Raw genomic sequence first — 121,896 nt, 5'->3', positions numbered from 1 at the left:
TGATTTTAAGAAAGGCATTGATGTTTATGGTTAGGTACATTTGTGCAACGATTGTGCTTTTTTCACGAATGCGCTTTTGTTAAATCATCCCCCGTTTTGCGAAGTAGACTGTGATTTGATGATAAATTAACAGGCACCACATTGTCCTGTGTTGCATAGAATCAATCTAGTTAACCTAGTAATATCATCAACCATATGTAGTTAACTAGTGATTATGTGAAGATATCTTATAAAATACAATCTAAGTTTAATGCTAGCTAGCAACTTACCTTGGCTCTTTGCTGCACTCACGTAACAGGTAGTCAGCCTGCCACACAGTTTCCTCGTGGAATGCAATGTAATCTGCCATAATCGGCGTCCAAAAATGCAGATTACCGATTGTTATGAAAACTTTAAAATCTTCCGTAATTAATCGCCCATGTCGATTAATCGGTCGACCTCTACTGTGAACTGTGACCTTATTTTAGATTTTCAGAAGCAGAAATTAGAGCTAGTAAATGAAAACAACCCACTTGCCTTTGCCCCTTCCCTTTGCCCCTAAATCAATCGCTTACCTTTTTACAATCTTTGCCTTTTAAGTGCAGCGCATACAAATATATACGGCCTACCACCTTGCCACAGCAAACATTACTATGGAGGTCAATTTGACAAATGAGCTCAGCTATTTGTCGAACAAATACAATATCAAAGGCCTATTGACACAGCAGCAGTGGCAGAAAGAAGGAAATGTCTGCAACCCTGTTCAAAGAACCGTATGTTAACATACATTTCAAAATTTATTGGCAACTTATTACATTTCATATATCTTTAGATAAATACAAAAACACTACTAAAGTTGACCAATGAACAATTACAAAAAAAAAAATACTAGAATTAAAGCTAGAATCCTTACATGAAACAATAAATTGGCCACCCTGCCTCTGTTTTGGTTAAAGCTGAGAGATCGGCCTGGACATATGTAACCACTCTCAAATTCATAGACGGAGCTAAAGATGCAAGGACTGACCATCAATGATATCAAAATTATAGTTTTAAACCGAGACAGGGAAATAGAATAATCCTAAAGTGCTTGAAAGGCATCATATACATGAGGAGGCACTCATCAGTAATAGAACATACATTCCTAATCTAAAATACAAATTAGATTTAATAAAAACCTGAATGTTTCAATATGAACTAATATTCCCCTACCAACCTAAAAATAAAACAAAGCAATGTAACAAGCAATACTCATAGGAATCAAATAGTGACTAAATCCCTACCCTTCATACTGTAAATGCATAACCTATGAATAATCTAAACCATCAAAATATGTCTTTGGCTGAACGTGAAAATATTATGTATAGCTTTTACATTTGGCTCTGAGGAAAAGATGTTAGCAAATTTTTGTAACCTCATTTCATAATTCGCATCTCTGAACAGTTTCCTGCCTCCATGAACAAATTGCTTTAGCTCACAACCCTTACTTTTCATAAAGTACTGTAGATAATGTTGTCAAGACAGGCTCAATGCACACATCTACAATTACGAAATATGGACATGGGCTTGTTGTACAACATATCATTTCCCCAGATACTACAGAGAGGAAGTTTTAATAATAATTCTTCACCCTAGCCAGTGGTGGGTGACTGGTGATGTTATCTTTTCACCTGCCTATGCGCAGTCTATGTAAAACAAAAGTTTCAGGCATTGGTGCTTGTGCCATCACAGAGAGACATATGAATCATATCCTCAGAGTTCCGGCTTCTAGTCGTTTTAATGCAGACAGGATAGTTTGTGTAGTTGAGATGGGTTGGAATGAAGTACAGTTTAGGCTTTGCTGGTCTTATGGCTGTTATCTGCAGTATTTATGTGATCAACAATGCTTTTGCTGTCAGAAGTTTTATAATTGTCTGTATCGTCATCACTGTCCAGCTTTTTCCGATTATTGGTACTGTCTGGGGTGTTGGTGTCATTGGTGTTGTCTGGATCTGTGGACTGCAGCTCAACACGTATGCCATTAAGCTCCACCAGTCCATCATGCAGCTGGGTCGCCACCTCCCTGATCTTGGCAGCAAACTCAGACTTGGCTCCCTTCTTCAACTCCTTGGAGTCCTTGGCCACAAAGTAGATGTCCATGCCCACAAAGAGGCCGGTGAGCACTCCGGTGGCCATGCTGGCAATCTGGACAGCTCTGGCCGCGGTGCTGCCAGCCACATTGGCTATCTGCACCACACGCATGATCTCGTTGGCGTTGATGAGGATGGCCTTCCCAGCCATGGCACCGTCCTCGTAGATGTTGTTGAGGCCTGGGAAGTCACGGTTGTACGCGTGCTTCTTCATCTTCAGCAGGTCGAACCTGCGCAGGCTCTCAATCCCTTGCTTGATGAACAGCATGCACTTGTTGATGTCGGTCATCTTCTTCTGGTAGTCCGTCACGATGGCCTCCACCTTCTTACGGTCCATGGAGTTGTTGACCGTGTTAGAGAGTCCAGCTCCGGCTGAGGTCAGGCCACCCGCTGTGGCCACGCTCAGTCCCACCGCTGTGATGATCAGGGAGGTTCCCATGGTGACAGGGGCCAGGGCGAGGCCTACAATGGTACACACGCCTCCTACAGCGCTGGTGGAGCCGCCAGTGATTTGGGCGATCTTGGTCTTCTTGTTGAAGCAGTCGAGGGCATCTGCGATGCTGTTCAGGTCAATGACGTGCTGCCACAGGCTCTCTGCACGCTCTGAGAACAGCTTGTTGAACACACGGATACCTTTCTGCACCTTCTCAGCTGTCACTGCAAACGCCCTGGAAAACAAGTTCATATAACCATCATCAATGCTTACTACAGTGTGAATTACCTGATTACCCAGGGGCTTTATAACAAGGCTCTTCTGTACGTGTGTGTGCCTGTACACAAAGTGAGACCCAACTATAGCATCACTTACTTGGCCTCCTCTTTTTCAGTCAAGTCATCATCTTGAGGCATGTCTTCCCACTCTGTAGCAAAATAAAAATGGCATCATTTGGATGAAGTGTGTGTGTGTGTGTGTGTGTGTGTGTGTGTGTGTGTGTGTGCTGGACTCACGCTCCACTGTGCCCCACCAGTCCATCAGGCCATCCATATCCTGCTGAGAGACATTTCTCTAAGTCAGCTTTGAATCACCACTTTAGAAACTCCTACTTTTCAATCAAAAATCTATTTCAATCAAATGCAAAACTCAATGGCAGTTAGCAGTCAGTGAGAGGAAACCAAGTTTGAAAAGTAATCTTAAGAGTACAGATTGACATTATTTAGCATTGTTTACAGCAACCAACCTGCTCCTCTGGCTCTGCCGGATTAACACGGAATTCCTCCAATTGGTCAAATAAAGATTTATTTCCACCGTCATTCTGAGATAGGAAGGTGGGGGTGATGAATACATGCTGTTATGTACTGTAGGTCTGTCTATACATTCTACACAGTAGAGAAACATAGAATATGTCTTGGCAAAACAATGTTTGTCATGCCAGAGTAGCAACATTGTACTGAGGGATACAGGAGTATGATACAGAGCTCACATTCACAGGCCAAAAATGAAAATAGAAAATGTGTGGACAATTTCAGATTACAGACAGAAAGAGGGAAATGGCATATATTAGCTCTTCTGTTTTGCAGAAGTGTGACATTAAAATCTTCCTGGGTTCAAAGAACAAGGAAGCAAGGGAACAAGTTTGGGCACATAGTAATCTAATCTAATCTGCAGTGGAAAGGAATGGGCACAACAATCTGGGAGTGGTGGTGTGGGTGGCAGTTTGGTAGGTAGAGAAAGAAATAAAAAGAACAGGAAAGAACACCACTTGAACATAATGTTCTCTGATAGGAGTCAAAGAGCTAGAAAAATAACCTAGTCATCTAATGGATCAGCCAATGTGACGGCCATTTTGTAATCCTGGACCACTTTTCAGTCTGCCAGCCGTGACAGTCAAGCCTTCGTATACAAAAACAAAAACAAAACCTAGGTATCCATTATAACGGTACCGGTATGTGGAAGAACAGTGTTAGAAGGAGGATCATGGAGTAGAGTTACCTCTTTTGAGTCACTGCCTGTAGCTCCCGGCTGGGTTTCAACCTTCTTCGGCATGGCTTTACCCTGAAACAGACACTCTGTTAAAAAGGTGGAATCCATAGCGGTGAAACTGCCACGTACGTTTGCTATATTACAGCAACAATTTTTTTTTCTCCCTCGGACATCATTGCACGCGCGATAGAACAGCAAAGAATGTAGTAGATGTTTTACAATGATGCTGGATGCTGATTTCCTCAAAACAAAAACTATAAGAAATGCACTTAGGGGGGCAAGTGGCGCTGTTTCAAATGTAACCAAAAAAAATAAATAATAATAACTTTTACTCTACAGTATTATACAGTTTTCCCACAACGCAACCATAACATACAGTGCCTTCGGAAAGTATTCAGACCCCTTCACTTTTCTCACGTTACAGCCTTATTCTAAAATGGATTCAACTGTTTTTCCCCCTCATCAATCCACACACAATACCCTATAATGACAAAGCAAAAATAGGTTTTTAGACATTTTTGCTAATTTATCAAAAATGTACATAAGTATTCAGAACCTTTACTCAGTACTTTGATGAAACACCTTAGGCAGCAATTACAGCCTCGATTCCTCTTGGGTATGACACTACAAACTTGGCACACCTGTATTTGGGGAGTTTCTCCCATTTCTCTCTGCAGATCCTCTCAAGCTCTGTCAGGTTGGATGGGGAGTATTGCTGCACAGCTATTTTCAGGACTCTCCAGCGATGTTCGATCAGGTTTAAGTCCGGGCTCTGGCTGGGCCAATCAAGGACATTCAGAGACTTGTCCCGAAGCCACTCCTGCATTGTCTTGGCTGTGTGCTTAAGGTCGTTGTCCTGTTGGAAGGTGAACCTTTGCCCCAGTCTGAGGTCCTGAGAGCTCTGGAGCAGGTTTTTATCAAGGATCTCTCTGTACTTTGCTCCGTTCATCTTTGCCTTGATACTGACTAGTCTTCCAGTCCCTGCCACTGAAAAACATCCCCACAGCATGATTTTACCACCACCATGCTTCACCGTAGGGACGCTGCCAGGTTTCCTCCAAATGTGACGCTTGGCATTCAGGCCAAAAAGTTACATCTTGTTTCATCAGACCAGAGAATCTTGTTTCTCATGGTCTGAGAGTCTTTAGGTGCCTTTTGGTAAGCTCCAAGCGGGCTGCCATGTGCCTTTTACCGAGGAGTGGCTTCCGTCTGGCCACTCTACCATAAAGACCTGATTGGTGGAGTGCTGCAGAGATGGTTGTCCTTCTGGAAGGTTCTCTAATCTCCACAGAACTCTAGAGCTCTGTCAGAGTGACCATCAGGTTCTTGGTCACCTCCCTGACCAAGGCCCTTCTCCCCCAATTGCTCAGTTTGGCCGGGCTGCCAGCTCTAGGAAGAGTCTTGGTGGTTCCAAACTTCTTCCATTTAAGAATGATGAAGGCCACTGTGTTCTTGTGGACATTCAATGCTGCAGAAATGTTTTGGTACCCTTCTCCAGATCTGTGCCTCGACACAATCCTGTCTCGCAGCTCTAAGGACAATTCCTTCGACCTCATGGCTTGGTTTTTGCTCTGACATGCACTGTCACCTGTGGGACCTTAAATAGATAGGTGTGTTTCTTTCCAAATCATGTCCAATCAATTGAATTTACCACAGGTGGACTCCAATCAAGTTGTCAAAACATCTCAAGGATGATCAATGTAAACAAGATGCACCTGAGCTCAATTTCGAGTCTCAAAGGAAAGGGTCTGAATACTTATGTAAATAAGGTTTTTATGTTTTTAATTTCTAATACATTTGCAAACATTTCTAAAAACCTGTTTTCACTTTGTCATAATGGGGTATTGTGTGTAGATTGCTGAGGATTTTTATTTATTTAATCCATTTTAGAATAAAGCTGTAACGTTAAAAAAAGTAAAGGGGTTTGAATACTTCCCGAAGGCACTGTACATATTGTAAACCCAGACAAACTATGGTTAACACCTGGAGGAAGTGAAACGTAGTGTACACAATATGATGGGAGATCATTTACATGTTACCTTGCCTCCTGCACTGCGTGGCATGAACGGATTGTGTCGCCTAGGTTTTTTCATCTTGGCCTAAGAATAGAATAAAAAATTATACATTAATTCAAAGGGAAAGTAAAGGGAAGTGAGAAACATTGTGAGAATCTGGAAAATACCAGCATTTTGTAATGGAATAATAACAAACTAAACTAAAGAGAAACCCTGATATTTGCATGATTGCATGGCCACAGTAAAGAACACTGGTCTAGTGGAAGCTGTGCTATCCGTAGGGTTAACCACCACCTCTCCGTCCTTGTCTTCTCCCTCCTCCTTTTCCCCAGTGAGGAGAGATTCACCCTCTTTAAGATCATCAGATTGGTCCTGAAATAACCAACAAACAAATGTCATTCCAATAGATTGTCAGGCAAAATCATATTACAGAAAATATGACAGAGTGTGTGTGTGTGTGTGTGTGTGTGTGTGTGTGTGTGTGTGTGTGTGTGTGCGCTTCACTTGTGGGCTTGTATTACTATCTTCGTGGGTACCGGAAATTCCCACAAAGATAGTAAAACAAGAATGGACATTTCCCAGGTTTCCACGAGGACAAAGTCTATTTTAGGCTTAGGGGTTAGGTTTAGGGTTACAATTAGGGTGAGGGTTAGTGTAGAATAGTGGACTCAGAGTAGCCAAGGGAGGTGATAGGTGGGAATGAGGAGGAGCCATGGTGGTAGAAAAATAGTACTTAATTTATGGCAGATGTAGGATTTTAGTTAACATGGTTTGACTTGGGTTGACAAACAGTTGTCCATAGCAGCAACATTCAGGATACGAAAACTCACAAAAATGACAGATGACGGCGAGTCTAAAGCTCAGCCCCTCAATAGGGTTCCTACTGCAGCTAAAACGAGGCCTAAATGCTAAACAGCATAACTAGGGATTAACCCCTTTTCTAGCTCTAAACAGAGCCTTACTCTCCCCCTTACTGGGACTAAAGAGTCTACCAGAACATCTAAACTCAAGTGACTGTACATACAGGACGCAACAAACAAACTGCTATGGAGCATATTGTAAAATGGTGTTCAACTCCAAGTTGATAAGAAAAGGACAGCATTTACACATTAGCACAAACTTTGCCCATAATGATTAACCAATGCGAATGTAGTGTACATTTAATTAGTTGAATGTTACTCTGTTAATTAGACCGGGAAATACTATGGAAAACATGATTTAAGTTAATTGCATTAATTCGTTTAAATTACCATATTTTGTCAACTACACTTTAGTTTTAAAGAGAGAGCTACATTAAATAGAACATGATTAAAACCACTATTCGGGGAGACAAAGCATGGGTGAACTAAGCACTAATTATCTAACTCATCACACCTGTCTTAAACTGGAGCAATCAACTCATTAAAAAACAATTGAGGTCAGGCACACCTAAACTGGTGGATAAGTACGGTATGCATGGCAATGGACTAGTGCACTTTATCCAAACCACACATGTATATACTTAAGCATTTGAGATAATACAAACTTCATCACCATTTTAAAATGGTGATGAGGCCAGTCAAAGGCAGCCTCATCACAAAGTTAGGATGAGGAGTTAAGGTTAGCGGTTAAGGTTAGGTTTAGGAATTAAGGAAAATAGGATTTTGAATGGAAATAAATTGTAGGTTCCCACAAGGATAGTTGTGTGTGTGTGTGTGTACCTGATTGTCTTTTTGAATTTTTTGCTGACCAAGTCTGGCTGGTATGTTAATCTCCTGGAATCAGAAGACAAAATCCTGCTGTACTTCTGCATTTAGACAGGCAACCCAATTCTAATCAACTTTTGACTAATCAAATCAGATCTTTTCACATCAGACCTATTTCAGATCTGAATGGTCAAAAGACCAATGGCAATTAGTGAAAGAAATATCAGAATTGTGCTGCCTGTCTAAACGCAGCCTATGAGCCACCATTACACCGGACAACTGATAGATACAGATAATTTAGATATGAATATCAATCGTGATCAGTCAGAATTCTCCTAGCCTACCTCTTCTGTGGGTCTGGAAGGAACCTCTGGAGTTTCAGCAGTTTTCCCCGTCCTCTCTCTCGGGATCATATTCCTGTTAGCCTGAATTAGCTAGAACGACAAATATAGTCACTCTAAACTGTGCATTAATTTACAGAGATACAGGTACGCTACATATAGATGTTATTACACATACATCAACAAATGAACATGACTGGTGTAAACCGCACCTGATTGTCGCCCATCTCTCTCTTCTTCAGTCGGTCATGTAAGGCTGTAACCTTCAGCTCCTGCGGAGGAGAAGTGACAGACAACCTTAGCAGAGATATTATAAAATTAGACATAAGGTGAGGAGGAGCAGTTTGATCTGTCTGCCTACCTCTTCAGTGGGTCTAGGAGCAACTGCTGGCATTTCAGTTCCTTCCTTCCTATCTCTCTGGATAAGATTGCTTTTGACCTGACAAGGACACACACAGTCACTCACTGTTCTGGTCCTGTCTCTTTGTGGGAGTTGGAGTGAAGCAAAGACTGGTGGGAATGTGTGTGCCGTATAAATTATGTAACAAACTCCGTTTTTTTTTTTTTATGTTTATGTTGCCATATTAAAAATATACTCTATCAAAGGTTAAGTAATAGTAATATATATATATATTCAGCATTGAGATTCCATATTGTAGAATTGAAGAGTACTGAAAGACATTCTACTAAAATTCTTACATCTTTGGCATTGGAATGTTTATCAGATGACGTTAATTTGTCCCTTGAACTTGATGTGTCCTCAGTCCTCTCCTTATCCTGCGATTGAAGAAGGAACGTTATCAATCTCATCATCAATAACATTACTTGAAGAATGAAAGCCTACTTGGTCATACAGTCTAGTAATTTTTATACAGTAATGGATTACCTGAGTTGAGGAGTTAAATGGATTCCTGAACATCTTCCCCATTATACCACCCTAAAACAAAACAAGATTGAATAGCCATCAAACAGGCAAAGATCGAATCGTACTACACCGGCTCCGACGCTCGTCGGATATGGCAGGGCTTGCAAACCATTACAGACTACAAAGGGAAGCACAGCTGCCCTTTCCCACCTGGACAAAAGGAACACCTATGTGAGAATGCTATTCATTGACTACAGCTCAGCGTTCGACACCATAGTGCCCTCAAAGCTCATCAATAAGCTAAGGACCCTGGGACTAAACACCTCCCTCTGCAACTGGATCCTGGACATCCTGACAGACTGCCCCCAGGTGTTATGGGTCGGTAACAACACATCCGCCACGCTGATCCTCAACACAGGGGCCCCTCAGGGGTGCGTGCTCAGCCCCCTCCTGTACTCCCTGTTCACTCATGACTGTATGCCCAGGCACGACTCCAACACCATCATTAAGTTTGCCGATGACAACAGTGGTAGGCCAGATTACCGAAAATGACGCAACAGCCTATAGGGAGGAGGTCAGAGACCGGGGTGTGTGGTGCCAGGACAACAACCTCTCCCTCAACGTGATCAAGACAAAGGAGAATTGTGGACTACAGGAAAAGGAGGACAGAGCACGCCCCCATTCTCATCTCAGGGCTGTAGTGGAGCAGGTTGGGAGCTTCAAGTTCCTTGGTGTCCACATCACCAACAAACTAACATGGTCCAAGCACACCAAGACAGTCCTGAAGCGGGCATGACAAAACCTATTCCACCTCAGGAGACTGAAAAGATTTGGCATGGGTCCTCAGATCCTCAAAAGGTTCTACTGCTGCACCATCGAGGGCATCCCGACTGGTTGCGTCACTGCCTGGTATGGCAACTGCTCGGCCTCTGACCGCAAGGCACTACAGAGGGTAGTGCGTACGGCTCAGTACATCACTGGGGCCAAGATTCCTGCCTTCCAGGACGTCTATAACAGGTGGTATCAGAGGAAGGCCCTAAAACTTGTTAAAGACTCCAGCCACCCGTCATAGACTGTTCTCTCGGCTCTCGCACAGCAAGTGGTACCGGAGTGCCAAGTCTAGGTCCAAGAGGCTTCTAAACAGCTTCTACCCCCAAGCCATAAGACTCCTGAACATCTAGTCAAATGTCTACCCAGACAATTTCATTGCCCCCCTCTTTTACACCGCTGCTACTCTCTGTTGTTATCATCTATGCATAGTCACTTTAATAACTCTACCTACATGTACATATTACCTCAACTAACCAGTGCCCCCACACATTGACTCTGTACCGGTATCCCCCTGTATATAGTCTCGCTATTGTTATTTTACTGCTGCTCTTTAATTACTTGTTACTTTTATTTCTTATTATCTGTATTTTTTTAAACTGCATTGTTGGTTAGGGGCTTATAAGTAAGCATTTCACTGTAAGATTGTTGTATTCGGCACATGTGACTAATAAAATTTGATAAACACATATCCTTCCCACAAATCTGCATGGGTCTCTAAGTAAAAAAGATACATCAATAATATTTATAAATGATAAAAAAGGTACATTACATGACAAAAAATGTGTGGACACCGGCTCGTCAAACATCCCATTCCAAAGTCATGGCCATTAATATGGAATTGGTCCCTCCTTTGCTGCAATAACAGCGTCAACACTTCTGTGTGGGGACTTGCATCCATTCAGCCACAATAGCATTAGTGAGGTCAAGCACTGATGTTGGGCAATTAGGCCTGGCTCGCAGTCGGCAACCATTTCTGTATGTACCTCACGTTGTGCACGGGGGCATTGTCATGCTGAAACAGGAAAGGGCCTTCCCCAAACTGTTTCCACAAAGTTGGAAGCACAGAATCATCTACAATGTCATTGTATTCTGTAGCGTTAAGATTTCCCAACATTGGAACTAAGGAGCCTAGCCTGAACGATGAAAAACAGCCCCAGACTATTCCTCCTCCACCAAACTTTACAGTTGCACTATGCATTCGGGCAGGTAGAGTTCTCCTGGCGTCCGCCAAACCCAGATTAGTTCGTTGAACTGCCAGATGATGAAGCGTGATTCGTCACTCCAGTTCCACTGCTGCAGAGTCCAATGGCGGCGAGCTTTACACTACTCCAGCTTGGCATTGCGCATGGTGATCTTAGGCTTGTGTGTGGCTGCTCGTCCATGGAAACCCCTTTCATGAAGCTCCCGACAAACATTTATTGTGCTCACGTTGCTTACAGAAACAGTTTGGAACTCGATAGCGAGTGTTGCAACTGAGGACAGCTCTAGGCGCTTCAGCACTCAGCTGTCCCATTCTGTGAGCTTGTGTGGCCTACCACTTCGCGGCTGAGCAGTTGTTGCTCCTAAACGTTTACACTTCACAATAACAGCACTTACAGTTGACCGGGGAAACTCTAGCATGGCAGAAATTTGACGAACTGACTTGTTGGAAAGCTGGCATCCTATGACGGTGCCACGTTAAAAGTCACTGACCTCTTCAGTAAGGCCATTCTACTGCCAATGTTTGTCTTTGGAGATTGCATGGCGGTGTGTTTGATTTTATGTACCTGTCAGCAACGCGTGTGGCTGAAATAGTCGAATTGACCAATTTAAAGGGATGTCCACATGCTTTTGTATATATAGTGTATGTAAGGACTGGTGTAGGTTGGCGGGAAGGTTTTTTCTGATAAACTTTCATTGCTGGCCGAGAGATCATTGTTTGTAGAAAGTTTGTCCTGACACACGCAGAGAGAGAACAAGTACCTTAGACTTGACCTGAACACCAAGGTTGTTATACACTGCTCAAAAAAATAAAGGGAACACTTAAACAACACAATGTAACTCCAAGTCAATCACACTTCTGTGAAATCAAACTGTCCACTTAGGAAGCAACACTGATTGACAATAAATTTCACATGCCGTTGTGCAAATGGAATAGACAACAGGTGGAAATTATAGGCAATTAGCAAGACACCCCCAATAAAGGAGTGGTTCTGCAGGTGGTGACCACAGACCACTTCTCAGTTCCTATGCTTCCTGGCTGATGTTTTGGTCCCTTTTGAATGCTGGCGGTATTTCACTCTAGTGGTAGCATGAGACGGAGTCTACAACCCACACAAGTGGCTCAGGTAGTGCAGCTCATCCAGGATGGCACATCAATGCGAGCTGTGGCAAGAAGGTTTGCTGTGTCTGTCAGCGTAGTGTCCAGAGCATGGAGGCGCTGCCAGGAGACAGGCCAGTACATCAGGAGACGTGGAGGAGGCCGTAGGAGGGCAACAACCCAGCAGCAGGACCGCTACCTCCGCCTTTGTGCAAGGAGGAGCACTGCCAGAGCCCTGCAAAATGACCTCCAGCAGGCCACAAATGTGCATGTGTCTGCTCAAATGGTCAGAAACAGACTCCATGAGGGTGGTATGAGGGCCAGACGTCCACAGGTGGGGGTTGTGCTTACAGCCCAACACCGTGCAGGACGTTTGGCATTTGCCAGAGAACACCAAGATTGGCAAATTCGCCACTGGCGCCCTGTGCTCTTCACAGATGAAAGCAGGTTCACACTGAGCACATGTGACAGACGTGACAGAGTCTGGAGTGGAGAACATTCTGCTGACTGCAACATCCTCCAGCATGACCGGTTTGGCGGTGGGTCAGTCATGGTGTGGGTTGGCATTTCTTTGGGGGGCCGCACAGCCCTCCATGTGCTCGATCCTCAGACCCCTTGTGAGACCATATGCTTGTGCGGTTGGCCCTGGGTTCCTCCTAATGCAAGACAATGCTAGACCTCATGTGGCTGGAGTGTGTCAGCAGTTCCTGCAAGAGGAAGGCATTGAGGCTATGGACTGGACCTGAATCCAATTGAGCACATCTGGGACATCATGTCTCGTTGCACCACAGACTGTCCAGGAGTTGGCAGATGCTTTAGTCCAGGTCTGGGAGGAGATCCCTCAGGAGACCATCCACCACCTCATCAGGAGCATGCCCAGGCGTTGTACGGAGGTCATACAGGCACGTGGAGGCCACACACACTACTGAGCCTCATTTTGACTTGTTTTAAGGACATTACATCAAAGTTGGATCAGCCTGTAATGTGGTTTTCCACTTTAATTTTGAGTGTGACTCCAAATCCAGACCTCCATGGTTTGATAAATTGGATTTCCATTGATTATTTTTTGTGTGATTTTGTTGTCAGCACATTCAACTATGTAAAGAAAAAAGTATTTAATAAGATTATTTCATTCATTCAGATCTAGGATGTGTTATTTTAGTGTTCCCTTCATTTTTTGAGCAGTGTATGAAATAGAAATACTAAGTACGTTTCAAGGACTGAAGTTCCCAATTGAAGTATAAAGAGTACCAAAAATAGTACAAAAATAAACCCCACAAAAATCCTCACCGGCTTGGCTTCAAAGTGTTTGTCAGAAAAGGTGAGTTTCTCCCTAGAGTCTGATAGGTCTTCATCCCTTTCCTTATCCTGCAATAAAGTATAAAATGTCATCACTCATCAACATCAAAAGCATCTAATGGAGTTAAAGCCTACTGGATAATATTGTTTAGTTGTCCTTTTCATATAGTAGGGTATCCAATCAAAAATGTATATTTTAACCAATGTGTAGATAATCCTCTACGAAAACCAATGGTCCAAACCTCATGTCGTTATCATAATTCGTTCAAAGGTTATTGGAGTTTTTACCCTTGTTGGCCAAAATTAGGGTGACTAACTCAATGGAGGACAGAAAAAAAAACAGGTAAAAAAATAAGGAAGATTCACAGCTAATGTCAGCTAAAGTTAAAAACCCAAAGCAGTTTTTGTAATTTTATTTTTAAATAAAAAGTATTCGTTAAGCATTCAGACCCCTTCACTTTTTCCCATAACGACAAAGCAAAAACAGGTTTTTAGAAATGTTTGTAACATGTATTTAAAAAAATAAACAGAAATACGTGATAGTTCAGTTAAATTACATTTTATAAATTTGCAAAAATTTATAAAAAACTGTTTTTGCTTCGTCATTATGGGGTATTGTCTGTAGATTAATGAGGGATTTATTTTTATCAAGGCTATAATGAAACAAAATGTGGAAAAATTGGAAGGGGTCTGAATACTTTCAGAATGCACTGTATGTCTAATAAATCACTGTATGTATTTATTTAATGAAAATAATTCCAAAATATATTTGCAATATTTTATTTCCCTGAGCCTCCTTTGGCCCTAGAAATGCTCAGTTTTGATCGTGTGGGCGTCAGGAAACTAATTTGAAGATATTTACATACACAGCCCTGATAGGATGGTCTAGAGCCACCCCCTTACCCAGATGAACAGTCATTGGTTTATTATAATCAGATCACATTACTTTCCAGTTAAACTCGCCTATATGAATGGACAAGTCTTTTATTTTCAAATGCTTTTACATTTAATTCAGCTAGTGTCAAGCTAATTTAGCTTTTTGTGACCCGCTGAAAAACTTTGAAGACCACCACAACATGTAATATTCTCTAAAGTTGTTGCGAGAAAGCTACACTGCTCTGTCAACAGAGCTCAGTGCTTATTATCTGATCTATTAGTTTATGAAATCCGAATTTGTTGATATAATGTTAATTAAATGTTAGAGAAAGAGCCCAATGAACGATTCAGAACATGAATAATCATATTTGTCTTGGTAAAATGTATTTTATAACATAAGGAAGTAAAATTTCATCAAAGCTCATTTTCACCGACTCTGGATAGAGTGGGTGGACACCCTACATATAGTAATGGACTGAGTCGAATAATTATACAAAGAATTAGTACAGGTACAAGCAAATAGTATAAATCAACGTTAAGCAGAAATTATAACAGTAAAAAGAGGACTATGCTAAATTTATGGGTAAGACTCGCCTTCGAGGTCTTTTCCGAGAGACTGTCAGTGCTGGCTGAGAGATCACTGTGAGTAGATAGGTCATCCAGATTACCCTAAAAGACACAAAGATGACAATATGCATTTTAGATTTACCTGTGACTATCAATGTTGCCATGTGAAAAACTACTATTCCGTTACGAGGATGTTTACTGTTTCTGCTAGGTAAAGTATACCTCTGAAGAGACATCACACTCACCTGAGAATGTATCCTAGCCTCCAGGGGCTTGGGGGATTTTCTAAACATTCCACTGAACACTCCTCCCTTCTCCTGTAAAATAAGGGCAGGTCAGTGGTGATCCTACTGTATGCCATTGGAAATAGTCAAAATGAGGAATCTGTTAACTGAAGACTAACCTTAGTGTTGATGTTGACAACGAGACTGTCATTGCTGCCTCGCCTGGATGAAAGCTCACTGTCTGTTGACAAATGATCCTGAGAAACAGTAAACAGTACATGTGTTATAAAAATACATATACTTGTGCATATAAAAATGTTTCATACAATATCCTCAAATTACTGAAACATCAGTTAAGATAATATACACTGAGTGTACAAATCATTAGGAACACCTGCTCTTTCCAGGACATAGACTGACCAGGTGAATCCAGGTGAAAGCTACAGTATGATCCCTTATTGATGTCACTTGCTAAATCCACTTCAAATCAGTGTAGACGAAGGGGAGGAGACAGGTTATAGAAGGATTTCTAAGCCTTGAGACATGGACACACACACCTGAGCATGTGTTACATCTTGGGAAGGCTTAGGAGACTTCTTTAAAATTCCTTTGAACATCCCTTCTTTCTCCTGAAAAAAAAAAGTAGGAGGCAAGTTGATAATTTTGCCCATTGATCAATGAGCAGTGATGAAAGTCTCCCCCAGCCTCATACACACCTTAGTGTTGTTGTCGAGGCTGACATTGCTGGCTGAGAGCTCAGTGTTAACAAACAAATTATCCTATCAATAGGATGCATGTTCAGTCAATACAGTCAGACTCCATCAAATCAAGATGTAGATACATTGTAATAGTTTAATATATTGATATATCATTATCACCTGCACAGGTACTGAGTGTCCTGCGGGTTTAGAGGATCTTTTGAACATCCCACTGAATTTTCCTCCTTTTTCCTGGGAAAGGAAAAAGAAGAGTAGGGGTAAGGATAAGAGTAGAAATCTTACCCCTTTTCCGAGAGACTTTGGAAATAGTCAAGAGTGAGGTAAGAGTAGAAATCAATGACTGTATATATGAATGGACAAAGCCATCGATCACGTGACACCATTCATTCCTATTTGAAGACTCAATGGCTGCAGTCTAAACACGTTCATTTTACCCCCTCAGCCGTCGCCTTAGCCACTTTCCCAACTTAGTTAAGTGGAGGTCCAATTCACAAACGTCGCCCCCTCGGCTCGAGGGAGCAAGTGAAGAACTTTGATAACTTGTGGGGTTGATATGACCCACAGTTTAATGCAAACTGTAGTCACGTGTCAAGCTCTGGTGGCCACTAAATACCAAATTTAATCAACACGGCTGCATTTTCAGCATGTGAGACATAATTATGACGCTAGCTTGCTAAAAAAAATATATATAGATGACATTGATTTTAGCGTTGGCAAATGAGAATGACACTCAAATTGGCTGTCTCATAGGAAGGAGCCTGTACAACGTAGCTAGCTTCATAAACATATTTTGTGTAATTCTGAAATGTAATGGAATAAATTACCAAAACTATAAAACTAGTTAGCCAGCTATGGGTAACTGTAGCTAGGTAGATGACAGGAGTGATAGCTAGCTACGTTAGCTTGCTAGGTACATTAATAGCTTTAGGTTGCCACTCTGATCATCACTCTCCCTCGCTTGAGCAAGGGACAATTGAAGTACACCCGGATGTGACGATGTAAAACGTCATTCAAGGGCCGAGGGCTGTCTACTTTGCGTTTGGACTGCAGCCAATAGCTCATTGAAGACAAATTAAGTTGGTTAAATTGTATCTCATGGAGACATAACATGCTCCTTTTGAGCTACTCCAGGAAGTGGCGTTGCAGGCTAGTTCACTACTGCCCCCTCTCATTGAATAACTCGAGTTGAAGGCCGACTGAGGTACTGCAGCCTGCCATTAGCAACTAAATTATCATTTTTTAAATGTATTTTACCAGGTAAGTTGACTGAGAACACATTCTCATTTACAGCAATAACCTGGGGAATAGTTACAGGGAACAGGAGGGGGATGAATGAGCCAATTATAAATTATTAGGTGACTGTGATGGTTTGAGGGCCAGAATGGGAATTTAGCCAGGACACCGTGGTTAACACCCCTACTCTTACAATAAGTGCCATGGGATCTTTAATGACCTCAGAGAGTCAGGACACCCATTTAACATCCCATCTGAAAGACAGCACAGGGCAGTGTCCCCAATCAGTGCCCTGGGATAATTTTTTTAGACCAGAGGAAAGAGTGCCTCCTACTGGCCCTCCAACAGCACTTCCAGCAGCATCTGGACTCCCATCCAGGGACTGACCAGGCCCAACCCTGCTTAGCTTCAGAAGCAAGCCAGCAGTGGTATGCTGCTGGCTTTTAACTTCATCTGTGTGCAATTTTTAAAGAATCGGTTCAAGGAAATACATCTGGTCTATTACAAAAAACTATTGGTACCATGATTGTCTTTGTGTGTGTGTGGATATATATATATATATAATTATTTTTTTACACCGAAGATTGACATTTTTCCATTCACTATAATGGGGGATCCTGTTTTCCACTAACGATACCTGCAGTACCGCCCAGCCTTCAACTTCCGTAACTTCAAAGACAGAGTCAGTAGTTCACCCCTGGTAGAAATATACATTGTATCACCATTTTTTAGGAAATCATGATGAAAGTGGACATTTTGGGCCCTTTTTAGACCTATACATACACAAGACCCTATGATCTGTGAACCGTACATGATACAGACATCATCTTGGTGTCATTATACTCCTTATAGTGGGCTCTAACATATGGAGTATGTCTTGATTCAGATTTTTCTTCTCACATTCATTTATTAAACATTCAAAATATTAATATCTCAAATGTACAACTTTTTGTGTTAATTTCAAGACATTGTTTGGAACAATATACTCTACAAGTACATCAAATGTCCAGAGTTGGCACTCAGCTAATTTTGAAGGTATGATCCATTTTATGAGCACCACCAACACAGTGAATGGGAAAATGGATTCAAAGGGAACTCCTTCTGCTGGTGATTTGCTGAATGTGCAATCCTAAAGGAGGGCTGTGATTGGTTAATGACTTATAGGGCTCTATTTTAACAAACCTAACGCAATGGTAAATCTATGCACTGACGGTAGCGCTATAGGTCCGGGGGTGTCAGAAATATTAGAGCTAATTTCACATCCATTATTATGAGCGCAATAGCTGGCGGTGGCGCAAAAGTGCTGGGTTTTGATGAATAAACAAGTTGTAGGTGTGAGGAGGACTTGGCCACTCACTGGCCAATCAAGGCTTTCCATGGCTTAATAATGCATGTTTTTGTCTCGAGTTCTGTAGTTTATTGACCGTTTGCATTGTCATCAACTCCAATTTGGCTGGGGGCACGGAATATTCTCATCCTAGTCCATTGTGGATTGATACTACACTCAATTAAATTGCATAAGCTACAGTAAAGAGTGATAGCAACAGCAACAAGTTAAACGGAAAACAAGCAATTGTTACAGGAAAATAACTTCAATGTTTCTAAATACCAGTGTCACCAGATTATCTCATTCCATGATGGGCATATAGTCTACATCAGGAGTGTCAAACTAATTCCATGGAGGGCCTAGTGTCTGCGGGTTTTTTGGCTTTTCCTTTCAATTAAGCCCTAGACAATGAGGTGAGGGGAGTTCCTTAATAATTAGTGACCTTATTTCATCAATCAAGTACAAGGGAGGAGCAAAAACCCGCAGACACTTGGACCCTTGGTGGAATGAGTTTGACACGTGTGGCCTACATGGAAGTTTTTATGCACATCCAAAATAATAACAGGAGCTGGCTACAATAACGTAATAGCCTACATAGATTTAAAAAAAAGGGGATGTTTGGCTGCTGCCGAACTTGATCTTTTAATAAAGCTTTGGTAATTAAGATTTATTTCAAAGTGGTATCATGAGCTTAACACTTTATGGTCTATAGTTTTGACTACTTGGCAAATGGATTGGCCATGACCAAAAAAAAAAAAAAAAAAAAAAAAAAAAAACTGCCTTCATTGAGAGGAGGGGAACCTACGCGTGGTTCTTAATGAAATGAAACAAAATGGGGGAAAAAAACATTTGTTTTCAATTTTTACAGGCACAAAAAAGCACATCTCTCTCTTGTTCCATGTACATATGGGCACTATGCGTCACGGTTGGAAAGGTTGCGCTTCCGTTGTCAAAATCCATGCCATAACCAACCACGTTACTGCTAAGACCAGCTTTAGGTTGGTTTTAAATATCCCCACCAATGAATACTGAAATTGGAACTTTGGCACATGTTTTTAAGGACACAGCTCAGATATTGCCACCCCTCTCACCTTAGCACAAGCGAGCTTATATAAAACAGGTACATTATCAATCCTGGCGCTAGGGTTTGAAAATATACTGAACAAAAATAGGAACGCAACATACAATATTTTCAAAGATTTTACCAACTACAGATATGCATCTGTTAGTCACAGATATAGTACCTTCAAAAAAAAAAAAATATGGGCTTGGATCAGAAAACCAGTCAGTATCTGGTGTGACCACCATTTGCGTCGGGACACATCTCCTTTGCATAGAGTTGATCAGGTTGTTGATTGTGGCCTGTGGAATGTTGTCCCACTCCTCTTCAATGGCTGTGCGAAGTTGCTGGATGATGGCAGGAACTGGAACACACTGTCGTACACGTCGATGCAGATCATCCCAAACATGCTCAATGAGTGACAATGGGTGACATGGGCCTCTCGTCACAGTTTCTTTGTGCATTCAAATTGCCATCGATAAAATGCAATTGTGTGCGTTGTCTGTAGCTTATGCCTGCCCATACTGTACCATGACCCAACCGCCAAACATGGGGCACTCTGTTCATAACGTGGACATCAGCAAACAGCTCGCCCACACAACGCCATACACGTGGTCTGCGGTTGTGAGGCCGGTTGGACGTACTGCCAAATTCTCTAAAACGACGTTGGAAGCAGCTTATGGTACAGAAATTAACATCAAATTATCTGGCAACAGCTCTGATGGACATTCCTGCAGTCAGCATACCAATTGCACACACCCTCAACTTAAGGCATCTGTGGCATTGTGTTGTGTGACAAAACTGCACAGAGTAGCCTTTTATTGTCCCCAGCACAAGGTGCACCTGTGTAATGATCATGCTGTTTAATCAGCTTCTTGATATGCCACACCTGTTAGGTGGATGGATTATCTTGGCAAAGGAGAAATGCTCACTAAAAGGGATGTAAACACATGCGAGAAATAAGCTTTTTGTGCATATGGAACATTTCTGGGATCTTTTATTTCAGCTCATGAAACATGGGACCAACACTTTACATGTTGCATTTGTATTTTTGTTCAGTGTAGAAGAGCAACTGCTGTAACAGGTCGAAATTACAAACAAGCATGCATTTGATAATTATGCTCACTTAACGCCAGCCAAAAATATAGCCCATTATGTCCATTTCTGTGTACAGTGTCTTCAGAAAGTATTTACACCCTTTGACTTTTTCCACATTTTGTTGTGTTACAGCCTGAATGTAACATTGATTACATTTAGATTTGTCACTGATCTACACCCAATACAGTTTTGAAATTAATTTAAGAAGTGAATCCGTAATGTCTTCAGTCAATAAGTATTCAACCCCTTTGTTATGGCGAGCCTAAATAAGTTCAGCAGTAGAAATCTGCTTAACAAATAGCCTAATAAGTTGCATGGACTCATTTCCTGTTCAATAATAGGGGTTAACATGATTTTTGAAAAACTACCCCATCTCTGTTCCTCAATCTAGAAGTGAAATTCAAGCACAGATTCAACCACAAAGACGAGAGAGGTGTTTCAATGCCTTGCAAAGAAGGGCATCGTTTGGTATGTGTAAAAAAATTACATAAAATAAAAAGCAGACACTGAATATCCCTTTCAGCATGGTGAAGTTATTAATTAGGCTATTGGATGGTGTTTCAATACACCCAGTCACTACAAAGATACAGGTGTCCTTCCTAACTCAGTTGCCAGATAGGAAGGAAACTGCTCTGGGATTTCACCATGAGGCCAATGGTGATATTAAAACAGTTACAGAGTTTAATGGCTGTGATATGAGAAAGCGGATGGATCAACAACATTGTAGTTACTCCACAATATTTTAACCTAAATGAAAGAGTGACAAGAAGGAAGCATGCAGAATAAAACTATTCCAAAACATGCATCCTATTTGCAACAAGGCACTTAAGTAATACTGCAAAAAAGGTGGCAAAGAAATGAGCCTTTTGTCCTGAATACAAAGCATTATGTTTTGGGCAAATTCAACAACACTGAGTACACTTCATATTTTGAAGCATGGTGGTGGCTGCATCATGTTATGGGTATGCTCATCATCAGCAAGGACTAGGGAGTTTTTTTAGGGGGGAAAATAAACTGAATAAAGCTATAAGCACAGAGGGAAACCTGGTTCAGTCTGCTTTCCAACAGACACTGGAAGACTAATTCAACTTTCAGAAGGACAAAAACCTAAAACACAATGCAACATCTACACTGGATTTGCTTACCAAGATGACATTGAATGTTCCTGAGTGGCTTAGTTACAGTTTCAACTTAAAATCAGCTTGAAAATCAATGGCAAGACTTGAGAATGACTGTCTAGCAATGGTCAACTATCAATTTGAGAGAGCTTGAAGAATAAAAAAAAAAAAAAGGGCAAATATTGTACAATCCAGGTGTGCAAAGCTCATAGAGACTTACCCAAAAAGACTCACAGCTGTAATAGCCGCCAAAGGTGCTTCTACAAAGTATTGACTCAGGGGTGTAAATAGTTATGTCAATTAGATATTTTTGTATTTCATTTTCAATAGTGGCTTAATTACAGTTTGAACTTATATTCAGCTTGAAAATCTTTGGCAAGACTTGAGAATGGCTATCTAGCAATGATCAACAATCAACTTGACAGAGCTAAAAAAAAAAAGAAAAAAAAGGGGAAAATATTGTACGATCCAGGTGTGCAAAGCTCAGAGACTTACCCAAAAAGTGTCACAGCTGTAATCGCCGCCAAAAGTGCTGCTAAAAAAGTATTGACTTATGTAAATTATATATTTCTGTATTTCATTTTCAATACATTTGCAAACATTGATTTTTTTTTCTCACTTTGTCATTGTGTATTGTGTGTAGATGAGTGAAAAAAAAAATTAAATCCATTTTGAATTCGGTCTGTAACACAACAAATTGTGGAATAAGTGAAGGGGTATGAATACTTTCTGAAGGCACTGTATAAAATGGGTCATATCATTAAAAGTACCAGAGAGCCCACACTGAAAATTTGACATGTTTGAAGAGTATATTGTCACAAACAATATGTCTAAAGGGGTGCTTTTGAGATACTAATACAGTATTAATATTCTTTATGTTGTATAAATGAATATATGAAGAAAAATGTAAAAGCATGTCAAACATCCTTCCTCCCAATGAATTTACTATGTGAGAATGCTGATGAAGGCTACCATCGAAACAAGGTCCATTTGTTTTGCATTTGTCCTACAAAAAAATAAATATATACAGTACATTAAAACATAAAGAATATTTCAGTGAGTGCGGGTTTTTCCTTTCTTCAAGTACTATGTGATAATTGCCAGAACTATCTGTGATAGCAAAAATATTTTCAGGCTACGCTGGTGTGGAATTTTTAATAGTGGTATTAAAGACCAATCTATTACACTTTTTCCCCCTACTGTCCAGTCCTTCCAGATTTCTATGAAATAAAACCAATACTTCATTATAATAAGATAAATAGTTTTCCTTCCAACTTTTTTTATTAGGCATGTTGAATAGCAGCTTTTATGTGTTGGAATGGTGTGGGCGTACCCCAACAACTGTCACACCTGCTCCCACTCTCTGGCGCTCGACGGCCCATCATCATTACACACGCCTGTCACCATCGTTACACGCATCAGCACTTCATTGTACTCACCTGGACTCCATCACTTTATTGATTGCCTCCTCTATATCTGTCTATTCCTCAGTTTGATCCCCGTGTCAGCATTAATGTTGTTATAGTTCCCTTGTCCAGACGCTGTCCGTGGTTTGTTTCCTTTCTTTTTTTCATTAAATCTTCACTTGTAAATTTTCACTTGTAAATCTTCACTCTGTACTTGCTTCTCATCTCCCAACGGCTGTCTTTACAACTACAGTAGATCGCTGATTGGCCAGTTCATGACATCATCCTCTGAGGCAAAAGCAATAATTTTTTCAACGGTCTGCTTGAGATACAAATTTGAGGTGGGGTTTTTGAAGTTTTTTTTATGCTTTGATTTTTTTTCAATAAACTTCAACAACTGAATTAAGAATGTCTCTTTTTACCTTTTTAGTCTAGTTTTTTCTTTTTTTGTCTTTGAACTCAAGTCTCTTAACTGAGCACTCTTTTGTTTCTGTTTATTTACAGGTCAGGTTTTTTAGGGACCATACAGGTCCTTTCAGGGTACCTGTGCTCTGCAGGCTTTGGTGGCAATCTTTGAGTTTACTGGAGCTGGTAAGTTTCCAGTTTCCAGTGCTGGTTGTGCAACTTGATGTAGCCTGAGGTTGCTGTCCGGGAACATTGGCGAGTGGTCAGGACTGGAGCTGTCTGTTGGGCAGAGGCCCTATACGCAAGTTGTGTAGGGCCCTGCAAATTACGCAAGGGCCCCGCCTCCCCCTCGTGTCAAAGTGGGTGGCAATGTTTACAACTTCGATGAGAGGATGAAGCAGAACTATCCTTCTGGTCACGAAAAGAGAAAAAACACAATGAGAGTGAATTACGGGAACAGCAATCAGGTAAACTTGTGTTCTCCCCACTCATAGATTTGATGTCAGCAAATGACACTAAAGTTAATAAGTTGATGTGCTAGATTGCAGTGCATCTCTCTCTAGTCTGTCTGTCTTGCTAACCTAGCTGGGCAGTTAATCTCTTGGTCTGTCTGTCTTGCTTGCCAGCCACTTCCAGGGCTGTGTTCTGTGACTTTGTGCCTGACAAAAGTGAGAGTGAAATACAACCATTTTACTTTTGATAAACGCCAACGGTAATGGTGTTTATAAAATGCAGCTCGGAAAAGATAACCGCGTTGCGCATTAACATGTGTTCATATGCACAAAATGAAACTCGCGCTTTCCAGCAGCAACCTCTGCGGGGACCAGTCCAGACAATATATGGGCGTGATGGCACTCCTCATAGGCGCACAATTTTAAAACAAGACAATGATTATCTAGTCTCTCAGTCAAGGTTTAGTTACAACTCTGGACTAATGCAAGATGGAAAGCAATGAATTGACAGACTATTTATATATTGAATTTAAAATGTTGATTAGATGGGCATACTGGGCAATATGGATGCACATCTCTCAGTAAATAATAACCATAAAGTATTCAGCCAAGCCATAGCATTTTATATTTGAAAATGTATAAAACGGAAATCTGGGGGAGCCAGTTTGAATGGGCCTGATGCAGCTATAATTTACAAGTGATCATCAGCCAGTACAAGCATAGACTCAGGTGATCCATATCCAGCCTCAGCCAGTACTAACACAGACCCAGTACAGCCGACTTCAGCAAGTACTAACACAGACCCAGTACAGCTGGCTTCAGCAAGTACTAACACAGACCCAGTACAGCTGGCTTCAGCAAGTACTAACACAGACCCAGTACAGCTGGCTTCAGCAAATACTAACACAGACCCAGTACAGCTGGCTTCAGCAAGTACTAACACAGACATAGGTGAAGTACAGGCAGCCTCAGCCAGTACTAGCACAACCAGAGGTGTACAGCCAGCATCAGATACAAGCAGCTCAGACCCTAGTAGAACAGTTGCTGCTCCACCAAATAACCTAGCAGATTGGCCCCGAGGCTTAACAGACTTTATGAGGACTGAGTTAGTACGCAGAGGTTCATTCAAACCAGGACTGGATTATTCTTACCCTAAAGACAAGTCTAGAAAAGGTTTCAATTCAGGCTTATTACAGAGACAGCTGTCAAATGGAGAAAAGATTACCAGGAGCTGGCTTTCATACTCAAAAACAACGCTGTGTATCGTTTTTGCAGTAAGCTCTTTTCTACAAAAAAAATACAAAATAATAAATGAAGGCGTGAATAACTGGTCAAATATCAACACCATGAGGGTAGTTCTGAACACAAACAATAGTGGAGAGAACTTGATCTGCACCTAAGTCGGGGACAGACTCTTGACCAGATACAAATGACAAATTTGGAGGCTGAAAGAGATGCCTGGATGTCCTTACACGTTTAAATATCACCCAGTCTCTGGCTGAAAGAAACCTAGCATTCAGGAGTTCGTCAGACAGGCTCTTCCAACCAGATAATGGAAACTTCTTAAAAGAGGTTGAATTACTGGCAAAATTTGACCCCGTTATGGAAAATCATCTCAGCAAAATTAAAGATGGAGAGACACATGCTCATTACCTTGGGAAGCGCACACAGAATGAGCGTGACAAGATTCTGGAAGCAATGGTCACTCAAGTAAGAGACTCAAAGTACTTCTCTATTATCTTGGACTGTACACCTGAGATTAGTCACCAGGAGCAAATGTCCATTATTCTGCGAAGCGTGGCTTTAAAGGGAAAGCCAGAGTTCAAGGAGCACTTCCTCGGCTTTGTGAATGTTGAGGTTACAACAGGCTTGAATCTGTCCACTGTCATCTTAGATAAGCTGAACGAGTTGAAGATTCCATTTGAAGATTGCAGAGGGCAAGCTTATGATAGTGGGGCCCAAAATGAAGGGCAATCACCAAGGAGCACAAGCCAGACAGCTCAAAAGAAATCCCAGAGCCGTGTTCGTCCCATGTGGAGCACATACTCTAAACCTTGTCATTGCAGATGCTGCCAAAAGATGCAGTTGGGTTTTTGGGGCATGTGCAAAAGCTCTTCACCTTCTTTCAGCTGGCACACAAAGATGGAGTGTTTTGAAGAAACATGTGAACATAACCGTGAAGTTATGGAGTGACACAAGATGGGAAAGTAGGCTCCAAAGTGTTCATGCAATCAGGTCTCAGGCTTCTGAAGTTCAGGAGGCATTACTGGAAGACAGACAGACGATCATTGATCCTGTGGCCAAAGTGGAGGCACAAGCACTTGCGGAGGAAGTTGGGTTCTACCGCTTCTTGATTTGCTGTGTGATACTGACAATGACAAACAAGGTGAACAAGTTCCTCCAATCCGCCTCAATGCATTTGGATATGCAAAGGCCTCCCTCAGTACATACCAGAAAACTGGATTCTCTGAGGCCCAGACAACAGCCAAAAGTATTTGTGAATTAATTAATGTGGAGGCTGTTCTGTAAGAGAAGAGACTGAGAAACAGCAAGAGGCATTTCAGATGAGGCTCCTGATGAACCAGTGACTGATGCACTGAAAAACCTTGAAGTCAACTACTTCAACATTGTGGTCGACTCTTCTGTGACGTCCATGGATGAGAGATTTGAAACACTCAACCAGGTGAAAACCAAATATGGAGTTCTGCTGAACATCAGCACTGCCTCTCAAATGTCCAGTGAATCTTTAAAGGATCACTGCATTGTAAACACTGACCTAGGGAGCTCTGAGGTATCGGAACACGAGACGAAAAAAAGAAAAGAAAAATCACCTTTTTATAGTAAAGCATTGCATGCATATCATCGTATTTGCATAGTGGCATAGAGCAGTAGTATAACACATGGATAACATTTTTAGTGGCCTAGAGTCTGGGGAAAATGTGGCCTTTTATAAACGCATTTCATGCAATTCTACATCATTTTACATGACTGGAGACTTTGGCATAATCTTTTTAATGCCGTGTTTAAAACATGGGAACTCGGAACTGGTAAATCTCCGACTTCCGACGTCAGTGAGTTCAAGACAACTGGGAAGTCGGGGGGAAAAAATGAACTCCAACTGGGAAAATTAGTTTTGAACGGTCATCCAACTCAGAATTCAAAATGACAGGCTACTTTTACATTGACAAACTGAGAATCTGAGATCAATGAAAACAACCTTGTCTTGAATCCATCAATTGCCTAGGCCTAGGCGTATGGAGACACATATTGTAGGCTACACTATGAGGAGGAAATGATAGTCTTAAAAAACTTTTCAGTTTCACTGACTCACCCAATGATGTGCAGCTCACTGGCTGGTGATGGCCTAGTGCCATAAGCCTCTCTCTTGTTTTACTTTGTAAAACAAAAAGCCTATTTAGAAGTTTAGTAGCTGCGCCCCCCTGAACCCTTTGCGCAGCTATGATTCTATAAGGAAATAAATTATGAAGTGCAAAGCTGGAGAGATGAGAGTTTCAAGCTCATTCATGTCTATCAGAACAGAGAGATCATAGAAAGTGAATCGCGTTCCAGGTCTGTGAGAGACACAGGCCTGCTTCTCACACGGCCACATGTTAGTCTCAAACATAGGCTACAATGTTGCGCAAACTTTAAGCCCTGGCCAACCCGACTCAACACAACAATATCAGGAATTTTTACATTACAAAAAGTGAAAGAAAAAAAATCATGCCTTGAGAGGTACCGGATCCGGCCAAATAGGTCCCAAAAAGCAGAGGTGGATCCAGCGCTCGACGTCGCAGGTCTACTAACCACTGGTCCTGGCAACCATCATTACGCACACCTGCTCCCAAATGTTATGCACACCTGGACCTCATCATCACCTTGATTACTCTCCCTTTATTTAGCCCTCAGTAATCAGGTCGTTTTGGTCACGTTCAGTACACGTCTCCTGTTTTGTGAACCTGCCTTATTCTTATCATTAAACTCACCTTCTGCACCTGCTTCCTGACTCTCAGCGTTACACCGGCACAAATTAAGTACTGGCTGTTCGAGGCGAGATGATAGGCGGGAAGAAGGGTCTGCTTGATTCCATTGTTTTTCAGGACCAGCTGGGGTCCGTTGTCTGAGACGATTTTTTTCGCACAATCTGTAGGATGCGAACAGCCTTCGTATGTTTTCGATGAGGTTTGCTGATGTCATTGAAGTCATGTGATTAACTTCCAACCACTTTGAATAGCTGTTGATGATCACTAAAAAGTACTTGTCCTTTTCAGTGAAACAAATGTGAATTCTCCAAGGGTGAAGTGGTGCGACAGTATTTTAGCGACAGATTTATGTGCGAGCTGTCTAGTATGTGCAATTAAAAATATGCATTTTGTATAAGGAACTGGCAACTCATTCTCAATCTGAGAAATAAGCATATTCTTATCCAGGCAGGGCACTTGATTTCAACATCTAAACAAAGTGAACAGGCTATGTTGTTCAAGCAGTTGGCGATGGACAGCAGGGTCTATTCATAACAGTTCAACTGTTGGCTAGACTTTAAATATAAAGATTAGCTGGCTACTCACTAGCTGTGGGCTTGTGCTTGAGAGATTATTTATGAGACCTGTGATCATTTTTCTATAATACCTGCTACCAGAAACTGTCATCATTAGTGGATGTGCATTGTGCATGTAACAAAAAGGGCATTTTCAGTGATTATTGCACTAAAGCAGGTTAAACTATTTTGATAAAATACTGTCATTATTTGTGGGTCTTCTGGTTGAAGGCTAGGTATAATTTTACAATCCCTGAATTCATTACATTATTCCTGACTGTTTGAAATGAAGTGTATTGTGTAACAAAGATTATTTAGAGAAACTTTTTTAAATATTGAGATGTATATTGTGATTCGCCCATAAATTTGAAGAAAATTGAGATGATTTTTAGGCTATATCGCCCTACTTTGATGAGATTTTGCCCTTCTGAAAACACCACCTGATGGTGCTGATAGCTGGGTCAGTCACAGCCTTTTCCACTGAAAATATGTTCTGCCAGTTCAACTGTATTTTCTCTAGTAAGTTATGGCCTATCAGTGCAGGTCTGTCTCCTTTAACAATTATCCATGGCAAAGTCACATTTAGTTTTTCATACTGCACTGGCACTTGAAATAAAATATTTTATTTTTCACATGCACCAAAAACAACAGGTGTAGACTTTACCGTGAAATGCTTACTTACGAGCCCTTTCCAACAATGCAGAGTTAAGAAGTACGAACATTTGCACAGAAAAATAAAGGAAATAGTAACACAAAATTATATACAAGGAGTACCGGTACCGAGTCAATGTGCTGGGGGTACAAGGTAGTTGAGGTGATTGAGATAATGTACATGTAAGTAGGGGTAGAAGTGACTTAGGCAATCAGGAGAAATAATAAACAGTAGCACAGTGTGTGAAGAGTGCAAAAGTGTGTGTGTGTGGTGTCAATATGTGTGTGTTGGAGTTTCAGTGTAGTATGTGTGTGTGTGGGGTAGAGTCCAGTGAGTGTGCAGAGAACTAGTTCAAAAAATGGTAAATGAAAATACTCTGGGTAGCCATGTGATTAACTGTTCAGCAGTCTTATGGCTTGGGGGTAGAAGCTGTTCAGGAGCCTTTTGGTCCCAGACTTGGCTCTCCCTGGTACCACTTGCCATGCGTTGTGTGGATTTTTAGGGCCTTCCTCTGACACTGCATGTTATAGAGGTCCTCGGTGGGAGGACCCAGTGATGTACTGGGCCATGCGCACTACCCTCTGTAGCGCCTTGCGGTCAGATATCAAGCAGTTGCCCCAGACGTGCTACCTGTCCCAGACCTGCTGGAACCCTGACCTGTTCACCGGACGTGCTACCTGTCCCAGACCTGCTGTTTTCAACTCTCTAGAGACAGCAGGAGCGGTAGAGTTACTCTCAAAGATCGGCTATGAAAAAGCCAACTGACATTTACTCTTGAGTTGCTGACTTGTTGCACCCTCGACAACTACTATGATTATTATTATTTAACCATGCTGGTCATTTATGAACATTTGAACATCTTGGCCATGTGCAGTTATAATCTCCACCCGGCACAGCCAGAAGAGGACTGGCCACCCCTCATAGCCTGGTTCCTCTCTAGGTTTCTTCCTAGGTTTTGGACTTTCTAGGGAGTTTTTCCTAGCCACCGTGCTTCAACACCTGCATTGCTTGCTGTTTGGGGTTTTAGGCTGGGTTTCTGTACAGCACTTTGAGATATCAGCTGATGTAAGAAGGGCTATATAAATACATTTGATTTGATTTGATTTGCCATACCAAGCAGTGAGGCAGCCAGTCAAGATGCTCTCAATGGTGCAGCTACAAAACTTTTTTAGGATCTGAGGGCCCATGCCAAATCTTTTCAGCCTCCTGAGGGGGAAGAGGTGTTGTAGTGCCCTCTTCACAACTGTCTTGGTGTGTTTGGACCATGATAGGACCTTACTGATGTGGACACCAAGGATCTTGAAGCTTTCGACCAGCACCACTACAGCCCTGTCGTGCTCAGCCCTCCATTTCCTGTAGTCCACGATAAACTCCTTTATCTTTCTGATGTTGAGGGAGAGGTTGTTGTACTGGCACCACACTGACAGGTCTCTGACCGCCTCCCTGTAGGCTGTCTCATCATCGTCTATGATCAGGACTACCACCATTGTGTCATCTGCAAACTTAATGATGGTGTTGGAGTTGTGCGCGGCCACGTAGTCGTGGGTGAACAGGGAGTACAGGAGGGGACTAAGCACGCACCCCTAAGGGCCCCCCCCGTGTTGACGGTCAATGTGGCGGATGTATTGTTGCCTACTGGGGGGCGGTCCGTCTGGAAGTCCAGGATCCAGTTGCAGAGGGAGTTGTTTAATTCCCGGGTCCTTAGCTTAGTAATGAGCTTGGAGGGCAGTATGGTGTTGAACGCTGAGCTGTAGTCAAGGAATAGCATTCTCACGTAGGTGTTCCTTTTGTCCAGGTGGGAAAGGGCAGTGTGGAGTGCAATAGAGATTGCGTCATCTGTAGATCTGTTGGGGCGGTATGTGAATTGGAGTAGGTCCAGGGTGTCTGCGATGATGATGTTGATGTATATACTTACCCTAGCGAAGGGGTTTTCTCACTTGAGTAGATAATCCCTTGTAACTGCATATTCTTTAACGGGAGGTGAGACAGAGCATCCTGGTAACACACTTCTGAGACCCGAGAGACAGCGGCCCTTGTGTCTAACTGCATATCCAAGACTTTTCCATACAAAGTGACATTCAATGTAATGCCCTTTTTCCCATTGGAGGTAGTGTAAACTGTATACACCCCAAACAGCTCTGAATCATCCTCGTTTTCTTGTCATTTTCCTCAGTAGTTTCAACATACTGTATCTGTCCCGCTCTGCGGTTCCTACATGCACGTGCTATGTGTCCAACTTTAGAACAGACATTTCAAATTGTTCAATCTGCAATCACCAGCAGAATGTTTTCTCTGCACCTGTAGCATGGTTGCTGACATGCATTCACTTGCTTTGTCATTTTTCTGACACTGTTCCTCACCAGTGTCCTTTTACTCGCATAGGATTTTATTTTTGCATTTTTGTTCACTGCATTTACTGACTGAGCCTCTTTTGTTTTCCCTGAAAGCTTCCCAGAACACCAGGGACTTAACTTCATTGACAAAACCATCTCACATGCCTTTCTGAATGTTAGATCCTTTTCTGCTAGAATCTTGTGCTGCGTCGCTTCAAAGCAGAGTCCTACTTACAAGGTAATCTCTCAGTGCATCTCCTAGATATTGTCCAAAATCCCAATTAGCTGACAGCTGTCTCAAAGCCAAACGCTGAAGAACATACGCACATCCAGGTACTTTCCGCAGGTGCTGGAGCTGTAGGCAAACTCATGGACAACAGAACGGAAAACGCCGCACACTGCTGCTCATCCTCCCAGGTGATATTTATTTATAACAATGTGTCGACCCTTAGATCTTCATCAGGCATCCATATCCCAGGTGGGGGTGGAAGGTCCTATATATAGGGGCAGTACTCAGTGACATCACTTGGGCCATGATTTTCGCTAGGTGAAAATTCCATGAGGAAGTACAGAGAGCTTGCAAATCATTTTGAGTTTGTGACTGAGTTGCATCTCCATGTGAAAGACTGATTATGCAAACAAGGATGAGATGGTCAGGGACTGTATTGTATTTGGAATACAATCACCGTGCGTGAGATACATTTTTGAATGATGGGTCTGAGCTAATACTGGACAAAGCTATTGACATAGCCAGATCTCACGAGCTAGCTCAGATAAAAAACATTTAAGGTGGCAGCACGAGTGCATCACGTGAACAAGCAGTGCATGCAGTCAGGCAGACCTAAAATCACACCTCCAGAGAGCGTGCTTCAGAAGGGACAGAACTCCAAAACAGAGCAACACAGACTCAAAACGCCCCAAATCACGTGGATATTGTGGATACAAAGTGCATGGTGAAGAGGAAAATTGCCCAGCTAAAAGGTAAACAGTGTACTAAATGTGGAAAATGGAATCACTTTGCAAAAGTGAGCAGAGCTCACCATGGGAAAACGGTACACACCGTGAATGAAGATGAAATCAGAGTCAAATGCTGATGAACTGTTTATCATCTCAGAGATCGTCATGCAACAGATACTACACCAGAAGGGCCTGAATGAGGTTCTGCGGCGCCAGTGTGACCAGCTCATTGATGCCAGACGTCAGAAGATGCAAGAGACGCAGCGCCGTTCCACATCAGCTTCACCATGTTCATATTTCCTGGGTTATGTTGGCGTTCCGTGTGTTTGTGTCCTATGTCTCTGACATTCATTTTTTTTTTACTTGACTTGAGATTAGACTTGTGACTCAACTCGACTTGCTCTTAGTATGCACGACTGACTCGACTTGACCCATTCTCCTTGGGACTCGACTACCGCATGTCGGAGGCATGAAAAATGTATGAATGGACTTAAACGGATGCTGTAGCCTACGCTCCAAAATGTGATGTGGTTCGAGAAGAACACTGAGATTTTGCCAAGGCCTAGATGAGTGGCTGCCACAGAAACTCGCGCAGACCGCAGTGGAAGCATAAATTCTGGCCTAATGACAATTGCCAAATGTCATGACACTTTGTGGTGTTTTGAGTAACAGATGTCTCTTTCCGTTCACCACTGTTTGGAGACTGGAAATATGTTGCGAGTGGATGAACGTGCGAGGGTACCCTAATAAAGGAGCCATTTGAAGTGATTGTTCGACAATCAGATGAAAACATGACTAGTTTTGTTTATGCTACAATAAAAGGTAATACATTTTAAAAGTTAAATGACATCTTTATGACTAGGCACACAAAGATCCTATTGAATTAATAGGGATTCTATATGTAGTTCTATGATAAGGCCCATCCATTTTTGGTGCACAGGTTCTGTACCGTTTCTACTTTCACCCCTGGTTGTAAATGAAAAACACTGTTGAATGCAACTGTATATTTTGCATTTGTGAAACTATTTTAATGTGATATGAATGTAGAGGGTTTTATGTTTCTAGAACCATACTGCAATTGAGAATTGATTCATGCTTAGATGGAGTATTTGGCTATTTTGGCTACCAGAGCCAGTTTGCCTTAGAACATAGTATGTAAGGTCCTTGGACATGATAAAGATGTTGTTTACTGGTTGATATCTGGTCTGGATGTCTTGTAACCAGCTCAAGATGTCTTTTTCATGACGTCTTTTTGGTTGATATCTGTTTTTTGGTTTAAATCTGCTTGAACTACTGACCAGTTATCTAAATCAGGGATGGGCAACTGGTGGCCCGCGATGAAGGCCCTCTGAGAAATTTTTAGGAACTTAGTCGGGGTCTCAACTTACTGTTGCAAGTTAAAATAGTAGACTAACAACGTGCAATTTCAAAATTTGGTTGTGCATCTTCAGTTTTACTCTTGTTATGTCAGTTACTGATAGTCAGTCAATTAGCCCATGTCAGCGATTTTGTTGTTGGGATTGCTAAATTAGTTTAGTGGCCAGCTATCTAAACTCGTTATCATGGTCAAATTACAGGGAGAGCTCATTGATTTTGTTAGTGTCCTTCAGATATTAAAAACTGCAATAATTTCTCTCCACCCTATGGAAAAAAAATTGTAGAATTGCAGGACATTAGCAGTAAGACAGCTAATTCTCATCTCTGCCTCATGCCAAAATGAGTAGAACTGCATTGTCATAAAATTACAAAATCTTCTCTCCGCCCCATGGCAAAATTTGTATAATTGCAACAAACTTGCTTTAAAACTGCAACATTTGCTCTACAACCCATGGCAAAATTAGATTTGCATGAAATTAACTCTAAAACATAAAAAATGTATCTCTGCTGTCAAGAGGAGGGCAACTAAGATATGATTTGCTTGCAATATGGGGGATATAGATGTGGGTATGACTTCATATTTTTTGTGGCCCGTACCCCCATCAAACTTACCCATCCCTGATCTAAATGTTACTCACTTAATAGACACCAATCTAAGAGCATGATATTTGTGGGTCATGCACCCATTGCATATAATACACTAGAACCAATCTTTTTCAATCTTTTTTAGCAGGGTTTGCATGATTCAGCTTAGCAGAGCGCACCAAAGCAGGTTAGGGTATTGTGGAATACTGTACCCAGTCAATACTCTGGGCTCGGGCCTATTCTGTTTGAGACTCTGGGACTTGGCATGGACTCGGACTCAGATGGCTTCATGCGGGCCAAGCGCTTCCCGAGTCCGGCAGAATCAAATTACTCTGGACTCCGGAAGCCCAGCCGCGAGCTACCCAGTGACACGAGCCTACCAGACGAGCTAAATGACTTCTATGCACACTTCGAGGCAAGCAACACTGAAGCATTCATGAGAGCACCAGCTATCTCGGACGACAGTGTGATCACGCTTTCTGTAGCCGATATGAGTAAGACCTTTAAAAAAGGTCAACACTCACAAGGCCGCAGGGCCAGACGGATTACCAGGACGTGTACTCAGAGCATGCGCTGACCAACTGACAAGTGTCTTCACTGACATTTTCAACCTGTCCCTGACCGACTCTGTAATACCTACATGTTTCAAGCAAACCACCATAGTCTCTGTGCCAAAGAATGCCAAGGTTAACCTGCCTAAATGACTACCGACCAGTAGTACTCATGTCTGTAGCCATGAAGTGTTTTGAAAGGCTGGTCATGTCTCACATCAACACCATCATTCCAGAAACCCTAGACCCACCCCAATTTGCATACCACCCCAACAGATCCACAGATTATGCAATCTCTATTGCACTCCACATTACCCTTTCCCACCTGGACAAAAGGAGCACCTATGAGAGAATGTTGTTCATTGACTACAGCTCAGCGTTCAACACCATACTACCCTCAAAGCTCATCACTAAGCTAAGGACCTTGGGACTAAACACCTCTCACTGCAGCTGGATCCTGGACTTCCTGACGGGCCGCTCTCATCTGGTAAGGGTAGGCAGCAACACATTTGCCACGCTGATCCTCAACACGAGGCCTTTTAAGGGTGCATGCTTAGTCCCCTCCTATACTCCCAGTTCACCCACGACTGCGAGGCCAAGCACAACTCCAACCCCATTCTTAAGTTTGCCGATGACACAATGGTGGTAGGCCTGATCACCGACAACGATGAGACAGCCTATCGGGAGGAGGTCAGAGACCTGGCCGTGTGGTGCCAGGACAACAACTTCTCCCTCAACGTGATCAAGACAAAGGAGATGATCGTGGACTACAGGAGAAGGAGGGCCAAGCATGCCCCCATTCACATCGATGGGGCTGTAGTGGAGCAGGTTGAGAGCTTCAAGTTCCTTGGTGTCCACATCACCAACAAACTATCATGGTCCAAACACACCAAGACAGTCGTGAAGAGGGCACAACAATGCCTATTCCCACTTGGAGGCTGAAAGGATTTGGCGTGGGTCCTCAGATCCACAAAGGTTCTACAGATGCACCATCGAGAGCATCCTGACTGGTTGCATCACTCCCTGGTATGGCAACTGCTCGGGATCCGATCGCAAGGCGCTACAGAGGGTAGTGCGTATGGCCCAGTACATCACTGGGGCTAAGCTTCCTGCCATCCAGGACCTCTATACCAGGCGGTGTCAGAGGAGGGCCGCAAAAATGGTCAAGGACTCCAGCCACCCTAATCATAGACTGTTCTCTCTGCTACCGCACGGCAAGCAGTACCGGAGCGCCAAGTCTAGGTCCAAAAGGCTCCTTAACAGCTTCTACCCCAAGCCATAACATTGCTGAACAGTTCATCAAATGGCTTCCCGGACTATTTGTATTGACACCCCCTTTTTTTAACGCTGCTGCTACTCGCTATTTATTATCTATGCATAGTCACTTTACCCCTACCTACATGTACATATTACATCGTCTAACTGGTGCCACCGCACATTGACTCGGTACCGGTACCCCCTGTATATAGCCTCGTTATTCTTATTTTATTGTGTGACTTATTTGTGCAATACTTTAGTTTATTCAGTAAATATTTTCTTAACTCTTATTTTTCTTAACTGCATTGTTGGTTAATGGCTTGTAAGTAAGCATTTCAGACTAAGGTCTAGACCTGTTGTATTCGGCGCAAAATTTTATTTGATAATGGAATTCGGGCCGAGTCCACTTCAGCTTATCCAGACAGATTAATTTCTTCAGGAGTCGGGCCATTTGAGGTTTTTACTCACCGGGTGATGAAATATATATCTTTTTTTAAATCTAAGAAATGTGATATTTCACCTCCAATTCATCCCAATTTGATAGGTCATTAAAAGCAAACATTTGTGACAGTCTCTATGGTCCAATAGCTATCAGCGATGGTCCCTAATTTAGAGAATCTCTGATGCTATAAATACTTTTACTACAGGCTATGGCAGTGTTTTTTGTAGTTTGCATTCCATCCAGTTGAAAAGTGCACATTCACTTCCATAACATTTGTTCTAGGTACCAGCATGTAAGATAAACATGTACAATAACACAGGATACCCTTACAAAAAATGTATTGCCATTAAAATACAGTAACTGCAGTACAATTAAATAATGGTTGTTTAATTAATGATATCTGGTAGCTTACTGTGTGTTGGCTTCTAATGGTCATATTTTGTGTTAGCTAATTGTACTGTTTATTGTGCTGCATATTTTCTTCTGTTCCACTGAATACTGTTTTGATGTTCTAATACGACTAACTACATTTTTTTCAGAATTTAACAAATAACACGTAGGCCTGTCTTTTGTCTTTCAATATCCTACTACAATCCTCCAGGATTTACACAACCCTATTTTTAAACACATTTATTTCCATAAATAATCAGTCAAAAATTATTGCACCTGAATTTGACCCTGAAAATATGACTTATATTTTCCTTTAAAGCTTTTAATCAATTAACATAATACGTGCAGTAATTTTATTTGAATTTTAGTAGCTAAATAAGGAGGTATGCATATCAGGCTGTATCACATCCGGCTGTGATTGGGAGGCCCATAGGGCGGCGCACAATTGGCCCAGCGTCGTCCAGGTTTGGCCGGGGTAGGCCGTCATTGTAAATAAGAAAATCAGTTCCTGATGAATACACAATAGGATACAGTTTGCCTATCCCTGCTCCCCCTCAACACTCATTCCAATGTTACTTTTTTTGCAGGAATCTTCAAGCTTGGATGCCAGGATGGAGGAGGGAACAAAGGGAAGGAGTACAGAAGTTATCCAGCTGGCTGACTAAGAAGTGTAAATAGCCTATGTTTTGCTCTCTCTCTATGTCTCTATGTCTCTGTCTCTCTCTGTCTCCATGTCTGCCAGACTGCTGAGGGGCAACATAGTCAATGAACTTGCTAGGCTAATTCTAACTTAGTGAAGGCCTTAGGTAATGGTTAATCTTGATTCCTCTTGGTCTTTACAGTTCCTGAAACATGTCAATGACCTAATGCATTGCCCACTCCGTTACCAGTGACCTATTCTGCCACATCCTAGGGAAAGGAGAGAGCAGCACCACTACTCCTTAAATCCATAGTCATTGACAGTAAGTTTTTTTGTGCAATAATTTTTTTTTTTTTCTCTTTGATACTCTGATCTTCAATGTGTATAGATTCCTACTAACCAGCTTTGTAAGAACTACAGTAGGGTTGTACTAGCTATGCTGATGATCATGAACGTTTTTTCTCTGCATCAGGTCTCACTGAGACTGGATTTCCCAAGAGACATGCTATCCAGCTGCCCATGATTGCCTGATCTTATACAAAAAAAATAAAGATGCTTGCTAGAACCTAAAAGGGTTCATTAGCTGTCCCTGTAGGAGAACCCTTTGAATAACTCTTTTTGGTTCCACGTAGAACCCTTTTGGTTCCAGGTAGTACTCTTTTGGGTTCTATGTAGAACCCTTTCCACAGAAAGTTCAACATGGAACCCAAAAGGGTTCTACCTGGAACTAAAAATAGTTATGTGCGGAACCAAAAAGGGTTCTCCTATGGGGACAGCCAAAGAACTCTTTTTTTTTCTAAGAGTGTAGTGTATGTAGATCCAACTTAAACAGCATTGCTTCTAATAATATAAGTCTGTAAAGCAAATAGGATTTTATTTTAACTCGCCTTTTTTTCAGGTACAAAACCCTTGTGTCCTGATTCAAAAGACACCTCCCTTGGTGAGTCATGTAAAGTTTCTCCCATTTTTCTCTTGCTCATTCTCCCTGACAATGTTTGTTGCAGGAATGATTTGACAGTCACATAACATTTGAAAAATATAGTATTTTATTGTCTCTTTATTGCCTCTCTACCTTTTTTTAAAATGATACTTCGGGCCCTTTATCTACTTCTCCAGAGTCAGACTAGCGATAGCTCAATGACTGGAAGTCTATGGATATCTGCTTGCATTGCGGTAATGCTAATAAGCATTGGCTCAGGAAACTAGTTCTTAACATTCTTCATACTGGACACAGAGACATAAAAGTGGTATCCAATAGTTAATTTAACTCTGGAGAAGTAGATAATGGGCCTCATTGCCAAAATCCCGAAGTATCCCTTTAAGACTGCCAAGCTGTCCTCAATTTGGGGAACCTCTGTCCCGGACAATGTCCTCAAGAATACCGAGCGGTGTGTTTTATAAAACATTTTTGAATATTACAACATGTATTAAGAGTAAGCAAAACTTTACAATTTAGAGATTAGTTCAAAATAATAATTATCCAACTACTGTCTAATATTGATATCCTCTTTCTTAAAATGTTTCAGATTGATGACCAATGAATTAATGTCCCACTTCAATATGAAGGGACAGAGGAGCAAACATGCCTTTGCTACCACTCGTGTGTGCTCCATTGTAGTAAGTAAATGTGAGCAGTTGAGACATTTGACATAGACAATGAGACATTTTTTGTAGATTCAGACTTTTTAAAGATATTATACTGTGCGTTACTGTTCTGTTGTGTCCTGCATGCCCACAATATGCCATTCGCTATTTTATTTTCTTCTCTTTTATGCTGAAGTGTCTCACGAAAAGTCAGGAAACTTAGGAGGTTAATGAGTTGCGGGCCCTCTGGAAAGTCCTAAAATATGCCCCTGACCGCCGTGGTGGATGAGGATGGAAGGAGGCATAAAAAAGTTGCTATTTTATGAAGATATCGCTAAGTTATAACTGCCACAAGCTTGTTCAACTTCTTCAACTAGTACCATGGAAATACTTTAATTTAGCGGAGTCCAAAAAAATGTCTTCAGGAATGATAAAGTTGTATCACACAACTCTTCAAGAGGGCCACTACACTCCAGATCGCCTTCTGTGCTCAGAGGTCCTCGATGAGGATCTACCCCATCACACCACTCTTATTAATCAAATAAAACAATCAGCCTTTATATACTCTGTGTTCCAGTATTTCTATGTATGTAATGTATGTGGGTGAATTATGAAACAATTACTGTATGCAGATGTGCTGCAATGTTTGATGTAGATTTGTTTTTGCCATTGCTTAATCTATTTTAAATGTAAGAATATGTTGCGGATTTAAACTTTAATTGGTGACTATGGAAACAAATAGAAATGTAATGAATTATATTTTCAATATCCAACTCTATTCTCTGCAAAACTTTTTACAGTAGGTAATAAACTGTAGTCAGGTGGTCATTACCAGGTTATGATGAGGTCTTAACTATGACCATTAGGCTACATAATATAACACATAATATAGTGGTCAGAATTATTACCAGCCGGTCAGATAGAGGTCACAATTATGACCAACTGTAAAAAAAGATATATATATATATATATATATATATATATATACAGTATATATTTTCAACCAGTTTGCGACAAGAATAATATGTCATAATTCAGTCAGGTTTTACCAACTGGGAAGGGTAGGCTACACTCCTTAACAGTACATTCTTGGGCTAGGTAGCCTATATGCATTCATTCGCAGAGGATTTATAAAATTACACAGAAGGATTGGTCCTTGCTCTTGGATTAAAGAAAACATATGTAGTCTACTCAGATTAGAATAGAATGATGCTATTCAACAGTGCAAGTCTCACCATAACTTCTCCCTCACACTCCAAATCCACCATAGCATCATATCGCCCTTTCAGATCCTGTCAACACAAATGTTAACCAATGTCAGGCTATCTCCCATAATAACTCGAGCAATTTACCATCAGTTTACAATTTACAGCATTGTATATCCCCCAACAAATAATACATATCGGCTGACACCACTGACGGTATCACTTAACATGACTTAAATGTATAAACATCACTTAAAATGTATAACCATAATAGTTCCAATATTCAAAATGACATGAGTCGCTTCAAGTGAGAGCAGCGCTCCACCGCTTACCATTAGGACTGCCTGCAGTGGTTGTTTGTCTGTGAACTAATGGCAATATACGATTTGCTCGCTTAGCTGGTGGTTGCTGAAAGGCAGGGTGTGCCGAATAGTTTCTTTGTCTGGACTTGATTGTTTGAAAAGTCTAAAAGGGATCCTTGGGACGTCCAAGCTCTGACGTTATCCCTATGGCCAGTAGACTACAAAATATAGCACATAATATAGTGGTCAGAATTATGACCAGCTGGTTGTATGGTGGTCAGAAAAATACACTATACATACAAAAGTATGTGGAAACCCTATTTCAGCCACACCTGTTGCTGACAGGTGTATAAAATTGAGCACACAGCCATGCAATCTCCATTGACAGACATTGGCAGTAAAATGGCCTTACTGAAGAGCTCAGTGAATTTCAATGTGGCACCGTCATAGGATGCCACCTTTCCAACAAGTCAGTTTGTCAAATATCTGCCCTGCTAGTGCTGCCATGATCAAATGTAAATGCTGTTATTGTGAAGTGTAAACGTCTAGGAGCAACAACGGCTCAGCTGCGAAGTGGTAGGCCACAAAAGCTCACAGAACGGGACATCCGAGTCCTGAAGCGCGTAGTGCGTAACAATCACCTGTCCTCGGTTGCAACACTCACTACTAAGTTCCAAATTGGCTCTGGAAACAAAGTCAGAACAACAACTGTTCGTTGAGAGCTTCTTGAAATGGCTTTCCATGGCCGAGCTTTCGCACACAAGCCTAAGATCACAATATGCAATGCCAAGCGTCGGCTGGAGTGGAAACACGTTCTCTGGAGTGATGAGACAAGCTTCAACATCTGTCAGTCCGACGGTCAAATCTGTGTTTGGCAGATGCCAGGAGAACGCTACCTGCCCAAATGCATAGTGACAACTGTAAAGTTTGGTGGAGGAGGAATAATGGTTTGGGGCTGTTTTTCATGGTTCGGGCTAGGCCCCTTATTTCCAGTGAAGGGAAATCGTAATGCTACAGCATACAATGACATTGTAGGCAATTCTGTGCTTCCAACTTTGTGGCAACAGTTTGGGGAAGGCCCTTTCCTGTTTCAGCATGACAATGCCCCCGTGCACAAAACGAGGTCCATACAGAAATGGTTTGTCGAGATTGGTGTGGAAGAACTTGACTGGCCTGTACAGAGCCCTGACCTGAACCCCATTGAATACCTTTGGGATTAATTAGAACGCCGACTGCGAGCCAGGCCTAATCGCCCAACATCGGTGCCCGACCTCACTAATGCTCTTGTGGCTGAATGGAAGCAAGTCCCCACAGCAATGTTCCAACATCTAGTGAAAAGCCTTCCCAGAAGAGTGGAGGCTGTTATAGCAGCAAAGGGGGGACCAACTACATATTAATGGCCATGATTTTGGAATGCGATGTTTGAAGAGCAGGTGTCCACATACATTTGGTCATGTAGTGTAAATCATATTCTGGTCAGTAAATTTTGGGGGGGGATGTTCGAGCTAATACTTCATAATTCAAATCAGGTTTTGCCCACTGGGAAGGGTAGGCTACACTCCTTAACAGTTCATTCTTGCGCTAGGTAGCCTATGTGTATTCTTTCACAGAGGATTTATACAATTACACAGAGGGATTGGTCCTGTGTCTTGGATTAATGAAAACATATGTAGGCTACTCAGATTAGAATAGAATGATGCTATTCAACAGTGCAAGTCTAACCATAACTTCTCCCTCACACTCCAAATCCAGCATGTCATCATATCACCCTTTCCGATCCTGTCAACACAAATGTTAACCAATGTTAGGCTATCTCCCATAATAACGCAAGAGCAATTTACCATCAGTTTACAATTTACAGTATTGTATTTCCCCCAGTCAATAATGCATCTCGGCTGACACAACAGATCAAAATATCCCTTAAACTTATAACGAAAAAAAAAAAACATTTTACATCTCAGCTTTGGCAAAAAAGGTAGTTGTATAATTAAGAACAGTATCTTGCGCGATTCAATAGTTGGAATTGTAAGAATTGTTGCCTTGTCCCTTTCTCTGCGATTGTCATTCTAAGGACCGATTTTTTTCCATTTACGTAACATTGCAAAAATCTGAAACTTTCTGTCCTAAAATGATGCAGAAAAGTTAATCCATGCTTTTGTCACTTCTAGATTAGACTACTGCTCTACTTTCCGACTACCCGGATAAAGCACTAAATAAACTTCAGTTAGTCCAAAACACAGCTTGCTAGCATTTTTTAAATTTATTTTACCTTTATTTAACTAGGCAAGTCAGTTAAGAACAAATTCTTGTGTTCAATTACAGCCTAGGAACAGTGGGTTAAATGCCTTGATCAGGGGCAGAACAACAGTTTTTTACCTTGTCAGCTCGGGGATTCAATCTTGCAACCTTTTGGTTACTAGTCCAGCACTTTAACCACTAGGCTACCTGCCACCTCAAGAATCAAGAATCTTGACTAGAACAAAACATTTTGATCATATTACTCCAGTGCTAGCCCCTCTACACTGGTTTCCTGGGCTAGGGCTGATTTCAAGGTTTTACTGCTAACCTACAAAGCATTACATGGGCTTGCTCCTACCTATCTCTCCGATGTAGTCCTGCCATACATACCTACACATACACTATGGTCACAAGACGCAGGCCTCCTTATTGTCCCTAGAATTTCTAAGCAAACAGCTGGGGTCAGGGCTTTCTCCTATAGAGCAACATTTTTATGGAATGGTCTGCCTTTCCATGTGAGAGACGCAGACTCGGTCTCGAACTAAAGCCTCTACGGGATCGATGACCCTCCACTGGGACGGTTAAGCTAACGTAAGCTAATGTGATTTGCATGACATTGTAAGTAACAAGAAAATGTCCCAGGACATACATTGGACATGTCTTATATGGGCAGAAAGCTTCAATTATTGTTAATCTAACTGCACTGTACAATTTACAGTAGCTATACCATGCTATTGTTTGAGGGGAGTGCGCAACAACGAAAAGCTTTTATCACGGCAACAGGTTTGATATATTCACCTCTGAAAGTATGTAATGTACTTACATTCAGTAATATTGCTCTGATTTGTCATCTTGAGGGTCCCAGAAATAAAATGTAGCATAGTTTTCTTTGATAAAATACATTTTTGTATTCAAATGTAGGAACTGGGTTCTACAGTTTGAACCCCTGGGTTATATCCTGTCTGGTTGGCCCTGTCCGGGGGTATTGCTGGACGGGGCCACAGTGTCTCCCAACCCGTCCTGTCTCAGCCGCCAGTATTTATGCTGCAATAGTTTATGTGTCGGGGGGCTAGGGTCAGTCTGTTATATCTGGAGTATTTATCCTGTCTTATCCTGTGTCCTGTGTGAATTTAAGTATGCACCCTTTAATTCTCTCTCTCTCTCCCTTCCCGCCCGGAGGACCTGAGCCCTGGGAACATGCCTCAGGACTACCTGGCCTGATGACTCCTTGCTGTCCCCAGTCCACCTAGTCGTGCTGCTGCTCCAGTTTCAACTGTTCTGCCTGCGGCTATGGAATCCTGACCAGTTCACTGGACGTGCTACCTTGTACCAGACCGGCTATTTTCGACTCTCTCTCTCTACCGCACTTGCTGTCTCTGAATGCTCGGCTATGAAAAGCCAACTGACATTTACTCCTGAGGTGCTGACCTGTTGCACCCTCTACAACCACTGTGATTATTATTATCTGACCCTGCTGGTCATCTATGAACGTTTGAACATCTTGGCCATGTACTGTTATAATCTCCACCCGCCACAGCCAGAAGAGGACTGGACACCCCTCATAGCCTGGTTCCTCTCTAGGTTTCTTCCTAGGTTCCTGCCTTTCTAGGGAGTTATTCCTAGCCACCGTGCTTCTACATCTACATTGCTTGCTGTTTGGGGTTTGAGGCTGGGTTTCTGTATAGCACTTTGTGACATCGGCTGATGTAAAAAAGGGCTTTATAAATACATTTGATTGATTCTAATGGAAACCAGAAAGAACAAAACACTGTCCTCAAACATTTAGTCTACATCAAAAGGTGCAAAGTTAGTTTGTGATTATGTGATGTGATGACTAACTTTGCACCTTTTGATGTAGACTAAATGTTTGAGGACAGTGTTTTGTTCTTTCTGGTTTCCATTAGAATCAATCAAATGTATTTATAAAGCCCTTTTTTACATCAGCCGATGTCACAAAGTGCTATTGTCACGTCCTGACCAGCAGATGGAGCTAGTGTTTTAGTTTTGGTCAGGACGTGGCATGTTTGTGTTGGGTATGTTTGTATTGTTGATTGGGACTTCCAATTGAAGGCAGGTGTGTTGAGTTGCCTTTGATTGGAAGTCCTATATAGGTGTGTGTGTTTTTCTTTGGGGTTGTGGGTGGTTGTTTTGCACTGCGTTTTTTAGCCTGCAAACTGTTGCTGCTGTCATGTTTATTGTTTCCTGTGGATGCTTTACTCCTTTTGTTGGTTAATTAAAAAATGAGTATTCACATACCTGCTGCGCCTTGGTTCATTTCAGAAGACAGCCGTTACAGAACCACCCACCAAAGGACCAAGCAGCAGAAGAGGAGGAAGCCGCAGGAGAGGAAAATGGAGGAATGGACCTGGCAGGACGAAAGAAAATTCTGGGCAGACAAGTTAAGGGAGCTAAGGAAACCCGAGAGGCACCCCCAATAATTGTTTTTGGGGGGGCACACGGGTAGCTTGGCCAGGCCAGGGAAGAGCCGTAAGCCAGCTACCCGTGACTACAGGGAGGTGCATATGAGGTGGAGGGCGCCATGTTACGCTGTGGTACGAACCATCTCACCTATACGGACGCACAGCCCAGTTCGCCCAGTACCAGCGCCCCGCAGGTGCCAGGGCAAGGGGAGCATCGAGCCGGAAGGGGTGATGCCAACCCTGCACTCAAGACCGCCAGTGCGCCCTTTCGGTCCGGTGTTTCCCGCTAGACGCACTAGCATGGAGGTGCGTGTCTCCAGGCTGGCACGTCCAATACCAGCCCCACGCATCAGGAGTCTAGTGTGTCAGTCCAGCCTCTCCAGTCAACAGTCACCAGAGCTGCCCGCCAGTCAACAGTCACCAGAGCTGCCCGCCAGTCAACAGTCACCAGAGCTGCCCGCCAGTCAACAGTCACCAGAGCTGCCCGCCAGTCAACAGTCACCAGAGCTGCCCGCCAGTCAACAGTCACCAGAGCTGCCCGCCAGTCAACAGTCACCAGAGCTGCCCGCCAGTCAACAGTCACCAGAGCTGCCCGCCAGTCAACAGTCACCAGAGCTGCCCGCCAGTCAACAGTCACCAGAGCCGCCCGCCAGTCAACAGTCTCCAGAGCCGCCCGCCAGTCAACAGTCACCAGAGCCGCCCGCCAGTCAACAGTCACCAGAGCCGCCCGCCAGTCAACAGTCACCAGAGCCGCCCGCCAGTCAACAGTCACCAGAGCCGCCCGCCAGTCGTAAGTCGCCAGAGCCGCCCGCTAGTCAGAAGCTGCCAGAGTGGCCAGACTGCCCGGTTCTGCCAGAGTGGCCAGACTGCCCGGTTCTGCCAGAGTGGCCAGACTGCCCGGTTCTGCCAGAGTGGCCAGACTGCCCGGTTCTGCCAGAGTGGCCAGACTGCCCGGTTCTGCCAGAGTGGCCAGACTGCCCGGAACTGCCAGAGTGGCCAGAGTGGCCAGAGTGGCCAGAGTGGCCAGACTGCCAGACTGCCCGGAACTGCCAGAGTGGCCAGACTGCCCGGAACTGCCAGAGTGGCCAGACTGCCCGGAACTGCCAGAGTGGCCAGACTGCCCGGAACTGCCAGAGTGGCCAGACTGCCCTCCGGCCCAGCCCGAGTGGCCCTCCTGCCCTCCGGCCCAGCCCGAGTGGCCCTCCTGCCCTCCGGCCCAGCCCGAGTGGCCCTCCTGCCCTCCGGCCCAGCCCGAGTGGCCCTCCTGCCCTCCGGCCCAGCCCGAGTGGCCCTCCTGCCCTCCGGCCCAGCCCGAGTGGCCCTCCTGCCCTCCGGCCCAGCCCGAGTGGCCCTCCTGCCCTCCGGCCCAGCCCGAGTGGCCCTCCTGCCCTCCGGCCCAGCCCGAGTGGCCCTCCTGCCCTCCGGCCCAGCCCGAGGGGCCCTCCTGTCCCCCCGGTCCAGCCCGAGTGGTCCGTCTGCCAGGGTCAGCCCGAGTGGCCCGTCGGCCCGGCGCAGCTATCGGCGCCATCAAAGTGGGCGACGCCGAAGGTGGAGCGAGGTCCACGGCCTGCACCTGAGCCACCTCCAGGATAGGTGGGTTGGGGAGGGAGGGTGTAGCACAGTGCCGTCGGTGACGGCAGCCACCCTCCCTTCCCTCCCTTATTGTTTAGGGGTTATTGTTTATGGGTTTTTTGTTGGTGTTTTTCTGTTGGTAGGTGCATTCCGGGGTCTGCACCTTGAGGGGGGGGTACTGTCACGTCCTGACCAGCAGATGGAGCTAGTGTTTTAGTTTTGGTCAGGACGTGGCATGTTTGTGTTGGGTATGTTTGTATTGTTGATTGGGACTTCCAATTGAAGGCAGGTGTGTTGAGTTGCCTTTGATTGGAAGTCCTATATAGGTGTGTGTGTTTTTCTTTGGGGTTGTGGGTGGTTGTTTTGCACTGCGTTTTTTAGCCTGCAAACTGTTGCTGCTGTCATGTTTATTGTTTCCTGTGGATGCTTTACTCCTTTTGTTGGTTAATTAAAACATGAGTATTCACATACCTGCTGCGCCTTGGTTCATTTCAGAAGACAGCCGTTACAGCTATACAGAAACCCAGCCTCAAACCCCAAACAGCAAGCAATGTAGATGTAGAAGCACGGTGGCTAGGAATAACTCCCTAGAAAGGCAGGAACCTAGGAAGAAACCTTGAGAGGAACCAGGCTATGAGGGGTGTCCAGTTGGTAGAACATGGTGTTTGTAATGCTAGGGTTGTGGGTTCAAGTCCCATGGGGGACCAGTTTGAAACCAGTTGGAAAAAGTATGATAATGTATGCACTCACTACTGTAAGTTGCTCTGTATAAGAGTGTTTACTAAAAAATAATGAATATACCATTTCAGTTTTCACATAGAAATAAAGTGCATTTGCAAAGTATTTAAACAAACTGGACAGAGCCTGTTTATCAGATTCACTTTTTTGTACAGATAATGATTAGACTCAAGTACAAATGCTGGTAAACATTTAAATACTTTTAGTTTAAATTTGTTCGCAAAAGTAGTGCACTGAGCCTTTACTAGTCCTGTATTAGCGACCAATATTGACATCTTCATCATGTGGTTGCTGAAAGGGAGGTTGTGCCGAATAGTTTTTTTTGTCTGTATTTGATTCTTTGAAACAGAATCCTTGGGACGTCCAGACTCTGACGTCACCCCATTGAAGTTGACATTTAAAACGGTTAAGGTTAGGTTTATGTAAGGGTTACGGTTAGGTTAGTGGTTAGAGTTTAGTGTAGGGACGTCCCAAGGATCCCGGATTGCACTAACCATTGATTATTTGAGCGAGGCTGTAAAACGTAACCTACTTCTCTGTCCTCCCTTGACTCTTTCTCTTGAAGAACATAAAAACGCGTCCAAACGAGTAAGGTGAGTTCCTCTTACCTCACCAAGAACAGTTGGCTAAAACAGGGTGCAGCTGTCACGTGCAAAGTGAAGTTGGTATTTATCTATGACCTGCTGACAAGAATAATTGGCAGGCAGCCTACTTTTTTGGAGTCCTTTTCGTACACTTACACTGGGGAATCTCAATACTCTTGGCTCATCTCCTTGGCTCCTTCCCTTCACCTGCACAGATCTGAAAACCCTGGACAGGTGAAAGCAATATGGTGGATACTGGGATTTTGGTTTCACCTGTTCAGTTATTTCAAATCAGTGTAGATTATTAAAGCGGAAGTGGAGAGGACGCTACACTGAGATCCAACCCTGGCTACGTAAAGACCTGTATCTTGTCAATAGAGGGCGTCAAAGTTTAAACATATAATAAATAGGTCACAATAAGAGGAGTTGTCTCTCTTAAGAAAGAGAGTAAGAAAATGACAAAATAATGTGATAGAACTAGGCCTGCCCTATGTTTCCATGGGCTGGCTTTGATATGTTTCAGGGGTTTCAATTGAAACGGTCGCCAGCTGCCCAGGCGGCCACCACTGACAGATTTTTAACGCACATGTTAAATCTAGATTCCTTAATTGCTACGTCAATGTGTTGATGTCGGAAACGTTGCACAGCGACGTTGGTCCATGCTGACGTCATGGCATCACGTAGTTGCTGCAGATTGGACGGTGGTACATTCATGCTGTGAACAGCCTGTTCCATCTCTCAATAGATGCTCTATTGGCTTGAGGTCTGGGGCCTGCGCAGGCCACTCAAGTAAACTGATCTCACTGTCATGTTCCAGGTGATGTTTTTCCACTTCTCAATTGCCCAGTGTTGGTGATCGGGTGCCCACTGGAGCTGCTTCTTCTTGTTTTTAGCTGATAGGAGTGGAACCCGGTGTGGTCTTCTGCTGCAATAGCCCATCCGTGACAAGGATCAAAAAGTTGTGCGTTTCCTGATGCCGTTCTGCACACCACTGTTGTACTGCTCTATTATTTTTCTGTTTGTGGCCCACCTGTTAGCTTGCACGATTCTTGCCATTCTCCTTCGACCTCTCTCATCAACTGGTTGTTTTCGCCCACAGGAAAATGAGGGATATGGAGAGGGTGTACATTTTTTTTATCAAATTTACTATCCAGTCATCAGACCAGGGATATTTTAAGGTAGGGGAGAAGGAAGAGTGTGCTTGAAAGTATTCGAATGGGGCCTGCCCTACAGTAAATGTCATTCTAAAAACGCAAACGGAAACTGAACTCTGGCCCGTCAAGCATTAGCATTTTAAATGAGATGAGACAATGGCAGAAGTGGTTATGGAGCTTAAATCTGATGGCGGTGGAAGTAAGGATGAATGGACTTTTGTCCAAAATAATAGAAAATAAACTAAGTACATGTGGGTGAGAAAACATCTAGTGTTGCTAATATCCCATTGTACAGTATCTAGTAGCCTATGTTTTCTGGGAATATTTGTGCCCGACTTGAAAATATGAAAATATCCAAAATGGTGATGAAAGCTACCGAGACAGATTCAGGTAGGATATTCAACGGATATTCACCTGTAGTTTTCCGTACGTCCTCTAACAGCAGTTAGGGACCATCAACATAGTGTCAAATCAAATTTTTCAAATTTCAATAGCTCTTTAACCAATACTCCTAAAACTTTAAAAACTGGTTCTAGCTAACCCGATGACATAGACACACATTGCACACACTTTTTTAGGCCCACACACCAACAAGGTTCATAATGTCCACTTAGTGGACCTACACATTGCACACCCTTTTGTTTGTCCATTTGCATCTCATGAGATTTTAAAATAATTTTTTCAAGATTCAAATTTCAAATCTAATTACATTCTGAACCTTGTTTGAAGTCAGTAGGTCACATGACCAAGGAGCAATTGAAATTTTACATTTTGAAAAATGTATGTAAAATGTGTGTGATGAAAATGGACAAACTAAACGGTGTGCAATATAGAAGGGTAGTCAGTGGACATTCTGAACCTTGTTTGAGTCAAGTAGGTCACATGACCAAGGAGCTACTGAAATTGTAAATTTAGGAAAAAATCATGTAAAGGGTGTGCAATACAGAAGCGTAGTCAGTGAACATTCTGAACCTTGGTTGAGGTCAGTAGGTCACATGACCAAAGAGCTATTGAAATTCGAATTCAAAAAAAGTTTGTACATTGTTTACGCAAACTAATTCAACTAGGAAAATCAAATCAACGTTTATTTGTCACGTGCGCCGAATACAACAGGTGTAAACCTTACAGTGAAATGCTTACTTACAGGCTCTAACCAATAGTGTAAAAAAGGTATTAGGTGAACAATAGGTAAGTAAAGAAATAAAACAACAAAGACAGGCTATGTACAGTAGCGAGGCTATAAAAGTAGCGAGGCTACATACAGACACCGGTTAGTCAGGCTGATTAAGGTAGTATGTAGATGTAGATATGGTTAAAGTGACTATGCACACAATGCAAATAGTCCGGGTAGCCATTTGGTTACCTGATCAGGAGTCTTATGGCTTGGGGGTAAAAACTGTTGAGAAGCCTTTTTTTTCTAGACTTGGCACTCCGGTACCGCTTGCCATGCGGTAGTAGAGAGAACAGTCTATGACTGGGGTGGCTGGGGTCTTTGACAATTTTTAGGGCCTTCCTCTGACACCGCCTGGTGTAGAGGTCCTGGATGGCAGGCAGTTTAGCCCCAGTGATGTACTGGGCCGTACGCACTACCCTCTGTAGTGCCTTGCGGTTGGAGGCTGAGCAATTGCTGTACCAGGCAGTGATGCAACCAGTCGGGATGCCCTCAATGTTGCAGCTGTAGAACCTTTTGAGGATCTCAGGATCCATGCCAAATCTTTTTAGTTTCCTGAGGGGGAATAGGCTTTGTTGTGCCCTCTTCACGACTGTCTTGGTGTGTTTGGACCATTCTAGTTTGTTGTTGATGTGGACACCAAGGAACTTGAAGCTCTCAACTTGCTCCACTACATCCCCGTCAATGAGAATGGGGGCGTGCTTGGTCCTCCTTTTCCGGTAGTCCACAATCATCTCCTTTGTCTTGGTTACGTTGATTGATAGGTTGTTATTCTGGCACCACCTGGCCAGGTATCTGACCTCCTCCCTATAGGCTGTCTCGTCGTTGTCGGTGATCAGGCCTACCACTGTTGTGTCGTCTGCAAACTTAATGATGGTGTTGGAGTCGTGCCTGGCCATGCAGTCATAGGTAAACAGGGAGTACAGGAGGGGACTGAGCACGCACCCCTGGGGAGCTCCAGTGTTGAGGATCAGCGTGGCAGATGTGTTGCTACCTACCCTCACCACCTGGGGGCGGCCCATCAGGAAGTCCAGGATCCAGTTGCAGAGGGAGGTGTTCAGTCCCAGGATCCTTAGCATAGTGATGAGCTTTGAGGGTACTATGGTGTTAAACGCTGAGCTGTAGTCAATGAATAGCATTCTCACATAAGTGTTCCTTTTGTCCAGGTGGGAAAGGGTATTACAGACTCAATCAGGGACATGTTGGAAATGTCAGTGAAGACACCTGCCAGTTGGTCAGCAAAATACAAAATGCTGCTCACATTTCCACATGTTTATTAGCTTTGGAAAGAGAATTAATGTCCAAAATCGTGAAAATAATACCTGTGCAATGTTGTGTGCCGTGTGGCTCAGTTGGTAGAGCATGGTGTTTGCAATGCCAGGGTTGTGGGTTCGATTCCCACAGGGGACCAGTATGGAAAAAAATGTATGAAATGTATGCATTCGCTACTGTAAGTCGCTCTGGATAAGAGCGTTTAGTAAAATGTGTGCAATTTTTCCAACATCATGACACTTATTTGGAGTCTGTGGCTCAAGTGGTGTGAAAGCGTGAATATCAGTTGAATATCCAACTTGAAACTTTCTTTACCTTGGTATGAAAGCTTTGGGTAAAGTACCATCGGTGAAGATCACGAGAAGTGCGCATGTTTTGATTTATTGTGTTTGTGCTGATCAGAAGGAATGTGTGTTGGGCCTCACTCAAGTTGATGATTATCCTGGGTCATGCATTGAGCTACGGAGCAGGGCACCTGTCAAAAGAGTAATTTCTGGAGTGTCGGAAGAAGTTGAAATTGATATACTAAAGAATATTTTTGGAGTGGTAGATGTTCGTATGATGAATCATATGGTTAATGGCTTTTATAGCAATGGTGGTGAAAGGCACTGTGCAAGTTGAAAATGTGTAAAAAAAAAGATTGACATTGATGTTCCCGTTGGGATTAAAAGACATGAGGAGCTACATGGAGTACTGGCTCGTGCAGAGCCACACTCTCAGGCCCCAGAGCCTGAGCAGGGTAATTTGAAGTTTTGAATGTCTGAAGGAGTGGGAATATATATTATTTATGTTTGTAAATTATTTTGTAGTTTGTGTGGATTAATTAAAATGTTCTCTTTCCCATAATGGAATGTACTTTTATTTTGTGAATTTCTTCACAACCATCCAGTTGGTGGCGACGATACACCTTTTTGCGCGTAGTTCGCAATTAAATCCAAAAAAGAAGAAGATGAAACTGAATTCACTTCCGCTGGCAACCAAAAGCAGTCAGACGAGAGGGACGTCAAACAAAATCAAATGTGGAGAGAAGAGACGATTCAGAAACAGGAAAGGAACCGTTTGACAATACGCTATTTATAGAACAAAGATCATTTAAGAGATCGTGGGAATAATTTAAATAGACATTTCGAAAATAACACATTTTTAGCAAAATCTCCTGTTTTGTGGGTATAAACGAAAGAGATGGGGACAAGAGCTAGTCGTTTACAAGAGGACCCAGTGTCTTCGGCTTTCGTCAAAGATGGCATAAAGCGGGATTCCTATCGACGACCCCGCTGCAATAGGCCCGCCAGTCTTAAGATAGACTTTTCGGGGAGTTTTGACGATTCGGAGACCAACCGTAGCCGATCGGAGGAGGGCAGCGATTCGGACATAGGGCAACAGGCGAGCGCCGTTGGAAGCCCCGCCGACCACAACAGCCACCCATCCATCAGCCAGTCATCACCAGCGGAAGACAACAGCGAATGCAAGCGCGAGGAAGACTGTAATAGCAGTCCCGAGGGTGCTGTCAACGAGGAACATCTGCCTGGAGAGGAGACAGGCCGCGTGTCTCACCGCACTTTCTCTGAACGTTTACCCGGTAATCGACACACTAACGGGCGCAACGTCAGCGCAAGATCCGCACGAATGAGAGGCATCAATCAACGCCCGGTGTCGGAGGCTTGGATTGGCCTCTACCGTGTCAACAACCGACATGGTGACAACCCTTTTTGTGTTTTTTTATGTATTGTTTTATTACGTTGCAGTTCCTATTCACTTTTGGCAGATTTCAATCCTATACACTGCATCATTTAGACAGTCAGTCAGTGCGAACAAAAACACAAATGTACCCTAGGTAGCAACGTTAATTGGCTTGGGCGCAAACATCTGTTATAGCTAATATGTGAGACGTGACACAAATTGGCCAGACTTACTACTGAAACGGCATTCTTGGAGGGATGCTTTTTCTCTTGTGCATACAAGCTACTTGACTTACAGCTGAACCCCTTGTATTAAGTTGTGACAATCAGGCTGCTGTGTCGTTCCACCTCAAAAAGCACAAGAAAGAGAATTGACACCCACCATCTCAGATTGTGCTGAAATGTTTTCTGTAGTTAAAGAGACAGAAAATGGGATGCTTGGGATGTACCTACGCAATGGAAGTTTACATTTTAAATGGTTATGCTTAAGGTTTGGCTAGGGGTTAATGTTAAGAGTTTATGGTAGTGAAGTCCCAGTAAAAGTCAGCTAATAGTTTTTATTAGAAGTATGAATTTCAGCACCCTGCAGAAGGGCCACAGTTGTTCAGGACAAACATAGGTACAGTTAAGCATTTTCAGAATTGCCATTTTTACAACAATCGACTGATGGTGACTCAATGTTTGACAAAGCAAAAACTGTTTTTTAGACATTTTTGCAAATGTAAAAAAACTGAAACTAGCATGTTTACATAAGTATTCAGACCCTTTACTCAGTACTTTCTTTAATCACCTTTGGCAATGATTACAGCCTCAAGTCTTCTTGGGTATAACGCTATAAGCTTGGCACACCTGTATTTGGGGAGTTTCTTGCATTCCTCTCTGCAGTTCCTCGCAAGCTCTGTCAGGTTGGATGGGGAGCGTCGCTGCACAGCTATTTTCAGGTCTCTCTAGCGATGTTCGGTCGGGTTCAAGTCTGGGCTCTGGCTGGGCCACTCAAGGGCATTCAGAGACTAGTTCTGAAGCCACTCCTGCATTGTCTTGGCTGTGGGCTTAGGGTCGTTGTCCTGTTGGAAGGTGAACCTTCACCCCAGTCTGAGGTCCTGAGCACACTGGAGATGGTTTTCATCAACGATCTCTCTGTACTTTTCTCTGTTCATCTTTCCCTCGATTCTGACTAGTCTCCCTGCCTCTGAAAAACATCCCCACAGCATGATGCTGCCACCACCACGCTTCACCGTAGGGAAGGTGCCAGGTTTCCTCCAGCTTGGCATTCAGGCCAAAGAGTTCAATCTTGTTTTATCAGACCAGAGAATCTTGTTTCTCATGGTCTGAGAGTCCTTTAGGTGTCTTTCGGCAAACTTCAAGCGGGCTATCATGTGCCTTTTGCTGAGGAATGGCTTCCGTCTGGCCACTCTACCATAAATTGGTGGAGTGCTGCAGAGATGGTTGTCCTTCTGGAAGGTTCTCCCATCTCCACAGAGAAACTCTGGCGCTCTGTCAGAGTGACCATCGGGTTCATGGTCACCTCCCTGATCAAGGCCCTTCTCCCCCGATTGCTCAGTTTGGCCGGGCAGCCAGCTCTAGGAAGAGTCTTGTTTGTTCTAAACTTCTTCCATTTAAGAATGATTGAGGCCACTGTGTTCTTCGGGACCTTCAATGCTGCAGATATTTTTTTGGTACCCTACCCTAGATCTGTGCCTTGACACAATCCTGTCTCGGAACTCTACGGACAATTCCTTCGACCTTATGGCTTGGTCCGTGCTCTGACATGCACTGTCATTTTGGGATCTTATATAGACAGGTGTTTCTTTCCAAATCATGTCCAATCACTTGAATTTACCACAGGTGGACTCCAATCAAGTTGTAGAAACCATTCAAGGATGATCAATGGAAACAGGATGCACCTGAGCTCAATGTCGAGTCTCATAGCAAATGGCCTGAATACTTATGTAAATAAGGTATTTCAGTTTTTTATTTTTAAGACATTTACAAAAATGGCAACTTTTTTTGCTTTGTCATTATGGGGTATTGTGTAGATTGTTGAGGGGGAAAAAACAATTGAATACTTTTTAGAACAAGGCTGTAACATAACAAAATGTGGAAAAAGTCAAGTGGTCTGAAAACTCTCCAATTGTACTGTATGAGATCATCACATTATATTTTGCTCTTAAACACACTGAGGCTTGGTGATTATCGAGGGGGAGATTGTTGGAAAGATTTTTCAAATAACCTACTGTGAGGAACAATAGTTTTAATAGGTTTATATTGTCATTCGCATTGGATGTAAAAACAAAAAAAAAAAAAAATACTTTGACTTTCCTACATTGCTGCGCAGCAGGCCAGGTACTTCTATGGGTCCCCCTGGCACCCACGCTCCCTCAACATTAACAGGACAGAGAAAGTAGACACATGCTCACATGGAACACTCCAAACAAAAGACAATGGAAAAAATGGACAACTCGTCAATTATGGTTATGAAATAAACCAAAACGCGTTTCGGGTTGTGTAGCAGGTTGTGAACTCTGCAAACTACGTTTCCACTCCGAGAATGTGAACGGTAAATTACTGTAATTAATACATGCAGTAACAGAAATTGATGTAACCAAATTACGGGGATTAACTGTACAAGTACTGCTGGTGGCATGTAATGGGGAATTTATAAAAATAAGCTTCCCTTATAGTCATAGGCCTACGAAACAATCCACAGCTATTTTTTAAAAAGAAGCTTTCACATATGGCAAGGTCCTGACTGACAAGGAAGAATCTAACAGTGTAGGCCTATATTATTAATCAGACAGATGGACAGAAGTGGTTGTATGTCAGTGAGACCCCTACCCAAACCAAGCTTTGGATTTATTTTCCCACGCGCCATTAATCCAGCCCCCAAGCAAGTCTAGGAAATGGGTCAAAGTCCTCACGTGGGCACAGCTGACAGCAGGGCCAGAGAGGGAGGGGATATGTAGGCCAACTGGGCACACTCTTCCCCCATGTCGTCCCACCCCTGAGGCTGAACTCTTGTTATGCATGTTGTCTGGTGGAATGATGATGACTGGAAAACTAATCATGAGTTAGTTGACCTGACTTGATCATTGTCAGGATGATACTCGGATCACACAAATGCAAATGTCAACATCTACTGAAGACCCATGGCATGCATGATGGACAAGTTGATTTGATCTTCTCCCCGCTTTTGTTTGTCTAATGTTTCGTTGTTAATCATGGGCATGTTTTTGTCATCTCATCCCCAGATATCCGCTGTCCGTTCTGCTCCAAGTCTTTCTCGGGGGGCAAGATTGAGAATCACCTGTTGAGCTGCCTCACATCTCCACCTCTCCCTTACAACAGTGAGTATGAGTCCACCAAAAACTCAGAGCAGAGGCCTGTTTCATTTGTTACAAACAAAAGAGGCTCTTTACGTTCACCCAGAGAAAGGGTTGACATTGTATGGTAAACAGAGGTGTTATAATGGTGGCAGGTTAGAGCGTTGGGCCAGTAACCGTAATGTTGCTAGTTCAAATCCCCGAGCCGACAAGGTGAAACATCTGTCTGTGCCCTTGAGCAAGGCACTTAATCCTATTTGCTCCAGGTTTACCTTTGAATGGCAGACCCTGGCCGTGACCCCATTCTCAGAGGGATATGGGGGGAAAAAACACATTTCCAAATCACACACATTAATACACACTTGTACATGTTTGAAATAGGACAAATGTAAGCACCCACCAAATAATAATTACAGTCTATTACACAAACAGTAGCATATATAAAAGTTCAGGCATAATGTGTGTTGAAAGTATGTTAAAAGTCCCTTCCCTGCCCCCTGGGTTTGTGATGACACTTTAACGTCTAACTGTCGTCTCTGTGATGTGTTGTGTTCTCAGCGGACGTGCTCAGTAAGGACAGCGGTGAGTGTTCCATCTGTCTGGAGGAGCTGCAGCAGGGAGAGACCATTGCCCGGCTGGCCTGCCTATGTGTCTACCACAAGGGGTAATAGCACTAGGCCTTTTCACACGCGTTGTTCTTAACCTCGGGCTATCTTAGCACCAGGCTATGACTGACCCTGGGCCTAGCCTATCCTGTGTTCACCAAGCATTTGTTAACATGGGCTAAGCTTTAGCTCAGGGCTAAGGATTCACACTTCTCAAAGCCCTGGGCCAGTGGTTCCCAAACTTAAATATATATTTTTTTAAGGAGCTCAGTCAGGCTTACTCTTGAAAGTTGTAATATTACAATGCACAAGGTGCAATTTTCAAAGCAGCAGTTTTCCTCTTGTAATTGCAGAGTTAAGAAAGAGCTGTTAATAACTTGGAAGAAATGTCTAGATCAACTAGCCCATTTCAGCTAACGGTATTTAGCTAGGTTTTTTAGCCCATTGATTTTGTTGTTGTTTGAGTCACTCAGATATCACATGAACACACAAGGCATGGCAAGGCTTGTAGAATTGCAGGAAATGAGCTTTAAAACTGCAAAATTCTATCTCCACCTCATGTCAAGATGTATAGAATAGCAGGAAATGAGCGTTAAACCTGCAAAATGTTCTCTCCGCCAACAAGAAGGGTGTGAACAGTTTGTCATGGACAGTGCTTGTGCCCATCTCAGCCACGTGACCAATGTTATAAGCAATAAGGCACTTATTAACACATTATTACCTCTCCAGTTGTGCTCGTTTCACCAGCTAACGACGTGCCTGGCCCAGCATGCATTTGTAGGCTCCCTGTGTTTTGCTATAGCCATATTAAGGCCTAATTTATTTATTTAAATTGACTGATTTCCTTATCAGTAGTTCCCAAACTTTTTATTGCCCCGTACCCCTTCAAACATTCAACCTCCAGCTGCGTACCCCCTCTAGCACCAGGGTCAGCGCACTCTGAAATGTTGTTTTTTGCCATCATTGTAAGCCTGCCACATACAATACATTTCTTTCTCACAACCAGGCTTGTGGGAAGTGACAGAGCTCTTATAGGACCAGGGCACAAATAATATAATAATAATAATCAATAATTGTGCTCTTTATTTAACCAGTTTACACACAAAACCTTATTTGTTCATGGGAAATTGTGAATAACTCACCACGGGTTAATGAGAAGGGTGTGCTTGAAAGGATTCACATAACTCTGCAATGTTGTATTGGAGAGAGTCTGTCTTAATTCATTTTCCACACACAGTTTGTGCCTGTATTTAGTTTTCATGCTAGTGAGGGCCGAAAATCCACTTTCACATAGGTACGTGGTTGCAAACGGCGTCAGTGTCTTAACAGCGTGATTTGCCAAGGCAGGATACTCTGAGCGCAGCCCAATCCAGAAATCTGGCAGTGGCATCTGATTTAAATGACATTTTCACAGAACCGCTTGTTGCAATTTCGATGAGGCTCTCTTGTTCAGATATCGGTAAGTGGACTGGAGGCAGGGCATGAAAGGGATAACTAATCCAGTTGTTTGTGTCATCCGTTTCGGGAAAGTACCTGCGTAATTGCGCACACAACTCACTCGGGTGCTTCGCTATATCACATTTGACTTTTTTTTTAACCTTTATTTAACAAGGAAGTCAGTTAAGAAAAAAAATCTTATTTACAATGACGGCCTACCGGGGAACAGTAGGTTAACTGCCTTGTTCAGGGGCAGAACGACAGATTTTTACCTTGTCAGCTCGGGGATACGATCCCATTGTCCGTAAGCTTGAGTTCATTTGCACACAAAAAAATCATACTATGATGGAAAGACCTGTATGTTGTCCTTGTTAATGCAGACAGAGAAGAGCTCCAACTTCTTAATCATAGCCTCAATTGTGTCCCACACATTGAATATAGTTGCGCAGAGTCCCTGTAATCCTAGATTCCGATCATTCAGCCGAGGAAAAAAACGAATTAACTAGCCCCTCAAGAGCACTTCATGATGACAGAAGTGAGTGCTACGGGGCGATAGTCACTTTGTTCAGTTACTTTCGCTTTCTTTGGTGAAGGAACAAAGCTGGACATTTTGAAGCAAGTGGCGACAGCAGACTGGGATAGGAAGAGATTGAATATGTCCGTAAACTCTCCAGCCAGCTGGTCTGCACATGCTCTGAGGACGTGGCTAGGAATGCATTCCGGGCCAGCAGCCTTGCGATGGTTAACATGCTTAAATGTCTTACTCATGTTGGCCAGGGAGAACGAGAGCTCACAGTCCTTGGGAAGCGGCCCGTGTCGGCGGCACGGCGTTATCCTCAAAGCGGGCGAAGAACATGTTTAGCTGTCCAGGAGCAAGACGTCGGTGTCAGCAACGTGGCTGGTTTTCCCTTTATAATCCGTGATTGTCTGGAGTCCCTGCCACATACGTCTCATGTCTGAGCCGTTGAATTGTAACTCCACTTTTGTCTCTGTACTGACGGTTTGCCTGTTTGATTGCCTTACGGAGGGCATAACTGGACTGTTTGTATTCGACCATATTCCCAGTCACCTTGCCGTGGTTAAATGCAGTGGTTCGTGCTTTTAGTTTTGCGCGAATGCTGCCATCTATCCACGTTTTTGGGTTTGGATAGGTTTTAATCATCACAGTGCGAACAGCATCCCCTATACACTTCCTGATGAACTCAGTCACTGTGTCAGTGTATATGTCAATGTTATTCTCAGAGGCAACCCGGAACATATCCCAGTCCGTGTAATCAAAACAATCTTGAAGCATGGATTCTGATTGGTCAGACCAGCGTTGAATAGACCTTAGCACGGTACTTCCTGTTTGCGTTTCTGCCTATAGGAAGGAGGTGCAGAATGTAGTTGTCATCTGATTTGCCAAAGGGAGGGTGGGGGAGGGCCTTGTAGCCATTCCGAAAGGGAGTGTAACAATGGTTGAGAGTTTTTGAAGCTTGAGTACTGCAGGCAATGTGTTAACTTCGGTAGAGTTTTCCTCAGATATGCTTTATTAAAGTACCCAGCTACAATAAATGCTGCCTCAGGATATGTGATGTAGTTCCCTGAGAGCCTTCGCGGTATCGGCTTGAGGGTGAATATATACGGCTGTGACGATGACTGAAGAGAATTCTCTCAGGAGGTAATGCGGTTGACATTTGATTGAGGTATTCTAGATTGGGTGAACAAAAGAACTTCACTTTCTGCACGTTACCACAACGTTACCACAAGTAGTTAATTGGGTAACATGCACCTCCGCCTTTCTTCTTCTAGGAGAGTTCTGTGCCATGTACTGAGAACCCAGCTGGCTGTATGGATGGGAACAGTATATCTGGAGATAGCCATGATTCCCAGGGAGAGCCATGATTCATGATGGTATGAATCATGATGGTGTACTACGTGCACATGCTAGCAGAAAGGAACGAGGTGGGTAGCTAGCAAAGTATGTCCTTTTAGCAAAATAAACAAACCAAAAATCTGATCTCTTAAAAGTTTAGTTAATTTTCGTTCTATTATCTATACAATAGTCTATCATTGATTTTGGCCCAATAGGCCGGACATTAGTGTTGCACGGTATACCTGTACTATAGTAATATCATCGTACCAAAACCTCATGATACTTATGATACCAACATTTTTAGAATACCATAGTACCGTTTTCATATGATTCTACCGACTTTTTCCACCCCTTCCAATCTAAAGATTCTGCTAGCGCCTGTTATGAAATGTTTATGAAGTCAGTTTTGTTTATACATTTATGCACCAGCCACTCGTCTCTTGTATGTGCAGGTCCAATAATATCCACTATACTTTCATGCCAGCCGCATCCCACAGACCCTACCAGCCCTCACTCACCTGCTTCTCACCATCCGCTCTTCACTTGTGTCTATTCCTCCGTCAGTTTTTTCAAATATAAGTTTGCCGTGATGGCGAGCGGTATGCAGACCCAGACCCTGATGAGTGTTCTGTTAGATTTGTACATTTGTTACATTCGAGCAGAGCGCAATGTTGATTCATTGTTTCATCCCCTGTTATAATAACCAAGAGCACAGACCAGTCTGAGTAGACTTTGCAAATTCACTGTCATGCAGTCTCCTGGTAACTTGACAGTAGGTTTAGGCTAATTAGATTGGCACAGGAAGAAAGGAGAAGGGTCTGCTACACATGAGATGTGCTTCAAAAGGTAGGATTCATGTAGGCCTAATGTAAGCCTAAACTACATCAAAACTCGATGTATTTCTGGCGCTCCTTAAATTCTTAAACATTTTAAAAGTTGGGAGCAGTGTGTGTTTGTAGGAGAGAGAGTGGTGTGTGTGTGTGTGTGTGTGTGTGTGTGTGTGTTTATGAGTATGTGTTTGAGTGTGAGGTACTGTAGACAGTGTGAGGAAGGGATGGAGAGTGTTCTTTAAACATTTCGACCAATCGATTGGTCGAAATGTTTAAACTTATTTTTCCATATATAGACAGTGTTTGAATAAAATCAACTACATATGCACTGAGCTTGTCAGATGCTTTAAGTACACTGTTTGATTAAATAACTAAAACACACAAATGACTCAAGAAAGAGCCCGACAGTCACAGTGTTAACAAAAAAAAAAGGACAGTGAGTGCCTGTGTGACTGGCACATGTTGTCTCGCTCTCCTCCCTACTGCAGCGAAAAGGAACCACAGCAGAGCAAGTGTTTTATTGCGCTGTCCGTGCTGAAGCTGCAACAATTCAGCCATTTAGTTTTTTACTTGTTTCTGACTGAAAAGTTCTGTTACCAAAATCACTCATTTGGAAAAAACATTCCCTCAACCCTTGCTCTCTTTACGTGAAACATGTAAGCATCGCATGCATGTGACCAATAGGGCCTGACCTATAGCCTATCATAATTACATCAATAAATTGGTTATAACAAACTCTGAACACAGTAACACATGACAGCAAAATGTATGTGGAGGAAGTGAAAAAGCAACAAATGTTTACTGGTTGCTCAGGAGGGAAAGAGGAAGTCAGGTCTGTGGAAGACATTTGGCATTTTAAAAAGGAGGGTATAGGAGCAAATGTTGCGTGACTATTGTGTGCCAAACAGTTATTGTTAGATTCCAATATTAATATTTTTTCGGACCATTTGAAACCGTGTAAACAACACTAAATAAGTGTACCGAAGAGTCTTTTCTAACGGGGGAAAAAAAGATCTATAAAGTCTTTATTACAGCAGACTAAAAACAATTGCATACATTCGGGAATTGCAGTTTATGTATCATTTAGGCTAATTATTCATAGCGCCCTTTTTATTTAATTTTAAAACTAAAAGGCTTGATTGCATTTCAAAGCATGAATGTCTCGTATGCTGTGTGATGGCATGGACGAATGAATGCTTGATTGATACAGTAGCCTGTATATTGAAATATAGACCTAAGTAAGTTACGGTTTTAAGACTAAACAGAATGTGCTCTTAGGCCTACAGCTCGATGGTGGTTATACAAGACTACTATACTAATCCTACTAATTATAACGACATTACTTATTATTATAATGATGATCATAATAATTGTAATAATAACAAATAAGGAGATCCAGAAAAGGGAGGGTATAGGAGTGCTGCGTGCATATGTGTAACAAACAGGTGCTGTTAGATTACAATATAATTGTTCTGCCTGTTTGGAACAGTGTAAACAATACATTTTAAGTAATACCAGTCTGTTCTAACAAAATAAAATGGTAAAGCAACCGAATCTGTGAAATTGATTTATCCAAAATTTTGCTGTTGCATTTATTTTTTTGAACCTTTTATTTAACTAGGCAAGTCAGTTAAGAACCAATTCTTATTTGCAATGACTGCCTACCTAGCATGAGGCTTGGTGCTCACGGAATCAGTAAGGTATTAAACAAACAGGCAACAGAAACAAGATCTGTCTTATTTCTGTAGATATATGTGGATGATTATAAAGTCAAGCACATTTAGCAGTTAGGCTATTGATTATAAACCTAATTAAGTTGGTTTCCTGTCTCCTCAATTTTCAATTAGGCTAAGGCAAGGGTTTTCTCCTCGTCTCTGCTGCTGCCTCTACCGCATTGTTCTCAGTCCCAATATGCTGGTTAATTTTGCTATTTTGCACATAGCAACATAGGGGAAGGCGCCAATTCTTCTGCGCACTGAATATTGTTTCGGAACCACGGACAGCGACCTTATCCAATGCGGGAGAAAGCGCATTTGTTATAAAATATTAGATTTTAGTGTTGCACCATTATTTTTTCCATAATATAACCATATACAATTTCAGTACAATCACATGTCTTGGGGATGGACTGTGCCATCCCCGTGGCCTCCGCAATGGATTAGTCCACTGAGACAGGCGCAAATCAGACAGTCTTGTGCACCATAATATAAAAAATAAAATAAAAAATGCAACTGCTCGACGAGAGAAACCTCGGTCGACCAACAGCCTATCAACCAAACAATCGACCAGTTGACTAAATGGGGTCAGCCCTAATAGCTATATCCAAATAAATGTCAATAGAAAAGCTATGAAAACAGATGGAAAGGGAGTGTTTTCTGCCCTTCCAGCTGTTGAGTTTGTGGCTTCAGTTGGCTAGCTAAGTGAGAAGACATTAGCCAGCGTGCAAGCAACCATTTTTATTAGCCATAGCAACCAATGTTTTTGCTTTGATTGAAGTTGTTTATTTTTGTCAGGTTTTTGTCCTCGGATGGAAGAATGAAATAGTATAAATGTACTTGTCAAAATTGCGTGCAGAACGAATCACAAGCATATGGAAAGTAAGTGCAAGTGCAGCTTTTGTGATTGGACAGTGAAGAGTCTATGCATTGTTCTTGACCCTGTTTCACACTGGCTATTTTGGCACCATGTTTCCCCGTGAAACCAAAGCAGGGCCAGCTAGCTCTGGGCTAAGGTGTTGGTGCTAGCCCCGGGCTAAAATCTCCCTTAGCCCATCTTTACAAAAAAAGATTGCAGTTTTGAAACTGCAGTAAAAGTGCAGTAACTGCAGCTGACTGTGGTATTTTGGACGCAGTATTGCAGAATAACTGCAGTGAACTGCAGTTGAACTGTCCTGTAAATGCAGTCACACTGCAAAATTGAAAAAAAAAAAATATTCGTTTGGACGTGGTATTTGCAGCGTAATGCAGTTATACCAGTTATATGCGCTGACATTCAAAAAGTATGAAAGCCAATGGTACAATATTCTAGAACACTGCTGTGCGTACGAGTGCATGTTTTGGACTATGATAAACTCTTTAGCCCTGGGCTGAGGTGCAGTGTGAACGTGCCTACTGAGGATTTAATACACACCTACTGAGGATTTAGTGCCTTCAGAAAATATCCATACCCCTTGACTTATTTCCCATTTTGTTGTGTTAGTGTGAATTCAAAATGGATTACAGATTTTATTTTTAAATCAATCGACCACAATACCCCATAATGACAAAGTGAAAACATGTTTTTAGTCATTTTTGCAAATGTATATAAAAAATAAAATCAAAATCTCAGTTATAGGTATCCACACCCCTGAGTCAATACGTTAGAATAACGTTTGGCAGGGATTACAGCTGTGAGTCTTTCTGGGTAAGTTCAAGAGCTTTGCGCACCTGGATTGTGCAACATGTGCACATGTATTATTTAAAAAAATCTTCAAGCTCTGTCAAGTTGGTTGTTGATCATTGCTAGACAGCCATTTTCATGTCTTGCCATTACATTTTCAAGCCTATTTAAGTGAAAACTGTAACTAGGCCACTCAAGAACATTCAGTGTCGTCTTGATAAGCTTACTCCAGTGTATATTTGGCCTTGTGTTTTTTGTCCTGCTGAAAGGTGAGTTTGTCTGTTGGAAAGCAGACTGAACCAGGTTTTCCTCTCGAATTTTGCCTGTGCTTAACTCTATTCTGTTTCTTTTTATCCTAAAAAAAAAACTCCTTTCCGATGACAAGCATACTCATAACATGATGCAGCCACCACCATGCTTGAAAATATTAAGTGGTACTCAGTGACGTGTTGGATCTGTCCCAAACATAACACGTTGTATTCAGGACAAAAGGTTAATTTCTTTGTAACCATTTACCAATAAGAGTCCTTGGTCTTTGTGGTTGAACATGTTTGAAATTCACTGCTTGAGTGAGGGACCTTACATTTATCTGTATGTTCGGGGTACAGAGATGAGGTAGTCATTCAAAAATCATGTTAAACACTATTATTGCACAAAGTGAGTCCATGCAACTTATTATGTGACTTGTTAAACAAATGTTTACCCCTGAACTTACCATAACAAAGGGGTTGAATACTTATTGACTGAAGACATTTCAGCTTTTCATTTTTAAATAATTTGTAAACATTTCGAAAAACAATTCCATTTTGACACTATGGGTTATTGTGTGACACAAAATCTCAAAATGTGGAAAAAGTCAAGGAGTGGTGAATACTTTCTGAATGCACTGTACATGTGACCCAGGAGACAAAGGGTGAACAAAGCACAGGTCTGTGGAAAAAGTTGTGATGCAATCATGAGTTGCATTCTTTGGAACTCTCATTTAGTAATATGCCTTCCGGACTATGTGAAATTACATGGTTATTTTGTCACTGCTTACTGTGAAAAAAATCCAGTAATGGTTTTCTCACACAAGTCATATTTGATATCACTAAAAGCTCCATTGAATAATTTAAGAATTGAGAAAGTTGTTCATTGACTACAGCTCAGCATTCAACATCATAGTACCCTCCAAGCTCATCTCTAAGATCAGGACCCCAGGACTGAACACTTCCCTCTGCAACAGGATCCTGGACTTCCTGGCACGCTGCCCCCAGGGGATGAGGGTAGGCAACAACACATCCGCCACGCTGACTCTCAACACGGGGGCCCCTCAGGGGTGCATGCTTAGTCCAGTCCTGTACTCCCTGTTCACCCATGACTGCGTGGCCACACACGACTCCAACACCCTCATTAAGTTTGTTGACGACAAGACTGTGGTAGGCCTGATCACCAACGATGATGAGACAGCCTATAGGGAAGAGGTCATGATCTGGCAGTGTGGTGCCAGGACAACAACCTTTTGTTGTCCAGAAAATGTTCTGACCTATCAAATATTGGTTGTCCATCTTGTACTATGAGCGGTGCTTCAATGCAATTGGACAAAGACTGCAGCTAATAGCCAAGGAGCACTCAGCATGTGAGACCAAAACAATGCTGGCGAAGAAAGCAACAACAACGCGTAGGTTGTCACTAGTTGCCACAGTCAAAATTGGCTATATCGCAAAAATTCATGAACCTTTTGCTGAACCTTAAATTATCAGTGTAGTTAAGGTTAGGTTTAAAATCAGATTTTAAAGAAGAGAAATTGTAGAAATAGGTGGGGTTTAGCCTTAATTATGACAGATTGGTGGAGCTGTGGAGAGAATGCAGCTGCCTTTTTCAATATTACATGTTTTCACCTTCAATTCCCTCAAGAATATAAATCCAGATTGTCTACGTCAGCCCAACCATTTGCGGGTCCATATTCATCACTTCCGTCTCCTTTTAAAAAAATGTTTCCCCACATAATAATGTGCACACTTATAAAGCAACTCGCTGTTTGCGTGTCGGCAGTATCAAGTAGGGAATTATCGTGTAATGTGAGCACCCACGACCCAGGGTTGAGAATGGACAGAATTAACCTGTTAGGGCTAGGGGGCAGTATTGACACGGCCGGATAAAAAACGTACCCGATTTAATCTGGTTACTACTCCTGCCCAGTAACTAGAATATGCATATAATTATTGGCTTTGGATAGAAAATACCCTAAAGTTTCTAAAACTGTTTGAATGGTGTCTGTGAGTATAACAGAACTCAAATGGCAGGCCAAAACCTGAGAAGATTCCATGCAGGAAGTGGCCTGTCTGACAAGTTGTGTTTCATCTTGGCTCTTTTTATTGAAGACTGAGGATCTTTGCTCTAACGTGACACTTCCTACGGCTCCCATAGGCTCTCAGAGCCCGGGAAAAAGCTGAACGATATCGAGGCAGCCTCTGGCTGAAACACATTATCGCTTTTGGCAAGTGGCCGATCAGAGTACTATGGGCTTAGGCGCGTGCCCGAGTCGACCCCATGCTTTATTTTCTTTCATCTGTTTACCTAAACGCAGATTCCCGGTCGGAATATTAGCGCTTTTTTATGAGAAAAATGGCATAAAAATTGATTTTAAACAGCGGTTGACATGCTTCGAAGTACGGTAATGGAATATTTAGAATTTTTTTGTCACGAATTGCGCCATGCTCGTAACCCTTCTTTACCCTTTCGGATAGTGTCTTGAACGCACGAACAAAACGCCGCTGTTTGGATATAACTATGGATTATTTTGAACCAAACCAACATTTGTTATTGAAGTAGAAGTCATGGGAGTGCATTCTGACGAAGACAGCAAAGGTAATAACATTTTTCTTATAGTAAATCTGACTTTGGTGAGTGCTAAACTTGCTGGGTGTCTAAATAGCTAGCCCTGTGATGCCGGGCTATCTACTGAGAATATTGCAAAATGCTTTCACCGAAAAGCTATTTTAAAATCGGACATATCGAGTGCATAGAGGAGTTCTGTATCTATAATTCTTAAAATAATTATGCTTTTTGTGTATACAAAACAAGAACATGACAGACTGACCTGGTGAATCCAGGTGAAAGCTATGATCCCTTATTGACGTCACTTGTTAAATCCACTTCAATCAGTGTAGATGAAGGGAAGGAGACAGCTTAAAGAAGGATTTTTAAGCCTTGAGACAATTGAGACGTGGATTGTGTGTGTGCCGTTCAGAGGGTGAATGGGTAAGGCAAAATATTTGAAGTGTCAAGAACTTCAACTCTGCTGGGTTTTTCCACGCTCAACAGTTTCCCGTGTGTACATGGGCCAGCATCCTTGTGGAACACTTTAGTCATGTTGTAGAGTCCATGCCCGACGAATTGAGGCTGTTCTGAGGGCAAAAGGGGCGGAGGGGGGTGCAACTCAATATTAGGAAGGTGTTCCTAATGTTTGGTATTAATGTTTTAGTATTCATGTTTGGTATACTCCGTGTATAGGCAAGTTATTATTTATTCTTCTATTTTCCCTCTCTGCATTGTTGGAAAGTGCCCATAAGTAAGTGTTTCACATTTTTATTTGATTTTTGATTTTGAAGAACACTTGTGGGAGCATCAAGCAGTGAGCGGCTATAACCTTATTTTCTTTACCAGAATGACCTAACCTTATCGCAAGTCATTCACCTCTGTTTGACTAAGAAGTATTTTAAGGTGTGAACCTCCTTTTGAAAGAAATACAGTAACCACAGCAAGTGTTTCTAATCCGGCTGTCTCACAGTGAGTCAGTCAGCTGCCTGCACCATGGTCAGAGTTAAGTCCCACCCTGGGACCACAGATGGGATTGAGTTATGTAACTTAAACTGCTGTAATACATATGTTCTGCGTGGTCCAAAATACGTGAATAAGTGAATCAAAAGGGAAAACAGCCATTCCATTTCTGTATGTCTCATTACATGTCTTTGTCTCTCTCTTTCTCTGTCCAGCTGTATTGACTCCTGGTCCAAGGTGAAGCCATGCTGTCCCGAACACCCTTTTGATTGACTCATTTACTCACCCTTTTGATTGGTCACATGTCCTGCTCAGGGACACACCTGACTCAGGTACGTACGTGTTCATGACCCCATTTATTCCAACCCCATGATGTCACACTAGCCAACAGGGTAGGAGTTAGTGTGGACAAAATATTATGTGAAATATGAAGAGTTACATTCCAAGTGTGAGGAAAGTATAAATATTTTATGTACTTTTTTTCCCCACAGGAGACTGCAATGTTTCTATAATTGCAGCAAATATATTACGGCAATGAAAAATACCAGAGGCAAGCCTCCTAATTTTACTGAACCAGACACAGCCCCAAAAGGATGTGACCGCAGACCACTTTTTTCTCTTCGACCTGGTTCAGTCCATTTGACCTGGTTCAGTCCGTTTGAGCTCAACTCAGACCACTATAAATACAGCTGGAATAGACAGCCACCTGTCCTCTGTGAACATAGCCCAAACTATAAACTGCTGCACTCCAGAAAAACGGTAAATCGATTTATTATCATACCAGGTTGACAGTCCTGTGAAAGTCCTTTTTAACTCAAGGAGGGGAGGAAAAATGTGTTTTTGTTGCCCATGCGTTCCTCTTCCCCTAATGTGGACTCATTCACGTTCCAGTGAATAAATGTTTCTGTCCATAAAAAAAACAGCCCATCTCTGAAAATGTTAACTGTTCATGCGTAAATATTGCAATGCGTTGTTTTTTTATAGCCCGATGTTGGAAAGCAGGGCTTTATTTTGTGGATGGGGTTGCTGTAGTAGTGATTGTAGGTGGTTTTCTATTGTCACCATGATACATTTCAGGAGAGGGATGGTGGGTGTGAGTTGATTGTTGAGTTAAAAGCGGATGATGCCAGTTTGTGTGGCTGGTTGGTGCTGAACCCACTGTGTTTTACTGCAGCTACAGTAGGTTGTTGGCATTTCCCAGGCCATAGTACTGGTGTCATGCCCATACTGAGCACTTTTTACCCCAAGGCTGAACTTTCTTCTCATAAGGTGTGCTTGATTGAACCACAGTTGCTAATTTAGTAACAACAGTAGAGTGTGTGTGTATATATGTGTGATAGCGGTGTGGATAGTCAATGTCCTGGATGACAGCGCCCGACTCTGGACAGCAGAGGCGAACTGCAGACTTCTCACTGGCTGTGTAAATGAGAGGGGTGTGTGTGTTCTTAGTGCCCTTATACCCTCTGGTTGAGAGAGTTTTAATCCTAGCATTGTTGCATGTCATTTCAGCAAGGATTAACACCCACCAACCCAGATTGATCTGAAATCGTTTCTGTAGTTAGAAACAGATAAGAGTTCCTGAATACTTTCCTGACACTACTTGTCTGTCAGAGAACTGATGCTACAGTGCCTTCGGAAAGTATTCAGACCCCTTGACTTTTTCCACATTTTGTTTCATTACAGCCTTATTCTAAAATGGATTACATTTAAAAAATCCTCAGAAATCTACACACAATACACCTTAATGACAAAGCGAAAACAGTATTATTATTTTTTTTAATTGCGAAAGAAAATTTGTCAACAGAACTTGCATACGTATTCAGACCCTTTGCTATAAGACTCGCTGCAGACCTTCAATGTCTGCAGCATTGAAGGTCCCCAAGAACACAGTGGCTTCCATCATTCAAATGGAAGAAGTTTGGAATCACAAAGACTCTTCCTAGACCTGGCTGCCTGGCCAAACTGTGCAATCGGGGAGAAGGGCCTTGGTCAGGGAGGTGACCAAGAACCCAATGGTCACTCTGACAGAGCTCCAGAGTTTTTCTGTGGAGATGAGAACCTTCCAGAAGGACAACCATCTCTGCAGCACTCCACCAATCAAGCCTTTATGGTAGAGTGGACAGATGTATGCATCTCCTTAGTAAAAGGTACATGACAGCCTGCTTGGAGTTTGCCAAAAGGCACCTAAAGACTCTCAGACCATGAGAAACAAGATTCTCTGGTCTGATGAAACCAAGGTTGAACTCTTTGACCTGAATGCCAAGCATCACATCTGGAGGAAACCTGGCACCATCCCTACGTTGAAGCATGGTGGTGGCAGGATCATGCTGTGGGGATGTTTTTCAGCGACAGGGACTGGGAGACTTGTCAGGATCAAGGCAAAGATGAACGGAGCTAAGTACATCAGAGATCCTTGTTGAAAACCTGCTTCAGAGTGCTCAGGACCTCAGACTGGGGAGAAGGTTCACCTTCCAACAGGACAACGACCCTAAGCACATAGCCAAGACAATACAGGAGTTGCTTCCGGACAAGTCTCTGAATATCCTTGAGTGGCCCAGCCAGAGCCTGGACTTGAACCCGATCAAACATCTCTGGAGAGATCTGAAAATAGCTGTGCAGCAACGCTTCCCATCTAACCTGACAGAGCTTGAGAGGATCTGCAGAGAAGAATGAGAGAAACTTCCCAAATACAGGTGTGCCAAGCTTGTAGTGTTGTACCCAAGAAGACTCGAGGCTGTAATCACTGCTAAAGGTGCTTCAACAAAGTATTGAGTAAATGGTCTGAATACTTAAGTCAGTGGAATATTTCAATTGTTTTTTAGTAATAAATTAAGAAATGTCAACCACAAAAAATGTTTGCTTTGTCAATATGGGTATTGTTGTATAGATTGAGGGGGGGGGGGGAATCATACATTTTAGAATAAGGCTGTAACCTAACAAAATGCGGAAAAAGTCAAGGGGTCTGAATACTTTCCAAAGGCACTGTATATACTTGTTGGGTTGGGACTGGTGGGGGGGTCAGTGCCTGGCTTTTGACCATTCCTTTTGATTCCTCATGTCTAACTCATTGTTTGAAGAAAGTGTGGCCCAATTTGGATGTTTGGTACTATATTGAATAAATATTATATGAATCCTATAAATTAAAATGCCCAATTTGGATGCAATCAATTAGCTTTCAAAAATATAATGTTGCACGAATGCTAATCTTATGTTTCTAACAGAAATGATTTCAGAACAATCTATGATGGTTGATGTCTACCCTCTTTCCTCTGCTTTTTGAGGTGGAACGACCATAGTGCTACTTTGTTCCTAAAGTGGTGTGATAAAAACATACTGCTACGATGACTTGGGCCTCCTCTCAGTGAGACCAACCCGTCCTGTCGTGCTGAAGGCATGTGGTGGTGTGTGGGTCATCGTTCCCCTGCCTCTCTCGCTCTGTCTGGGGTGTAGTCCGGAATGTTGGACCAGGCCCCTGTGCACTTGTCTGGCCATCTGGCTGCATTCATGTCAGTGTGAGGGATTATGTATTTTAGGGCATGATTACGCCATGAGGCATCTGCCTCGCCTATCCCATGATTCCCATCGCTGGAGGCAATGAACAGCTGTTGGGGTGATTTTGTTGTATTAACCCACCACCCTTCCCCATAAGAGGATTATTAGACATTGTATTATTACCATATGTGTTAAACAAGCTACCGATTGCCTGTGTTGGCTGCCTTTGCCTGGTGAGAGGTTTGTGTCTTTCCAGGCTTCTATGGTGTAGTCTAGTCTGGGGATCAGTGGTGACGCTACAGTGAGTTTCTCAAAACACGGGCGGACTGCTGTAGACCAGCATGAGGATCAGTCCTGTTCAGCATTCCTATTGGATGATCTCCCCGAGTTCTTGCACCACATCCTGCACTCTGAGGTGCTACGACCTGTCGTGCCCTGGCATCCCTGTGCATGTTACTCTTTCCACTTCAAAAAAGAAACTATTACGCCAAAAGTATGTATCTGAAACAGTGGGAGGGGGTGTGTGTGTGTGTGTGTGTGAAAAGAGGAATTGATCATTAGACCTAAATGTACTTTTTTTTGTGTGGTGATATGATGAATAGTTATGTTGTTGTGTACTGGGGGGGGGGGGGGGAAGAGGAGGTTGTCAGTAAAAATCTGAAGCCCCAAATGTTACTTTACTACTCTCCCTTTTTATCTGCGTGGTGCAATACCTCAATTTTTACAAATGCCATTACTTGGCTGCATAGCTATTCTCCAAGGATGATATTTTCTATGTATTGCATTCTTGGCGTTTAATCACAGGGTTCTGTGCCTCCTAGACCCTGAGCTTTGTGACGGTTATGCTGATATATTCAATGAGAATGTTTAAGGTCACCACAGTGATATCTGCATCCCAAGATATGGACAATTTGCCTTCTTTTGGTATAATAGAACAATTACATTTATTTATTAAAGTGTAAATATGTATTGCAATTCAAACTGGCTTGGTCTTTGTCTGTTCATTTTACTGTTTCTAAGCTCCAATCTTTTGTATGTCTCAAAGTTGGTTTTATATGTATTTTTTACAATAAATATACTTTTGTGCCCTGTTTTGTCAATGTCCTTGTTTAGGTGTTTGAGCACTGTTAATAACTATTTTATGGCATGTTTGGTAATGGTCTTTGCCAAATAGGCAATGCTGACTGCTGTGACAGATTCACAGTTATCTACTGTAAATGACTAGCCTACATAGAAAACTAGCATATCTATTTTTTTTCAACCATGTGAAATGTTATATTCCTTCCTGCGTTCATTGAATTTAAAAAATATGGTACTGGTTACTCAATCCTTTAAAGACATCTTCTGGGGACTCAAAAAAAAAGAACTTTTCTTGGTGAGAAGCGATATCCCAAGTATAAAACAGTAAAGCACACACAAAAAGGATAAAACAATGTTTTGAGCAAAATGTTTTGTTGCACACATTGCACCGACTGTGGCTCTCCTTTACAAGTATTTTTGAATGATTACCTCATCTCTATACCCCACAAATACAATTATCTGTATTGTTCCAAACACAGATTCAACCTCAAAGACCAGGGAGGTTTTCCAAATCCTCGCAAAGAAGGGCACCTATTGGTAGATGAGTTAAAAAAAAAAAAAAAAAGCATCAATACACCCAGTCACTAAAGATACAGGTGTCCTTCCTAACTCAGTTGCTGGAGAGGAAGGAAACCGCTCAGGGATTTAACCATGAGGCCTATGGTGACTTTAAAACAGTTAGAGTTTAATGGCTGTAATAGGAGATAACAGAGGATGGATCATCAATATTGTAGTTACTCCAGTGAGTGAAAAGGAAGCCTGTACAGAATAAAAATACTCCAAAACATGCATCCTGTTTTCAACAAAAAAAATAGCAAAATAATTCACTTTTTGGTGGCTGCATCATGTTATATGGGTATTCTTGCAATCGTTAAGGACTAGGGAAATAAACGAAATGCATCTAAACACAGGCAAAATCCTTGAGAAAAGCCTGGTTCAGTCTCCTTTTCACCAGACACTGGGAGATGAATTCACCTTTCAGCAGGACAAAAACCTAAAACAGAAGGCCAAATCTACACTGGAGTTTTTACTTAAATCTACTTGATAATCTATGGCAAGAATTGTTGTGTAGCCCTGATCAACAACCAATTTGACAGAGCTTGAAGAATTTTTAAAAGAATAATAGGCAAATGTTCCACAATCCAGTGTGGAATGCTCTGTCACCAGAAAGACACACAGCTGTCATCGCTGCCATTGGTGCTTCTACAAAGTAGATTCAGGGGTGTGAATACTTATGTAAATGAGATTTTTGTATTTCATTTAATACATTTGCAAAAATGTCTAAAAACATGTTTTCACTTTATCATTAAGGGGTATTGTGTGTAGATGGGTGAGATTTTTTTTCTCCAGACTATTCAGACTGTAACAACAAAATGTAGAATAGGTCAAGGGGTATGAATACTTTCTGAAGGCACTGTATGATCTATCACTTAAGCTGTGTTCACATTGGCAGTGATTCAAATCCAATATATTTTCATATCCGATATCCGATTCAAATCTGTTATTTTTTCTTAAGTCTGAATTGTTCACAAACAAATGAGTGAATGTGCTAGAAAGCTGAACAGCAATAGTACCTAGCTAGCTAGTTCATTGCTGTGGCTAGCTAGCTGACTGCTGTGGCTAGCTCGCTAGTTGGCTGCTGTGACTAGCCTAAAAGGACTTGTTTTGAAAGTTGGATCATCTTACATTTACATTTACATTTTAGTAATTTAGCAGACGCTCTTATCCAGAGCGACTTACAGTGGTGAATGCATACATTTCATACAATTTCATACATTTTTTTTTTTTTTTTCTGTGCTGGCCCCCCGTGGGAATCGAACCCACAACCCTGGTGTTGCAAACACCATGCTCTACCAACTGAGCTACAGGGAAGGCTTTGAGGCTTTAAATGTGTTCTTACCCTATGATTTTGAGCATTCAAAGCAACTGGGGAACGTCCATGGCATGTATTGTTGTCACCTTAGCTTGCTACATAACTTCTGAGCGATAGGAACCCTGAGCACCACCACCAGTCAGCCTACCCTACTGCGCACACACTCATCGTTATTATGACAACAAGCGTAGCCTTGTCAACAAATGAATGCTGTCTGAATACACACAAATTCTATTTGGTCACTTGTAACTTGCTGTTTGGACAGTCGGTAGTCCAAAATGGATTTGAAAAACTACATTGATTTGAGCATTAAGGCCTGCAGGGTGAACAAGGCCTTAGTTCACCATCACTGTCAGTGACATTTCAGTTCTGGAAATAACCCAAAAGGGCACAGGCTGCTAAAGGTGAAGGTAGAAGTTCCAGTTTCTCAGTCTGAGTCAAACAGCAAAGCAGTCTGTGTGTAGGCTAGCCGCTAGATCATCACTCAACCTCACAGGAAGTACAGTGCGGTAATTGAGGTTCAGCACAAGTGAAACCCAGGTATAAAGAAGGTAAGTGCTCAGTTAGTCATCTCCCAATTGGTCCACTACTTCAATGACAGAACTAAGATGACATCATTTTGGGGTTGTCAAAAATCTCCTGTTGGTAGCAGATGATGTGCCAGTTTGGACAAAATAATTAAATAAATTGGACAACACAAACATATGATCTAATTGTGTATGAATGCTGTAGTAAAATAAGGGATTTAATCTTTTTGGGGTTAGTTTTCCAGTTGTCATTTGTAAAAGATAAAATGCAAATTATAATATTTTATTTTAGAAGGAAAGATATTTACATTTTTGAATTCAGTTTATCCCAGTGGTTTGACCTACTGATTCCTGTTATTGAGAACTGTAGTTACTGAGAAATATCTGCGTTCACACACATCTATAGACAAAACAACGTCTCAGTGAGAACACTAATACAAAACATTCCTTGGTAATATTAACATACACATTATGCTGATTTGGTCATAAATGCAAGGATGTTATTGTTGCATCATTGTTCTGACATGTAACTGTTACATTTCTTTATGAAGGTTTACTCAATTCCAGGTTCCTCATGTGGACAGTGGAAACCCCCAGGCTAGTATCTCACATCTCTTTTCTCACAGGCCTTTTGATATCATCTAAGCCCTCTATATTTTCCTCCAAACATCAGTCTCTTCCAACCCACTCCTCTTCACACTACGCTCTCGCTCAGAATGACAGATGCACAGAACTACCCCACGCCCACAGAGGCTCAGAATGCCCTACTCTACCCCCCAGTCCTGTACCCACTACAGGCATGGGTGGACTTCGAACCCCTCCCACCTGGAGAGTGTAACCATGTGGCAGAGCCAGGTAACTATCCTGTTCTGCAATAGCAAGGAAAGAGGGGAAACTGTCATGCTGGTGGATTATTAATGTCTTTCCTCATTACTGCCAATTACAATAAAATGTTAATGCAAAATTTAACATTTCTGCTGGAATAATGTATGTCCGTTGAATTCACTTGTTGGGTTACATGACCACTGAAAAGTCTGCAAAGTCACTACAATATTCCAGTGTTGTCATGGCCAATAATATGAGACTGTTGTTCTGTCACTCACAAAGGATCCTCTCCACCAGAGAGTGACAGATGCCATCCTATTGGTGTCATCTTTTGATGACGAGACAATATGGAAGCCTTATATCAGAAAGGTTTATACTGATATGTTTGAGAGATTTGGTCTTGGAGCCCTAAGTTTCTTGGTAACCTCCCAAGTATACCTCCCAAGGGGCTAATGGTAACCCTGTCTTTCTACCTGTGCAAGTGTTCAGTGTTGTGACCCTGCAGTTGCTGGTGACCTTCAGCATTGTGTGTGTACACTTTCTCCGGTATGGTGGGGGCAGCGATGCAGAGCAACATATGGACAATTTTTCTATTATTTCTCCATGTTCTATCTCTGCATTGTTGGGAAGGACCCGTAAGTAAGCATTGTACTGTTAAGTTCACACCAGTTGTTTACGACACGTGACAAATAACATTTGATTTACCTCAGCTCCTCCATCCTGTTTACTTCAGTGGCCATCTGCCTCATCTGCTGCAGCTCATTTAGCAGTAGCCATCCCTGGAACCTGGTGGGTCACACGCACGCACAAACACATAAACACAACCCCATCACAACTAGCTAGACCAGCGACTGACAAACTGGCCCATGCAAAGTCACTAAGTAATACTGAAGTGTGGGTTAGACTTAATTGAGCTCTAGGTTTATCTGTTCACTTATAGATATAAACTATACAATAGTTTTTTTTTAGATGTGTTCATACACATTATTTAAAAAGTGAAGTTACCGGTGATGCTTATAAGTGTACCTTACTGTATTCACAGTTCCCTATTGGCTAATGCCAAATACATTCTCCTAGAACTTAGTTGCATGACTAATGAGAACAACCGTCTTTGATCTTGCTTTGATTCTATCACTACTTGAACACAATGATAGGATAAAGTGAGATTTGGGATTGAGTGAGTGGTATTTTAAGTGTTATGGTGTGCATACTGCCTCTAGTCAGTGGTCGCTCTCAGCCTTTCCTACATGGTCAGCACTGTGGCCTCATTCCCCGACACCACTGCTGTAGTCATCGCCATGGGAGCAACAGTGGTCATCTCCTTCACCATCATCATCTTCTCAGCCCAGGTCAGACTGTTTTTTTCAAATCACTAAAAACATGATATTATGCTTAATTCCAAATCGACCATACCACATCAGTTTGTGGTCAGGCTGACCCCCCGGTGACCTAGCTTATTGGACAACAAATACCATATTGCCCAGGGTCGCTTTGGAATTCAGAAATAAAAGTTACTCAGTCCTCTCTTTGGTCTGCAGACATTACAAAGCGTGGACTTCACGCTTTGTAATGGCATCCTGCTGGTGCTGGGGCAGTGGACCTTCTCATGTTCAGCTTCTTCTGCTGTTTCTACTACTCCAATGTGCTGCAGATAGTCTATGGATCTCTGGGAGCCCTGCTCTTCTCACTGATATAGAACTCACTCAATGTTATATCTCCTTTTATTAGGTTCTTTCTGTTTATGCAGCCTTGTAGCCAGAATGAATACCTCCATCTATTGCACCCTAAACCCTTTCTTTCCTCCATCACCTTTTCCCTCCTGGTGATTGACTGCCAGCTGGTAATGGGCAGGCAGAAGTATGCCCTGGATCCAGAGGAGTATGTATTTGCTGCCCTGATCCTGTACATCATAAACATATTCCACAGAAATGAAACGATACAAGCAGACACATGTTTCCCTGATTGATCTGGATGAAGCACATCCCTGCTATTTTGAGTGTCAGATGTTTGCACTTTGGTTGCCAGGTATCCAACAGTGCTGTGTTTGGAAACATGTGTTGAATACCTGAGAAGTGACTACTACCCAATACTGAGAAGTGACCCACTCAGCTCCACTGGTTGCAGATCTGTCCCGCAGCATTGGGTAGTAGTCTATGAGACGCTTCACCATTACAATGAGTTCACGGCTGCATGGATACTGGAAGTCATCCCCTGCCGCTCTCTCAATGGAAATCATGCTTGTTACTGTATTCCTGATTAATCAACAGCGAAGATCTTTGGAAAGGATATAGTCTCCTTGTCCAGCACGCTGTTTTTCAAAAAAGGTTATTCTTGATTGCTCCAACTCTGTGTCTGTGTATATGACATACTGTGGGCTGACAAGCTGTACAGTTCTGGTGGCACCATGTTGGTCTCTTGGGTTTGGAGAGGGGTGGGGGGATGGGGGGGCAGTAGAGAGTGGAAGGGGGTGGAGGAGGAGGAGGGAAAGGGGGTGGGAGTGGGGCTGAAATCATAGGTCCCAGAGGAGGTGACTGGTCTACACAGGTCTGATTCTTGACCCTGTATAAGACATACATTTATTCAATGGTAATTATAAAGGCAAAGAACACCACAATGTAACAACAACCTAACAGCAAACACCAAAACAACTACATCTTTAGATACATGTATTGTAATGATGGCCAGGAAATGCTTCTTTGATAACAGGAAACACTGCCTGCATGGTTAGATTAAATGTCTCCCAAATGTCAAAATCTAACATTACCTAATTTTCACCATGATTAAGTCGCCAAATGGTTCTCCTTCTGAAGAAGTGCTCTGGTCCGGGAAAGAGATCACGTAAATCCTCCTTAGAGAGACTGGGAAGCATGTCTGCACTGATATTAGCAGCTGAAAAACACATTTAACCACTTGTAAATAGTTAAGTAATTAGCAACTAATACATAATTTATAGACACAAAGTGTCAGGTTAATATAGGTTATGAGACATTAGCATACTGTCTTCCCTTTCCAGTTAATGCAGGAATGATTTACCAAGCTAGCTAATGTTAGCTATCAAAATTAGACTACCAGTATATCATTAACGTTGACGTTAATTACTTTGAACCAAAAGATAGTGCAAGCTAATGAAACTAACGTTAACGCTAAATTGTCATCCATATTGAAAACCTTAGTTACGTTAATCTTTGCTTGCCTAGCTAAGATTGTAGATAATGACTGACACGTCGATAATTTAGCTTCGCCGTTTTTGGCGCCCTTTCTATTTATTTTCTATTGTCAGTGGAGGGGGCGCCAAAGACGGTGAAGCTGGATAATCGATGGTGTCAGTCATTAGGGCACATTTACACCTTATTAACACTATTTCTGGCAATAAAGCACTATCAATCTAACCAAAGTTCAAGTGTTTTCAACGAATGGCCGTTCGTGCAGTTATTAACTGCTAACAGTCAACGTTATTTAGGTAAAATTAGCATGCTTACTAGGTATGCCAATTTTCCAATTCAAATGAACGTTAGCTAAAATTAGCTTGCTAAGGAGAAAGGTAGACGGGTATAAACAAATTAACATTACCTTTCAATTCTGCGTTTGATATATGATCCATGCCAGGATATGTGTCATCCATTCCATCTTCATTCATGGTTTTGTTAGTTGACTCAAAGATTTGGACCATCTTTGACTTTTTATTTATAGTCCTCCCTAATGTAGCTAGATAATGTGAGGAACGTATGTCAGTTAAGTAATATCACACGGGGGAGTGCTGAACATCAGCATGGCTGTGATTCGGTCTTAGGTATGAGGCTGCAGGCCGAGTGCCGAAGAGAATAATATTCAGTATAACAGCACGACCTCGAGTGTGATACTGCTTTTATACAACAGTTCTTCAAGCGCCATTAATTAGCTAACAGTAATAAGCGACAAAAGATTATGATTTGTTTATTTATTTAATAATTTATTTGGCTCGGCCAACACACAAAGTTCCACAACTGGACTGGGACTGGACTCTTGCGAAGCACCACATAAACATTTTCCTGCACACTAGCTTGCTACTTTGTGTAGGTCTACACACGGAGAAAAACAACGTATGACATGTATGCATTCACTACTGTTAAGTCGCTCTGGATAAGAGCGTCTGCTAAATGACTAAAATGTAAATGTAATATTCCTCTACCTGCTCATCCTAATGGGAGGCTCTGGCAAATAATCAACTCATGGATGATTAACATACTGTACCATGACACTCATTTCTAGCTACAGCTTTTAGCTCTCCAAACACGCATACAGAAGTTTATTTATTTTTACATATTTGTCGAGCTCTTACAGAATTACTTTGTCGTGTTTTTGTTATCAATACATGAAGAGCAATAGCTTATGTAAATACAACCTTCATTTCATTTTTTTACATTAGAAAGACACATTATGGGTGACATTTGACAACATAAAAAAGCTGTGCTGATATCAAAACAAGCTGTATCCAATCAAGTTGTAGAAACATCTCAAGGACAATCAATGGGAACAGGATGCCCCTGAGCTCAATTTCAAGTCGCAATACTGAATACTTACGTAAATATGGTATTTATGTTTTTATTTTTAATACATTTGAAAACATTTCTAAACACCTGTTTTTGCTTTGTCGTTGTTGGGTATTGTGTGTAGATTGACATTTTAGAATAAGGCTGTAACTTAACAAAATTTTGAAAAAGTCAAGGTGTCTGAATACTTTCCCAATGCGTTGTATATACTGTATATACAATACACACAGTACCAGACAAAAGTTTGGACACCTACTCATTCAAGGGTTTTTCTTCATTTTTACTATTTTCTACATTGTGGAATAATAGTGAAGACATCAAAACTATGAAATAACACATATGGAATCATGTAGTAACCAACAAAGTGTTAAACAAATCAAAATATATTTTATATTTGAGATTCTTCAAAGTAGCCACCCTTTGCATTGATGACAGCTTTGCACACTCTTGGCATTCTCTCAACCAGCTTCATCTGGAATGCTTTTCCAACAGTCTTGAAGGAGTTCCCACATTTGCTGAGCACTTGTTGGCTGCTTTTCCTTCACTCTGCGGTCCAACTCATCCCAAACCATCTCAATTGGGTTGAGGTTTGGTGATTGTGGAGGCCAGGTAATCTGGAATAGCCTTCATTTCTCAGAACAAGAATAGATTTACGAGTTTCAGGAGAAAGTATTTGTTTCTGGCCATTTTGAGCCTGTAATCAAACCCACAAATGCTGACGCTCCAGATACTCAACTAGTCTAAAGAAGGCCATTTTTATTGCTTCTTTAATCAAGACAACAGTTTTCAGGTGTGCTAACATAATTGCAAAAGGGTTTTCTAATGATTAATTAGCCTTTTAAAATGACAAACTTGGATTAGCTAAAACAACGTGCCATTGGAACACAGGAGTGATGGTTACTGATAATGAGCCTCTGTACGCCTATGCAGATATTCCATTAAAAAAATCAGCCGTTTCCAGCTACAATAGTCATTTACGAAATTAACAATGTCTACACTGTATTTCTGATCAATTTGATGTTATTTTAATGGACAAAAAATGTGCTTTTCATTCAAAAACAAGGACATCTGTAAGTGACCCCAAACTTTTGAACGGTAGTGTATATATATCTACAATATATACAGTTGAAGTCGGAAGTTTACATACACTTAAGTTGGAGTCATTAAAACTTGTTTTTCAACCACTCCACAAATTTCCTGTGAACAAACTATAGTTTTGGCAAGTTGGTTAAGACATCTACTTTGTGCATGACACAAGTAATTTTTCCAACAATTGTTTACAGCCAGAGTATTTCACTGATAATTCACTGTATCACAATTCCAGTGTGTCAGAAGTTTACATTTGCTAAGTTGACTGTGCCTTTAAACAGCTTGGAAAATTCCAGAAAATGATGTCATGGCTTTAGAAGCTTCTGATAGGCTAATTGACATCATTTGAGTTAATTGGAGGTGTACCTGTGGATGTATTTCAAGGCCTACCTTTAAACTCAGTGCCTCTTTGCTTGACAACATGGGGAAATCAAAAGAAATCAGCCAAGACCTCAGAAAAAAAATGGTAGACTTCCACAAGTCTGGTTCATCCTTGGGAGAAATGTCCAAATGCCTGAAGGTACCACCTTCATCTGTACAAACAGTAGTACGCAAGTATAAACACCATGGGACCACGCAGCCGTCATACCGCTCAGGAAGGAGACGCGTTCTGTCTCTTAGAGATAAACGTGCTTTGGGGCAAAAAGTGCAAATCAATCCCAGAACAACAGCAAAGGAGCTTGTGAAGATGATGGAGGAAACAGGCACAAAACTATCTATAGCCACAGCAAAACGAGTCCTATATCGACATAACCTGAAAGGCCGCTCAGCAAGGAAGAAGCCACTGCTTCAAAGCTTTGCAACTGCACATGGGGACAAAGATTGTACTTTTTGGAGAAATGTCCTCTGGTCTGATGAAACAAAAATAGAACTTTGCCCATAATGACCATCGTTATGTTTGGAGGAAAAAGGGGGATGCTTGCAAGCCGAAGAACACCATCCCAACCGTGAAGCATGGGGGTGGCAGCATCCTTTTGTGGGGGTGCTTTGCTGCAGGAGGGACTGGTGCACGTCATAAAATAGATGGCATCATGAGGGAGGAAAATCATTTGGATATATTGAAGCAACATCTCAAGACATCAGTCAGGAAGTTAAAGCTTTGTCTCAAATGGGTCTTCCAAATGGACAATGACCCCAAGCATACTTCCAAAGTTGTGGCAAAATGACTTAAGGACAACAAAGTCAAGGTATTGGAGTGGCCATCACAAAGCCCTGACTTACATTTACATTACATTTAAGTCATTTAGCAGACGCTCTTATCCAGAGCGACTTACAAATTGGTGCATTCACCTTATGATATCCAGTGGAACAACCACTTTACAATAGTGCATCTAAATCTTTTAAGGGGGGGGGGAGGTTAGAAGGATTACTTTATCCTATCCTAGGTATTCCTTAAAGAGGTGGGGTTTCAGGTGTCTCCGGAAGGTGGTGATTGACTCCGCTGTCCTGGCGTCGTGAGGGAGCTTGTTCCACCATTGGGGTGTCAGAGCAGCGAACAGTTTTGACTGGGCTGAGCGGGAACTGTGCTTCCTCAGAGGTAGGGGGGCCAGCAGGCCAGAGGTGGATGAACGCAGTGCCCTTGTTTGGGTGTAGGGCCTGATCAGAGCCTGAAGGTATGGAGGTGCCGTTCCCTTCACAGCTCCGTAGGCAATCACCATGGTCTTGTAGCGGATGCGAGCTTCAACTGGAAGCCAGTGGAGAGAGCGGAGGAGCGGGGTGACGTGAGAGAACTTGGGAAGGTTGAACACCAGACGGGCTGCGGCGTTCTGGATGAGTTGTAGGGGTTTAATGGCACAGGCAGGGAGCCCAGCCAACAGCGAGTTGCAGTAATCCAGACGGGAGATGACAAGTGCCTGGATTAGGACCTGCGCCGCTTCCTGTGTGAGGCAGGGTCGTACTCTGCGAATGTTGTAGAGCATGAACCTACAGGATCGGGTCACCGCCTTGATGTTAGTGGAGAACGACAGGGTGTTGTCCAGGATCACGCCAAGGTTCTTAGCACTCTGGGAGGAGGACACAAGGGAGTTGTCAACCGTGATGGCGAGATCATGGAACGGGCAGTCCTTCCCCGGGAGGAAGAGCAGCTCCGTCTTGCCGAGGTTCAGCTTGAGGTGGTGATCCGTCATCCACACTGATATGTCTGACAGACATGCAGAGATGCGATTCGCCACCTGGTTATCAGAAGGGGGAAAGGAGAAGATTAATTGTGTGTCGTCTGCATAGCAATGATAGGAGAGACCATGTGAGGATATGACAGAGCCAAGTGACTTGGTGTATAGCGAGAATAGGAGAGGGCCAAGAACAGAGCCCTGGGGGACACCAGTGGTGAGAGCGCATGGTGCGGAGACAGATTCTCGCCACGCCACCTGGTAGAAGCGACCTGTCAGGTAGGACGCAATCCAAGCGTGGGCCGCGCCGGAGATGCCCAACTCGGAGAGGGTGGAGAGGAGGATCTGATGGTTCACAGTATCAAAGGCAGCAGATAGGTCTAGAAGGATGAGAGCAGAGTAGAGAGAGTTGGCTTTAGCAGTGCGGAGAGCCTCCGTGACACAGAGAAGAGCAGTCTCAGTTGAATGCCCAGTCTTGAAACCTGACTGATTAGGATCAAGAAGGTCATTCTGAGAGAGATAGCAGGAGAGCTGGCCAAGGACGGCACGTTCAAGAGTTTTGGAGAGAAAAGAAAGAATGAAGAAGACTTCAATCCTATAGAAAATTTGTGGGCAGAACTGAAAAAGCGTGTGCAAGCAAGGAGGCCTACAAACCAGACTCAGTTACACCAGCTCTGTCAGGAGGAATGGGCCAAAATTCACCCAACTTATTGTGGGAAGCTTGTGGAAGGCTACCCAAAACGTTTGACCCAAGTTAATTAAACAATTGAAAGGCAATGCTACCAAATACTAATTGAGTGTATGTAAACTTCTGACCCACTGGAAATGTGATGAAAGAAATAAAAGTTGAAATAAATCATTCTCTCTACAAATATTCTGACATTTCACATTCTTAAAATAGTGGTTATCCTAACTGACCTAAGACAGGGAATTTTTACTAGGATTAAATGTCAGGAATTGTGAAAAACGTAATTTAAATATATTTGGGTAAGGTGGTGTATGTAAACTTCTGACTTCAACTGTATATATATATATTTATTTTTTTGCTAAAAATGTGGGGCTCAAAACAGGTGCCCTGAATGACGGGTCGCCACTGATACCAACGTACGTTGTCACAACACAATTGATTGGCTCAAACGCATTAAGAAGGACAGAAATTCCACAAATTAACTTTTAACAAGGCACACCTGTTCATTGAAATGCATTCCAGGCTGTCATCAAGGCAAAGGTTGGCTACTTTGAAGAATCTCAAATATAAAATCTATATTAATTTGTTTAACACTTTTTTGCTTACTTCGTGATTCCATATGTCTTATTTCATAGTTTTGATGTCTTCTATTATTCTACAATGTTGAAAATAGTAAAAATAAAGAAAAACCCTTAAATGAGTAAATGACTGGTTCTGTAAATACGGTGCATTCAAAGTATTCAGACCCCTTGACTTTTTCCACATTTTGTTACGTTAAAGCCTTTTTCTAAAATTGATTAAATTGTAGTCCCCCTCCCCATTAATCTACAAACAATACCCTACAAAGATAAAGCAAAAACTGTTAGATATTTTTGCTAATTGATTTAAAATAAAAAATGGAAATATACATTTACATAAGTATTCAGACCCTTTACTCAGTATTTTGTTGAAGCACCTATGGCAGCGATTACAGCATTGAGTCTTCTTAGGTATGATGCCACAAGCTTGGCACCTGTATTTGGGGAGTATCTCCCATTTTTCTCTGCGTATCCTCTCAAGCTCTGTCAGGTTGGATGGGGAGCATCACTGCACAGCTATTTTCAGGTCTCTTCAGAGATGTTCGATCGGGTTCATTTCCAGGCTCTGGCTGTCCCAAAGCCACTCCTGCGTTGTCTTGACTGTGGGCTTAGGGTCGTTGTCCTGTTGGAAGGTGAACCTTCGCCCCAGTCTAAGGTCCAATAGCGCTCTGGAGCAGGTTATCATCAAGGATCTCTCTGTACTTTGCACCTTTCCCTTGATCCTGACTATTCTCCCAGTCCCTGCTGCTGAAAATAATCCCCACAGCATGATGCTGCCACCACCATGCTTCACAGTAGGAATGGTGCCAGGTTTCCTCCAGACGTGACTCTTGGCATTCAGGCCAAATAGTTCAATCTTGGTTTCGTCACACCAGAGAACCTTGTTTCTCATGGTCTGAGAGTCCTTTAGGTGCCTTTTGGCAAACTCCAAACGGGCTAATCCTGCTTAACAGGCGGGCGGGCCTGCCCTGGGAAGGAGTGCTCAGTGCTGATGTCCACGCCCACTGTATGTGCTTCCGGTGATGAGTTGGGCAGACCGCACCACCGTCTGGAGAGTCCTGCAGATGCGGACGGTGCAGTTACTGTACCAGGCCGTGATACAGCCCAACAGGATACTCTCAATGGTGCATCTGTAAAACTTGTTGAGGGTCTCAGGGGCCCTCCACCACTGCTGTGATGCCCACCAGACCATCCAGTGAGGCTCCCAGGAGCCCAGACCCTGTGACCCAAACCTCTGACTCCTGCACATCCATCCCGGTAGCCATTTTGAATGCCTTGATGCCCTCATCTTCGTTATCTGTGCCCCACTTTACGGACAACACACTTTTAAGCAGCAACGGATTAACACGCTTGGCCCTAACCACTGCTCCATAATTGCTGGCTGTCAACCTCCCTCTCGTTATGGTGTGCCAGTTGGGGTTTGTGCGCTGTCCAACTGTTGCCTGCCATATAGCCTCCTTCTGCTCCACCGACAGCACCATGCCAGCCAGGATGCCTGCATGCCGCAGGTGCTCTTGTTTTTTTTAACTATGTCCGGTACAGACAGAGATTACAGGGAGGGTAGCGGTTGTTCTGACTCAGGTTCAAGGAGACATACCATCCCACTGAACCTGCCCCGGAGGCAGATCCTTAGACACTGAAGATTCTTCTCTCTGGGCTCATCGGGACAGGTCCTCCACTGACTGCACCTGGTTGGGCACGGCTGGCTTCCCTCACTCGCATTCCACAGCCGATATTGTGAACAACCAAAATAGGCTGCATGGCTACACTTCTGAGCTCCACGGAGGCATTCGCATGTGGTAGAGAGAATCTGCCAACAGGAAGGATGTTAAGTGCCACATGCCTTTCAATGCATTACTTTGAACACCTTCAAATGCATTTGTTGTAAGAAACGTGCTATATAAATACAGTTTGATTTGACTGATGACATTACAGCTGTAGAATATTTAATCAACTGTCTCTTGAATTGATAATTTAGGATTTTATCACTTGACATATGTCAAGTGATAAAATCCTAAGTTGTCAATTCAAAGTTTATGGAAAAACTGCAGTTTTCCTCATGTGAAAACTACAGTGTTATAGTGGGAAGGATCCTATAAATCAAGACTGTTTGAATGCATGTACCACTCCAGATAAATACATACTGTGCCTTTGAAGATTTGTCTCTGGTCATTAAACTACAATACAGACTGGATGTCTTAACAAAGTCAATTCTGAATGTCAATAGATTTTTACATTCTCATCTATAGCTGCACTTCTCCACATGGCCAGACTTATAGTGGTCTTCTCCCCTTTTAATGCGCTTATGCTCATCCTTGAAAAATACCATAAGGTCTGAAATAGACACCAAAGTCGACATAGTGTACAAACAATTATCTAGGCAAAGTAATACAAAATGATTTTTGGATCTACTGCTCGGCTAACAAGCTAGCTAAAGAGTAGTTAGTGGCTAGCTAAGACAGAGAAAGGGGACGGAAGAAGTTCAACACTTTATTCAATTCCTTTCAGCACAGCACATGGATTCATCATGGATTGGGCAAGGGTCCTTGATCGTGCTGGTGAATGGTAGCTGACAGTGTCGGCTAAAAATGATGTCGGAACCATTCTGACTTCTGCCGAACCATACAGTTTGACGCAACTGGTGTGCAAGAGGTGTTAAACTAAGGCGTTGGCGGGACATATTACCGCATTCATGACTACCTTGGTTGGTTGAAAATAGAAGTACAGGCTTTGTTACCTGCAATACCTTTCAGATATTAAGAAAATGCAGAAAATCGTTGGTGGCTTTTCGAACTGGTTTGAAAGGGCTAATACTGCCATGCTACATACAGTCTAATCCCCTCTTGGCAACATTGAGACCATTACATGAACCTCTCTCTTTTTTTATCCCACCACTCTTCCCAGATAAATAAAATAGATCCCTCCTCTCTTCATTCTCTCCTGGACTTCGGTTCAGGGTTAGAAACAGCTCTCTGGTAAGAATCAGAATAAAACATAATTTCAGTTGTCTGTCTGTGTAGTGAGACCTCACATTAATATTCTTCCTCCTTTTCCCCCAGGGCATCACACTCCTTTTGGACTGATACATTGAAGGAGATGATGTGTGTGGACAACTCTGGGGCAATGAACACTATAGCAGATCGCCTTCTTAGAGGCATGCATGTCCAGTCATTCATGTCAATGTACAGACAGACAGAGATTACATAGTCATTATGCTGTCCTTTGTTGACCAGGCGGCAGCGAAAAAGATGAACCTGTCTAAGTTCCCGTCTTTGTGTCTGATTATGTGAAAGCTAACAATGTGTTGGTTTTAGTGATGATGATGATGCTGTGAATACTTTCAGGTGCAGTTTGACTTGGTGGTGGGGGACTTTCTCTGTCAGAATTGGCCAGTCAGAAGGAGAGGAAAGATATCATACTCACTCTGTGGAGAAAGACCAGCTTCTCCTGTATACAATCAGTAATATTATCAAGAATTACCCCAACCTCTTTTCTTTGAACTCTGTTCTTGTTGAAGCTGTTGGTTGAAAATGGGACCAAAGAGGGCCTCCAGATACTTATGGATACCAGATACGCACAACTTAAGGTCTCACTCTCTTAAACATATACAGTACAGTCACCTCCAAAATGATTGGCACCCTTGATAAGATTAGCAAAAACATTATGTATAAAATAAATAATAGAAATACAGAGCTATATTTTATGCAAAATAAAACGTGGGAACTATATTATTTTATACTAGCTAATACAATGGCTAAAAAAAAAAAAACTATCAAAAAGATAAGTGTCAAAATTATTGGCACCTATAGAAATTATTTGAAACATAATCGAACAAAATAAAAACTGCATTTACATTGTGCTTTTATAAATTATTTGTCACGACTTCTGCCGAAGTCGATGCCCCTCCTTGTTCGGGTGGTGCTCGGTGGGTGACGTCACCGGTCTTCTAGCCATCATTGATCCATTTTAAATTTTCCATTGGTTTTGTCTTGTCTTCCTACACACCTGCTTCCAATCATATTCATTACATGTTGTGTATTTAACCCTCTGTTTCCCCTCATGTCCTTGTCAGAGATTGTTTGTGGTTATGTGCGCGTGTATTTTGTATTGGTGTGCGACGGGTTATTTTACCCATGTTATTTTTTTATGTACGTTGGTTTTTGGAGTTTCTTTTATCTTAATTAAACTACCCCAGTTACACCAAGTTGGTTTCTCCTGCGCCTGACTTCCCTGCCACCTACACACACGACAATGACATTATTCTCAGTTTAAGGAACTGTATTGTGGACTTCCATGGCTTCTTGTTTCACTGGTGTATAAAAATGAGGTAACACGCATGTAAAATCCCTTTGTCATACATCACCATGGGAAAGGAAATTTACACAAATGAAAAGAGAGAAATGGTTGTTGACTTTCATAAATATGGCTATGGGTAGAATATCCCACTGAAATTTCCAAAATATACCACTTACTGCTATTCGGGCAACAATTTCAGAAGTTTAAAGCCACTGGAACAGTGGAAATCTTGCCAGGTAGAGGACCCAAATAAAGGTAGTTCGGGAAGCAAAGAAAAGTCCAAGGGCCACAGTTGGAGAATTACAGAACTTGGTCGCATCTTGGGGTCACCAAGTCTCCAAATCTACAATTACACACCACCTCCATGCCAATAAAAAAGCCTTTATTGACATCAACCAACAAATGAAAACATCTGAAGTTTGCTCAACGGCATTGGCACTTGGATTGGAACAGAGTGCTATGGTCAGATGAGACGAAAATAGAGCTCTTTGGCCTCGCACACCTGCGGTGGGATTGGCATTGAAAGAAGGATGCATATGCAGAAAGAAACTCATAACTACAGTAAAATATGTTGGTGGAACTTTGATGTTATGGGACTGTTTTGCTTTCACTGCTCCTGGGGCCCTTGTTAACCTCTACGTGATCGGTGCCCCTATACCGGGATGGTTGTTGCTAACGTGCGCTAATGTGACTAGAATGACGTTGTTAGTAACATCCAACTTTCCCAGGCATAGACATGTCTTATATGTGCAGAAAACTTACATACTTGTTAATCTAACTGCACTGTCCAATTTACGGTAGCTATTGCAGTGAAAACATACCATGCTATTGTTTGAGGAGAGTGCATAACAACAAAAAACTTTTATCACGTTACTTGGTTTGATACATTCACCTCTGAAGGTAAACAATGTACTTACATTCAGTAATCCTGCTCTGATTTGTCATCCTGAGGGTCCCAGAGATAACATGAATCATTGTTTTGTTTGATAAAATCAATTTTTATATTGAAATGTAGGAACTGGGTTCTATAGTTTGAACCCCTGCTGTTTGAAGTTATATCAAGAATATGCATATCCTTGCTTCAGGTCCTGAGCTACAGGCAGTTCGATTTGGGTATGTCATTTTACAACAAAAAAAAGGTCAATGGCATCATGAACTCTACCAAGAACATTTTAGCCAAAAACCTGGTTGCCTCTGCCAGGAGGCTGAAACTTGAATGCAAGTTAATCTTCCAGCAAGACAATGACCCCAAGCACACATAAACATCCACAAAGAAATGGTTTTGACCACAAAATCAACCTTTTGTAATGGCCATCTCAGTCTCCGGACTTGAATCCCATTGAAAGCCTGTGGTTTAAATTAAAGAGTCCATAAGTGAAGACTGAAGGATATCAAGGATCTGGAAAGATTCTATATGGAGGAATGGTCTAAGATCGGACTCGGAAGAGATCTATGCGTCCTCCGAAACTCGACACCGCCAAGCCTCACTGCTTCTTCGCACACTGCTCGCTTAACCCGGAAGCCAGCCGCACCAATGTGTTGGAGGAAACACCGTACATCTGGCGACCGAAGTCAACATGCATGCGCCCGGCTCGCCACAAGGAGTCGCTAGAGCTCGATGGGACAAGGACATTCCGGCCGACCAATCCATCCCCTAACCTGGACAACGCTGGGCCTATTGTGCGCAGCCACGTCGGTCTCCCTGCTGTGGCCAGCTGCTACACAGCCTGGGATAAAACCAGGGTCTTTAGTGGCGCCTCTAGCACTGCGATGCAGTGCCTTAGACTGCTGCGCCACTCGAGAGGTCCCAATTATTATTACTTGTTAAACTGAATATTGTATTAGTATAAAATAATATAATTTCCCCAAAATGTTTTGCATACATTATAGCTGAGTATTTGTATTATTTATTATATACAGTCTTTTTTGCTCATCTTCATCAAGGGGGGCAATCATTTTGGAGGTGACTGTACCTAGCCACGTACTTTTAATATCTAAATACAGGATAGTCATTGAAAGTATAATGATACCTTTATTACTCTGTCTTATCCAGAAACAAGAAAAGGCAGCCAATGACCCCAGAAGACTGTGTTCGCCCCAGTATGTTATTACACATTTTATTACCACGTTTTAACACATTCTGATGTCTCATTTGCCAGTGTATTTCACCCAGTATTTCAACTTCTCTCAAGCCTACAGCCCGCAATCTATGCATACAAACACAAAAATATATACGAAGAATATACACTAAGTGTACAAAATATTAGGAACACCTTACTAATATTTGTCTTGTCCATTCACACTCTGAATGGCACACATACACAATCCATGTCTCAATTGTCCCAAGGCATAAAACTCCTTCTTTAACCTGTCTCCTCCCCTTCGTCTACACTGATATTGCATGGAGCTACAGAGGGTTGTGTGGACAGCCCAGTACATTACTGGGGCCGAGCTCCCTGCCATTCAGGACCTCTATATCAGGCGGTGTGAAAAGAAGGCCCGGAAAATTGTCAAAGACCCCAACCACCCAAGCTGTAGACTATTTTATCTGCTGCCGCACGGTAAGAGGACCAGTGCATCAAGTCTGACACCAACAGCCTCTTGAACAGCTTCCATCCCCAAGCAATACGACTGATAAATAGCTAACTAAATAGTTACACAGACCGAGTTTACCTTGTATCTCTATTGAACTTTTATTCAGTATTCTCTATGCAAACCCACAGGGTCCAACACACTCACACACACTGTCTCCAACACACACACAAACACTCACTCCATCATTTGCTCACTCACACATAGTATGCACATACATTTATACTGACTTTACACACCTGCACACCAACTCACATGCAAGCTGCTGCTACTCTGTTTATCTTATATCCTGTTGCCTAGTCACCTTACCCTTTTACATATCTACCTCCATCACTCCAGTATCCCCACACATGTAAATAGTATTGTAACTGACTTTTTTAAACATTTCCTGTCTATATTATGCTTACTTACTTACTTTATTGTGTATTTCATATTTCATATTCTTATCATATTTTTTTCTAGTATCACATTGATCGATATGGGAATCTGACTAGCATCTTCCAGAAAAAGTGTAGTTTGTCAGCCAGCTGGTTTATAATAATTTATTGTCCAGCTATGGAAATACCTTGTACAGGACTATTCTTAATAGAATTTGTAAGAAGTTGGGAGACTAATAAAAACAGATACGGAGGGAAGCTAAAGTCATTCCGCTACCCAAGAATAGTAAAGCCCCCTTTACTGGCTCAAATTGCTGACCAATCAGCCTGTTACCAACCCTTAGTAAACTTCTTGAAAAAATGGTGTTTGACCAGATACAATGCTATTTCACAGTAAACAAATTGACAACAGAACTTCAGCATGCTTATAGGGAAGGACACTCAACAAATGACTGATGATTGGCTGAGAGAAATTGATGATAAAATGATTGTGCGGGCTGTCTTGTTAGACTTCAGTGCAGCTTTTGACATTATCGATCATAGTCTGCTGCTGGAAAAACGTATTTGTTATGGCTTTACACCCCCTGCTATAATGTGAATAAAGAGTTACTTGTCTAACAGAACACAGACGGTGTTCTTTAATGGAAGCCTCTCAAATATAATCCAGTTAGAATCAGGAATTTCCCGGGGTAGCTGTTTAGGCCCCTTGCTTTTTTCCATTTTTACTAACGACATGCCACTGACTTTGAGTAAAGCCAGTGTCTATGTATGCGGATGACTCAACACTATACACGTCAGCTACTACAGCAACTGAAATGACTGCAACACTCAACAAAGAGCTGCAGTTAGTTTCAGAGTGGGTGGCAAGGAATAAGGTAGCCATAAATATTTCAAAAAATAAAAGCATTGTATTTGGAACAAAACACTCACTAAACCCTAAACCTCAACTAAATCTTATAATAAATTATGTGGAAATTGAGCAAGTTGAGATGACTAAACTGCTTGGAGTAACCCTAGATTGTTAACTGTCATGGTCAAAACATATTGATGCAGTAGTAGCTAAGATCGGGAGAAGTCTGTCTATAATAAAGCAGTACTTTGCCTTCTTAACAGCACTATCAACAAGGCAGGTCCTACAGGCCCTAGTTTTGTGGCACCTTGACTACTGTTCAGTCGTGTGGTCAGGTGCCACAAAAAAGGACTTAGGAAAATTGCAATTGGCTCAGAACAGGGCAGCACACCCGGCCCTTGGATGTACATAGAGGTAATATTAATAATATGCATGTCAATCTCTCCTGGCTGAAAGTGGAGGAGAGATTGACTTCATCATTACTTTTATTTATGAGAGGTATTGACATGTTGAATGCACCGAGCTGTCTGTCTAAACTACTGGCACACAGCTCGGACACCCATGCATATTTCCCACAAGAGGTCTCTTCACAGTCCCCAAGTCCAGAACAGACTATGGGAGGAACACAGTACTACATAGAGCCATGACTACATGGAACTCTATTCCACATCAAGTAACTGACACAAGAAGTAAAATTTGATTTAAAAAAACAGATAAAAAAACACCTTATGGAACAGCGGGGACTGTGAAGCAACACAGACATTGACACACACACACACACACACACACACACACACACACACACACACACACACACACACACACACACACACACACACACACACACACACACACACACACACACACACACACACACACACACACCGGATTTAGTACTGTAGATATGTGGTAGTGGTGGAGTAGGGGCCTGAGGGCACACAGTGTGTTGTGAAATCTGTGAATGTATTGTAATGTTTTTAAAATTGTGTAACCGCCTTAATTTTGCTGGACCCCAGGAATGGTGATCCATAATAAATACAAATACTGTGGTATTCCAGTGAAGGCATAACCATTACTAAGGATCAAAAGTCTAGAGGCTTCCTAAATTTTAACCCTGTTGGTTCCAAAATAATATCCTATTGGTGAGCCAACTTGTAAATGCAGTTTTTTTAAACTTATTTATGAGGAATTCTTATCACTCTACAAGATCCCTGTAACACCTAAAGATTTCTTTAGGAATCGTTTTTGATCCCATTCCCAGAGGTGATGCTTTATTATTCAGGAACGTGTCAAGACCTGACCCTCAGAACCTACCTTCCATTAACCCTGTTGACTCACCAATTGTCACAACTTCCACCGAAGTCGGTTCCTCTCCTTGTTCGGCGGTCGACGTCACCGGTCTTCTAGCCATCGCCGATCCACCTTTAATTTTTCCTTTTGTTTTGTCTTGTTTTCCCACACAGCCTCTGTTCCCCCCCATGTCTGTGTGTGGAATTGTTTGTTGTTTCATGTATGTGCACGTTAGACTGGTTTGCGCTGGGTTATGTCAACCTGTATTGCGTTTAGTGTTCTTAGTCCCCTAAATAAAAGGCTCCATTTGCTACCCAAATTCTGCTCTCCTGCGCCGGACTCCCTTACAGCCAGTTACGCATACCTTATACCAATAGGAAATATAAAATTGTTTGGATGTTGCCTCACACATACCTACTTATTAACAAAATCAAGTTAGTTTCTTTTAAAATGATTCATACATATTATTCTGCCAACCACTATATGAAATGTTAAAAATACAAACTGAAATTGTACCTTTTGTAACGACCACCCAGAGACAGTGTTACATCTATTTTGGCATTGTATTCATGTAAAGAATCTGTGGCAAGACATCAGTAGATTTATAATTGATCATATTTAGGAAGATGTTACCCTATTACGGAGAGAGTTACTGTTTGGATTCTTTGACCTACGATAGAAATCATTTGTAAAAATTCATAATTCATTGAATTATTCTTTTGGACAAATTTAATATTCACAAAGGTACATTTACAACAACAAAAAAGTTGTCTTACTTTACAAAAATAAATATATTTTAAGGCAATTTAATACTCTACCAACAAAAAATCTGTTAAAATTATGAATGTGTATATGTCCCTTATGTTAAACTCTGAGCGGTTGTTTTGGGCCCTGTACAGTGCCTGGTGAGTTTGGGCGGTACTAAACATATAACTTTAAAGCTACAGGCTACAGCTATAGTGACATAGCATTTCAAAGCTACAGGCCTTGTCTTTTTGAAAATCAAACTCAAATCTTACTGCCGGCAATGTCAGAAGAATCACCCCACCGCCCCCCACATAAAGGCCATACTGTAAATCATGCGCTATGGACATATTCACAGAGTATGCAATGTAGGTCAAGTGACCAAAAGTGCAAACATTTAGAATGCATGGAAAGGGTACTGATGGTCATTAGCAATGCATTTCCTTCTCCATCCAAATGCGCCTTTTAGCTAGCTCATCGTTTACAATTAGAAAAGTGAATGGAGAGGTTTGAAGATTCTTCACCTGTCTGTGTCTTATTTGTTTTAAACTCCATATCTTGAAAGCCCTGATTGCTATGGTCATTTTAAAATGTCAGGCTTGAAATTCTGTTCAGCCATTTTGGCACAGTGACTCACTACCCAAAGCAGACGAAACTGGTTTCAAGTGGCTGAGACGTCATGTGCTCTCCTCCTGCTATCTATTGGACGAACTGGGAATCAGACGGAGGATATGTTTGCGTCAATCGATAAGAAGAGACTTCAGCTTTCTCCTCATATGTATATAATTCCTGTAAGACGAAAAATTAATGTATGGCACGTTGCACAATCATTGCACTGTGTTTCAATGGGAATTTGCGCATGTTTAGTGTGCCACCATTAGATCCAATATTTAAAATATTTTTGGAACAGTGATTGGTGACATATTTTCTGAAAAAACCTAGACTTTCAATTATCTTATTCTCTAAGTTTCAGCTTTTTTGGGTCTGCTATATCTCAGCCTCTGTAGTAGTCACATATTTCTTACCTTTCTAACAGTATTAAGCATGTGTTTGTAGGACTTATAGTTTTGAAGCCAAAATGTACTTTGAGGGTAGAATAAAATATTATGCGTAATTTAGAAAATACCACCAGAGGGGGTCAGAGTTGAACAGGTTTTATTGTCTTTGTGTAATGTGTTATTGTACCCCCTAGCCCAATTGTCCTTTGTATACTCTTTATGTATACTTGTGTTTCCCATGTACCTTTGTATTGATTTATTATTCTTAATAAAAAAATACTGTAATAATTTTTTTAGGCTCAGTCAGTCGTCCTGATGAGCCCTTCCCAGCCAGCTAATTTATGCTGGTTAGCTGGCAATGACATCAGCAGGGCGGTAGTTAAAACTTGCAAAAGAAAGTGTTGTTTATTTCGATGGGTGATGGAGAAATAACTTTTAGTATTGGGCACCATTTGGATGTCACTGTGACATGCCAATTAGCTAATGCATCATCAAGCCGATACAAATTACCATTGCAAAGGTGTTGCATCAAAGTGCTATGTAGTTGCTTCCCACTAGGCAGCTCTATCACATGTCGCAGTGCAGTAGTTTACGTGGGTAATTTGTTCCATCTTACTTTGATTTTATTTTGAGTAGGATAGCAGCCTACACAATATATAACTCATAATATTGCATTGGTAGTAATCTGGATGTCGTGATACAGTCTAACATTACTGCTCAATGGGGCGAGTTTGCACGCTGCAAGCCAGGACACAACACTACCATGGGGCACAACTTCCCTCCTGCTTGGCAAGCACTGCTGTCTGGCAGGAGAGGGAAGGAAGGGAAGTAGTTAGATAGTGAAGCCAATATATGCAATATCAGGCCAGGGTGACAGCCAGGGGGATCCCTCACTTTTTCCATTTTGAAAATACATGGAGCCATTGTTACCTCTAAGTAGCGGGCGTGCATGCGTAGGTGCGCGGCTCCCTGGGACTGCAGCACAGAAGAAATAGCACTCACAAAGAAGCATGAGATTGAACTTCTGTAAGGGTACGTGCTGGTGGCAGGGAAGACAGACGCAAGAGATCGAACTTGGTATAAAACGGAGCAGTTTAGTAAGTGCTCAAAAACTCAGAAAACCAAAATATACAAAATAATACAAGTGGGTACAAAACCCGTCGCACACCAGAACATATCTTGCACATAGCTTACAAAACAAACAATCACCGACAAGGACAATGAGGGGGAACAGAGGGTTAAATACACAACATGTAATGAATGGGATTGGAAGCAGGTGTGATACAAGACAAGACAAAACCAAAGGAAAATGAAAACAGGATCAGCGATGGCTAGAAGGTTGGCGACTTCGACCGCCAAACGCCACCCGAACAAGGAGAGGGACCAACTTCGGCGGAAGTCGTGACAACTTCACTTAACTTTCTAGCGTTTTCCCCATTAGTTAACGCTGTCAACGTTTCCCATTACTGTAGTAATTGTGATCGAATCAATGCAATATTAGCCACTTTTATAGCAACATACCAAAACAAAACTAACTATGCAAGAGATTTTGTTGTAGGCAGAACACATCAGAGTAGGATTCTATTACACTGACAGGCATTACTCAGGCCCGTACTCTACACAGACCGGTGCGCTATAACCAATCAGAGCTGTAGTAGGTCTATATGCAAATAGACCATTGCCATATGGGGGACCTGTGCCATTCACTTTGAACTGGACTGTTTTTACAGCATGAGCGGTCGTGAGTAGATCCACTTGTTTTGAGATCAAAGCGAGAGCTGCATGTAGCAATGTGTGCACCTTTGTGCATTTGTTCATGTCCTTCGCTAGTTAGTGAGTTATTAGCCCAGTTATAGATAATTTGTGTCAGCAATGGGGGACTGATTGCTTCCTACAAGAGCACAAAACGTGTACATTTCTAGACATCTTTGAGAAGCCAGTCAGGTAAGAGCTTTTTTTTTGTCTTAAAGGGGCAGTGTTTTATTATGAGACAGACTTGAATAAGCTAAGTAGCTAATAGGCAGAGGGTAGCATAATTTGTCTGATTCTCTGTGAATAATGATGCATTTTGTTTTGTCAAGGGGTTTCTTGCATCAAACAACAACATTTTCAGTCACATCCTTGCCTGAAGGACAAGTGAATAAACAGGTTAGTGTCAAGCCCTGCATGTTTCTTTCGAAAGTCTCATGGAATGTCTACTTTTGACTCATTCCTCTCTGCCTCCTTCTTTCCACTCCTCTCCTCTTTTGACCTCACCCTCTCACCTTCCCCCCCTACTCACAAGGCAGGCAATACGCTTGACCTCATCTTTACTAGATGCTGTTCTTCCACTAATCTCATTGCAACTCCCCTCCAAGTCTCCGACCACTACCTTGTATCCTTTTCCCTCTTGCTCTCATCCAACACTTCTCACTCTGCCCCTACTCGGATGGTATTGCGCCGTCCCAACCTTCGCTCTCTCTCTCCCGCTACTCTCTCCTCTTCCATCCTATCATCTCTTCCCTCTGCTCAAACCTTCTCCAACCTATCTCCTGATTCTGCCTCCTCAACCCTCCTCTCCTCCCTTTCTGCATCCTTTGATTTTCTCTGTCCCCTATCCTCCAGGCCGGCTCGGTCCTCCCCTCCTGCTCCGTGGCTCGACGACTCACTACGAGCTCACAGAACAGGGCTCCGGGCAGCCGAGCGGAAATGGAGGAAAACTCGCCTCCCTGCGGACCTGGCATCCTTTCACTCCCTCCTCTCTACATTCTCCTCTTCTGTCTCTGCTGCTAAAGCCACTTTCTACCACTCTAAATTCCAAGCATCTGCCTCTAACCCTAGGAAGCTCTTTGTTACCTTCTCCTCCCTCCTGAATCCTCCTCCCCCTCCCCCCCCCCCTCCTCCCTCTCTGCGGATGACTTCGTCAACCATTTTGAAAAGAAGGTTGACGATATCCGATCCTCGTTTGCTAAGTCAAACGACACCGCTGGTCCTGCTCACACTGCCCTATCCTGTGCTTTGACCTCTTTCTCCCCTCTCTCTCCAGATGAAATCTCGCGTCTTGTGACGGCCGGCCGCCCAACAACCTGCCCACTTGACCCTATCCCCTCCTCTCTTCTCCAGACCATTTCCGGAGACCTTCTCCCCTTCCTCACCTCGCTCATCAACTCATCATTGACCGCTGGCTACGTCCCTTCCGTCTTCAAGAGAGCGAGAGTTGCACCCCTTCTGAAAAAACCTACACTCGATCCCTCCGATGTCAACAACTACAGACCAGTATCCCTTCTTTCTTTTCTCTCCAAAACTCTTGAACGTGCCGTCCTTGGCCAGCTCTCCTGCTATCTCTCTCAGAATGACCTTCTTGATCCTAATCAGTCAGGTTTCAAGACTGGGCATTCAACTGAGACTGCTCTTCTCTGTGTCACGGAGGCTCTCCGCACTGCTAAAGCTAACTCTCTCTCCTCTGCTCTCATCCTTCTAGACCTATCTGCTGCCTTTGATACTGTGAACCATCAGATCCTCCTCTCCACCCTCTCCGAGTTGGGCATCTCCGGCGCGGCCCACGCTTGGATTGCGTCCTACCTGACAGGTCGCTCCTACCAGGTGGCGTGGCGAGAATCTGTCTCCGCACCATGCGCTCTCACCACTGGTGTCCCCCAGGGCTCTGTTCTAGGCCCTCTCCTATTCTCGCTATACACCAAGTCACTTGGCTCTGTCATATCCTCACATGGTCTCTCCTATCATTGCTATGCAGACGACACACAATTAATCTTCTCCTTTCCCCCTTCTGATAACCAGGCGGCGAATCGCATCTCTGCATGTCTGTCAGACATATCAGTGTGGATGACGGATCACCAGCTCAAGCTGAACCTCGGCAAGACGGAGCTGCTCTTCCTCCCGGGGAAGGACTGCCCGTTCCATGATCTCGCCATCACGGTTGACAACTCCCTTGTGTCCTCCTCCCAGAGTGCTAAGAACCTTGGCGTGATCCTGGACAACACCCTGTCGTTCTTCACTAACATCAAGGCGGTGACCCGATCCTGTAGGTTCATGCTCTACAACATTCGCAGAGTATGACCCTGCCTCACACAGGAAGCGGCGCAGGTCCTAATCCAGGCACTTGTCATCTCCCGTCTGGATTACTGCAACTCGCTGTTGGCTGGGCTCCCTGCCTGTGCCATTAAACCCCTACAACTCATCCAGAACGCCGCAGCCCGTCTGGTGTTCAACCTTCCCAAGTTCTCTCATGTCACCCCGCTCCTCCGCTCTCTCCACTGGCTTCCAGTTGAAGCTCGCATCCGCTACAAGACCATGGTGATTGCCTACGGAGCTGTGAAGGGAACGGCACCTCCATACCTTCAGGCTCTGATCAGGCCCTACACCCAAACAAGGGCACTGCGTTCATCCACCTCTGGCCTGCTGGCCCCCCTACCTCTGAGGAAGCACAGTTCCCGCTCAGTCCAGTCAAAACTGTTCGCTGCTCTGGCACCCCAATGGTGGAACAAGCTCCCTCACGACGCCAGGACAGCGGAGTCAATCACCACCTTCCGGAGACACCTGAAACCCCACCTCTTTAAGGAATACCTAGGATAGGATAAAGTAATCCTTCTAACCCCCCCCCCCCCTTAAAAGATTTAGATGCACTATTGTAAAGTGGTTGTTCCGCTGGATATCATAAGGTGAATGCACCAATTTGTAAGTCGCTCTGGATAAGACCGTCTGCTAAATGACTTAAATGTAAATGTAAATGAATGTAATAGGCCTACATTAACACCACACATTGGCTACTACTGTAGGCTGAAAGATAGAACAGATGTTAAAATGTTATGGGATGCATTTTCTCCATTGTTTTTGATGGAAGCCACTCTGGTAGGCCTACATTACAATCACAACCACAGTAGCCTCCTTGAACACTGTTAAAACTAACTTAAAGCAGGTACAGCCCGGTGCCCCCGCACATTGACTCTGTACCGGTAACCTCTTTATATAGCCTCGCTATTGTTATTTTACTGCTGCTCTTTAATTATTTGTTACTTTTATTTCTTTTTTTTGTGTTATTTTTCTTAAAACTGCATTGTTGGTTAAGGGCTTGTAAGTAAGCATTTCTACACCTGTTGTATTCGGCGCATGTGACACATAAAATTGGATTTGATTTTCACAGTAAATGCGCACTGGAAGTTGCACAGAATTTTCATGACTTTCAAGTTTGTGCTCAGCAGACCTGACATTTGCTCAGTGACGAAAACAATTAGAGATAGCATTGCATGGAGCTGGTAAAACTATTCCTGGAAAATGTATTCTGATAACTTCTAAATAAATTCTATTTAATTACCACAAACGTACCATGAAAAATGATAGAATGAAAAACCAAATAAATAAGTACAGGTATATACATATATCTGTACATATATAACCTAGAGGTAGGTAAATGGTGGTTTCTTTCCTGTCTTCTCTCTGGCGCTGGCGAGAATGATGACGAACTGTAGGCTACGTGTATGCACTGCGGAGGCCATCAGAGGCTTGACCACTTTGACAAACTGATCCACCGCAGCATTCACCTTTTAGAGGGACTACAAGAACGGCCAGGAACAAAAACACTGGAGGCTGCAAAAAAGGGAGGACTGGGATCAGTCTCCTTCAGTGAAAATTAGAACATTCTCACCAACAGTTCCTATCCAGCCTTATAAACAACATGAGAAGCCGCCTGTTCACAACCACAAGCTTTAAAGGCAAGTCCGCAGCGGACCAGGCTGCATCGCTGTCCGAGTACACACACCTAATAGGCAGGCAAGCAAACATCCTGGACGGCCAGGGAATGTGGCCAGCTCATCAGGAGTTGTCAGCTGGATTCTGATCTTATGTCAGAAGTCAGAAGAGTGGTCTTCCTCTGATGGGAAAAGGTAATCCGAGGAAACCATTGCAGCGCATGAATTGGTGGACAGCATTATTGTCATTGACGTGTGTGTAGGTGGCAGGGAAGTCAGGCGCAGGAGAAACCAACTTGGTGTAACTGGAGTAGTTTAATTTATATAAAACAAACTCCAAGAAACCAACGTACATAAAAATAAACATGGGTAAACTAACCCGTCGCACACCTATACAAAATACAGGAACACATAACCACAAACAATCTCCAACAAGGACATGAGGGGAAACAGAGGGTTAAATACACAGCATGTAATGAATGGGATTGGAACCAGGTGTGTAGGAAGACAAGACAAAACCAATGGAAAGTGAAAAATGGATCAATGATGGCTAGAAGACCGGTGACGTCGACCGCCGAGCACCACCCGAACAAGGAGGGGCATCGACTTCGGCAGAAGTCGTGACAGTACCACCTCCTGATGCGCGGCTCCAGCAGCGTGTCGACACCGGCCTCGGGGACGACCCGGAGGACGAGGTGCAGGGCGATCTGGATGGAGACGATGGAACTCTCGCAGCAGGGAAGGATCCAACACATCCTCCACCGGAACCCAGCATCTCTCCTCCGGACCGTACCCCTCCCAGTCCACGAGGTACTGAAGGCCCCTCGCCCGATGTCTCGAATCCAGGATGGATCGAACGGAGTACGCCGGGGCCCCCTCAATGTCCAGAGGGGGCAGAGGAACCTCCCGCACCTCTGCCTCCTGAAGCGGGCCAGCCACCACCGGCCTGAGGAGAGACGCATGGAACGAGGGGTTAATGCGGTAATGGGGGGAAGCTTTAACCTATAACATACCTCATTCACTCTCCTCAGGACTTTAAACGGCCCCACAAACCGCAGACCCAGATTCCGGCAGGGCAGGCAGAGGGACAGGTTTCGGGTTGAGAGCCAGACCCTGTCCCCCGGTGCGAACACCAGGGCCTCACTGCAGTGACGGTATGCGCCAACTTTCTGGCGCCGTACGGCCAGTCCTGGCAATAAGACCCCCGGCCAGTCCTGGCAATAAGACCTCAGAAACCTACCCACATCCTGGTTAACTCTCTCCACCTGCCCTTTACTCTCAGGGGGACAACCCGAGGTAAGGCTGACCAAAACCCCCAGATGTTCCATGAACGCCTTCCAGACCCTTGACGTAAACTGGGGGCCCCGATCAGACACTATATCCTCAGGCACCCCGTAGTGCCGGAAGACGTGTGTAAACAGAGCCTCCGCAGTCTGTAGGGCCATAGGGAGACTGGGCAAAGGGAGGAGATGACAGGACTTAGAAAAATGATCCACAACGACCAGGATCGTGGTGTTACCTTGTGAAGGTGGAAGATCGGTTAGGAAATCCACCGACAAGTGCGACCACGGCTGTTGTGGAACGGGTACGTGTTGTAACTTACCTCTGGGTAGGTGTCTAGGAGCCTTGTATTGGGCACACACTGAGCAGGAGGGAACATAAACCCTCACATCCTTAGCTAAAGTGGGCCACCAGTATTTCCCACTAAGACAGCGCATCATCCGACTGATCCCAGGATGACCAGAGGAGGGTGACGTGTGCGCCCAGTAGATCAATCGGTCGCAGACAGCAGACGGAACGTACAGACGCCCAGCTGGACACTGAGGGGGAACGAGCTCTGCATATGACACCCGCTCAATGTCCGCGTCCAGCTCCCACACTACCGGTGCCACCAAACAAGAGCCTGGGATTATGGGAGTAGGATCTATGGACCGCTCCTCTGTGTCATACAGCCGGTACAGTGCGTCTGCCTTAACGTTCTGGGAGCCTGGTCTGTAAGAGAGGGTAAACACAAAACGGGTGAAAAACATGGCCCACCTTGCCTGGCGAGGATTCAGTCACCTCGCCTCCCAGATGTACTCCAGATCTCGGTGGTCAGTCCAGATGAGAAAAGGGTGTTTAGCCCCCTCAAGCCAATGTCTCCACACCTTCAAAGCCTTGACGACAGCCAACAGCTCCCGGTCCCCCACATCATAGTTCCGCTCCGCCGGGCTGAGCTTCTTAGAGAAGAAGGCACAGGGGCGGAGCTTAGGTGGCGTACCCGAACGCTGAGAGAGCACAGCTCCTATCCCAGCCGCAGACGCGTCCACCTCCACTATAAATTGCAAAGAGGGATCCGGATGAGTCAAAACAGGAACCGAGGTAAACAGAGCTTAAAAGTTGCCTAAAAGCCCTGTCCGCCCCAGCTGACCACTGCAAGCGCACCGGTCCCCCCTTCAGCAGTGAGGTAATGGGAGCAGCTACCTGACCAAAACCCTGGATAATCCTCCGGTAGTAATTGGCAAACCATAGAAACCGCTGCACCTCCTTCACCGTGGTGGGAGTCGGCCAATTACGCACGGCTACAATGCGGTCACTTTCCATCTCCACTCCTGACGTGGATAGGCGATACACTAAGAAGGAGACGGACTGTTGAAAGAACAGGCATTTCTCAGCCTTGACATACAGGTCATGCGCCAACAGGCGACCAAGCACTCTGTGCACCAGGGACACATGCTCGGCGCGTGTAGTGGAGTATATCAGAATGTCATCGATATACACCACTACACCCTGCCCGTGCAGGTCCCTGAAAATCTCGTCTACAAAAGATTGGAAGACTGATGGAGCATCCTTCAACCCGTACGGCATGACGTGGTACTCATAATGCCCTGAGGTGGTACTAAATGCTGTCTTCCTCTCGGATACGCACCAGGTTGTACACACTCCTGAGATCTAGTTTGGTGAAAAAGCGCGCCCCGTGCATTAACTCAATCGCCGTGGCGATTTTATTGAGGCCTCGATAGTCAATGCACGGGTGCAGACCTCCATTGTTCTTCTTCACAAAAAAGAAACTCGAGGAGACGGGTGAAATGGAGGACCGAATGTACCCCTGACACAGGGATTCGGAGACATATGTCTCCATTGCCAATGTCTCCGCTTGCGACAGGGGATACACGTGACTCCTGGGAAGTGCAGCGTCTACCATGAGATTTATCGCACAATCCCCCTGTCGATGGGGTGGTAATTGAGTCGCTTTCTTTTTACAGAAGGTGAGAGCCAAATCGGCATATTCGGGGGGAATGCGCACGGTGGAGACCTGGTCTGGACTTTCCACCGTAGTAGCACCAACGGCAACCCCGACACACCTACCTGAGCACTCTCGCGACCACCCCGTGAGAGCCCTCTGTGTCCAAGAAAAAGTGGGGTTATGACAAGTTAACCAAGGTAGACCCAGCACCACGGGATACGCAGGAGTGTCAATAAGGAAAATACTATTTTCTTCCTTGTGACCCCCCTGCGTCACCATACTCAAAGGAGCTGTAGCCTCCCTGATCAACCCTGACCCTAATGGTCGACTATCTAATGCGTGAATGGGGAAAGGCACATCCACGGGTACAATGGGGATCCCTAAACTATGAGCAAACACTTGATCAATAAAATTCCCAGCCGCGCCTGAATCTACTAGCGCCTTATGCTGGGAACGCGGGGGAAAAAAAATCTGGAAAAGTGACAGACACAAATATATGGGCAACAGAGGGCTCTGGATGAGAATGGTGCCTACTCACCTGGGGTGGTGCCAGAGCGCCCTGCCTGCTACCTCGATTCCCAGAAGAACCTACCCGGCACCGACCGGCAGTGTGACCTCTGCGGTCACTGATGATGCACAAGTGGGAACCCCCTCCGGTCTCCCTGTGCACCCTCCCTCCCAGCTCTATAGGTATAGGAGAGGGGGTGCGGGAGGATGGAACCACCAGACCCTGATCTGGACATCCGTGAGCAGCCAGCAAGTTGTCCAGCCGGATGGACAGATCCACCAGCTGGTCGAGGGTGAGGGTGGTGTCTCTGCAGGCCAGCTCCCGATGGACGTCCTCACGCAGACTGCAGCGGTAATGGTTGATCAGGGCCCCGTGATTCCATCCCGCACCGGCTGCCAGGGTCCTGAACTCCAGGGCAAAATCCTGGACGCTCCTCGTCTCCTGCCTCAGATGGTAGAGGCGCTCACCCGCCGCTCTGCCCTCGGGTGGGTGGTCGAAGACTGTCCGAAAACGGCGGGTGAACTCCTCATAACGGTCCAACGCCGCATCTCCTCCTCCACACACAGCGCTGGCCCATTCCAGGGCTCTCCCGGTGAGGCACGAGACGAGGGCGAAACTCTTCTCACGGTCTGATGGAACTGGGTGGACCGTGGCCAGATAAAGGTCTAATTGGAGGAGGAAACCCTGGCAGCCGGCAGTATTTCCGTCGTACCCCTGAGGCATGGATATACGGATTCCACCGGGTTCTGGTTGAGAAGAGGCGCTCAATATAGACCCCGGTTGGGCTGGTGGAGGCGCTGGAAGAACTCCCTGTCTCTCCCAGCGGTCCATATTCTGGACAACGCGATCCATGGCGGCACACAGATGGTGAAGCTTCTTCGCATGCTCCTGGACGCGCTCCTCCACCTCCATGTCCGGGGTATCCTCTCCTGCTGACTTCATAATTTTGGTCTGAGATTCTGTCATTGACGTGTGTGTAGGTGGCAGGGAAGTCAGGCGCAGGAGAAACCAACTTGGTGTAACTGGAGTATTTAAAAAAAATATTTATATAAAACGAACTCCAAGAAACCAACGTACCTAAAAATAAACATGGGTAAACTAACCCGTCGCACACCTATACAAAATACACGAACACATAACCACAAACAATCTCCGAGAAGGACATGAGTGGAAACAGAGGGTTAAATACACAGCATGTAATGAATGGGATTGGAACCAGGTGTGTAGGAAGACAGGACAAAACCAATGGAAAGTGAAAAATGGATCAATGATGGCTAGAAGACCGGTGACGTCGACCGCTGAGCACCACCCGAACAAGGAGGGGCATCGACTTCGGCAGAAGTCGTGACAATTATGACCTGGCTAAAGAAAATATTTTCTTTTAGGTCCTCAACATTACAGAGCTTGTACGTTTCCTCAGATGGAGTTATTTGGAATTTCAGAGGAAAACCACTCAATGAGTGGGAAGAGTCCTCAAGAAATCAATGAGATGTTTTTCAACCACAGTGAGTTCTCACAACACCAAGTCACTTTGCAGTGGAGTCAGCATCAACCAGTCTGATTTTTTTTTGTTCTTATTTTATTTTACAGGGCACCCCCAGCACTTCCTCCATGAGTACAAAAACAACAGCCTTTGATGTTGTCGAAATCATAGTAGATGGTGTGTAAAGCCTGTTCCAGACCAGTCCTCTGGTAGTATAAGGCCTACAGGCTCTGACCTTCTTCAGGGTTCAAAAGATTCAGACTTTATCCACAGACTCACAATTTGGTGTTGTGTCTGAGATTAAGCTGTGGTCTGTAGCACATACTTTTGTCCAGAGTCTGAAGAGAAAGCTGGGGTATTTTTTCTTTCAGCATAAGAAAACAGTTGCCAAAATCATTGCTATCATGGCTGATACCAAAAAAAAGTCTCAGTCAGATCTTGGTCATTGTTCAGAATGAAATGTCCAGGTCTGAAGAGATGAAGACCTCAGGTAAGCTCACCCAACTTCATAACATAGTGGGAACTATGTTGGAAAGTGTAGAGATGGCTCAGTGTGAAGGCAATGAAGAGTTAGAGTATCATCCACCCAGAACTACCTCCTCCCTATCAAGCTCTTCCTCAAAACCCTTCAGGTCAGAGGACCCATTTGAAACATTGACACTTCCAGGGACCCCCATTCCAGTCGAGTTGGCAATCGATAATTGTCCTATTGTAAGAAGCACAACTATTGAAATGAGGGATGCTTCAGTGACTGCTGAATCCATCACAGATGTTGTGAACACAACAAATCCTGGATTATGTAAATCTAACAGGAATACAGCAGGTTTCTGAAGAGACTGAAGGAAGTAATGTCCAAGGGGAGAGTTCGCACCACATCCCGTCATATTGTTGATGAACTCCAAAACCTTACTGTGAATCACAGGATCCTGTTTGTGATGGAATCAGTGGCAGCTGGGAGAAGCACCTTAGACAGTTCTTCTTCCGTCATTCAGGGCAGAGACCCATCTGTTTTGAGCACCACCTGTTTCCTGTTTTGCATGTTATTTGGAATTAATATGTGTCACATATCAATTTGCAAACAATGTCAAAACATTTTCATTGAGTTAATAAAGCTGCATACAAATATGGTCTCTTTTTGCTTTCTTGAGTAAGGCAGCTCCAAAATGCAGGTGTTTCAGTCTAATCAATATGCTTTCCAAAATATCAGTCAGAATAAATCTTTAAACACAGATTTTTCAAACAATCAATTGTTCCATCACTTGCATTCATTTTGAAATTGCCAGCTTGGAGTTTATTCTTTGCTGTGTAGCAAACAGCATGATATAGGACTTTGTTTGATTTATAACCAAATACAACCTATTTTAGACCATGCCCCCAAATATGCTAATGGCCATAACCAGCACATTGCCCTCACCTTCAGTTCAAAGTGCAGTAATGATTGTACCTTATATACAATATATTGGGTAGAAAAATGTACCCTTAAAGGTACCGACCAGTACCATGTGAGTACCTAACAATATGTGCCATAAGCGCATCTGAAGTATCATATAAGTATAATTGTAGAACCTGTCATTGGTTCTACCTGGAACCAGAGGGCTCTTCATGAGAGGGTTCTACGGAGAACCCAATTTGGTTCCCCTACAGGGACAAAAGAAAACATGGTTCATTGTGAGAGAGTTCTAAAAAATCTAAGGGTTCTATGTGGCACCCAAAATAAACTAAAACAATTTGATGAACTTCTATTTGTGCACAAACAAATGTGTATGTGTGTGTTCATTACATAGTGACAAATGACAAAATATCTGTTGGTTCTAATATTTTAGCAATATCTATAATACCCACAGAACTGGTGGCCTGGCAGGAAAGTCAGGTTCCTGGCAACTGACAGGTTGTGAGTGAAAATCCCAAGAGAGGTTGTCTTTCAAGTAATCATAATATGGCAGCATACTGCCCCTTATAGCAGTAATACCTTAATCCAGCTCTAAAAATATGGCAATGTTTTGTATATTTACTGTATTTTCATTGCAACTAGTAGCCAGGATTTTTTTTTACAGTGTAATGAAAACCCTTTGGCTCTATCAGTGTAATGAAGAAACATACAAATGTTTATACAAAGGGTTATTCAAAGAACCAATATTAAAAGGTCCTCCACAGCCCCAAAATTAAAACCCCTTTTTTCAGAACTAACTAGCACCTCCCACTGGGCACAGACATCAGTTCAACGTCTAGTTTTTATTTACATTTGGTTGTCAACTAACGTGAATTCAACATGAAATCAACAAAATATGTCACCATGTCATTGGAGTTAGGTGAAAAAAATACAAAATTCCCTTACGTTAATGACTTTTTGCAAATCCAATCAGTTTTCACATTGATTCAACGTCATCACAGTGAAACAACATTTATTCAACCAGTTTTTGCCCAGTGGGCCTTATTTTGAGAGTGTGTATCTGCTACATGATACCTTATAACATTAGCAGACCATTTTATATATTTGGGATCATAGTGCAGCTATGACCTATTTGAAAGGTAATTTGTGTATTTCCAGAACTGCTATGGATTTTTAAGAATATTCATATAGAAGGCGGCTTTTGCATTTTTGGTTTTACTGGTGTTTCTTCATTTTCTATCGGACTCCCAGTCAGTTGGATCTTTGGTACTACGGTACTTAGCGCCGGCTTTATCCGTTTCTCTGAACAGATGTGTTAAGTCAGAGCTAACCCAGGGCAGGTGACTGCCCTTAACTTTCACTGTTCTCCAAGGTGCGTGTTTATCACATACTTTTGTGAATTCAGTGAGAAAGTAATCCCATGCATTTTGGGCTGTTGGGATTAGTTGAAATCTTTGCCAGTTCATGGATATCAAGTCATCAATGAAATAATCAATAATTACATTTTTATATTGTCTTAAATTAATCAATTTGGGTGGTGCTTTAGGTATCTTAATTTTCCAAATGGAGTAGATGATAGAATGATCACTGAAAGAACACCTGAATGTATAATCCTGTCAGGATCTGTCACCAAGATCTAATCCACCAAAGTCCCATTATGAGTTTGTGGATTGACTCTGGTTGGTACTTTAATTCAGTAAAGTACATATTTTCAATCGTTTTATAATCCTTAGCAGATTCTTATTGATGTCACCTAACATGATCCATTCATTTGACCAATGCATTCAATTACTGTGGTGATAATATTGTTTATGGAGTCTACTTGGGCATTGGTGGTCTGTAAATGTTACCAATCATCAATGACTTGTTCTCATGTACAGTTATTTTCACAAAAACTTCAAAATGTAGACGGACAATCTCAGGTGAAATCTTCATAGACAGTCATTTATCGAGGACATAGGTTGCTACTCCCCCACCTCGAGTGCACCTATCAATTCTATATAATATGTAACCCTGGATTTTTAACTCGGTGTCAGAAATGTTCCTATTCAACATGTCTCTAAAATTTAGATCAACATCAAATCAAATGACATTTTATTTGTCACATGGACCGAATACAACAGCTGTAGACCTTACAGTGAAATGCTTACTTAAAAGCCCTTAACCAACAATTTAGTATTTACTAAATTAAACTGAAGTAAAAAAAAACATCTTGGTTAGAGCCTTGGTTACATCCACCCTGCTTGCAGAGATCATTCGTCCCTGTGTGGATGATTATGTGAGTCGGTGGTCTCAGTCTCTGCTCTGCCAGGATCCCAAGGGCTGACTGCATAGTTGGGCATCAGATCTTCCTCACTCCTCTCTTTGGGAACAGCCATCTTCCATCAAGATATTTGTCGTTGGAGTCACACAGGATGACAATGTTGTCCTCTGTGTGCTGCTCTGGCTGTGTGCCGCTCTGGCTGGGTGCTGCTCTGGCTGTGTGCTGCTCTGGCTGTGTGCTGCTCTGGCTGGGTGGTGCTCTGACTGGGTGCTGCTCTGGCTGTGTGCTGCTCAGGCTGTGTGCTGCTCAGGCTGTGTGCTGCTCTGGCTGTGCGCTGCTCTGGCTGTGCACTGCTCTGGCTGGGTGGTGCTCTGGCTGTGTGCTGCTCAGGCTGTGTGCTGCTCAGGCTGTGTGCTGCTCTGGCTGTGCGCTGCTCTGGCTGTGCACTGCTCTGGCTGGGTGGTGCTCTGGCTGTGCGCTGCTCTGGCTGGGTGGTGTCTGGCTGGGTGGTGTCTGGCTGTGTGGTGTCTGGCTGTGTGGTGTCTGGCTGTGTGGTGTCTGGCTGGGTGGTGTCTGGCTGGGTGGTGTCTGGCTGTATGGTGTCTGGCTGTGTGGTTTCTGGCTGGGTGGTGTCTGGCTGGGTGGTGTCTGGCTGTGTGGTGTCTGGCTGTGTGGTGTCTGGCTGGGTGGTGTCTGGCTGGGTGGTGTCTGGCTGTGTGGTGTCTGGCTGGGTGGTGTCTGGCTGTGTGGTGTCTGGCTGGGTGGTGTCTGGCTGGGTGGTGTCTGGCTGTGTGGTGTCTGGCTGTGTGGTGTCTGGCTGGGTGGTGTCTGGCTGGGTGGTGTCTGGCTGTATGGTGTCTGGCTGTGTGGTGTCTGGCTGGGTGGTGTCTGGCTGGGTGGTGTCTGGCTGTGTGGTGTCTGGCTGGGTGGTGTCTGGCTGGGTGGTGTCTGGCTGGGTGGTGTCTGGCTGTGTGGTGTCTGGCTGGGTGGTGTCTGGCTGGGTGGTGTCTGGCTGGGTGGTGTCTGGCTGTATGGTGTCTGGAGTGATGCTCTCCATGGTGCAGGGGTTGAGAATATGTGTTTGTGTGCTAGTGCTGTGGTTGTTGGGTGTGTGGCTGTCAATGCAGGGTGTTGAATGCAGCGTGCGATTCAACAAACATTCAAGCGGCACAAGCAATGAATTAAAAGTAAAAAAGGCACATTTGACAAACACATTTACAAAAGAATTGTGGCAGAGAAGTTGGGTCTAGTGAGAAACTTGTGTCTCACATGAGGTGCACTGAATATTGTAGCGATTGTTTCAGATGGTCCCATATGCAAGTAGAGGAGCAGATCTATATAGCAATAAAAGTAATGTAAGCAGTCTGTGTGCAGGAGTGCATCGTCATGATGAGTGGATAGCATGTGCAGTGCAACCCTGCATATGAGTGTCTATTTTCCTTACATCACAGTATTGCCCCCAGAACTGCTGAAAGACATCTCTTTGAGTCTCTTTCCCTTCCTGTCCCTGGTTGTCTGCTGGCCCTTCCTTATCCCAGTGTCCAGAGATGTCCCTTCAAAGAGGCGAGCCATGAAGGCCATGCCGTCCTCTCTGATGTAGGACTTCCCAGCGAATGTGTAGAGAATAGGGTTGGCACAGCTGCTGATGAAGGCCAGAGCGGAGGTCACAGCACGACTGGGCTGCCATATCCCATATAGTCTGCAGAGGGAGGGATACAGTTCATGTTGCCATTAGTCTTTTTACTATCATTGTATGGTGGTGCTTATGTTATATTAAAATGGAAGGGGAAAATGTTGGGTCAGTTGGTGAGCACTTACCTCTTTTTTATTGTTGAAGAGTCATCAAAATGCTCAGCCACCACCTAGGAGAGGCAACCACAGAGCAAAACCTTTCAATTAATTCCTTCACTGTAAAATAGTACAACTTCCTATGCTACTCTCCACATTCTGAGTGAAACGTCAAAATAACCAATCCCATATGATCCCAGTCAATCACCACCTTCCGGAGACACCTGAAACCCCACCTCTTTAAGGAATACCTGGGATAGGATAAAGTTATCCTTCTAACCCCCCCCTTAAAAGATTTAGATGCACTATTGTAAAGTGGTTGTTCCACTGGATATTATAAGGTGAATGCACCAATTTGTAAGTCGCTCTGGATAAGAGCGTCTGCTAAATGACTTAAATGTAAAATGTAAATGTAAATGATCACACACCTGTATTATGTTGATGATGTGATAGGGCAACCAGAAGATGGCAAACATCACAACGATGGCCAGGATGAGATTCTCACTGCGGACCTTGCGACGGAATTTGGTCTGTCTGAGGCGTCTCAGGATGCAGACGTAGCTGCTCACGATAATCCCGTACGGAACCAGGAATCCCACTACCGTCTCAAAGGTGTACTGGAACACCAACTGAACATGAAAAATGAGGTAACGATTAGCTGCACACATGTAATGATAGCATAGTGGAATACCAGGCGTATTTGAACATGAATGAGTCTGTCATAACAAGATCTCGAGCAAAAATGTAGGATTGGCTAGGATTTATGATTTTAGTAGTCATATCACGACCGTACTTGTATCAACATATAGACCTCTTCCCAATCCTAAATAACAATGCACTTAAACCAGAACAATATACTATGTATCTAACTCCACTATTAATTTAATATTCACTTATCTCTTAAACTTACATGTTGAGGCACTCTGTGATCTGAGGCACACACCCGTTGGGTTTTGTTCCGTTCGTCACGATCATCCCTCTGCTCCCTGAACACCAGAGCTGGGATAGCCATAAAGAACACCAGGACCCAGAGCACAACTATTGCACGCACTACCATCTTCTTGCTGGCCAGAGCTGCTACTCGATGGGGCCAAACCACTGCCACCAGCCTGTGCAGGCTCATCAGCGTGATGAGGAAGATGGAGGCGTACATGTTCGTGTTGCACAGGTAAAACACCCCCTTGCACATGTAGGTGCCAAAGTCCCAGTTCCGCCTAGCCAAATAGATGATGAAGAAGATGGTGAGGCACATGAGGGTGCCGTCGGCGCACGCCAGGTTGAGGATGAGGAGGGTGGTGACGGAGCGTCGGCGGGCGCGGGCCAGGATGCTCCAGATGATGAAGAGGTTCCCTGGAACGCCGAGGAGGAAGACCAGGCCCAGGATGAGGGCCCCAACGGCTGTGGTGGCGTTGTTACTCACAACGCTGGGATCCTCAACCGTGCTGTTCGAGAACTGGACATGGATGTCATCTTCGATCTCTGTGTCATTGAATACATCAACGAAGGAGATGGATGAGTTGGAAGAACGAAGGAAGTCACTGTCATTGGCCATTGGGAATGTTATTGATTCTGAGGGAGAGAGGTGAACAGAGAGAAAGACAGAAAGAGTCAAAAGTAGGACTATTTGGGTGAAATTCGACCTGTTCTTATGAAGCTTTGATTTGGGAAATGGCATGGAGCTTGATCTTCGAACCCAAAGGGTTGGATTATGGTTTGATTTGGGATTGGAGATACATAGAGAGAGCTATCTTCTATTACTCTTCTGTCCTTGCGGTAGACAATGTTTTTGCAGCACACATAAAATGTGATGCCACAGAATCAGGCAAGCAAATATTCACATTAGGCCTCCTGGCCAACAGTATACTGGCAGAGCACTGAGACGGCATGCTAAAACAAGCCAAATGTTAACACTGTTCCTTCAAAAGACTCTCTCTTTCTCTCACGATACTCACCATTGGCACAATCCTTTCCTCCTATCATCAAAGGCGTTGTACTTGTCTTTCTCCGTGCTGTAAGTTCTGTTTCTAACTTTCTGTCAAGCTATGGAGAGGAAGGACACCAAATAATGGTTCACAGAAGTGGAAATCGTGCCAATCATCACACTAATTTGACAGGCTATCAACAGGGCAACAAGTTTCCCCTCTTCCAGTTATTTTAACAAAGAAAAAAGGGGAAAAAACGAAATTCAAGCAGCTAAAACTGTATTGTATTATAATTGTACTATATGCTGGTTGAATTGCTAGAAAGAATGCAACTGTTCTTTGGGAATGTGAGAACACAAAATACACCTTACTTTCCAGACTATGACATTACAGCAGCTTTTGTGTATTTCAAAAGCAGACCTTAGATCAGTGTAGAGATGTGTAAACATAAGAACCAAGGCAGAGTTAGGTCAACAGTGAGGAACACAGAACCACACAGAGACAGGAAGGGGTCACCAACACATGGAGAAGAGGGGGAGAGAGGAGACAGAGAGATGGAACTTGATGTAATGAGAAAATGTATGAACAAAAGAGGAAAGAAATGTAAAGTTTTGTAAAGGAATGAAAAGAGAATGGAAAATGAATGAGGAATGATTAAAGAGATATGGAGAGAGAGAGAGAGAGAAAGAGAGAGAGAAAGAGAGAGAAAGAGAGAGCGAGACAGAAAATGAGGATGAGCATACAATGAGAATACAGTATGTGCCAGATAAAAGTTCAGGGGATTTGCAGCCACTCACCTTATTACACAATTCAGCATTTAGAGGATGATGAAGATGATGATAAAGAGCAATGGATCTGAGTAGGGCATGTATTATGTGGTGGGATCAGTTTTCCATTTTTCTATGCTCTCTGTTTCTTTCTCTTTTCTGACAGCTCGTATCCCACTCCCTCTCTCTTTCTAACAGTCTATGTTCTTCTTTACAACTGCTTTCCCCATGAATGTGTCTAATAAATATGCTGCCCCAAGCTGTGAGGGGCAAGAGAGGTGTGTCTTAACTTCTTCTTCTTCTCCTTCTCTCTCTCTCTCTCTCGCTCTCTTTCTCTCTCATATTTTTTTCATCTTTCCTTAACTAGGCAAGTCAGTTAAGAACAAATTCTTATTTACAATGACAGCCAACCCCAGCCCAGACCCAGACAATGCTGGACCAAGTGTGCGCCGCCCTATGGGACTCCCAATCATGGAAAGTTGTGATACAGCCTGGAATCAAACCAGGGTCTGTAGTGACACCTCTAGCACTCAGATGCAGTGCCTTAGACCACTGCGCCACTCGGGAACCCAAATGATACTTCATCTGCTAGCGAAATTTGTAAACAACAATTGCTGTACAAATTGTTACAATCTTTAAACATTTCCCATTCTCTTCCATCATAGTGGATATTTCTGAATCCCCAGGGTACCTTTAGGAGTGTGTTGATGACGCAAACATACCATTTTCACAATCATGGTCCACCAAACCACACAAGCGCAAACATGTACACAGAGAGAGTGTTAGACACTAGTCACACACATGCACACACTTGCTCACAGAGCTCTGACACTTACCCAGGAATGTTGGTTATTTCCGGGGTAGGGCACAAGGTAAAAAGAGGACAGCAGAAGCAGAGATGGAAAGTTAAGGAGTGAGTGAAAAATGATACTCCCTTGTCCAGGTACATAAAGACATGGACCTCACCATCACTCACACATTTGATTTCTTCAGAACTGACAGTTGTCAGTTCCTGTCTAACACACACACACCACCAAAACATGCATCCAGCCACTCTCTTTTCTGATTTTAGCTCTGTCGTTGAAATAGAAATGTATTATCAGAAACTCTTATCCAGAGCAACTAGGGTTAAGTGCTTTGCTCAAGGGCATATCAACAGATTTTTCACATAGTCTGCTCAGGGATTAGAACCAGCGACCTTTCGGTTACTGGCCCAACTCTCTTAACCGCTAGGCTACCTGCCGCCCTCTTTCATCTCCAATACCTCTCAAATTCAAATCTGGACCTCGAAGTCAGTTCCAGTGCTTTTTTCATTCTTCCCCTCTAATCAGGGACTCATTTAGACCTGTGACACCTGGTGGGTGCAGTTAATTATTAGGTAGAACAAAAAGACAGCCGGTACTCCGGACCTCCAGGGTAGGATTTTAATACCCGTCCTGTACTGTATATATATTCCCTTTCTGGGAATATTATGGAAAGACTGTTCCACCTTTTTACCACATGGTGGCAACATATCCACATAATTCAATCTTCCTTCCTCTGTCAATGAGTATGACATTCAACTGTTGACATCAGACAGCAGCTGAAACCCAGCCTGAGGATTTGACCCACATATCATCCTTCTAATTTGTAACACTCATTTGCCTCCCAAATAAAACTCTACTGATTATATCAACTCTAAAGAGCTCTTTTTTAAATTTCTTGCCAAAACTCCATGAAGGCCAGATAATTCTGAAAGACACCATAAACCTATTGAAATATCCCAATCCCCCATCATTTAAACTATAACCCTAAATAATAAGCAGTCTTTAGGCAATGCTCAATCTTGATTGTGCAATAACATTCTCCAAATGTAACTATCTTAATTTGGATAAAAGATGCCGGTACCCACATCCCCAAGAGTATGATCTATAGAAAGTGAGACAAAAAAGACTTCAACTCCTGTGTAGCATAATGATTGTGAGAACTGGAGGAGGGGTGAGGACGGCGAGAGGGGGGGGGGGGGGGGGGGGGGGGTCTAGAGAAAGAGAGGGAGGGAGCATGTTTATTTAAGCTTTTCGTCTCCCGTCTCAGACAGAGTGCAGACAGACTACAGAGGATAATCAGAAACAGATCTCGCAAGGCAAGGCGAGGAAGGGAGGAAGAGAGGGAGGGGGTGAGCCTGGGAGAGCTGGAGGAGGGACACGGAGGAGGGAAAAGAGAAAGGGGGAGAGGGGCAATGGGAGGAGAAAGGGAAGAAAACAGAAGAGAGGTGGGGGCTGTCATGTAAAACACCACAGGAAACAGCCTGGCCTCCTCATGCTCTCTGAGTGACAGCGAAGCATCATTGTCCTTCTTGTGACAGAGAGCACTGGGACATTCAGTGAGGCCACAGCAGGGAGGAACAGCCCACCAGCCAAACATCTGGCTCAAGAGGGTCACTTCATTACTTTTATTACACTCGGGTTGATGCCATTTCAAAAGTTTGGTGATGGGGGAGGGAGGGAAGGCAGAAAACGTCTGGAAATACAAGGATGTGATGTCAAACTGTCAGAGGAAATGTATGCAATAATCTACAGTATATGCTACATAACTGATTCATTATTTTATAAGAACTTGGTAAAAATCTCAAAGTAACCAAACCTCCTCAGCTCATGGACATAGTCAGGGGGAGAGGGGGAGGGGGTCTCCTTGACTGACAACTCAAATGTCCTATGGAATTCCAGTAACGGTCCAACTGTGCTGAGAAACCCACCCAAAGGCAATTAAGGGTAAAGTACTACAAAAATATTTGATACACTTTTTTTCTGGTCGAATAGAAGAAAGGATGGCGAGAGAGCAATAGAATGAAACACTGATAGCCTGTGATGGAATAGATAGGTAACGGTCCGATCGTTTACGAATTTCAAAGAACTCAACGATATAGGCTAGCCTACGCATAAAATTTGTCTTCTCCAAAACTTCGAATGAAATAGATGAAGCGGTGGTCCAAAAAGATGTCTTATCGGCGGAAGACATTATAAAAAGTTACAGAGAGAGTTTCTGACCAAGAACGACCACAATCTGGATGACAAGAACGAATGCGGGACCTACCCTTGAACGTATGGATTTTGCGAAAACGTCGATGTTTTTTTTAAAAAAGGACCAAGGAAAGTATTATTGTTATCGGATCACACTTAGGTAGATCTCAATCTTTTCAGCCAGGGTGTTCTCTTCATCAGTCTCTCTGATTTATTCCGCGTGCTGAGGGGATGGGGGCCGCGCCGGGTTCGGGCTGGGAGGAGGGGGAGTTCGAGTTCAAGTTGGTTTTTGAGGAGGACCCGCCGCGCCAACTCCGGGGCCCATCCCCGCTGCGCAACGCGGACCAGGAGCACACCATCGCAGGGGAGAGGACAGAGAGCTCCCTGTCGCTCCCAACGTCGAGCAATACTGGTTAGAACACTTTCTTGGTGTTCCAGAGATTGACAGAGAGAGAATGACAGATACAGAAAAAGAAGACGGTCAATGGTTCCCAATGTAGACACCTAATCCACATTGTAGTGATTTGTCTCTGTGTGGTGTATGTCATGAGAATTATTTAGTTTGACTTGATCTGAGTATGTTCATCATTGGTAAAAGTATGAGGCCTACTGTTCTCTCTCTCTCTACCTGGATATAGATAAGTTATGTGTCTGGATGTAGGCCTAGTGTGTGCTTGTCTGTGTGTGGGGGATGCGTGTGTTCTGGTGTATGGAGTTTGCGTGCTGTGTATGTTGTGTGATCGTGTGTGTGTAAGGGCAGAACTCAATGTGGTTCTAATCAGCTGTGCGTGTGAGTGAAGCTAACAGCTGCCATCTGGATTGAAACCTCAATCTCCGTTTACTGAGCATGCACCACACCTCCCTCACCTCCCTCCGTTCTCCCTCCTTTACTTTCTCTCTCCCTCTCCTTCACCCCCGTTCCCCCCCCCCCCCCCCCCACCCCCCCCCTTTCAGCTTTCATACACACCCCTCTCACCCACCCACGCATCTCTTTGCCGCCCACACTGGCGTAAGATAATAATACCACACCCTAGCCTTAAACTTACTACAAGAGAAGTTACCACGGTGTGTACTGTACCTCTTAACTGCTGCACTAGGCTGACCAATGATCCATAATGGACACTGGACAGTAGTGGACACGGTGTTTTACAGTGACCCTAACTCTCTGGTACTGTCTACTGCACCACAACACCACAGCAGGGTAATGTGCAGGGTAATGTGCAGTTAAAACATCAGTAATGAGACATTTCCTTACCTATTTGATTACCATTCTTTGAGAGTTAGGGGACACTTTTTTTATAGTGGACATAACGGGTTACTCTTCAACGTGAATGTGTTCTGGCTCTGTACTCTCGTAACAGTGAACTCAGTAGGATACAGTTTACCATGTCAAACTGTAACTGAGAGACTCCTGACACTTTTTCCACCTTTTGTGTTTGGTCACAGACAGCCACCTGGCTGCCACTCATGTAGGCCAGCCAATCGGCATCCCTACCCCACCGTCGTCTTCAGCCAGTCAAAGGGCTGGGATGCATTCCCCGCCCCCCAGACGTGCCTTGGTGAGGGAGTTCAGCGGGACTTATGAGAGTCTTCCAGCGCGATCTGTACAAGTGAGTGGTCAGAGAATGGGCCAGTTACTCTCCTGGTCGGTGAGAGTGGGACGGAGATGCTGGAAGCCATACCTGTTCTTACAGTATGACCCCTACTGCTTTTCATTTATATGACCTTCATTTATCTGCATGTCCAGCCGTTATATTTAGCCTCACAGTGAGGCATTTTACCATTTTATTCTAAGGACAACAAGGGCTACAAGCACAACACAAAACCATTTGACATAAACTGTCGCATTCAAATCTCAACTAAAATAAGGTCCAAAGCAAAGCAACCAAAAAAAAACGGATCAAAATAATGCTGTAAGTACAGAAATGATTTGCTCAGTGGGAAATGAACATCCAACTAGTCAGTGACAACCGTGTGGAGTTTGTGACAGCAACTATGTGAGCTTTTTACGGTGTTATAGACGCTATGTCCTTAGATGTGCTCTGATCTTCTATGTAGAAGAACCCTGTACCTTCTAACGACTCTTGTGTAGCTTGTGAGTGTCATAGAGCAACCAATGTCCATGTTTCTGAGTCTCAGCTTTTCATAGATAGGTTTAACAGTTTGTAGCTCAAAACAAATTCGGACTCTACGGACGTTTCTGTAAAAAGACCCCGCCCTCGGACCACTTCGGGGATCTGCCCTTGTCTCACAAACACCGCTCCATCTTAGACCCGGTTAATCACGCAGACCAATGGTTGTTACCAACAGATGCAGAAGAAATAGACAAATTCATTGGTACAAGAAGTCTGTAGCTCAAACACACAATGCTAGAAGTCCAAATCGCGCCGGCGTTGCTGTGGGACTCACTGGGTCAATGTTCTGACTTATGTCTGTCTGTATGTCTGTATTTCTCCATCTCTCTCTCTCTCTCTCTCTCTCTCTCCCAGGTCTCAGAGTCCCGTGTGTTGGAGTGCCCTAGCATCCAGATCACTACTATCTCTCCAGAGGATGACACTGCCCCAGCAGGAAGTAACTACTGGGACACAGGAGGTGGCTGGGAGAGGGAGCGCCTCTACCTCCCCCTACTGGACTCATTCTGCTACCGCGACGGCGGCACCGGCACTGGGTCCCTGAGCCCAAGCCCTGCCTCCAGCCCCTCCTCTCGCGGCTGGCTCAGTCCTGCCTCCAGCTGTGATTCGCTGCTAGTAGAGGAGGAGGATCTCAATGAGGCCACTTCCCATTTCTGCCTGTCGCCCTCCTCCCGGCCAACCTCCCCGGGGGGTAAGAAGCGCAGGAACTTCCCCCTGGCCTCCCCCTGCACCTCCCGCAGGAGCAGCTACTCTGAGGACCACTCCTGTAACCAGGAGGAAGGAGACTCCAGCTCTCAGTCACAGGGTCCCAACAGCGGCTTTGAGCTGAGCATCCCACAGAAGACCAGGAAGACGTCACTGGAGCAGGTCAGCTGGTGGTTTGTAGATCTTAAGTTCCACAGTTTGTTTTCATGCTCAACCAGAAGTCCCTGGTTTGTGTCCTCCAGGTTTCCCCCAGGGAGGTGGAGCAAGTGCAGGCTCCAGCCCATAGCTCCCACTGCCCACTCCCAGAGCCGCTGCAGCAGAGAAGAGAGGCCCCCTCCATGGGCATGGACTACCTGTCTGTGCCCCCCTGCTCTGGGCTGGGGGAGGACCAGAGCCAGCGCCCATAGCCCTCTGTTC

At 43.3% G+C, this 121,896-nt stretch overlaps 4 protein-coding genes across 8 annotated transcripts in view; 2 read left to right on the top strand and 2 right to left on the bottom strand.

The window, feature by feature from the left end:
* Positions 1-741: 741 nt before the first annotated feature.
* LOC106600370 (uncharacterized) lies at positions 742-40,779 on the bottom strand. Of its 3 annotated transcripts, none has more exons than XM_014191674.3 (22): positions 40,692-40,779; positions 40,390-40,446; positions 15,910-15,981; positions 15,748-15,810; positions 15,589-15,660; positions 15,211-15,288; positions 15,053-15,124; positions 14,835-14,909; positions 13,356-13,433; positions 8,957-9,007; positions 8,770-8,847; positions 8,432-8,509; positions 8,283-8,342; positions 8,074-8,163; positions 7,745-7,798; positions 6,339-6,416; positions 6,069-6,128; positions 4,039-4,101; positions 3,287-3,361; positions 3,057-3,099; positions 2,917-2,968; positions 742-2,776 (listed from the first exon to the last, which is right to left on the bottom strand). In XM_014191674.3, exons 1-22 carry the CDS (start codon positions 40,692-40,694, stop codon positions 1,810-1,812), a joined length of 2,319 nt encoding a protein of 772 aa, XP_014047149.2. In that variant the 5' UTR covers positions 40,695-40,779; the 3' UTR covers positions 742-1,809. The 3 variants fall into 3 exon arrangements, with proteins under 3 accessions (XP_014047149.2, XP_014047151.2, XP_014047152.1); XM_014191676.3 differs by having other exon boundaries at positions 3,057-3,096; XM_014191677.3 differs by lacking the exon at positions 15,748-15,810.
* Positions 40,780-52,793: 12,014 nt separating this feature from the next.
* LOC106600378 (uncharacterized) lies at positions 52,794-73,259 on the top strand. Of its 2 annotated transcripts, XM_082973472.1 has the most exons (6): positions 52,794-53,506; positions 56,738-56,833; positions 57,368-57,473; positions 68,892-69,008; positions 69,168-70,069; positions 70,106-73,259. In XM_082973472.1, exons 1-4 carry the CDS (start codon positions 52,993-52,995, stop codon positions 68,947-68,949), a joined length of 774 nt encoding a protein of 257 aa, XP_082829598.1. In that variant the 5' UTR covers positions 52,794-52,992; the 3' UTR covers positions 68,950-69,008; positions 69,168-70,069; positions 70,106-73,259. The 2 variants fall into 2 exon arrangements, with proteins under 2 accessions (XP_082829598.1, XP_014047158.1); XM_014191683.3 differs by having other exon boundaries at positions 69,168-73,259.
* Positions 73,260-110,980: 37,721 nt separating this feature from the next.
* On the bottom strand, positions 110,981-115,981 carry LOC106600382 (leukotriene B4 receptor 1). Of its 2 annotated transcripts, XM_014191684.3 has the most exons (6): positions 115,674-115,980; positions 114,907-114,994; positions 113,865-114,523; positions 113,383-113,583; positions 112,985-113,028; positions 110,981-112,865 (listed from the first exon to the last, which is right to left on the bottom strand). In XM_014191684.3, exons 2-6 carry the CDS (start codon positions 114,932-114,934, stop codon positions 112,607-112,609), a joined length of 1,191 nt encoding a protein of 396 aa, XP_014047159.1. In that variant the 5' UTR covers positions 114,935-114,994; positions 115,674-115,980; the 3' UTR covers positions 110,981-112,606. The 2 variants fall into 2 exon arrangements, with proteins under 2 accessions (XP_014047159.1, XP_014047160.1); XM_014191685.3 differs by lacking the exon at positions 114,907-114,994 and having other exon boundaries at positions 115,674-115,981.
* Positions 115,982-118,873: 2,892 nt separating this feature from the next.
* LOC106600383 (nuclear factor of activated T-cells, cytoplasmic 4) overlaps positions 118,874-121,896 on the top strand; it is a 7,055-nt gene continuing 4,032 nt past the window's right edge. Inside the window, 5 exon segments of the mRNA XM_014191687.3 lie at positions 118,874-119,054; positions 120,089-120,252; positions 121,132-121,641; positions 121,722-121,841; positions 121,843-121,896. The exon segment at positions 121,843-121,896 is cut by the window's right edge and continues 2 nt beyond it. Coding sequence (XP_014047162.1) covers positions 118,874-119,054; positions 120,089-120,252; positions 121,132-121,641; positions 121,722-121,841; positions 121,843-121,896 — 1,029 coding nt within the window.

Source organism: Salmo salar, chromosome 03 (assembly GCF_965601325.2).
Source record: "Salmo salar chromosome 03, fSalSal1, whole genome shotgun sequence".
Classification (NCBI taxonomy): domain Eukaryota; kingdom Metazoa; phylum Chordata; class Actinopteri; order Salmoniformes; family Salmonidae; genus Salmo; species Salmo salar.
Note: the sequence above shows the minus strand (reverse complement) of the source record. Positions and strands in the feature narration are given on the sequence as shown.

What these genes read in the sequence shown, in the direction of transcription:
- LOC106600370 (XM_014191674.3), bottom strand. An exon ending in GACACTCAGTACCTGTGCAG is followed by an intron (nt 15,811 to 15,909) that starts GTGATAATGATA and finishes TCCTATTGATAG; the next exon opens with GATAATTTGTTTGTTAACAC. An exon ending in AACACTTTGAAGCCAAGCCG is followed by an intron (nt 9,008 to 13,355) that starts GTGAGGATTTTT and finishes GTTTTGTTTTAG; the next exon opens with GGTGGTATAATGGGGAAGAT.
- LOC106600378 (XM_082973472.1), top strand. Translation starts at nt 52,993, where the DNA reads ATGGGGACAAGAGCTAGTCGTTTACAAGAGGACCCAGTGTCTTCGGCT. An exon ending in CCGTGTCAACAACCGACATG is followed by an intron (nt 53,507 to 56,737) that starts GTGACAACCCTT and finishes TCTCATCCCCAG; the next exon opens with ATATCCGCTGTCCGTTCTGC. An exon ending in CTATGTGTCTACCACAAGGG is followed by an intron (nt 57,474 to 68,891) that starts GTAATAGCACTA and finishes TTCTCTGTCCAG; the next exon opens with CTGTATTGACTCCTGGTCCA.
- LOC106600382 (XM_014191684.3), bottom strand. Translation starts at nt 114,934, where the DNA reads ATGATAGGAGGAAAGGATTGTGCCAATG. An exon ending in AGGAAAGGATTGTGCCAATG is followed by an intron (nt 114,524 to 114,906) that starts GTGAGTATCGTG and finishes TCTCTCCCTCAG; the next exon opens with AATCAATAACATTCCCAATG. An exon ending in TCTTCAACAATAAAAAAGAG is followed by an intron (nt 112,866 to 112,984) that starts GTAAGTGCTCAC and finishes CTCCCTCTGCAG; the next exon opens with ACTATATGGGATATGGCAGC.